At 41.8% G+C, this 130,505-nt stretch overlaps 4 protein-coding genes across 6 annotated transcripts; 3 read left to right on the forward strand and 1 right to left on the reverse strand.

The window, feature by feature from the left end:
- Positions 1–3,504: 3,504 nt before the first annotated feature.
- LOC121547684 (myomesin-2) lies at positions 3,505–40,153 on the reverse strand. Of its 2 annotated transcripts, XM_041859075.1 has the most exons (36): positions 40,076–40,153; positions 35,367–35,478; positions 32,511–32,568; positions 30,213–30,367; positions 28,928–29,014; positions 27,559–27,647; positions 27,274–27,324; positions 26,335–26,499; positions 26,054–26,215; positions 24,746–24,887; positions 24,255–24,454; positions 24,108–24,161; positions 23,027–23,154; positions 22,557–22,740; positions 22,108–22,282; positions 21,895–22,016; positions 20,433–20,620; positions 19,967–20,093; positions 19,468–19,649; positions 19,272–19,386; positions 18,233–18,395; positions 17,978–18,084; positions 17,564–17,608; positions 15,020–15,156; positions 14,404–14,548; positions 14,242–14,304; positions 13,731–13,798; positions 13,388–13,513; positions 10,592–10,679; positions 10,451–10,489; positions 9,818–9,923; positions 8,737–8,900; positions 6,377–6,413; positions 6,112–6,134; positions 5,944–5,999; positions 3,505–4,735 (listed from the first exon to the last, which is right to left on the reverse strand). In XM_041859075.1, the coding sequence occupies exons 2-36, from the start codon at positions 35,456–35,458 to the stop codon at positions 4,274–4,276; spliced, it is 4,305 nt and encodes a 1,434-aa protein (XP_041715009.1). In that variant the 5' UTR covers positions 35,459–35,478; positions 40,076–40,153; the 3' UTR covers positions 3,505–4,273. The 2 variants fall into 2 exon arrangements, with proteins under 2 accessions (XP_041715009.1, XP_041715010.1); XM_041859076.1 differs by lacking the exon at positions 35,367–35,478 and having other exon boundaries at positions 40,076–40,141.
- A 1,548-nt stretch (positions 40,154–41,701) lies between these two features.
- Positions 41,702–53,873, forward strand: LOC121547685 (ribonuclease T2-like). Of its 2 annotated transcripts, none has more exons than XM_041859077.2 (10): positions 41,702–41,775; positions 48,617–48,700; positions 48,997–49,051; positions 49,186–49,235; positions 49,406–49,463; positions 51,309–51,373; positions 51,487–51,600; positions 51,725–51,770; positions 53,228–53,299; positions 53,545–53,873. In XM_041859077.2, the coding sequence occupies exons 1-10, from the start codon at positions 41,750–41,752 to the stop codon at positions 53,737–53,739; spliced, it is 765 nt and encodes a 254-aa protein (XP_041715011.2). In that variant the 5' UTR covers positions 41,702–41,749; the 3' UTR covers positions 53,740–53,873. The 2 variants fall into 2 exon arrangements, with proteins under 2 accessions (XP_041715011.2, XP_045065649.1); XM_045209714.1 differs by having other exon boundaries at positions 41,746–41,992.
- A 22,002-nt stretch (positions 53,874–75,875) lies between these two features.
- Positions 75,876–116,804, forward strand: LOC121547686 (ribosomal protein S6 kinase alpha-2). Its single transcript, XM_041859078.1, has 21 exons — positions 75,876–76,162; positions 80,783–80,899; positions 81,205–81,286; positions 82,679–82,759; positions 83,584–83,663; positions 86,831–86,937; positions 91,142–91,179; positions 91,311–91,453; positions 95,342–95,412; positions 95,560–95,648; positions 97,595–97,659; positions 98,080–98,182; positions 99,404–99,537; positions 107,106–107,231; positions 107,613–107,702; positions 107,951–108,109; positions 113,102–113,263; positions 113,349–113,425; positions 115,003–115,120; positions 115,302–115,439; positions 115,880–116,804. Exons 1-21 carry the CDS (start codon positions 76,064–76,066, stop codon positions 116,003–116,005), a joined length of 2,205 nt encoding a protein of 734 aa, XP_041715012.1. The 5' UTR covers positions 75,876–76,063; the 3' UTR covers positions 116,006–116,804.
- Positions 116,805–121,003: 4,199 nt separating this feature from the next.
- LOC121547687 (mitochondrial pyruvate carrier 1-like) lies at positions 121,004–124,038 on the forward strand. The gene is made up of 5 exons (XM_041859079.2): positions 121,004–121,213; positions 121,670–121,673; positions 121,895–121,991; positions 122,865–122,997; positions 123,494–124,038. The coding sequence occupies exons 1-5, from the start codon at positions 121,143–121,145 to the stop codon at positions 123,513–123,515; spliced, it is 327 nt and encodes a 108-aa protein (XP_041715013.1). The 5' UTR covers positions 121,004–121,142; the 3' UTR covers positions 123,516–124,038.
- The last annotated feature ends 6,467 nt before the right edge of the window (positions 124,039–130,505 follow it).

Raw genomic sequence — 130,505 nt, forward strand, 5'->3', positions numbered from 1 at the left:
CGACAGAGCCTGGATTCAAACCAGGATCTCTAGTGGCACAGCTAGCACTGCGATGCAGTGCCTTAGACCACTGCGCCACTCGGGAGACACTGCGCCATGTTGGTGCATGACACCACAGAGGAGAGGGGGGATCATGTAAGAACTATATAACTGTAACAGACTGAGACTTTAGTATGCAGAGGCCCTGCCATGTCATTCCACGGCGCAGAGTGGACCAGCTTCAAAATGTAGAATGTGATTGCCATCCTCCCTGGACTGTCATTAAATCACCTTGGAAGTATATGTTAGTTATACGTTTAAAAAAAAAAAATTAACACAGCACCTACAGATGTAGGATCTTAATTTGATCACCCTGTTGTTGCAGGAAATGGATCAACCCCTACAAAAAAAGTCAACTAATTATAATCCACACAATAATTCACATTTCCAGTCGCTGCAGGATTATTTTCCTGCTGTGAGAAACTGGTCAAATTAAGATCCTTCATCTCTGTATGTGAACACCATGAAACACTGCTTTTTAAACAAGACTCAACAAAGACGCACCAAAACAAACGCTATTTGTTACCCTCATTCACAAAATTATATTTGGCATTTGAGTTTGTAAGAAGTGGTCTATTGGTATGCCTCTCAATGTGGTCAGATGTGGTCAATTGGTATGAATCATCTTGGACTCCATATTCATCTTGGTATGCCACTCCATGTTGTAGTGATCCTGCTGGTCTGGTCGGTGAATAAATGAAAATTGGAAATTTCGCCTGCAGCTTGAAGATCCACTTTCCAAGTATGTTGTATGACGTGTCTATGGCCTGAATCGAATTATAGGATGTTTATCATGTTTATTCGTGTTTTTTAAACCAAATATTTGTTTTAAAGGTGTGCAGGGAACCCCTGGTGAACACTTTTTGAGCAGGAACTGAAACGTAGAAAGAGCTTAATGGATAAAAAGTTGACCATTTCTGTCTATTTTATGTAATGTCTATGAAATGACGTACTTGTCCTATAACACAAAATATGTTTAAGTAAAATTGCATGGTGTCAGAAAGTAACCTTCCACTGGGCACACACTGGTTGAATCAACGTTGTTTCCACGTCATTTCAATGAAATGACATTTAACCAACGTGGAATAGATGTTGAATTGACGTCTGTGCCCAGGGGGCTATGTCTCAGACGAGTGCAGTATTACAAAATGAACACTGATTTATCTTCTTTATAGAGTATCAGTTCTGTGAGCCAGTTACTACTATCAAATAACACTGATGTATTTCTTGGCATGTCCCAAGTGAGGGCCTAAATCCTCCATTGTCCGGATCTATCCATCACTATGGATATTAAAAAAGGTTCTGGGACACTTATCGTAGAAGGAAAAGGTATTAACCGTCGTGTCCTGGCCACATTCCAAACCAGATGTATTTAATTTACTGACCACATAGTAATTCCCTGTGACGACTACACACAGTATAGCCAACTCCCCAGTGGTCAGGTGAACAATACCTTGGATATTGCAGACTGGAGAAATCAATTTCACGTTTAGATACAATACATTGATGTATACAGCAAAGCAACGCATAGAATTAGCTTTGACTTTACATATAGTCAAATAAAAAAAAGCTGGTTAAGTTCACAATATTAAGATTGATCATTTCAAAATAGTTTGTGGTTTTGCTGTTGTATTTATGAGAGAGTCTGTTGGCAGCATTCTATTGTTCTGTATGGAGAAAGTTAGTGTATCATCAAAAGGATATCACCCACACTCACTTTATCTGAAAGGGAAAAATGCCTCCAATGATAACAATGGCAGTTTCTACTTCAAAGTCATCTCAAATTCTTTTTTTTTTACTCTCATGCTCCGAGAACCAAGAGATACTTCTGTTATAAACCTAATTGTATCACAGACTCAATATAAGTTACTACAGTAGATATGCTCTTTTTGGGGGGTTATTAAGTCGATGGACACATACGGCCATTTTGAAATCATTGATAATGATCAGTCATCGAAACAATTTAGTATGGTACAGGAAGGACTAGGTATTTACTTGATTTCAATAAAATTAAGAAAATACACAATACAATTTTAATTATACATTAATAATATGGATTATATATTTGTTTCTTTGGGATTTACCCAGCAATGTTTGTAACAGGTAGTTACCAATTGTGCTGTAAAATGACCCAGAAACAACCCAGTGTTAACACATACTTTCCTAGTAAACACTTGGTAAATACCAATTTAAGCAGAACCATTAAGAATAAAGTGCTACCTACAATTCTTATAGATAATTCCCATATTCCAGTATTCTTGTTGAAAAGAATTCCTTGGGTGATATCAGAACCATTCCAAATGTAAAAATGTATGATTTAAACCTTCATGATTTAATGTGCTTATCTTCATGTTTGTTGAATAACCCCTTTGGGAGCAACAATTACATAAATCCCTTGCTTTTGTGTGTATTTGGGGTGTAATTCATCCACCCACAGCAAATCGATGTGTAAAAGTAAGCCACATGATTCAGTGTCTTGACTGGTGGCTCCCATCGGGTTGTACATGGACTGTGTCTGTATGAAGCACCAGTGCCACCATGTGGTCATGTGTAATGAAAGAGCTACTCAAAACTGTATTTCAAGGAATGGCTACAATATTATACTGTATTTGACTTGAAATGCACATTTAGGTTATTGATGGGGGTTAAAAATACAGTTCTACAGCTTGTCCATTTAGCCCCTGTTTACGAGTAGCAATAATCAATATTATGAGCATTTCTCAGGGGACGAGGGATAGAGGTACTATGATATGTACTGAGTTGATTGATATATGTTGCTATAGAAAACTTTGTTTTATATAGGAAATAATGTTCCGTGATTAAATATGTGTCATTTAATTCCAGTCACATGTAGAATGATTTCAAAAGCTAAACAAGACCAATTTCCTCCATTTTAATTATTCCAATCAAATCCCAACTCCAGTTTATCAGTGAAATTAGAAAAAACTGTGCCATTGAAAATTGACTTTTTGACAGAATAGGGCTTTGAAGTATGTCAAGCTGAAACAGTTTATCAACTATGAACTCGGAAAAAGGACACAACACTTTTGATGCAAATAATTAATTGGCTTGCACTCATATTTGGCTTTTTGAAATGAACACACTTAATTAGGTTAGAACACAACATTAATAAAGTGAATTCCTTTCCCGCCAAAAGTAGACGTGTGATTGTGATTTATTAACAATATCCTTGTGGAGATACTTGATTAACAACTCCCATTGAATAGTGGGGAATCTGATGGCAAGTTGGCAGTGTGCAAACAGGTGCTCCATATACATGAATTGATTTGTGGAGTTGAAAATGAGAGTGGGCAAAGAGGAAGTGAAAAGTGCTGATGTGATTCAGATAAGCGATTAGAGTGGCTACAGGCCTATACATTTTACATTGCGATTGTATTCAGACAACTTGGGTGAGTGTGCGCTGGAACCCAACAGTAAACAGCTCAGGGACCACACAGTGGGAAGTGATTTTTGCTCTTTTTTATTAGCACAAAAGCAGACGGAGACATTTGGCGGCGAGGAGGGTAACGTGATTTATTGAGGACAGTGACTAGAATCGCTGCGCCTGCCGCTGTAGGCTAAGTGGAGGTCCAGCACTTTGGGGTTATCCATCCGTAAGGAGAGCCAATACCTCAACAGTCCACCAGTTAATTGAAAGTGCAGCTTTTAAAACAGAGATGTAATAAACTAAACATCAAAGCTGGTCAATTTTCACCAAAGCGCCCGAAGGGAGACAGAGCCAAGTTCATTAGAAGGCACATTCAGCTTAGTAAACCCCCCCTCAGTGAAAAATGACATATCTAATCTTAAAGCTGGAATCCTTAGTTGCTACATCCATTTTTTGACTTGTAAATTAATGATATATACCTGACTCTCAAGGAAATAACTTATAAATGCCTCATGAGATTAGTCTACCTGTCATACCCTCTCAGAACCCAAAATATAAGCTTGTTTTACTCCAATGTTCATAAGCAATGTAAACACACACTGTATAACCTCAGAACACAGTTAAAACTATGAATTGCATCCATAGCTCTGTCTATGAATTTGAGAGAGGTTACATTTCTCCAGGCCCATCCCACAGCTTTTTACCAAAACAGAGGCGGTTGGGGCTTTGTTAATGTTTCAATAAAGGATTCGAGCTTTCAATAAAGTTATATTTCATGACTCATGCTAACAGATCAATCACTTTTTATTGTCTTGTCTCTCTTTGGAATTGAAATGCTTCGGTTGTTTACTTTCTCTTTGATGGGGTAGGGGACTTCATGCTACGAGCTGGGGTGGGAGTCTTCAGTCCCCTAGGAGGGGTGGGGGACTTGGCACCGGCTGGAGAAGAGACATGGGAAGGGGCTGGGGAAGGGGCAGGCGTGACAACCTTGGGACCTGGGATCTCAATAGGGCGTTTAGGTGGGATGACGGACTTGGGCGTTAGCGTTGGTTTGGCCTGTGGAATCGTGTCTCCATGCTTGTAGACGCTCACAACGATATCCACAGACTCTCCTCCATATTTGTTCTGCACCGTCATAGAGTACCTGCCACAGTCTTCCAGGGACACACCCTTGATGGTGAGACTGGCGAACCTCCCGGACTCAAGGGACACCAAGTACTGGCCATCGGGATACACCTCCACACCATTTTTTAACCAGGTGACTTGAGGTTTGGGGTCACCGCACACTGTGCAGGTCAAACTCAGGGTCTACCAAGCAGGGCAAAGGAATTGAAGGAATGGAAAGACTGTGGTTACCAGAACAGATATAACAGAAGACGATGGAATGTTGGAGTGCTGTTTTTTGATTTAATCAGTGGTTACTATGCTTATCGTGTCTTGTTAAATCCCTAGTCTTTCCCCTCTTGCAGCCCCAAGGTAAAATAACCAATCACACTACAAACAAGCGTGTGTAGTCACTTTGGAGAGAGGTGCGGTTACAGTGACCTTTACAAGTAGCCCTATTCTGCCATTATGCAAACCATATACCTCTATAACATGTCTACAGAATATTGCTAGCACATACTGTACATCACTCTGCATGTGTTTCATAAGGACCCCAGTTTATGTTTTTCCCACTATATATCATATGCTGTATGAAACCAGACATGAGGTGCTGTGAAATGCAATATATCTCCACAATCTTCCCCCTAAGGGTGATTCTTCAGTGCTGTGCAGTGCTGTAAAGTACTTAAGTAAAAATACTTTAGAGTACTACTTAAGTAGTTGTATTGGGTATCTGTACTTTAGTTATATTTTTGACAACTTTTACTTCACTACATTCCTAAAGAACTCCATACATTTTCTCTGACACCCAAAAGTACTTGTTACATTTTGAATGCTTAGCAGGACAGGAAGATGATCCAATTCACGCACTTATCAAGAGAACATCCCTGGTCATCCCTACTGCCTCTGATCTGGTGGACTCACTAAACACATGCTTCGTTTGTAAATGATGTCTGAGTGTTGGAGTGTGCCCCTGGCTATCTGTAAATTAAAAAAAACAAGAAAATGGTGCCGTCTGGTTTGCTTAATATAAGGATTTTGAAATACTTTTACTTTTGATACTTAAGTATATTTTAGCAATTACATTTACTGTTGATACTTAAGCTTATTTAAAACCAAATAATTTTTGACTTTTACTCAAGTAGTATTTTACTGAGTGGCTTTCACTTTTACTTGAGACATTTTCTTCTAAGGTATCTTTACTTTTACTCAAGTATGGAAATTGGGTACTTTTCCCACTACTGGTGCTGTGTATTATGCAACAGTAGGCTACAGTGGACATAAGCTGCATCCACCTGGTTATGATATTTGACACTGACCTTCGCAATGTGTTAAACCATGTCTGGTCACCTGTTCCAGTGTTAAATATATTCCCATCATGGTATTCAATTGCAAAATAAAACATACATTACCTTCTTCTCCATGATGGTAACAACATCAGGGAGACCGCCCAGCACTTTGCCACGGTCTAAAAATGAAGATATCATATAATCACAATATTGCCAGAATAAGAAAAATTCCCACAGAGCCACGATCAGAGCCATTATGACAGAGCCATTATGACAAGAGAATATACTCACTGGCTTCAGCATATGCTTCCTCTCTGGAAAACGAGAAAAATTGCATTGTTAGTGAGTTCATTAGCACAGTGAGGCTTGGTATAGTTCATCCCAAGACTGTGACTCCATACACATGCTCTGCATTGCCACAATACTATGTAGGAATTCAAGCTGTGTTTTAGCTGTAAGAACATGAAATGCATATAGTATTAATGCACTGCATACATGTGCATGAAATAACACGGAAATGTATATACTGAACTGAATTATGACGTGATAATCTTACTTTAGAGTTGTGAATTCTGCAAAGGCTTTATCGTAGGCTGTAGAAGAGAAAGAAAAGATTGGTTATTATTATTTATTATAGCTATTTTCGCACGACGCAACGTGGAGTGCCTGGACACAGCCCTTAGCTGTGGTATATTGGCTATATATCACAAACCCCCCGAGGTTCCTTATTGCTATTATAAACTGGTTACCAACGTAATTAGAGCAGTTAAAATATTGTTTGGGTCGTACCCTTGGTATACGGTCTGATATACTACGGCTGTCAGCCAATCAGCATTCAGGGCTCGAACCACCCAGTTTATAATGAATGTTACACCATACAAAACCAATGTTGAAGTGTAGAAGGAGTAACCTTCTTTCTTTCTTTTTGTTGCCGTTCTTACTGCTACTTGTCTTGGAGACATAACAGCAGTGCAGCAGAGACATATCGTACCTCATTATTGTAATGTTGTTCTGTTTTGCCTGAAATAGCTCATCCTCGCTCACTCATTACTGTTTCCAGCCCACACATCGCATGACCTGTCAGGGACCAGCCCTTGATTATGTTAGTCATCAAACAGTCTGTTGACTAACTGAAGTCTGAGCCAGGATTGCGCCTTTGATATTGTTGTTCCTGTTATTTCATCCCCCGGATTAGCCTAAATATGCTGCTTGCTTCTGTGTACCCAGCTGCAAAGATGCCCTTTTCTTTGTATTATAAATGTAGAAATCCGAAAAACAACCATCTAAACTGGACACTGCATGGGTTATTCTAAGTCTGTGGCAGGACAACAGTAGAGTGGCCAATAGTTGGAGGTGGTTTGATAAAAACTACAACAGTGTTTAGTAGTTGGTCATTTTGATAAAGATGTGCAGTGTTCTCATTGCTGAGGTCCAGCTGAAGGCTCCACCTCATTGATATACAGCCTGAGCTATGGTAATGATATACACTACCAGTCAAAAGTTTGGACACACCTACTCATTCCAAGGTTTTTCTTTATTTTTACTTTTAACCAAAATAGATTTTCTATTTGAGATTCTTCAAAGTAGCCACCCTTTGCCTTGATGACAGCGTTGCATACTCTTGGCATTCTCTCAACCAGCTTCATGAGGTAGTCAACTGGAATGCATTTCAATTAACAGGTGTGCCTTGTTAAAGGTTAATTTGTGGAATTAATGCGTTTGAGCCAATCAGTTGTGTTGTGACAAGGTTGGGGTGGTATACAGAAGAAAGCACTATTTGGTAAAAGACCAAGTCCATATTATGGCAAGAACAGCTCAAATAAGCAAAGATAAACGACAGTCCATCATTACCTTAAGACATGGTCAGTCAATCCAGAAAATTTCAAGAACTTTGAATGTTTCTTCAAGTGCAGTCGCAAAAAACATCAAGCGCTATGATGAAACACGAGCAATGGACATTAGACCGGTGGAAATGTGTCCTTTGATCTGAGGAGTCCAAATTTGACATTTTTGGTTCCAACCGTCGTGTCTTTGTGAGACGCAGAGTAGGTGAATGGATTATCTCTGCATGTGTGGTTCCCACCGTGAAGCATGGAGGAGGAGGTGTGATGTGTCGGGGTGCTTTGCTGGTGAGACTGTCTGTTATTTATTTAGAATTCAAGGTACACTTAACCAGCATGGCTACCACAGCATTCTGTAGCGATACACCATCCCATCTGGTTTGGGCTTAGTGGGACTATCATTTGTTTTTCAACAGGACAATGACCCAACACACCTCCAGGCTGTGTAAGGGCTATTTGACCCAAGAAGGAGAGTGATGGAGTGCTGCATCAGATGACCTGGCCTCCACAAAAGCAGCCAACAAGTGCTCAGCATATGTGGGAACTCCTTCAAGACTGTTGGAAAAGCATTCCAGGTGAAGCTGGTTGAGAGAATGCCAAGAGTGTGCAACGCTGTCATCAAGGCAAAGGGTGGCTACTTTGTTTAACACTTTTTTGGTTACTACATGATTCCATATGTGTTATTTCATAGTTTTGATGTCTTCACTGTTATTCTACAATGTAGAAAATAGTAAAAAACTAAGAAAAACCCTTAAATGAGTAGCTGTGTCCAAACTTTTGACTGGTACTGCACAACCTCTGCTTTTTCTACATTCAGATGTTAGGTAAACATACTAATGAAGACTGGGCTGGGAATCCAATGCATACGAATGAATGTGAATATCCAAAATTACGAACTCCATTTATCAGGTGTATCATTTCCAGGTTACCATTATCCTGGCATTGTCCTTGAGGTTCATACATGCTGAATGTGCTAATATCACTGCGTTCATGTGTTATGCTATTTGCAAGACAGAAGGAGAAGTAGGTTATTAAAGTACAACGGCATATATACTGTCTATTTAATCTGACTTACCGTGTCCAGAAAGGTCAATGGTGCGAGTGTAGGTCTTCTCCGTATCTATTATATGGACGTGGTAAAGACCCTTATCCCTGTCTGTGGGTTCAAGGATCTCCATACTGGCCATGGCAGGGGTACCTCCAATATGCACCTTCTCAGAGTGAGAGAGTTTACTGTCCCTGAAATGGTGAAAGAGGAGGAACCGTTGGAGCACAATAAGTATTGTTTTGGGATTGAAAAAAACTAATCCAAGTTTTGCTACTGAAGGTATCCATTGTGTTGGATTGAGTAGGCCCCTAAAGAGCAGTCAATGAAAAATGGTATAAACTCTAATTCACAGTGAAGAGCTTATTAGGAGAACATGATCATAAAAACATAACATGAAATTGTGATTGATTCTAATGAAAATTGTTGAATTTCCAGATTTCTCTCATAATAAGTGTCATTTTCTAGTAGTTTATCAAATAAGGACCAGCTGCTGGACCATTTGAGCATCATCATTATCTTATGTATGTACCAGGGCCCTCTTGGCAGTCAGGGAGGACCTGAAATTTGCCAAGCTCAAATTTGTGAGGAATCATGGGAAATGGTGAGCTTTGTTCAGTCATTGCGTGTGAAATTGTTGCCATGCTTTGAAACATGCTCCCCTTGTCTATGACATGCACGCCAGAAGAAAGAAAAACCTGAAGCAGCTACTCCAAAATGTTCATACAGGGATTAGAAGATCCGCATGGTTTAGCTGAAACTGGTTTGCCTTACACAAGCTGCTGTAACCGATGACTTCCCTCAAGTGTTTTCTTTTAATCCTGTAGCTGTTCTGCTAGGTAGGCCTACTAAATATTTCCTTAGGACAGAGCATTAGGGAGAGTTGATATTTGTTTTGTATTGATAGTGTGTGAAGAAAGGCTGTGGTGTCACTCTTGTTTAAATTTTTTACTGAAGAGTCACAATTTTAGAGAAAATCTCAAATCATGTTTACATGCTTGGCTCATGTTACGCTTTGGGATTAAACCTTCTGTGGATTCTATTTCCATAAAAAATTGCATAATTTCGCATTCTCTACATAATTGAATAAAAGAAAAGTTCATATGCTTACACGTGCAGCCAATGGATTTTCATCTCTTCTGTATAGTATTTCATGTGGCATTGGAGCTGAATGCCTGTTGCAGTGCTGTGAATTGCCAACTCAGCTGCAGAGGATCCTGGTGAGCGAAAAGGAAAACCCAAACGTCCTTTAGTGTACATATGCTGACATTTATGTTCTATATGTCTTAAATTAATAATATATCTTCTTAGATAGACACAACTTGGGGATTTGCTGTGGTTTACTAATTGGTTGGCCAGTGCAGGGAATCGGAAATCAGTACAACAAATGCTGTAATTGGGATATGACTTCAGGCTAGGATGACAGGTACAGATTTGTTACTTCAGCCCAGTTCATGAGGGTAGAGTAACGGGACCCTTGATATGCCCACTGGCTGTGTAATCCTCCTCATTAGTTTTGCTGCACTGATTTAGCTGTACTGAGAAAAACCACAGAACTGTGTGAGGAACAAATTATCTGTAATCTAACAATCAAGTCCAACGGATTTATTGCCATGGTTGAATAATGAGTAGAATAAACTGAAATTAGTTCAAAAAATATTGCTAAAGTATGTTATGGTAGGCTAAAGTATGCAAAAGGGAAGTGGCAATCAAGCAAGCTAAACTTGAAGATATTAGTACCTACCAGCAAGTTTAGAAAGCTTGTCGATAATTTCATCAAAAGCTGTAAGAGATGTTGATAGAACAAAATTACCTTCAAAGTATGTTCACAGTAAGACAATATATTTCACATACAACATGGTATAGTTTTCATAATAATATTTACCATGGCCGGATATATCAATTTGGGACTGATCCTTTCCTCTGTTGTCACTGATGGTAGCTTTGTAAATGCCAGTGGAAGCCTTGGAGAACTAGGTTGGATTTTTAAAAAAACACAATTTCAGGGATCAAATTACAAATGCAGTAGATACTACCCTCTGTAACTGTAGCACTGACCACGTAAGCTTAATTAACTTCATTACATTGAGATGGAATTGTTTTGCCTTAGTAAGTTCCGGTTCGTGCAGTATATCTAACCACATTTCCGTCCACAGTTTTTATATGTGAGTATAGGCATACCGTATTAAAAGAAAAACAGCTGTGATGGAAACAGGAAGTTTCAGTACAATTTTATAAATGCCGACAGATAATTTGTTAGTTCGACATGGTGAGATCTTTTTGTGTTGGTAAAATGTATTATGCGAGAAATGGCAGTGGAAGTGCCTTTATGAGGCAAATATTGATATAATAACCATCATATCGAAGTATCATCGCGCGTGTGTAGTCCTCCACTCCTCCAACTACGACTGGGGAAAGCATGCAGTTTATTAGGCTACAGATGAAATAAATTATGATGAACTTCACAGGGTGATGAAAGTGCAAGGTGATGAGCTTGATGCTCCTTTCCAATAAATACCAAGGGTCTTATTCTGGTGACATGAGGGTTGATGCTTGACTGCCGTTTGATAAATAAAAAATATTCTCGCTCTTGTCCATAATAATCTCATCATGTTGACTAGCCTTCCGCACAGTGTACCCGCACTGTATCTGCGAGCTGTTGGCTAGTGTGCACTTGCCAAGACCAGAGTAGGCTAGCACATTTGCTATTTAACGCAACATTTGTTGTGACAGAAATATCGCTAGAGTTGAAAATGCGATGGAAATACATTGACTTCAGATTTTTATTTGGTACATAAAAACAAAACAATTATTTTCTGTGCACTACGTCATCACACACTGATTTTTATCTGCAACAAGTCAGTTTGGTGGAAACACACCTTTACGCAGATTTCTGAATATTCGCAAGAAAATCTATCGCCAATTGGATGCAAACCTAGCTATTGTCTCAATTTCATATAATATTTCTCAGCACTTCTGGCACTTACATGTGGCCACTTGATGAGCAATATCAAACAGGCTGTATGTCAAGCACAGGATCAGAGTAACCTCTTCCATCTCATAGCTTTGTGAGGACAGAGTATGACTGCAGGGTGTGAATATTTATAATGACATCATTGGAAGTGACTGCTTTCTATGACAGCAGTGTTTTACTGAGGATCGAGGCGTTCGTCTTCTTCCCCTCAGGGTTATTCCTCTTGTTTCCTATACATGACTGGTGCCCCTAGGACCTCGAGTCAAAACTCGCCTTGACTGCACCTCTTACTTCCCTTACATTACATCACAGTACATTACCAAATGTTTTGGTGGCTGTTTGTGTCGTCCTATTGTGTGAACCAGTGGAGGCTGCTGAGGGGAGGACGGCTCATAATAATAGCTGGAACGGAGCGAATGGAATTGGCATCAAACACATTCCGCTCCAAACATTACCACGAGCCCGTCCTCCCCAATTAAGGTGCCACCAACCTCCTGTGGTATACAGCCTAGGAACTGACAGCATGACTGTGTAGGCGGATAATACCCTACTTCAACACAAACAAGGGTAATACAGAGTATTAGTATTAGTCTGACTAACTCTTGCTTGGCCGGACTGTGTCTAGATGTTTGTTTATGATATGGAAAGTCACAGGCCTGCTCAGAATTGTACTCAACAACAATTCTGTTCTCAATGACTGCCTTGAGATTTCCAGCAATAGAAGTCATAGGATGAATGCGCCTAATCAGACTGCAAGGTCCTTTTACTGTAGACTATCAAAATTACTGAGTTTCTAAGAAATGTCATTGTGTTTCTGCCTATTGTCCACATACAGTAACACCTGCTATTATATGTACAGGTAACTGCCAAAATAAAGGAAACACTTGAGTAAATGAGGGATACAAAGTATATTGAAAGCAGGTGCTTCACACAGGTGTGGTTCCTGAGTTAATTAAGCAATTAAAACATTGCATCATGCTTAAAAGCTCTGCATGGTCAATCTGACTTCTGCAGTGTCTGTACAGCACTTACCCTTAAGTCAGGGCATTCATACTTCTTGCGCTTCGCAGAGCAGAGCTGTTGTGAAGGAAGTGAGACCTCCCGCCCCCATCTACTATCAACCAATCATGTCAATGCAGAGCCCTCCGCATTGTTACAAAAAATGGGAGGGAGCTCGATTTGGCCTCCGCAAGCCTCCGGAGGCTCCGCAATTGCATCACACCCTCCATACGGAGCCTCCGGACAGCACCGCCAGATCAAGCATACATCAGCTATTAGGGTCATGTATAAAATTATTATTATTTTGGCTCCCATAGATAGAAGAAGCGATATCAGTGACTTTGAAAGAGGGGTCTCAAAGGAGAATAGGGGGTTTAAAGTGTGTGTGTGTGTCAGTCAACACATCTTAACGCAATTGAACACTTGCGGGAGATTCTGGAGCGGCGCCTGAGACAGTGTTTTCCACCACCATGAACAAAACACCAAATTATGACATTTTTCATGGAAGAATGGTGTCGCATCCCTCCAATAGAGTTCCAGACACTTGTAGAACCTATGCCAAGGCGCATTGGAGCTGTTCTGGCAGCTCTGGTGGCTCGTGAGAGCCCAATGCCCTGTTAAAACACTTTGTTGATGTTTCCTTTATTTTGGCAGTTACCTGTCGTTTGTTCAATCTTTAGAATGTATGTGTCTGTGTGATAAAATTACCAGGGATATAGGAAGCTTGCTCCCTGAGTCTCTGGCTCCAGATGCCAGACTGACTGGCCCTTCAGGGGTAATCTCAACGTTATCCTTGAACCAGTGCAGCGCAGTTTCCTTCTTCAGATTATCCACCTGCATTATGAAACAACAGAACCCATAGCCCACGGGGTAGGTGGACCAGCCCAAACAAAGAGGCATGCCTGCACTACAACAACATCTGTCAACGCAGGGGAACAACAACTGAGATGATTCATGCTGACTGTGTCTGTCATTTCAATTGGCAGTAGCCATCATTTTCATTTAATCTCTTGGATTAATCTAATTGAGCTTTAGGTGAATGTTTAATTACCTTGCAGACGAGCGCCACAGAGCAGTCATCCCCGACATGGACTGACAGAAACTCACTGAAGTAGGGGCCTGGAAAGAGGGCAAGAGAGACAGAAAGCAGGAGGGTGAGAGAGAGGGGGGCGGGGGGGATAGAGGGAGGGAGGGGGGAGAGGGGTCATGAAGGTCGGAGAGAGAGAGAGAGAGAGAGAGAGAGAGGGGCAGGGGGATAGAGGGAGGGAGGGGGGAGAGGGGTCATATGAAGGTCAGATTTCATAAATTGTTTTGCTAATAACACCCTTGTATCCTTGTAATATTAATAATATCCTTGTAACAATGAGTGGTTTATGGATTTGCAGGTGTGATAACAGTGTGTGGTTGCCATAAATAATGTGAACCATTTTGAAGGAATAAATCATTATGATATAAAATCATAATCTTAGTGTATTGGCTGTTTGAAATTCATACTTCATTTAAATATTACTCGAATTAATTTCCCAAACACTAGAGGACTGCATATTTTGAAACACTGTTACCTTCTTTCACTCTGATGTACTCGCTCCTTTGGTGTTCTGCGTCTGCGAGAGCTGCCTTGAAATCTAGAACCCAAACAAAGTGATACAGGGGATAAATCCTGGATCCCTCACGGAGCCCTATCCTGGATTAGAGTACAACCCCCACAGCAGACAGGCTCTCACCAGCTCCGATTAGCACCAGAGAGGACTGTCCTCTGGCTTTGCCATCCTCAATCTGAACAGTAAAAGTGCCCTCACTATCCTCTGTGAAATGATCCAGCACAAACTCAATGATGCCAGCCTCCACGTCGTGACTCGCATGATTTGGCTGAGAACACAAAGAAGAACACACCAAGAAAGTTTACAGCAGAGGACTCTATTGAGTGAATGTTGAGGAATCGTAATGGGCGAATCCAATAATGTGGTTATGTTGTGTAATCCAGTGTAGTCTTGGCTTAAAAGTCTATTCATGCCATGACATAGTGACGATAGAGCAGAATGTCTGGTACAAAGAGAAAACAAGTTGTCTGAGCAAGTCCATTGTGAGTTCAATTACAATGTTGTGTCCGAAACGACACACTATTTCCTGTATAATGCACTACTTTTGACCAGACGCCCATAGGGTCAGCATCCAAGGGCTCTAGCCAGGAGTTGTGCACTGTATGCCAAAAAGGTGTCTAAAGAAGTGCACTAAATAAAGAATGGGGGTCAAAAGTGCCCTATGCAGAAATAGGGTGCCATTTGGGACAAAGGCAATGTGTCGGTTTAGTGTTGACAGGAATGAGGAGGTGAGTCTTACGCTAGTCGGTGAGAGTTCATTGTTGTTAGCTAAGAACTTATAGGTGACAGCAGAGGAGATGTGCTCAGCCTGCAGCCAGAAGCGCATGCGACCGCGCTCCAGAATCTTGTAGGCCAGCTGAGTCTTTAGAGGAATCACTGTGGAAGCAGAACAAACGGAGGAACATGGTGATGCAAATAGAGGCAGGTTTTGTGATAGAAATTACATTTGTTCAAAGGAAGACATTTCCCTTCTCAAAACATAAGAATAGGCTGTGATGAACCACTGTCACGCTCGTTGATTGACGGCTCGGACCAAGGTGCAGCGTGGTAGGTGAAGATATTAATTTATTAACTGAACACAGACCAAACAACAAAATACACACGAACGTAAAGTTCTGCAGGCTACGAAGCCACTACACAAAAACAAGATCCCACAAACTAAGGTGGGAAAAAGGCTGCCTAAGTATGATCCCCAATCAGAGACAACGATAGACAGCTGCCTCTGATTGGGAACCATACCTGGCCAACAAAGAAATAGAAAACCTAGAATTCCCACCCAAATCACACCCTGACCTAACCAAATAGAGAATAAAAGGGATCTCTCAGGTCAGGGCGTGACTGTACCCCCCCAAAGGTGCGGACTCCAGCCGCAAAAACCTGACTCATTAGGGGAGGGTCCGGGTGGGCATCTAGCCTCGGTGGCGGCTCCAGTGCGGGACGTAGACCCCGCTCCGCTCGCGGATCCGCCATCTTCGGTGGCGACTCTGGTGCGGGGATCGTCGCCGGAAGCTCCGGACCGTGGATCGTCGCCGGAGGAACCGCACTGTGTATCGTCGCCGGAAGCTCCGGACCGTCGGTCGTCGCTGGAAGCTCCGGGCCGTGGGTCGTCGCCGGAGGAACCGGACCGTGGGTCGTCGCCGGAGGAACCGGACCATGGGTCGTTGCCGGAGACTACGGACCGTGGGTCGTCGCCGGAGACTACGGACCGTGGGTCATCGCAGGAGGCTCCGGGCCATGGACCTTCACTGGAGGCTTCGGGCCATGGATCATCACTGGAGGCTTCGTACCATGGATCATCACTGGAGGCTTCGGGCCATGGATCATCACTGGAGGCTTTGGGCCATGGATCATCACTGGAGCCCGGCAAGTGCGGGGCACTGGCACAGGACGCACTGGGCTGTGCGTAGAGCCGGCGCAGGATATACTGGGCCGTGGAGGCGCACTGGAGGTCTGGAGCATAGAGCTGGCACAATACGCCCTGGCTGGATGCTCACTTTAGCCCGGCAAGTGCGGGGCGCGGGCACAGGACGCACTGGGCTGTGAAGGCGCACTGGCGACACAGTGCGTAGGACCGGCGCAGGATATACTGGACCGAGGAGGCGTACTGGAGACCAGGAGCGCTGAGCCGGCGTAACCTGTCCTGGCTGCTCACTTTCGCACGGCAAGTGCGAGGAGCTGGCCCCAAGCGCACCGGGCTGTGAATGCGCACTGGAGACACAGTGCGTATCACCGTATAACAGGGTGCCTGAACGGTCACACGCTCCTTAAAGCGAGTGCGGGGAGTTGGCTCTGGTCTGAAACCTGGCTCCGCCAACCACCCCGTATGCCCCCCCAAAAAATATTTGGGGCTGCCTCTCGGGCTTCCGTCGTGGTCGTGACCTTCGGAGTCGCCCTTGATCCGCCCTCGCTGCCTCCGTCTGCTCCCATTGAAGGCGATCCATACCTGCCCGGATCTCTTCCCACGTCCAGGATCCCTTTCCGTCCAAGATCTCCTCCCATGTCCACGATGTCTGCTCCTCCTGGCCACGCTGCTTGGTCCGTTTGTGGTGGGATCTTCTGTCACGCTCGTTGATTGACGGCTCGGACCAAGGTGCAGCGTGGTAGGCGAACATATTAATTTATTAACTGAGCACAGACCAAACAACAAAATACACACGAACGTAAAGTTCTGCAGGCTACGAAGCCACTACACAAAAACAAGATCCCACAAACTAAGGTGGGAAAAAGGCTGCCTAAGTATGATCCCCAATCAGAGACAACGATAGACAGCTGCCTCTGATTGGGAACCATACCTGGCCAACAAAGAAATAGAAAACCTAGAATGCCCACCCAAATCACACCCTGACCTAACAAAATAGAGAATAAAAGGGATCTCTCAGGTCAGGGCGTGACAACCACATGCTAAAAAGTTGATGGAGCAAGGGCTGACAATTTTCTGGGATGAACAGTTGTCTCCTAAATGTGGTTTACATAGAATTTACCTCATCACCAGTCTAGAACAGCACACACGCCCCTACAGTATATACCCATTATTCAAGCCAAACAAAACAAAGAAAATGGACCTTTTATCCTGAGCTGTGTATTCCAAAATACTATTTGATGGGGACCAAAAATGAATGCGAGTGAAAATAAAAAACGACCTGACGAAGATCCAACTCGGATCGAAACGTGGCTTTTTTTTGTGCGTCTGATTAAATCACCATGGGAGCATACCAGAGTTGCGGACACTCCTTTCTCTTTGAAAATAGAAAAGCCATCTTAAATCATTCAGAACAAAACCTACCTGGGTGTCTGATACCATAGCTCTTTGCCAGCATTTTCTCCAGCTCTGTAATAGAGGTAAACAAGGGAGAACACATTTCAGTATTCCAATGAGCCAATATCCTCCACAGCAATTCCTTTTTACATGAAACTTTATCATACACTTCAACGGTAACAGCTGTCTGCATTGCACAAGACCAGACATGGATGGACTGTATCACGACATCATATCATATTTATGAATAACTGTGAAAGGCGCCACTATTGTTTCTGACTCCAACATCTGCCATATAATGACATGCTGTTGTGTTGATTTAGATGTACTAGTACAGTATGCATACATGTATTGCCAAAATGTATTTTATACCATGATCCAGAATGAGGGTTATAAATAAGTAACCTCCTGTTTACGATCTACCCCCCAGCCAGGGCCTACCTTCAGCATGGATTTCATGGCTGGCAGAAACACCATCAGTGTTAGTTACAGCAACGGAGAAACAGCCCACATCCCCCTGGTCTGGGTGTTTGAAAATAAGCTTGGAGCTAGAAATAAATAAAGACGCACCATTGGATAATATAGAGTCCAGGAGATATTGAGCACATCAATGTGAGTATATTACGTATTTCTGAATCACTACTGAGAATTCTTGAACGTTTTGTTTTGTTAAAATATATTTTGTGAATAGCTTACGTGCTGCCCTCTGTTTTGATGACAATGCCTTTGGAGAAGTCAGTGATTTCCTTATAGAATTTCTTCCACACAAAGTGGGAGCTCTCAGTAATTTGACAACTTTCAAATGACAGGATGATGTCACCTGACTCCTCATCCACTGTGCAGGTTATCTCTTGGGCACCTTTTGGAGTGACAAAGCAAAGAGTGAAGTTGACAGGCAACAGCAATAAACATCTGGGAGTACAAGTACAATATCCTAGAGACTGGTGTTTTGCTACAGTCATCGTAGGGTAGGTAGTACAGTATCCTAGAGATTGGTGTTTTGGTACAGTCATCGTAGGATAGTACAGTATCCTAGAGATTGGTGTTTTGGTACAGTCATCGTAGGGTAGTACAGTATCCTAGAGGTTTGGTGTTTTGGTACAGTCATCGTAGGGTAGTACAGTATCCTAGAGATTGGTGTTTTGGTACAGTCATCGTAGGGTAGTACAGTATCCTAGAGGTTTGGTGTTTTGGTACAGTCATCGTAGGGTAGTACAGTATCCTAGAGGTTTGGTGTTTTGGTACAGTCATCGTAGGGTAGTATGTTCATTATATGTTCACAGAGTATTTCTGCATTTATGTTCTGCAGCCTATGTAGAATGAATATCTAGAGAATTGTGAGAATGACTTTTCCCTGATCTCACCCAGCCTTGTGCTTGAGTCGCTGAGGTCCCTGCAGAATACAACACTGCCCTCTGCAGGTCGCCTGATGATCTGCACCTTCTCATTCCAACAACTTTACAGCGCTCCACATGAGTCATTTATTTGTCTCTACTCCCACGTCCTCCCAATGTTCCTTATCGACAGAAGCACAGACTACCCCTCCCTAAACCCTTCCTCATAACCCTGTCTAGTGCACTACACACCCTGTAGTATTGCTCTCCTAATCTAACTCCCATTTTAATGGGAATCCTGACCCAAATAAACATTCTCTGTGGAACACACTGAACGAATGCTGCTCTACTCTAAGCCACATTGAAGAGCAGTGTCGGGAATTGTGTCTGTCCAACAGTACCTTCCACTGCTTTGGCAACCACAGGGTTAGAAGCCAAGGAAGGCTTGCCGGCACCTTCAGCGTTCGCCGCGCGCACTCTGAACACATAGGACACTCCGGCTTCCAGCCCAGTCACCTGAAAACGAGTAGGACTGTAAAATGTGCCAGACAGGCTAAAACATTGTCATAACTCGGGTATTCTAGGAATACTCTCTACCTTGTGGTAGCGGTGACTGACAGCATGGCTCTCGTTGGAACAGTGCCATTCGTCTGAGCCTTTCTTTGCAAAGTCAACAAAGTAGCCTGTGATCGGGCTGGTGCCGGTGTAGACGGGAGCCTTCCACTCCACCACCACAGAGTCATCGCGGATCTCGCAGAAGGTCATGTCATAGGCTGGACCTGAAGTTCAGAGTGCAGTAAATGTAAAATAAATGACAGACGAGCAGTTCTTTATGTCAGACGTAACTCCGAGCACAGACGTCAGACTGTGTAATGTCTATGTGCTGCTATTTTAACGATTGATGTTGGAAGTGGCACCGTCGATAAGCTTCTGCTTGAATACACCTCTTCCATAATTCATAAAAAATTATGAGATATGCATTAACGGTTTAATTATGCAACAGTATTTGCATGTAAAATTATCTTCACTTCTTTGAACTATACACACTTCATCTTTAAAATAGCAACTTGTTTCAGAGAGGTTTTCAGTACTGTACCTGGCTCGGGTATGGTCCAGGCATCACAATGGAAGGCCTTGCTGGGGGCAGAGGGGGCACCAAGACCAGCAAGACTTCCACCATAAACCATGAACTCATAGACTGCACCTGCACTCAGATGTTCAACCTGTAGTTGTGCAGCAAAGTACTAAAACAGTTACAACTAATTGAACTGCATAACAGATTCCATATGATCCTACACAAAGGGTTCTTCGGATGTCCCCATTAGGAGAACACTTTTTGGTTCCAGGTAAAACCTTTTTTTGTTCCAGGTAGAACCCTCTGTGGAAAGGGTTCTACATTGAACCCAAAAGGGCCTGGAACCAAAAAGGGTTCTTCAAAGAGTTCTCCTATGGGGACAGCCAAAGAACCCTTTTAGGTCCTAGATAGCACCTTCTTTGCTAAGGGTGTATGATCCTAAACATAACAGATGTGTTTACATGACTAAGGTCAATCAGATTTGTACCTTGAACAGCCGCTCTTTGATTGGTGAGATGTTGACCTCTCTCCATGTGTGTTCTCCGTGCCTATGTTTGTCGATGTAGTATTCAGTCACCGGAGAGCCACCGGAGCGGACTGGGAGCTTCCAGTTCAGAACCATGGACTCTCCATCACAGGCCAGCAGAGCAATGTCATACGGAGCAGAGGGGGTTGCTGCAAACAGAGTTTACAAGTGTCTTAAACATGTATTATGATTAGGGCAATTTTTTGGTTAATCATGTCACATGACCTAGATTGGATATATAGCAGGGTTCTCTACACTATTAGAAAAAAAGGTGCTATCTGGAACCAAAAAAGGGTTCTACGGTTGTCCCCATAGAAGAACCCTTTGAAGAACCCCTTTTGGTTCCAGGTAGAACCCTTTTGGGTTCCATGTGGAACCCTTTCCACAGAGGGTTCTACATGGAACCCAAAAGAGTTCTACCTGGAACTAAAAAGGGTTCTACCTGGAACCAAAAAGGGTTCTCCTATGGGGACAGCTGCAGAACCCATTTGGGGTTATGGTTGTGAAGGCTTTCGGTAGCATGAATAATACATTAATTTTAGTGCATGATGGCGCCAACTAGCAGGTAGCCTAGTGGTTAAGCGCGCTTGGCCAGTAACCGAAAAGTCGCTGATTCGAATCCCAGAGCCAACTAGGTGAGAAATCTGCCGATGTGCCCTTGAGCAAGGCACTTAACCCTAATTGCTCCTGTAAGTCGCTCTGGATAAGAGTGTCTGCTAAATGTAAATATGATCATTGTTGTTACAAAACACTGCAATCCACATAGCTTGGAGTATCGTCAATGAGTATAAAAATTTATGCTTTGATGAAACAATCTGCAGTTGTTGGTTGAATGTCCCAAAGGAACTCTACGAACCAATGGTTTGTTTTTGACTCATACTGCCTAAATTATTCACATCATTTGGACAAGGAGAAAAGTACACGACGATAGGCTAAATCCAATAGGCTCCCAGGCTGTCCTGCTGAAACGTGTGAATTGGAAGAATAACAGTCCTCTTCATTTATTGGAGACATTGATTTTATGATACGATGCTTGTGATGATCTAATCATTAGATATTCGGCAGACTTAGATGTCTTTGTGTGTCATACTTCTGGAGAGCTACCAACAGTCTTGAAGAAAGTCTTGACAACATTGCTACAATTTATTCACTGTGATCATTCACAGAGAAAAGAGCCTCCAGCTAAGCACAGTGGGTCGCTAAAATTTGGTATTTGCAATTTTCTTCTTTGTTACTGTTGCTACTGCCAGATTGAACGCAACACTTTTTCCGCCTGGTTGGAATCTCGACTAATGACAAGTATATTCTGTCTGCTGTGTGTGTGTGTGTGTGTGTGTGTGTGTGTGTGTGTGTGTGTGTGTGTGTGTGTGTGTGTGCGTGTGCGTGCGTGCGTGCATGCGTGTGCACGTGTGTCCATACTCACTGAGGGCAGCTTTGACAGAGAGGGGTGAGGATTCCTGTGATTCATCACTAAGACCCAGCTCATTGATGGCTTGCACACGGAAAACATACGTCTCACCAGTGGTCAAACCTTGAACCACAAACCTAATCAAAAATAGCAGATGAAGCAAAATCTCAACACATTATGATGAATGAAATCACACTTTAAATAATAAGTACATGACTGAATACATACTTGTTGTTCTTGTGAGGCTTGTGGTTAGCTGAAGCCCAGTTCTTGGAGCCTTTTACACACACATCAATGTAATATCCAATAAGGTTATTAGGCTCCTTGGGTTCAGCCCATTGGATAACAAGAGACGTGTCAGTCTCCCTTGTGGCAACCACCTGACCAGGAGCGGAGGGGACCCCTACAGTAGATGAATAAGGCATGGTTAATGTCTAAGGCAAAAGGTCAACTATCTATAACTTACTTTAATTGAAGGACTATTTTCTTTGGTGCAAAATCTATAATATGGGCTCGAATGACTTTTTGACATTTTTCCAGAGTTACTTTTTTCAAATTCTACCCTTGACTATTGCTATGCTTTGCAGGGAGTTCAACTTTTAGAGAAAATACTTGAGAACAACCTTGTGGAGGACTCTAAGAGACAGCTATAAAGCCACTGAAGAGGACCTTCTTACCGCGCAGCTCTTGGGTCTGAATGGGCTCTGTGGGCTCGGAGGCTTCACTGGTGCCGTACATGTTTGCAGCCAGCACGCGGAACAAGTACTGTTTTCCCTCAGCCAAGTCAAACACGGCATAGCGAGGAGATCTCACAGGCACCTGAGTGTTCACCCTCTGCCACGCACAGCTCTCGGCCAAGGACTGTGAGGGAAGAGCCCCAAAGACAACCTTTACACCCAGTAACAACATCCACAGATACAGTCACACGTAATGGAGAGAAAGATACAGCCTCAATTCATTCCGCTGACTTCAGCCATTCATTCGATTTGAATGATGACCCTTATTGTAATTGCCCTTGATTATGCTATAGAAGTGGGATCCCAGAAAGAGGACACAAATCTAGCGATTCCACGTTGAAATGTGTCTCTATTCCGTTGCTGCAAAGTTTGGATAAAAAAGAAATGTGGGAGAGCAGAGAGAGACCAACCTTCTCAATATAATACCACACTGGGGCCCGGCCGTGATAAGGGGCAGGTTTCCAGCTGAGGACAACATATGTTCGGTCAGTCTCTGAAGCACGCAACTTGGAGGGGGTTCCTGGCACCTTCTTCCCATCTATGGACACAAGATATCACAGAGAATTACAGTTTTTTGCCCAAGTGGGAGCATTCACCCGAGATGACAAATAAATCTATTGTGACAATAACAAAGGTTGTTATATCTAGCATGTCTATGCACATATATCTGTTGCTAGTATAGATGAAATGTTATATATTTTTTTATTATATATATTTATTTATTATTGAATATGAATATTTAAAACATACAATCTACTTGCAGTGAAGCCGCTCAACATCTACATCACATTAGTCATCTAACAGACTCCCATCCAGAGCGATCCACAGAAGTAACCAGGGTCAACAACCCGCTCAAGGGCACGTCGACAGATCTCCCATAAGGTCAAAAACGGGGACCGAACCAGTGACCCATCAGCCACCGGCCCAAGTTCCCAACCGCCAGGCCACCAGCCCTCCAAGATTCCCCCCACAGTTCCCCAAGAGCTGCCCCTCAACCATCCGAGAACTCCCACAGTCCCCCACAGTCCCCCCCGAGAAAAATAAAATAATTCCATTATAATTATTGCTAATTATTGAGACCGAGAGCTGCTGATTAGTAGCCTAGTGGTTAAGAGCATTGGGCCAGTAACCAAGAGGTTGCTGGTTCAAATCTCTGAGCCGACTGGGTAAAATAATGTGTCAACGTGCTCTTGAGCAAGGCACTTAACCCTAATTGCTCCTGTATGTCGCTCTGGATAGGAGTGTCTGCTAAATGACTCATGTGAAATGTGACAGATGGAAGGCATGGTACAATGTGAGGGCTAATGATATGGCAATATTCTAAAGGAGGAGTTTACCCTCCTTTCAGTGTCTACTGACTCTGATGAGGTATACAGAAATAAGCCTAGAAAAGTATTATCATGCCTTCTTAGAAGAATATCAAAGATGTTTGTATCAAACTAGTTGATCCAGATTCAAGACCCTCATACATCATAGAAAACCATTTAGTACCTTCAACGTCATCGTGGTAAGTTACAACGTCAAGTTTTCCACCCAACATGACAGCTGTCAAAACAAAGATAAAAACAGAAAGTTATTTGATTCTAGAGAACACATGACCTCACAAGGTAAAGTTTAAGATGTCATCCATCACATTACCGTGGAGTCTTTCAAATTCAGTGGGGTCCAGGGCGGCGATAGGGTCAGAGATTCTGGAGGGCTTGCTGATGCCTTGTGAGTTTATCGCCCGCACACGGAAATAGTAGGAGTGGCCCTCGAACAGGCCAGGCACAGGGGATTTACAGATCTTAATGGGGGAGTCGTTGCACTGCACCCAATTTTCAGTTCCAGTTTCACATCTGAAACAAAATGAGGAAAATTGGTCCATCTCCCAAAATCCACCTCTTAAGAGGCTATTTTGGCTGATATAGCTACATTATCCTGTCACCAGCTATGAACAGTGGTGGAAGAGTATAGCTTGCAATTTACCGTTTTGTCAAATATTTTTTGACGTAAATTGATGTGATTTTTAGAAGGAAAAAAATGAAAGTATATAACGAGTGCCTGAAGTCATGGCATTGGTAAAAAGTAGCTGGAAAAAGTAGCTGGAAATATTCACATTTGATTCCCATTTCAACACCTTCCGTTACCTATCTACAAAGTATCCGATGATGGGACCTTCAGTGGTGGTGTTGGGAGGCTTCCAGGACACGATGACATAATCTCTGTTGGCATCATGGATCTTGATGTCCATAGGGGCACCTGGAGCCCCAGGCACTGGGGGAGGACCATCTGGCACAGTGACACAAAGCAAGTCACATCTTCACAATCTGTCAAAGTACATCACGCCAGAGCTGTGTATTTAGGTCGTCACTAGTTACCACAGCTACAAATGGCTAAACCCAACCTATTTCTACAGTTTCTCTTCTTTAAATCTGACCTAACCCTAACCTTAACCACACTGCTAACCATATGCCTAACCCTAACCTTAACCACACTGCTAACCATATGCCTAACCCTAACCTTAACCACACTGCTAACCATATGCCTAACCCTAACCACACTGCTAACCATATGCCTAACCCTAACCTTAACCACACTGCTAACCATATGCCTAACCCTAACCTTAACCACACTGCTAACCATATGCCTAACCCTAACCTTAACCACACTGCTAACCATATGCCTAACCCTAACCTTAAATGAAGACCAAAAAGCACATTGTTGTATTCATTCATTTTTACGATATAGCCAATTTTGACTTTGTGGCTGTTGTAACTACTGACAACCCTGTATTTAGAGAGTTGGGTCAATGCAGTTTCTGCATTATGATTACATGACACTATACAATTATATGGCAGCCATGTTAGCTATCCATTAACATTACACGGGGAATATTTAAGCAACGCTAAGCAACTGAATGTCTAGAATTAGAACAATGTTCAAAATTCAAAAAGTTGGCCTAACTCTCTATTCTAAAAGTTGGCCTAACTCTCTATTCTAAAAGTTAGTCTAAATCTCTAAATATATGGCTTTGCATCACACAATACCTGAAACTCCCTGTGAACAGAACCATCCATGGACTAAATCAACTTTTTTGAAAGATATCAGAATATTACTGATACTACAGTTTTTAAAGTAGCTGCATTGCTGGTACACACAGAGTATATTATATATATACAGAGTATATTACAGAGTATATAGCTACAATAAGGGGAGCAACTTGTTTTAGAAGTGGGGGGTACATAATATATACACTCCAAACAGCCTGCCCAACCACTCGGAGGCGTCCGCATGGTCCTAAAGCACAACTTTGCCTTGTTTTGTATCACATTCCAATGATAAAACTGGGGGAGGGGGACAAAAATGTAATTTCAGAAGTTGGGGGGGGGGGGGGACATGTCCCCAGTGAAAGTTGCGCACCTGGCTACAATTCTCAAAGTTAGCTGTTGTTTTACCTGAACAGGAAACAAATGCACTGTGGACAGCGTCTCCCCCCTTCGTAACCATACGGAGGGAGTAGACGCCCTCATCATCCTTGTTCAGGTGAGGCAGGGTCAGCTTGGTCTCGCCTCTAGCAGACTCTATCTTCACCCACTTGGAGTCTGACAGCCGATGATCTGACACAAAAAAACAGCAACATTAAAAGTGAGGACCTGTCAGTAGCTGAAGTTACAAAAATAGCCTGGTAAATCGGCTGTTATTGAGAGCGTTATGATCGTAAGAGAAAATGTGCTACCATCTCTGAACCATTGAGCTTCAGGCTGCAGATTGGCTAGTTTGGGGCTAGCTGTCATTGTGGCAGCCAAGGTGACCGTGTCTCCCTCTGTTCCAAAGACCGAGCCAAAAGTCTCCAGGAAGGTGACGTTGATCTTGGTGTATTTGATATCCGGCAACATGGGAACTGCAGAAGACAGCAAAGGAGGACAGACTTACAGTATTATGACTCTATTTCAGTGACATCGTTATAAAGCACCATGATCACAATTATATTCTGCAACCATGCAATTACATACACTTTGAAAGAGAGAGAGTGCTCTTTGAATTATTCTGAAGATATTGTGACAGTCTGACAAAGGATCTATGTATCTCAGCATATTCATTCCACTTAAATAGCACTCTGTCTCCTATTCTCTTTTAAAAAAAAGACAAAACGTGCAACTGGTGTTGTGATTAATATAGACAGGAGGAGGCTGGTGGGAGGAGCTATAGGAGGACGGGCTCATTGTAAAGACTGGAATGGAATCAATGGAACGGTTTCAATCACATCAAACATATTGAAACCACACATTTGACTCCGTTCCATTCAATCCATTCCAGCCATCACAATGAGCCCATCCTCCTATAGCTCCTCCCACCTACCTGCCTCCTCTGATATAGACGCTTCAGCAGATATGTTTCTGTCAGTTCTGACGGGGTTAATCAAAAACAACATTCTTCTCATGCGTTAACAAAGCATGTTTGAATTGATATACCTTCTACAGTCTCTCACTATAGTACAAACATTGTTGTGTTGAGTACATTGATTCATATGTAGGCTACATCCTTACAATTCAAGAAGAATGAGGCCCTATTCAAACAATGATTTGGATTTGACTCAACAGCGCTCAGGATCTACTCAGAGGATAAATGAAGTATCAGGGAGAATACACAGGACACTTGTGTTGAGTGGACTTACTTTTGTAAGGAAGCCATGCATAGGAAGATGAATGCCCTTCTTCTCTGAACCCTGCAGAACAGACATATTATACACACACAATCACTATGCAACAATACAATACACCATCATGTTGTATGATTTATGGTATAAATTAAGTAATTACACATACACTTACCATTTAAAGGGGCAATCAGCAGTTGCTACATACATTTTTGGACTTATAAGTTAATGATATGTACCCCATTGATTCTTGAAGAATATAACATTATAACATTATGTATTTTTTTGCCTTGCCATACTTACTCTTGACAATGACAGAGGCCTGAGTAGAGACCTGTCCATGAATGTTACCAGCCACAGCAGTGTACTGCGCAGTGTCGTCAGTTTCACACCTATAGGGAGGAATACATATTGGATACTGTACATGAACAAACATCTCAGCAATACTTAAGGCTCAGACTTTTATCGATTTATTTTTGTATGTGGATTTATTTTTGTATGTAGGACTTTGATTAATTGACTAGCCACCAAACATAATTTCATGAGTTGAATTTACAGGATGGTAAACTTTCAAAGGATGATAAATTATGTTGATTATGCAAATTGCTGTTGACTAAATTAATACTGGAAAATATCAAGCCGTGATCCTCATTTGCAATTGTGTTATGGCTCTATTAATGCACAATATTGCACAGCAAATAAATACAGAACATTTAAATACTTTTCTAGCGTCGTATCTTGACCTCTAGATCCACACACTCAAGATCATGGCAGACATTATGAAATGTTTTGAACTCAGGACAGGAGAATAATGCTATGAGAAGAAAAAATTCTTCAGGAGATATTCAACATGAGAGGCGCTCAAACATGAATGGCAAACATCTGAAGATTCAAGAGGGGAGAGGAGTTTGAGAATAGTGACAGATATCAGACCTTGACCCTGCACACAATATTTTAAAGCTGTCCACGCTCACTTTCCCTCTCTGTCTCCAAACCACGGTGGTTCTCTTTGAGTGTGAAAGGGTTTGAACCCGCGGAGAATACAGAGTGGTATTTCTTTATTGAGACCTTTCATTTTGATTTGGAGAGGCAAAAAGTGCTTTGAGACTTGAGAGGGGATCTAGCGCTGGTGCCCCTGACACTCTGACAGCGAGGGGATGCAGTGCTCTTTAAGGAGCTCCAGGATCCAATGACACAGAGCTCAGCACTTCGCTATGAACAGCTGACGAGTCCTCAAGATGAGGGCGGAGCCCAGGGGGGCTTTTGACTAAATTGGAAAAGCTCCACCGCTACAGCTCCACCATTCACAAGGCTCCCTTTTGTGGACACTCGTGTGTTAATTAAGTTAACATTAAACACTGTGATTGTGAGTGAAATGCAGGCCACAGTGAAAATCCGCAATGGTCCAGGAGCAAAGTCATGATATTGTATCAGATTTTTTAAATGGCCGTGATAAGCTACTGTGAGATGATAATGTTTTGTGGACAAATGGATCTAAATCATTAACAACTCAATGAGAACATGTGACTTCCCTCATTGTTTAAATCAATGAGAACATCCCTCATTGTCTTACCACTGATGGTATGCATCCATTGTGTCTCCTAATGTCTGAAACACATAGACTAGCTATAGCTTTTTTATTTTTTTTTATCCTCCCATGAGAATAACTTACTTGGCAATCTGCAGGGTATGAATTCCGACATTGTCCTGCACATTGTATTTCATTGATGATCTGTCAATGCTGACACCATCTTTATACCTGGAGAGAAATCAAGTAGAAGTGGTAGAGGGTGAATCTTTCAGATGGATGTGGTAACATAGAATATTGTGATCAGACTGTGTATTACCAGAGAGGCCCGCTCCCAATTTACCAACTTTATTGACAACGTTTCGATCCACTGCGAATCTTCGTCAGGTCATGACCACCTTGACCTGACGAAGATCCGTGTTGGATCGCAACGCTGTCAATACAGGGATGGCTAACTCTGGACATTCCTTTGGTCTCTACTGAGTTAGGTAAATCAGCTTTTAGTTTTTCTTGCACCTTATTTGTGGAACAATCTTCAAAATGTTCTTACATTTGATGTTCTGGTGCCTCTGTGGCAGTTCAGAAAGCTGATTGAGGACCTTATTACTGATGAATGTGTTAATATTTTGATATGTGTATTTTCTGTAATTTCTGTAATTCATGGCTCGTCTGTAAAAGAGACCTTGGTCTCAGCATAACTCCCTAATCAAATAAAGGTTAAATAAATAAAGCTGGTAAATTGGGAGCATATTCAGTGCGGGCCTCTCTGTTATTTACAAGTCAACTTCTTTAGCCCAGCACATACGTTTTTAAGGATGTGTGTATGACCACAAACATTTCTATAGACTGTGTAATCAGTCTGTACCTTTGTCATAGCAGGTACCTAAAGGGTGAAACTACAGTTTTCACCATGTTTATCAGAGTCAAATCTCAGGAATGGAGAAAAAAAACATTGCTACAGAGACAGTGACTGGTCAAGTTGAGATATTCTGACCTCTTAGCCTCAACTGAAATCAAACACCATCAATCATCTGTAAAACATGGACCATTATTTCACTCCCATAGAGGGAATGAGATGATAGCACTAGAGGAACACAGTTATCCCTTTGTGCTACACTCTTAGAAAAAAAGGTGCTGTCTAGAACCTAAAAGGTTTCTTCAGCTGTCCCCATAGGAGAACCCTTTGAAGAACCCTTTTTGGTTCCAGGTTGAACCCTTTTGAGTTCCATGTAGAACCCTTTCCACAGAGGGTTTTACATGGAAAACAAAATAGTTCTACCTGGAACAGAACAGGGTTCTACCTGGAACCAAAAGGGGTTCTCCTATGGGGACAGCTGTAGAACACTTTTGGAACCTTTTTTTCTAAGAGTGTACACCAATACAATAACATTCGGTACCCATAGATAAACCACATAGACTGAATCCTTACCATTTCACAAGTGGGGTAGGGTAACCCTCGACCGTACAATACAGTTTCACAGGAGTTTGCTCCCAAACGGTATGGGATCGGAGTGTGGTCAGGAATTTAGGACCCCTGATCATAGACTCCTCACGAACGTACTTCTCAACCATCTTCTTCCGCACCTGAAAAAAATATGTGACATTTTTACAGTACTGTATATGAAACCTCATTAAGTTTTCTTCAATATCCTTTTCACACTACTGAGTCAAGCCGAGCGGAGGCGACCTGTACTGAGCTGGCCTGGTTATGCATCCACCATACAGATGTAGGATCTTAATCTGAGCCAGTTTGCTACAACAGGAAAATAATCCTGCATCAACAAGAAATGTGAATTATTATGTGTATTATAATTAATGGACATTTTTGTAGGGGTTGATACAGTTGAAGTCGGAAGTTTACATACACTTAGGTTGGAGTCATTAAAACTTGTTTTTCAACCACTCCACAAATTTCTTGTTAACAAACTATAGTTTTGCCAAGTCGGTTAGGACATCTACTTTGTGCATGACACAAGTATTTTTTCCAACAACTGTTTACAGACAGATTATTTCACTTATAGTTCACTGTATCACAATTCCAGTGGGTCAGAAGTTTACATACACTAAGTTGACTGTGCCTTTAAACAGCTTGGAAAATTCCAGAAAATGATGGCATGGCTTTAGAAGCTTCTGATAGGCTAATTTACATCATTTGAGTCAATTGGACGTGTACCTGTGGATGTATTTCAAGGCCTACCTTCAAACTCAGTGCCTCTTTGCTTGATATCATGGGAAAATCAAAGGAAATCAGCTAAGACCTCAGAAAATTGCTCCTTGGGAGCAATTTCCAAACGCCTGAAGGTACCACATGAATCTGTACAAACAATAGTACGCAAGTATAAACACCATGGGACCACGCAGCCGTCATACCGCTCAGGAAGGAGACGCGTTCTGTCTCCTAGAGATGAACGTACTTTGGTGCGAAAAGTGCAAATCAATCCCAGAACAACAAGGACCTTGTGAAGATGCTGGAGGAAACAGGTACAAAAGTATCTATATCCACAGTAAAACGAGTCCTATATCGACATAACCTGAAAGGCCGCTCAGCAAGGAAGAAGCCACTGCTCCAAAACCGCCATAAAAAATGCCAGACTACGGCTTGCAACTGCACATGGGGACAAAGATCGTACTTTTTGGAGAAATGTCCTCTGGTCTGATGAAACAAATATAGAACTGTTTGGCCATAATGACCATTGTTATGTTTGGAGGAAAAAGGGGAACGCTTGCAAGCCGAAGAACACCATCCCAACCGTGAAGCACGGGGGTGGCAGCATCATGCTGTGGGGGTGCTTTGCTGCAGGAGGGACTGGTGCACTTCACAAAATAGATGGCATCATGAGGAAGGAAAATGATGTGGATATATTGAAGCAACATCTCAAGACATCAGTCAGGAAGTTAAAGCTTGGTCGCAAATGGGTCTTCCAAATGGACAATGACCCCAAGCATATTTCCAAAGTTGTGGCAAAATGGCTTAAGGACAACAAAGTCAAGGTATTGGAGTGGCCATCACAAAGCCCTGACCTCAATTCTATAGAACATTTGTGGGCAGATCTGAAAAAGTGTGTGCGAGCAAGGAGGCCTACAAACCTGATTCAGTTACACCAGCTCTGTCAGGAGGAATGGGCCAAAATTCACCCAACTTATTGTGGGAAGCTTGTGGAAGGCTACCCGAAACGTTTGACCCAAGTTAAACAATTTAAAGGCAATGCTACCAAATACTAATTGAGTGTATGTAAACTTCTGACCCACTGGGAATGTGATGAAAGAAATAAAAGCTGAAATAAATCATTCTCTCTACTATTATTCTGACATTTCACATTCTTAAAATACAGTGGTGATCCTAACTGACCTTAGACAGGGAATCTTTACTAGGATTAAATGTCAGGAATTGTGAAAAACTGGGTTTAAATGTATTTTGGTAAGGTGTATGTAAACTTCCGACTTCAACTGTACATTTTTCGTAAGGGAAACTCAAGTCAGAAATTTCAAAGTGGAAATTACAAACTTCAGAAGTGTTTTTAAACCTCAAATACACTACAAGTTTTACATTTCCATTTGCTGGAACCGTGCTAGACAGGATAATGTGAAAATAAAATATCAGAGCCTGTACAGTACAGTTTGGCTCAATATGGTGAAAAGAGTACAAGTCTTGTGCAGATCTGATACTAAATATCTTTAATTATGGTGACATGTTGACATCTCCCAACAAGACAGATAAGGACCTTACCACTCCCTGGATTCTTGTTTCTTGTTTGTGATGATAATCGTCCTCCACCACCTCAGAGCTATATAAACAAAACAAAAACAAAGGTAAATGCTTGAAAGTGCTGGAATTCCAAGATCACTATTTGTGGGGGTTTACTAAGTCAACATAAAACAGTGTAAGCAGCTAATTATGTTCAAGCAAACAAGCATTTAGCACCAAATCTACAGTAGGTAAGGCTCACCGCAGTGAAAAGCCTCTAAGCACCACAAAAAACATCTATGTTAAGTCTAACCATAACAACCATAGCAACTAAAGGATGTGCCATACATACAGTAAGCATCTTTGCTACATTTTAATAATCAGCTCATTGCTGAGTAAATGTTGTTATAAAGCTAAAAAGCACTTAATTTGCATCAAAATCTCGAATAAAATCGAATCACATTTTATTGGTCGCATACACATATTTAGCAGATGTTATTGCGGGTGTAGCGAAATAGCTTAATGTTGACAGAATTCTGAAGGCATTTCTGTCAGATTATCTAGTGTACTTAGGGATGAATCGTCAGTCTGTGCATACCTGACAGAATAATCATAGAAGTGTCCACAGGTAATATAGATGATCAGAGATTAAATAGATGAAACTGGGTACAATCCATAGACTGTATGGTACAGATGTAAGATGTTAATTTGAGCCAGTTTGATATGGCAGGAAAATAATCCTGCAGCAACAGAAACATGTTAATTATTATGTGGATTATAATTAAAGGACATTTTTGTAGGGGTTGATACATTTTTCATAAGGGAAAATCAAGTCTGAGACACTACATGACCAAAAGTATGTGGACACCTGCTCGTCAAACATCTCATTCCAAAATCATGGGCCTTCCCCAAACAGTTGCCACAAAGTTGGAAGCACAAAATCGTCTAGAATGTTGCCACTATGCATTGGGGCAGGTAGCGTTCTCCTGGCATCCGCCAAACCCAGATTCGTCCGTCGGACTGCCAGATGGTGAAGCGTGATTCATCACTCCAGAGAACGTGTTTCCACTGCTCCAGTCCAATGGCGGCAAGCTTTACACCACTCCAGCCGACGCTTGGCATTGCGCATGGTGATCTTAGGCTTGTGTGTGACTGCTCGGCCATGGAAACCCATTTCATGAAGCTTCCGACTAATAGTTATTGTGCTGATGTTGCTTCCAGAGGTAGTTTGGAACTTGGTAGTGAGGGTTGCAACCGAGGACAGACGATTTTTACGCGCTTCAGCACTCGGCGGTCCCGTTCTGTGAGCTTGTGTTCGTGGCCTGCCAGTACGTAGCTGAGCTGTTGTTGCTGCTAGCAATGTCCACTTCACAATAACAGCACTTACAGATGTGGTCCTCTGTAGCTCAGCTGGTAGAGCACGGCGCTTGTAACGCCAAGGTAGTGGGTTTGATCCCCGGGACCACCCATACACACAAAAAAAAATTATGCACGCATGACTGTAAGTCGCTTTGGATAAAAGCGTCTGCTAAATGGCATATTATATTATATTATATGACCGGGGCAGCTCTAGCAGGGCAGGAATTTGACGAACTGACTTGATGGAAGGTGGCATCCTATGAAATTGCCACATTGAAAGTCACTAAGCTCTTCAGTAAGGCCATTCTACTGCCAATGTTTGTCTATGGAGATTGCATGGCTGTGTGCTGGATTTTATACACCTGTCAGCAACGGGTGTGGCTGAAATAGCCTATTCCACTAATTTGAAGGGTGTCTACATACTTCCATATATACTGTATAGTGTATTTCAAATAGGAAATTACAAACTTCAGAAGCCTTTTTAAACCTCAACTACACTACAAGTTTTAAATGTTCTTCATTGCAGGAAAGTTCTCCTGTAGGGTGATCAAATTAAGATCCTACATCTGTACAAACTAATGTGAGTGTCCTGTCTCTAGTACTGACATTGATTTTTTACATTTACGTCATTTAGCAGACACTCTTATCCAGAGCGACTTACAGCAGTGAGTGCATACATTTTCTTTCTGGTGCCCCATGGGAATACGAACCCACAACCCTGGCGTTGCAAGCGCCATGCTCTACCAACGAGCCACTGTTGATCAACGCAGTAAACACAAATAAGCACACCCCTCGTTGAAGGCAAATCAGTTAAAGTTGTATTACAGAGGAAACCGTTCATGGTGTTATAATCATACCCAAACAATATGACAATTAGTGACCTTACAAGACAGTGTAGCATTTGTGTCTCCAGTTTATAGAAGAGAATGTGATCCAGTGGTGTAGTAGCAATAGGATGGCTGCATAGTTACATGAGATTAGGCAATTAGCAGGGAACCAACCTGTTAGTGGGTTACAAGTGCTCTCTCCAGGTGTAAACTTACCCACTGTTAAAAGCCCAGCTGAATACACTAACTGCCATTTGAAACTGTACACCCAGGGCCAGATATACTTTATGTATTTACACCAGTGCTTTATCCTCAGAGGGGAATAAAGACCAGAAACAAATAGTAGAGGAAAAACAGTTAACTGTCTTAATTTACATTTAATCTAAATATGCTAAATAAGCTCTACCATTTAAATGCTTTATTCGTTCTGGTAAATAGCAGGTGCACTTTATACTCCTGTGCAAAAATGTGTAAATCTGGCCACCAGTTTCCAAACCACAGGGGTTACGTTTACACAGGCAGCCTAATTCTGATCTTTTTTTCACTCAATGTCTTTTGACCAATCACATCATATCTTTTCACATCAGATCTTTTTCAGAGCTGATCTGATTGGTCAAAAGACCAATTAGTGGGAAAAAAAAGATCAGAATTGGTCTTTTTGTGTAAACGTTTCAAATGAAGCATAGGACTCCTATGGGCCCATCTTCCTTACCTTGTATACTGCTTTGCTACAACCTTAGACTGTGCACTGTGGTAGTCGTGGCTGACGTGCACGTGCTTGTGTCTGGCAACTGTCGCAGCCATAGTTGATAACTTTTAATGACCTGTGATTGAAATGAGGAACACACATACTGTATTCTATTGGCTAACAGTAATATAATGGCTACCTATAGACATATAGTAGTTGTGTGATGGCAACAAACCGTGTTAATGTAGATTTACAATGCAATGCTCTTCTGGCTTTTTGATCCACTGATGCATTTCAGGGCACAATATGCAGTACAATATGCAGTACAGTATGTCCTTCAATATCAAATTGCTTAGGTATTAGCACAATGAGACAGATATTCACTCATTTGTTCCCATTGGAAACGACAGGCTGTGGTCTATCTTGGTTCAGTAATAAATAAAAATATTTGGTATTAGTGCCTGTGAGGTTACAGACACTTGGGGGTAAAATTACATCAAATCTGCACTGCAAGGGGAAACATTGTGCCTGTTCTGATGTAATGGAACAGTCTGAGTTATGGGTAGAAGGGATGACACCTGTTCTGATGTAATGGAACAGTCTGAGTTATGGGTAGAAGGGATGACACCTGTTCTGATGTAATGGAACAGTGTGAGTTATGGGTAGAAGAGATGGCCCCTGTTCTGATGTAATGGAACAGTCTGAGTTATGGGTAGAAGAGATGGCCCCTGTTCTGATGTAATGGAACAGTCTGAGTTATGGGTAGAAGAGATGGCCCCTGTTCTGATGTAATGGAACAGTCTGAGTTATGGGTAAAAGAGATGGCCAAATGAAAAGCAAATTCATTGGGGGGTTTAAAATTAGAGGGTTCCATGAATGTTCAGTTATTACCAGGTATTCTCACAATACCGCAATCTGAACGTCATTAAGACACCTATCACATATGAAGGGGTTCAATGTATATTTCACAAATGATATGGTGATAAATAAAATCATACAAACCCATGAAGCCTACTGCTGTAGCAGATTGAATATTAACAGACACAAGAACAATCTGAGCACCTGCAAATTGTTTAAGAATTAGCTTTTTGACTATGTCTATCCTTTTCCAGTGGCGGCTGGCCGATAGAGGGCGCTAGGCGCGCCGCCCTTAAATAAAATTATTTTAAAAAATAAAAAAATAAAAAATAATAATAATAATAATAATAAAAACATCAGTATGTCAATATTTGTGTGTTTGAAATATGGAATGCACACAGTAATATGTGTAAGATATGATAGAAAATCATATTCGCAACCTTTCCTCTGCCTGTCAAACGCCTCGTCAGCTCTGGGCGATACAGAAAGTGCCCCGAGGAGGCGGGTCTACGTAGCAGTTAAGCCAATTGCTAATTTAAGATATGAATGTATGACATAAAATGTAGTCAATAAGCGATCTTAAATCGAATCCAAGGAGGGCGATTATTTTACCGCCCCAAGCTCGCCCCTGATAAAATAAGGACCGGGGTCCAGTGACGCCATTTTTACTAGACAACAATGGCGAACGCAAACGTTACTCCTCCAAGACCCAACCCTAACTCGGTGAAATCTCTCCTCCAAGATCCGTTTGAGAGGAGAACTTTGTCAGAGAAAGTTCGGGTGAAAGAGCTGGGCCCAGATCAACCTGACCTCTCAATCAGACAGCAGGCTAGCGAGAAAGGGAAGCAGTATATGCGCGAGCTTCTCCCGTAGCTGGTACACCAGGAAGGCTTGGCTAGCTGGGTGCACTGATGCTAATGCTTTATTTTGCTTTCCGTGCTTGCTTTTTTAAAACGACGGGTCAGATTCAGCATGGACAGGTACCGGAGTGAGGGATATGAAGCACCTGTCAGAGAAGGTAAAGAAACATGAGAACACCAGGGCACACATGGACAACTCTGTAAAGCTAGCTGTATTAGGAAGGGTGAACATTGCTACGCAGCTGGATGACGGCCACAGGATTGCGGTGAGGAAACACAATGAGGAGGTGGATAAAAACAGGCACATTCTATCCAAAATTATCGATTGTGTGAAGTTCTGTGGGGCTTTTGAGTTGGCCTTACGTGGGCACGAGGAGACTGACTCCTCAGACAACCCCGGCATTTTCCGGGCTTAGTGGATTTTGTTGCCTCCCTCGACAGTGTGCTGGAGGAGCACCTGAAGACAGCTACCGTTTTTAAGGGCACGTCAAAGACGATACAGAACGAGCTGTTGGACTGTATGCTGTCAATGCTTAAGGATTACATCCTGGAGGAAGTAAAGAGTGCTGATTTTATCGCCATTCAAGCTGACGAGACGACTGACGTTTCCACCCACTGCCAGTTGGTGCTTGTGTGAGTGATTATCATAGAGCCGTCACAATTATATTTGTTTTAGTATTTTAAAAGGAAAGAGAAGACACAATCAGACGTTGATAATAATGCAGGAAAGTACTACACAGTTTGTAATAATTATTCAGGTGTCCACCAGGTCAATTTCTAGAAGAGGCCTAGTTGTTATTGAATATTAACTTTATTGCTAAGTGAACAGCAGAACAAAATTATGTTGCATCCCTCTCACAAATGTAATAGAAAAAGGCTTTAAAACGTAATAACATCAGTTAATTATGTACATCACAGGTTAAAAGCAGTTACTAGACATAGTTTGTGTGTATATACACACTGTCTGTCTGTCTGTCTGTCTGTCTGTCTGTCTATATATATATATATAAGTCACTGGTTGTGTGTTGAGGGGGAATTACAGTGAGTTAAGAAGTCTGATTGCAAGTTATCAAATTAAACTTTATTTTTTGGACCCAGGGCCTCAATTCCCTCTTTGTGTGGGGACAGCGCATCTGACGAGCAGCAACAGCCCATCAAGCGACGGAGGATGCTGGGACCAGGAGAACAACAGAGGTTGGCTATAGAGGTAAGTTGTGATGTAATTGTCAGTGTTTCCCACCTAGAACTTTTTCAGGCCTGGTAGTATGTAGCCAAAACCCTGAACAATCAGCACCTTGGTAATCATATACTTGAGTTGGACATAGGCATGTGTCAGTCAGGATCACTTGCATCAAAATAGCTTAATTGCAAATTAAAGCTGATGATGTATCTTTTACAGGTATGTGATACCATCCTGAGTCATGCCAAAGAGAGGTTCTCCTTCACCCAGCACCTCATCAGCGCAACACTATTGCACGGAGAGTTGTTCCCACAACACAGTGTGAAGTTCCCCGATACAGCGCTTGAAACAACCGTGGAGGCGTACCCCATGTTGAACAAGGCCAAGCTCAAAAACCAAACTGTCCCTCATCTATGAGAACAGTGAGTTCAAGGCTTGTAGTGGTGCAGTGCCCCTGTACCAGTTCTTCATGGAGAACAACCTTCAGAGCACTTTCACAGAGACTGCCAGCCTCCCTCAAGATCCTCATCACCACACCCATGACAACTGCTGAGTCAGAAAGGTGCTTCTCTACACTGAAAAGGATCAAGACCTTCCTGAGAAACAGCATGACACAGGATCGCCTGAACGCTCTGGCCATGCTCTCCATGGAGAAGAAACTTGTCAGGGACATTCCTGACTTTAATCAAAGGGTCATTGAGAGGTTTGCCACTCAGAAGGACAGACGGGCAAAATTCCTGTACAAATAAGATGACAGACACACACACACAGAGCAGCTCTGGCCGCATGTTTCTTTGTATATAGTTGACCTTAGCATAAAAAATCCAGTTATATATGGTACTCTAGAAAGTCTTAATAGTGTCTTTGCTAATATTACTGTATATATGTTGTTTTGTATCAATTAATTGTTGCAGTTCTGGAGCACATTAACAATTAGTCACATTTAGTATGATCATAAAATACTGTATGCTATTCTTCCAGTCAAAGGTTTGAGTTCATCCACTTGATATCCATTTCTATATTATACATCCTTTTATACAGTGTAAGATTTCCTATAAACTTTATAATAATTTCATGTTATTGTCCACTTTCCACTCTGTTCTGACAGCATGCCTGTTGCGTTGCCTGTTTACTACCAATGGTAAAAAGTTCACTTTAAATGCAAATGAAAGGCTTGGGTTTGTGTAATATGTTTTTGTGTAAGAATGCCTCAACTTTTTAATATTGGCATTAAATAATTACTGAATGTTTCACTGAGCACTGCTGTCCTGCAGTTTGTGTTAAAATATATCGCGATGGTTACAGGAAAAAAAAAGTATGGCACAGCCCCACCGAGAATATTTTTCACCAGCCGCCACTGTCCTTTTCCCTACATTCATGTATCTGCCCGGTTGAGCTAATTTATTGGTAGCCTACTTCTCAAGTGTAAAGCAAAAGTGCTTAACATCAGACATTCAGCCACCAGAAATATCAACCCCTTGACACTTGAACTCCTGAGCCACATTTCTCTGCATTTAGAAGACATACAGTCAGCTTTTTTTTATAGAATTCGTTTTAAAAGTCCATATAAACTGATGCATCCATTTATCAACATGCCATGAGAAGAACATTCTAAGATCAATCATATAAGGGCAAAAAAATATTTAAATGAATACTGCTAGATAATATCCGTATATGTCACGTCAAGATCTAGGCAGTAGGCACTAATTAGGTAATTGGACTAATACATCTCCACATTCCGATATAACCAAGTCCCAAGCGTACATTCCTCAAATCAACACCTGTCGGAAAAATCCAGGAATCTGTAAGGGAAGGAAATAATAGGCCTGACTTACCCCAAGAGATTACACGAGCGGAAAGCAGAGGTGGGTCAGCCGTAACCCGTTTGGAAGTCACTCGCTGATGAAAACAAAAAATTACCCACACAGAGTGCAGCAACTCTCGCATCCCATTTATGGATAGGCATATGACTATATATAGCTTTTACATCAACCCTCAACATAATTTCTTACTTCCAGTAGGCTAGGATACATATCATGCAGTGTCGGTGCTTCTTTGCTCACTGAATAGGTTATAAAAAATTTATTCCAGTTTGCAAGATTTACTAAGTTTGTCCTGAGCACAATGTGTCCAGTTTACTTCATTTAAATAATGTCATACTTCTTTCAACTTCTATCCTCTATTTCATGAATAGGCCTACCCTACAATTTTAAGAATTTCAAATCATTTTTATATATTTTTAATCATTATTTTAGCGTTAGACTATCTCAATGTAAATATTGCTTTGCTCTATGCTCAACTGAAGGAACCAATACGGATTCTTAAGACGAGCCCCTGAAACCTGAACTGTAGCCAGCACTATTTTTAACGGGAGATTGGGTTAAGAGACAGCAGTATGTATGCCTAGGCTAGGCTATTCCTGCCAATAGCCCCAGAGCAGAGGCAATGTCATACAGCATGTTAACTTTATGCAAATATTAGTCGTCTATTAGTTAGCTTAAATGAAAACAATAACGGCTCATTCATAGCCTTCTGTCATAAATAACATTGTAAAAAAAAAAAAATCCAAAGCCTGCCCATTTGTTATAGAAATATTAAAGAGATAAATGCAATTGCAATAAACATTAAAACGTTTTTATTTATAGTTTTTAATTAAACTGTGTGGCCCAGTGGAATGTCATGATAGAAGTCTGTGTTCAATATTTGTGGCGAGTCTGCGCGCCTGTGGGGTATAGATGGGTCATGGAATACAGTTTATTTCAAATTGACATCTAAGGTTTACTTTTTCTTTTTGTTTTTAGCTAACCCTAACCCCTTTCCTAACCTTAACATAATTATCCTAACCTGATACGTTAATTATCATAACCTGCTGCGTAAATTCTCTTAAAGAGCTACGAAAAGTCAATTCTGGTAAATTCTGACATAAACTGTATCTAGTCAAAACTGTATAAACTGCCTGCTACAAAGACATTAGATAAAGGAGGAGTTCTCACATGATCTTGCGTGACTTCAATTTTCTGCACGAGACTGTGCACGGGACACACTTTTTTCACGCCACTTCGATACGAAGTTATTTTTGTAGCAGGGGTAGGAGAGCATTTTCGCTAACCCTAACCCTTTCCCTAACCTTAACGTAAGTCTACTAAACTGCTACGTGAATGCCTCTTAAATTCTCCTAACCTGCTACGAAAAAGTCATTTCGGTATCGAAGTGGCGTGAAACGAGTGTTCCTCCTGACCGGAGACCGTGAGGCTCAGCTCTGTTGCAGGAAAACAATTTCACACGTTCATTATTGTAGGCTACTACCAGAGACTATAGAGAAAGCGAGACATCCACTCATTATCTTGGGCTGAGGGGGTGCCCAGGATCTCACTGGCAAAAAAAGTCTGGGCGGGGCGGGTGGGAGAGCGGGGAAGGGACAATAAGTAGACCAGAGCCATTGGTCTCATGCGGGAAAGCATGCTCACGTGAGAGAGGGAACGCCTACTTACAAGACAGGAACCGTGACCATGTTTTCCAATGGTAAACTGCCTGAGTAAGACATCTTTGCTACTACCAGACGTCGAATCGGAGTTGCTATCTCATTTTAAACCATAAATGATACTAGTGGAATGTCATATTGCTAATCTATAAAACAACAATATATAAGTTTCTTCATCTAAATGGTCCTTCCAAACTTCTAGTTGTGTATATGCCAGGTTACTGTAGCAGGGTTTTATATCGATCCACAGGAACAAAAGAACAAAACACAGGTAAGAACTTGTTGTGTCACTCGTAGGCTATATTGAAAACGTACCCACATAGTCTAGGCTACGTGTAGCCAGCCAGGCCCAGTTAATACTGGAGACAGTGTTTGTGAAATAATGACAGTAACCCATAGCCTTCTATTGTGCAAACTCAATTTGCGATCCCCCACAACGACGGTTTAGGATTACAGTTGCGAAACGGGCTGGATTATCTGATTTCACAGCAAACTGCTGCGCTGATGAGCGCAAATATCAGCTCAATAGTATTTGGCAAGCATCAAAATAAGAATCACACCATTTAAACCACTGTAGCCTATAACTGTTTATTACATATGCTATATAGACTAAAATTAAACCATTGTTAATGGAATACTTTATACTATTCCAGGTATTCCTTAAAGAGGTAGGGTTTCAAGTGTCTCCGGAAGGTGGTCCGGATTGGTCCAAATTGTGATGTAGATGTGATGGGAAACGCATTTCCTGCAATTCTGCACAGTTTGACCTGATTTATCGTGACTCTCTTGAGGGGTATTTTGAGGGGTATATGGAGGGGTATTCTGAAAACACAGTATAAGTGGAAGGCAAATATTAAGAAGACGTAAAATATGAAGACTGAGTTGTATTATAATGATCCACACACATATTTATTTATATTAAGGAGAAACAAAAGTTGAAGACTGAGTTTGCCTACCTTATGCCCAGTCCACACACACACACACACACACACACACACACACACACACACACACACACACACACACACACACACACACACACACACACACACATATATACATACACTACCGTTCAAAAGTTTGGGGTCACATTGAAATGTCCATGTTTTCCATGAAACATACATGAAATGAGTTTGAATAGGAAATATAGCAAAATGAATAGGAAATGTAGTCATTGACAAGGTTAAAAATAATGATTTTTAATTGAAATAATAATTGTGTCCTTCAAACTTTGCTTTCGTCAAAGAATCCTCCATTTGCAGCAATTACAGCCTTGCAGACCTTTGGCATTCTAGTTGTCAATTTGTTGAGGTAATCTGAAGAGATTTCACCCCATGCTTCCTGAAGCACCTCCCACAAGTTGGATTGGCTTGATGGGCACTTATTACGTTCCATACGGTCAAGCTGCTCCCACAACAGCTCAATAGGGTTGAGATCCGGTGACTGTGCTGGCCACTCCATTATAGACAGAATACCAGCTGACTGCTTCTTCCCTAAATAGTTATTGCATAGTTTGGAGCTGTGCTTTGGGTCATTGTCCTGTTGTAGGAGGAAATTGGCTCCAATCAAGCGTCGTCCACAGGGTATGGCATGGCGTTGCAAAATGGAGTGATAGCCTTCCTTCTTCAAGATCCCTTTTACCCTGTACAAATCTCCCACTTTACCACCACCAAAGCACCCCCAGACCATCACATTGCCTCCACCATGCTTGACAGATGGCATCAAGCACTCCTCCAGCATCGTTTCATTTTGTCTGCGTCTCAGAAATGTTATTTTTTGTGATCCGAACACCTCAAACTTTGATTCGTCTGTCCATAACACTTTTTTTCCCCAATCTTCCTCTGTCCAGTGTCTGTGTTCTTTTGCCCATCTTAATCTTTTATTTTTATTGGCCAGTCTGAGATATGGCTTTTTCTTTGCAACTCTGCCTAGAAGGTCAGCATCCCGGAGTCGCCTCTTCACTGTTGACGTTGACACTGGTGTTTTGCGGGTACTATTTAATGAAGCTGCCAGTTGAGGACCTGTGAGGCGTGTGTTTCTCAAACTAGACACTCTAATGTATTTGTCCTCTTGCTCAGTTGTGCACCGGGGCCTCCCACTCCTCTTTCTATTCTGTTTAGAGCCAGTTTGCACTGTTCTGTGACGGGAGTAGTACACAGCCTTGTACGAGATCTTCAGTTTCTTTGCAATTTCTCGCATGGAATAGCCTTCATTTCTCAGAACAAGAATAGACTGACAAGTTTCAGAAGAAAGTTCTTTGTTTCTGGCCATTTTTAGCCTGTAATCGAATCCACAATTGCTGATGCTCCAGATACTCAACAAGTCTCAAGAAGGCCAGTTTTATTGCTTCTTTAATCAGCACAACAGTTTTCAGCTGTGCTAACATAATTGCAAAAGGGTTTTCTAATGATCAATTCGCCTTTTAAAATGATAAACTTGGATTAGCAAACACAACGTGCCATTGGAACACAGGACTGATGGTTGCTGATAATGGGCCTCTGTACACCTATGTAGATATTCCATTAACAATCAGCCGTTTCCAGCTACAATAGCCATTAACAATGTCTACACTGTATTTCTGATCAATTTGATGTTATTTTAACGGACAAAAAATTTGCTTTTCTTTCGAAAACAAGGACATTTCTAAGTGACCCCAAACTTTTGAACGGTAGTGTATATATATATATATATACACTACCAGTCAAAAGTTTGGACACACCTACTCATTCAAGGGTTTTTCTTTATTTTTACAATTTTTTACATTGTAGAATAATAGTGAAGATATCAAAACTATGAAATAACACATATGGAATCACAAAAAAAGTGTTAAACAAACAAGTATATTTTATATTTGAGAATCTTCAAATAGCCACCCTTTGCCTTGATGACAGCTTTGCACACTCTTGGCATTCTCTCAACCAGCATCACCTGGAATGCTTTTCCAACAGTCTTGAAGGAGTTCCCACATATGCTGATCACTTGTTGGCTGCTTTTCCTTCACTCTGCGGTCCGACTCATCCCAAACCATCTCAATTGGGTTGAGGTCGGGGGATTGTGGAGGCCAGGTCATCTGATGCAGCATTCCATCACTCTCCTTCTTGGTAAAATAGTCCTTACACAGCCTGGAAGTGTGTTGGGTCATTGTCCTGTTGAAAACTAATGATAGTCCCACTAAGCCCAAACCTAATGGGATGGCGTATCGCTGCAGAATGCTGTGGTAGCCATGCTGGTTAAGTGTGCCTTGAATTCTAAATAAATCACAAACAGTGTCACCAGCAAGCACCCCCACACCATAACACCTCCTCCTCCATGCTTTACGGTGGGAAATACACATGCGGAGATCATCCATTCACCCACACCGCGTCTCACAAAGACACAGCGGTTGGAACCCAAAATCTCCAATTTGGACTCAAGACCAAAGGACACATTTCCACCGGTCTAATGTCCATTGCTTGTGTTTCTTGGCCCAAGCAGGTCTCTTCTTCTTATTGGTGTCCTTTAGTAGTGTTTTTTTTTGCAGCAATTCGACCATGAATGCCTGATTCACACAGTCCCCTCCGAACAGTTGATGTTGAGATGTGTATCTTACTTGAACGCCTCCAGAAGGCGAGGTCAGTACAGGTGCATCAAAGCTGGGACAGAAAGAATGAAAAACAGCTTCTATCTCAAGGCCATCACTGTTAAATAGCCATCACTAGCACATTAGAGGCTATTGAAATCACTGGCCACTTTAAGAAATGGAACACTAGTCACTTTAATAATGTTTACATATCTTGCACTACTCATCTCATATGTATATACTGTATTCTATAATATTCTACTGTATCTTAGTCCATGCCGCTCTGTCATTGCTTGTTCATATATGTACAGTGCTATGAAAAAGTATTTGCCCCCTTTCTAATTTTCTCTACTTCTGCATATTTGTGATACTGAATGTTATCAGATCTTCAACCAAAACCTAATATTAGATAAAGGGAACATAAGTGAACAAATAACACAACAATTACATATTTATTTCATTTATTCATAAACAATGTCATGCCACACCCAATTCCGCTGTGTGAAAAAGTAATTGCCCCCTTACACTCAATAACTGGTTGTGCCACCTTTAGCTGCAATGACTCCAACCAAATGCTTCCTGTAGTTGTTGATCAGTCTCTCACGTCGCTGTGGAGGAATTTTGGCCCTCTCTTCCATGCAGAACTGCTTTAACTCAGTGACGTGTGGGTTTTCAAGCATGACAGAGCTTGAGAGGATCTGCAGAGAAGAATGGGAGAAACTCCCCAAATACATAGGTGCCAAGCTTGTAGTGTCATACCCAAGAAGATGCGAGGATGTAATCGCTGCCAAAGGTGCTTCAACAAAGTACTGAGTAAAGGGTCTGAAAACGTATGTACATTTGATATTTCAGTTTTTTATTTTTAATAAATGAGCCAACATTTCAAAAAATCAGTTTTTGATTTGTCGTTGTGGGGTATTGCGTGTAGATTGATGAGGGGAAAAAACAATTTAATCCATTTTAGAATAAGGCTTTAACAAAATGTGGAAAAAGTCAAGGGGTCTGAATACTTTCCGAATGCACTTTGTATATATATATATATATATATATATATATATATATATATATATATATATAATAGTAATTGAGTGTGAACATAACATGGACAAAGACTGACACTTATGTTGTTGAATGTTGATCTGTCAGCATCCACTCTGTCATTCAGAAAGTTTAACTTTTAATGACAGAAGAGCAGACGACGAAGTGGTACTGTTTTTGTGCGTTCGTTTTAGCCTGCCAGGAGTGCCGGGTCAGCTCCATTTGCGTTTACATCTCTTTAAACTCGATGGGGCAGCCCAAAATATTATTCCAGCCAACGGGAAAACCAGAAAGAACGCACCATCTTTTCCTCTTCAATCTGAGCCAGATTAACAGATTAACAGATTAACTGCACTTTGACCTAATGAGAATGGGGGGGACTATGGGTGGCAAATCATATTTCAGGGGGGGTTGGTGCTACCCCGGGCCAGACTAACGCATTTGGGGCCTCGGGGCACCTACCTCCAGGGGGCTCAGCTTTTGCTGCAATTCTACACATTTTGCCATACCAACTCTGTGACATCTTTACAGCTCTGCTAACGTCTCTGAAATAGACCATCACTAATCAGTCAATCCACAAGCAGAGGGGCAGAGAGAAAAATAATTATTGATTCAAGACATTTAAACTTTTCATTTTTGCTGAATTTCAAAAAAAATCTAAAAACATAATTCCACTTTGACATTATGGAGTATTGTGTGTAGATCAGTGACACAAAGTCTACATTTAATCCATTTTAAATTCAGGCTGTAAAACAACAAGATGTGGAAAAAGTCAAGTGGTGTGAATACTTTCTGAAGACATTGTATATACACTATTTAATTTTTTTTATTTAACCTTTATTTAACTAGGCAAGTCAGTTAAGAACAAATTCTTATTTACAATGACGGCCTACAAAAGTATGTGGACACCCCTCAAATTAGTGGATTTGGCTATATCAGCCACACCCGTTGCTGACAGGTGTATACAATAAAGTACACAGCCATGCAATCTCCATAGACAAACATTGGCAGTAGAAGGGCCCATACTGAAGAGCTAAGTGACTTTCAACGTGGCACCGTCATAGGACGCCACCTTTCCAACAACTCAGTTCGTCAAATTTCTGCCCAGCTAGAACTGCCCCAGTCAACTGTAAGTGCTGTTATTGTGAAGTGGAAATGTCTAGGAGCAACAACGGCTCAGCCGCGAAGTGGTAGGCCACACAAGCTCACAGAATGGGACCGCCAAGTGCTGAAGCGCGTAGCGTAAAAAATCATTTGTCCTCGATTGCAACCCTCACTACAGAGTTCCAAACTGCCTCTGGAAGCAACGTCAGCACAATAACTGTTTGTCAAGAGCTTCATGAAATGGGTTTCCATGGCCGAGCAGCCGCACACAAGCCTAAGATCACCATGCCAATGCCAAGCGTCGGCTGGAGTGGTGTAAAGGTCGCCGCTATTTGACTCTGGAGCAGTGGAAATGCGTTCTCTGGAGTGATGAATCATGCTTCACCATCTGGCAGTCCGACGGACGAATCTGGGTTTGGCGGATGCCAGGAGAACGTTACCTGCCCCAATGCATAGTGCCAACATTCTAGACGATTCTGTGCTTCCAACTTTGTGGCAACTGTTTGGTGGAGGAGGAATAATGGTCTGGGGCTGTTTTTCATGGTTCGGGCTAGGCCCCTAGTTCCAGTGAAGGGAAATCTTAACACTACAGCATACAATGACATTCTAGACAATTCTGTGCTTCCAACTTTGTAGCAACAGTTTGGGGAAGGCCCTTTCCTGTTTCAGCATGACAATGCCCCTGTGCACAAAGCGAGGTGCATACACAAATGGTTTGTCGAGATCGGTGTGGAAGAACTTGACTGGCCTTCAGGAGGCCTGACCTCAACCCCATCGAACACCTTTGGGATGAATTGGAACACCGACTGCGAGCCAGGCCTAATCACCCAACATCAGTGCCACGACCTCACTAATGCTCTTGTGGCTGAATGGAAGCAAGTCCCTGCAACAATGTTCCAACATCTAGTGGAAAGCCTTCCCAGAAGAGTGGAGGCTGTTATAGCAGCAAAGAGGGGACCCATGATTTTGGAATGAGAGGTTTTATTTTAAAGAAATGATTGTGGGGGACGAATCGACCTGTTCTGAATATCCCCTGTGGTAATCGCCTATGATTTAACTGCCATATGCAATTTAAGGTTTAGGCCTTATAATTGTAACAATTGGCCTACCAACAAATATTAGGCCTACAGATCAAATCAATCCAGCTATGGTCCAAAATCTACCTATCCTAATGGTATGTTTTCTTTGTTTCAGTGTGAACATGAAATCATTGGCACTTGTTGTCCTGCTGTGCCTTGGCTGCGGTCTGATGTCTTTCTCATTCATACTCGCGTCACCGTAAGTACTGGTAGGCCTATCTGTCTCTGCATCAAGCCCTTCATTCCAAAGTAAGTAGCCTTTTTTGAGACACAACAGCCCATAGGGCAGCGTGAGGCAGCTAGAGCATTTGTCTTGACATGCCCGAGGGATCAAACCCCCAACCTTCCAAACCCAGGACACTCTAACCACAAGGCCACTGAGTTGGTGTCATTCCATAGCAGGCCTCAATGCAAGTTAAAGGCCATTAAATGAGTGAGGCACTTTGATCATGCTAATGTTACTATTTTATTGAATGTAACTCTGCTTTATTTCAGGCATATGTGGAGTAAGCTGATCCTGACTCAACACTGGCCGAGCACATTTTGCAGCGTAAGCTACTTTATGGTTTCATAGCATAGTAAACTCTACGTATCATGTGTTGATCTGATTGTATGATTGATACGGTGGTCATAAATTGCCAGATTTTCCACCTTGTATGACAAAATAAACATTTTGATTTGCAGATGGAACACTGTGATCCCAAATTTGACTACTGGACTTTGCATGGACTGTGGTAAGGATGACTTAATACAATTCAGTAAAAAATAAAGCTAAGAAGATGCTACCTTTTCCCCCAACCCAATCATCATGGACTTTATGGTTTCTGAGTTTGAGTGACAACATAACACAGAGTCCACGACAGTTTATCTTTGTACACATTTGACCAATGTCTGTGTTTTACAGGCCAGATAAAGGCCAGGAATGCAATTCTTCTTGGCACTTCAATGTAACTCTAATCCAGGTATGTTCTGCTGGGGGAAAAAACACATATATATAGATAGATAGATAGATATATATATACAGTTGAAGTCGGAAGTTTACGTACACTTAGGTTGGAGTCATTAAAACTTGTTTTTCAACCACTCCACAAATTTCTTGTTAACAAACTATAGTTTTGGCAAGTCGGTTAGGACATCTACTTTGTGCATGACACAAGTAATTTTTCCAACAATTGTTTACAGACAGATTATTTCACTTATAATTCACTGTATCACAATTCCAGTGGGTCAGAAGTTTACATACACTAAATTGACTGTGCCTTTAAGCAGCTTGGAAAATTCCAGAAAATGATGTCATGGCTTTAGAAGCTTCTGATAGGCTAATTTACATCATTTGAGTCAATTGGACGTGTACCTGTGGATGTATTTCAAGGCCTACCTTCAAACTCAGTGCCTCTTTGCTTGACATCATGGGAAAATCAAAATAAATCAGCTAAGACCTCAGAAAAAAAATAGTAGACCACAAGTCTGGTTCATCCTTGGGAGCAATTTCCAAATGCCTGAAGGTACCAGGTTCATCTGTACAAACAATAGTACGCAAGTATAAACACCATGGGACCACGCAGCCGTCATACCGCTCAGGAAGGAGACGCATTCTGTCTCCTAGGGATGAACGTACTTTGGTGCGAAAAGTGCAAATCAATCCCAGAGCAACAGCAAAGGATCTTGTGAAGATGCTGGAGGAAACAGGTACAAAAGTATCTATCTATATCCACAGTAAAACAAGTCCTATATCGACATAACCTGAAAGGCTGCTCAGCAAGGAAGAAGCCACTGCTCCAAAACCGCCATAAAAAAGCCAGACTACAGTTTGCAACTGCACATGGGGACAAAGATCGTACTTTTGGAGAAATGTCCTCTGGTCTGATGAAACAAATATAGAACTGTTTGGCCATAATGACCATTGTTATGTTTGGAGGAAAAAGGGGTTGGCTTGCAAGCCGAAGAACACCATCCCAACCGTGAAGCACGGGGGTGGCAGCATCATGCTGTGGGGGTGCTTTGCTGCAGGAGGGACTGGTGCACTTCACAAAATAGATGGCATCATGAGGAAGGAAAATGATGTGGATATATTGAAGCAACATCTCAAGACATCAGTCAGGAAGTTAAAGCTTGGTCGCAAATGGGTCTTCCAAATGGACAATGACCCCAAGCATACTTCCAAAGTTGTGGCAAAATGGCTTAAGGACAACAAAGTCAAGGTATTGGAGTGGCCATCACAAAGCCCTGACCTCAATCCTATAGAAAATGTGTGGCAGAACTGATAAAGCGTGTGCGAGCAAGGAGGCCTACAAACCTGACTGTTACACCAGCTCTGTCAGGAGGAATGGGCCAAAATTCACCTAACTTATTGTGGGAAGCTTGTGGAAGGCTACCCGAAACATTTGACCCAAGTTAAAGGCAATGCTACCAAATACTAATTGAGTGTATGTAAACTTCTGACCCACTGGGAATGTGATGAAAGAAATAAAAGCTGAAATAAATCATTCTCTCTACTATTATTCTGACATTTCACATTGTTAAAATAAAGTGGTGATCCTAACTGACCTAAGACAGGGAATTTTTACTAGGATTAAATGTCAGGAATGGTGAAAAAACTGAGTTTAAATGTATTTGGCTAAGGTGTATGTAAACTTCTGACTTCACCTGTATATATATATATATATATATATATATATATATATATATAATAGAAAAGGCAGATTTAGCTTATTCGTGACAATAGAACAAACATTTTGAGGGTAAAAGTCAAGTGTTTATAGTTAAAAAAATTATGAGAAATATTTGATCATGACTATGTTTTACAGGACCTACTTCCAGAGATGCAGAAGTGGTGGCCGGATCTTAAAATGCCAGAATCCTCTGGATTCTGGTCTGCCCTAATTTTATATTTTGTATAAATACTTTACTCCAGGTCATTGTTATATTTTCAGGTAAGAAGATTTTTCTAAACAAATGTTAGCGTGTTTGATTTTCTATTTACAGGAAATATGAATGGCAAAAACATGGAACATGTGCTGCAAAAGCTGAGTCCCTAAACAGTCAACACAAATACTTTGGCAAAGTCCTGGAGCTGTATCACAAGTTAGACCTTGATGGGTACGTGTACTGAATTAACAATAGAGTATTCTCATGAAACATATGTGTTAATATATGGTCTTAATACCCTGAACCCTGATTTATGTTCCTACTAGTTATTTATCAATTATTTGTTTGTCTTCAGAGTGATGAAGAAATTCAACATTGTGCCCTCAGAGACTTACTACACTGTAAGTACATCACTATTACTACATTACCAAGGACAATGGCATTTTGCGCCATTGACTTCAAGCACACCAAGTATTTCTGCATCATATCAAGAAACACACTATACTGTGTTAAGGGAAACCCTGTGTTATGGGAAACCCTGTGTTATGGGAAACCCTGTGCTATGGGAAACCCTGTGCTATGGGAAACCCTGTGTTATGGTAAACCCTGTGTTATGGGAAACCCTGTGCTATGGGAAACCCTGTGCTATGGGAAACCCTGTGTTATGGGAAACCCTGTGCTATGGGAAACCCTGTGCTATGGGAAACCCTGTGTTATGGGAAACCCTGTGCTATGGGAAACCCTGTATTAAGGGAAACCCTGTGCTATGGGAAACCCTGTGCTATGGGAAACCCTGTGCTATGGGAAACCCTGTGCTATGGGAAACCCTGTATTAAGGGAAACCCTGTGCTATGGGAAACCATGTGCTATGGGAAACCCTGTGCTATGGGAAACCCTGTATTAAGGGAAACCCTGTGCTATGGGAAACCCTGTGCTATGGGAAACCCTGTATTAAGGGAAACCCTGTGCTATGGGAAACCATGTGCTATGGGAAACCCTGTGCTATGGGAAACCCTGTGCTATGGGAAACCCTGTATTAAGGGAAACCCTGTGCTATGGGAAACCATGTGCTATGGGAAACCCTGTGCTATGGGAAACCCTGTGCTATGGGAAACCCTGTGTTATGGTAAACCCTGTGCTATGGTAAACCCTGTGTTAAGGGAAACCCTGTGCTATGGGAAACCATGTGCTATGGGAAACCCTGTGCTATGGGAAACCCTGTGCTATGGGAAACCCTGTGCTATGGGAAACCCTGTGCTATGGGAAACCCTGTGCTATGGGAAACCCTGTATTAAGGGAAACCCTGTGCTATGGGAAACCATGTGCTATGGGAAACCCTGTGCTATGGGAAACCCTGTGCTATGGGAAACCCTGTGTTATGGTAAACCCTGTGCTATGGGAAACCCTGTGTTATGGTAAACCCTGTGTTATGGGAAAACCTGTGCTATGGGAAACCCTGTGCTATGGGAAACCCGCCATCGTTTTTAAATGTCTGAATATATTACTTACTGTTCCTGTTTACAGATGTAGGATCTTGATTTGAGCCAGTTTGCTACAGCAGGAAAAGAATCCTGCAGCAACAGGAAATGTGAATTATTATGTGTATTATAATTAATGGACATTTCTGTAGGGGTTGATACATTTTTTGTAACGGAAACTCAAGTGAGAAATTTCAAAGTGGAAATTACAGCCTTTTTAAACCTCAAATGCACTACACATTTTGAAGTTCCTGCAACAGGGTGATTAAGATCTTACATCTGTACTTAGCTACTGTCAGCAAAATGACTCAGATGTGTGCATGCATCCAATAGCATGTGATGAATACTCATGGTTAAGTTTCCTACATTTGTGTTTTTAGTTTGACCACATCGAAGGAATCATTCTCAACTTCTACAGTGTGAAACCAAAGATTCAGTGTATTCATCCAGAGGTATCATGTTTTTTATATTTTGTATTTTGGTCAAATGTAAACTCAAGCACAACTAGTTATTGAATTTGCCTACAGGTTTTCTTTGAAGAGTAGAGGATAACGTGGATTGCGTACAATTTTGTATTTAGAATACATTTCCTTAATCATTCTACATGAATAGTAGTTGTTACACACAACTATATTATAAAATCATGAATCCTAACCCTAAATCTAGAACGTATCATTAAGTTATTTCTTGTTCACAGGGAGGGAAGGTGCAAATCTTGGGCCAGATCGAGATCTGCTTCGACTCAGACTTCCAACTTGCCAACTGTGAGCATTCTGAGACAGACACTCTGAACCTAACTGACTTCCTGAATGTTAAGGGTACAGAGTTTAGTGTATGTGACCATGCCACACCAGTCTACTACCCTCCCCTGAAGGGGAAGCCATCAATGTAGTGGCTAGTGAGGTCAGGTTACTCTATAACCAGTCATATCTCACATGGAACATACACTCTTTGAAAAAAGGGTTCCAAAAGGGTTCTTCGGCTGTCCCCATAGGAGAATCCTTTCTGGTTCCAGGTATAACCCTTTTGGGTTCCAAAAGGGTTGTACCTGCAACCAAAAAGGGTTCTTCAAAGGGTTCTCCTATGGGGACAGCCGAATAACCATTTAAGGTTCTAGATAGCACCTTTTTTTCTAAGTGTGTAGATACAAGGTTCTACTAAGTGTGAGTTCGCTCAGAAATACTATCTGAAAAACACAACTGTTTCGAATTGAATTTGTCTACTACTATTTTGATGTGTTTTCTGGCATTCAAACTTAAAATTGTACTGCTTGATTCTTAGAAACAGGTTGATCATGTTTTAACTCAGGGAATAAATCAGCTTTTAAAGATAACACTACTGAAGGCCTATACTTCCTATATAATGTTTTACAAATCATTTATACGCAAATAGCATACTAAGGGTGATATAAGATCCTTAAATCTTGTACTTTGCCAAAAGTGTCATAAAAAAATGTAGAAAATATGTTTTATTGTCACATACCCCAAATAGGTGCAGTGAAATGTGTTGTTTTACCATGTAAGCCATAGTCCGATTTTTCACCTTGTCGGCTCAGGTATTCGAACCAGCGACCTTTCTGTTACTGGCCCAACACTAATAATAACCCTAATGCCACCTGTAATATAGTATTACATTTGCTTTTAAATGATTTGTGAGTCATTTAAATAGGCTTTCAATTGTTTCAAGTATGGTCCTACTTTTTGTTAAACATAAAATCAAAAGTTTGATGCACAGTTTATGAAGACGTCTGTTCACTGCCTTCATTACTCTAGTCTTGAAATATGTTTTGATCTAAAAAGTGTTGAGTAATTAAGAATGTGCATGGTGGTGGTTAAAATGCATTGGTTTACATTAGTAATGCCATCTCCATAATTTTAGGGAATGATGTTCATGATTTAATCAGAAAGACCTATTGTATCTGTAACTGATGTCATTTCTGCTGTTTAGTTAGTTTGATTTCGTTTTAGATGTGGGATAAGCTTTGATTTTTAAATGGTGGCCTTATTTGGTATGGTTCCAATCCTCTGTAATATTTACGCACAATCAATTAAAGTAATTTTTCAATTGCAGCAGTTGTACATACTATTTACCCCTGCCATTAGCTTTTTAGTGAATCCAGGTAACTAGTGGAATGTGTAAATATGCACATTCAACTACATGCCACAAGAGGTCAGGAAACGTCTACACAACGCCAATGGCCAACAGAGGCAGTAGAGCTGTCTGACATTGTCTGGCATCGTTCAGTCTGTATCAATAGATTACACATTTAAAGAAATGTTATATCCACAAAAAGTATTACATGATATGAAACTCCATGTCCAGGCACTCAAATGCTGATGAGTTTGACTTCAAATCATGTCACACTCTCTTCACCAACTTAACTGCAGATTAATAGACAGTTTATTACAACAAAGATGATGATTACTACTCAATCTTAACTGTCTCCTGAGCAAGAAGATATCTAAAACATTTTTGTTAATTAAAGCTATTTACTATAGTGGTAGAATAGCAAAGCTGGTGGTGTATAGGCTAGTTATCCCCTACAGTCATGTCCTTGATCTCTCCTCTTGACATTTGACCTTGTGTGTAAGAGATTTATAGGCTGTTGGAGTACATGGGCTTTTTATAGACCTCTCAGCATACTGAAGAGTTTAATCTGTTAGTGACCGGTGGTAAGTAAAGCTTATTTTTGCAAGAAGTATTTTAACTTTTATATAAAAGGGATTTATCAAAATCCTGAGAAGGAATGTTTAAATATTATGTTGCACAATAACTTGTCTAACTTGCATGTCATCATAGTTTAGTATTTCCCTTGCAAATGTGAACTGCAATTGACTCCCTGACCCCAAAATAAGAGTTTGAATTGTTTTTTATGAGCCTTGGCTGTCAGGTATAATGGATATTATGTGTGGTGCAATCGGTTTTGTGTAAGCTGTCGTAGTAGGATAAGAGGAAAGCGGTTATAGCAGGGGTGTCAAACATACGGCCCACGAAGGGGTCCAATCCAGCCCGCGGGTGGTTTGAGTATTAGTTTTTTCTCCAATATATATATTTTTTCAATATTTTATGGGGGTTGTAATGAATACAATAATATACTTTAAAATCACTAAAACAAAATCAAAACTGTAGAAATTATCATGGATCTACATTCATGCAGTCTGTGTCCAGCTCACTAATAATAACCAAAATGAAATCCAGAAAGTGAAGGAGCACCGAAAATTCCGAATAGAATTTATAGAGGACTACTTTTTACTTATTTTGACGGTTAGAAAATATAACCGAAATATAACTGAATGCGGCCCCCAGGGAAAATTAGTTTTACACCCCTGGATTATAGTGTCAATGTGAAATCTCAATTGCCATGAACAGGAAGAATCAAATAAGGGGGGCAACAGCTGCCTCAGTGGCTATTAGACACACAGTGAGATCCATGCATCACTCCTAATGTGGTTATTGAAGTCGCTCATCAGCGGGTAGTCAGGTTGATTCTTCCTGACTGAAAACTCTCAGCTACATCACTGTTAACTAATTGGTAAGCAGGCCCATTTGAAATGCATTGCACTCTTCTCTACCTCCTCTCCTTTTGAAGCGAGTTACGTGTCTTATGTCCTCAAGTCAATGGAGACAGCATGGGATAGTCACTGCACACAAGAGCACTCATGGCCTCATTCCTCAGCTCCTCTATAGCCAGGGTGGTTTCCTCTTGGTAGATGTCCTAAGTCAGAGATCTCCTCTATAGCCAGGGTGGTTTCCTCTTGGTAGAGGTCCTAAGTCAGAGATCTCCTCTATAGCCAGGGTGGTTTCCTCTTGATAGATGTCCTAAGTCAGATCTCCTCTATAGCCAGGGTGGTTTCCTCTTGGTAGAGGTCCTAAGTCAGAGATCTCCTCTATAGCCAGGGTGGTTTCCTCTTGGTAGATGTCCTAAGTCAGATCTCCTCTATAGCCAGGGTGGTTTCCTCTTGATAGATGTCCTAAGTCAGATCTCCTCTATAGCCAGGGTGGTTTCCTCTTGGTAGAGGTCCTAAGTCAGATTTGTATTTGTATTTATTATGGATCCCCATTAGTTCCTGCCAAGGCAGCAGCTACTCTTCCTGGGGTCCAGCAAAAATTAAGGCAGAAATATACATTATAATACAATTTTTAAACATTAAAATACATTTTACAACATTTCACAACACATTAAGTGTGTGCCCTCAGGCCACTACTCTACTACCACACACAATCAAGGTGTACGTGTGTGTATAGTGTGTATGTTATGTGTGTTTGTACCTGTGTGTGTGACTCTTCACAGTCGTCGCTGTTTCATAAGATGTATTTGTATCCTTTTTTTAAATCTGATTTTACTGCTTCCGTGAGTTACTTGATGTGGAATAGAGTTCCATGTAGTCATGGCTCTATGTAGTACTGTGCGCCTCCCAGAGTCTGACTGGACATGGGGATTGTGAAGAGAACTCTGGTGGCATGTCTTGTGGGGTATGCATGGGTGTCCGAGCTGTGTGCTCGGTGCATTCAACATGTCAATACTTCTTACAAAAACAAGTAGTGATGAAGTCAATCTGTCCTCTACTTTGAGCCATGAGAGATTGACTTGTTAGCTCTACGTGTACATTTAAGGGCCAACCGTCCTGCCCTGTTCTGGGCCAATTGTAATTTTCCCACGTCCCTCTTTGTGGCACCTGACCACACGACTGGGCATTAGTCCAGGTGCAACAAAACTAGAGCCTGTAGGACCTGCCTTGTTGATATTGTTGTTAAGAAGGCAGAGCTGCACTTTATTATGGACAGACTTCTCCTCATCTTAGCTACTGTTGTAGCAACATGTTTTGACCATAACAGTTGACAATCCAGGGTTACTCCAAGCAGTTTAGTCACCTCAACTTGCTCAATTTCCACATTATGCATTACGATATGTAGTTGAGGTTTAGGGTTTAGTGAATGATTTTTCCCAATTACAATGCTTTTAGTTTTGAAATATTTAGGACTAACTTATTTCTTGCCATCCATTCTGAAACTGACTGCAGCTCTTTGTTAAGTGTTGCAGTGATTTCACTCGCTGTAATAGCTGACGTGTATAGTGTTGAGTCATCCGCATACATAGACACTCAGGCTTTACTCAGAGACAGTGGCAGGTCATTAGTGAAGATTGAAAAAGTAAGGGGCCTAGACAGCTGCCCTGGGAAATGCCTGATTCTACCTGGATTATGTTGGAGAGGCTACCATTAAAGAACGCCCTCTGTGTTCTTTAATGTCCTAAGTCAGAGATCTCCTCTATAGCCAGGGTGGTTTCCTCTTGGTAGATGTCGCAAGTCAGATCCAGCCAACTGGCTTTTAATTAGTGTGAATTGATGGGAGCTGGTACCAGAGATAATGTTTATGGTTGATAGCAACTCTGTCTGCCCTTGAAAGCAACCGTTTTGTAATTCACTCATCTGTGGTAGAGGAGAGCTGAGATCCTGTGTTGTTGTCTGCCCTTCTTCCTGTGAGGGCAACTGGGCCAAACAGGAAGTCATTTCACCATGAGTCATCGCTGGTTCTCCCTGACCGGAGTGAGCGATGAAAGTAAGGCTGAGTTTGGATTTGGCGTGTGCAGACATGGAGACGCTGTCTATCGACAGTGCCTTCGCCTCGTTGACCGAAGATGAGGGTCCTTATGAAGAGCTCCTGAATACATCAGAGTTTAGTATACTAGAACAGTATCTGTGTTTTATATGATGTGATATCCTTTATTATAACTTACAGCAGTATGACAGTAAGAAAAACAAGTGGATACATAGTGAGAGTATCCAGCTTTTCTGATGTATTGACGTCTAATCTGCATCAATAGAAAGGAGAAGTTTGGAGGACTTGTACAGAGAACTATATACTGGCTAACTGATGTATACGCAGTTTAGCGTTTTCATCATGAACCTTGTTCTGGAGGCAGCGCTGCAAAGTGGTTACTAGCTGGCACAGCCACAAAGTCATAACATTTTATTTTAAACCTAACCCTAACCTTAACCACACTGCTAGCCCTAATGACTAACCCTAACCTTAACCACACCGCTAGCCCTAATGACTAACCCTAACCTTAACCACACCGCTAGCCCTAATGACTAACCCTAACCTTAACCACACCGCTAGCCCTAATGACTAACCCTAACCTTAACCACACCGCTAGCCCTAATGACTAACCCTAACCTTAACCACACCGCTAGCCCTAATGACTAACTCTAACCTTAACCACACCGCTAGCCCTAATGACTAACCCTAACCTTAACCACACCGCTAGCCCTAATGACTAACTCTAACCTTAACCACACCGCTAGCCCTAATAATTAACCTCCCCTAATGACTAACCTAACCTTAACCACACCGCTAGCCCTAATGACTAACCCTAACCTTAACCATACCGCTAGCCCTAATGACTAACCCTAACCTTAACCACACCGCTAGCCCTAATGACTAACCCTAACCTTAACCACACCGCTAGCCCTAATGACTAACACTAACCTTAACCACACCGCTAGCCCTAATGACTAACCCTAACCTTAACCACACCGCTAGCCCTAATGACTAACTCTAACCTTAACCACACCGCTAGCCCTAATGACTAACTCTAACCTTAACCACAACGCTAGCCCTAATGACTAACCCTAACCTTAACCACACCGCTAGCCCTAATGACTAACCCTAACCTTAACCACACCGCTAGCCCTAATGACTAACCCTAACCTTAACCACACCGCTAGCCCTAATGACTAACCCTAACCTTAACCACACCGCTAGCCCTAATGACCAACCCTAACCTTAACCACACCGCTAACCCTAATGACTAACCCTAACCTTAACCACACCGCTAGCCCTAATGACTAACTAACCTTAAATTAAGACCAAAAAGCTAATCTTTGTTTTCAAGCATTTTTATAATGTAGCCATTTTTGACATTGCAGCTAGCCCATCTAAGGGGAAATTGCTCAGTTCTGCCTCCAGGACAAGACTCATGACAGTAAACGTCAAGCTGCGATGTATACAGGACCAATATCTGTTGTAGGTGTTAGTAGACCAAAAAAGGTGATGCATGCAGAGCTCCTATATATTCCATTCAGCACCTGTGTAGTCCTCAAAACCACAACCTAGAAACGCATTAGTTTCCCGTGCACAGTCTGTCCTCCTAAATCTAGTTAAATGAGGGTAATCCTTCAGTGATACTCCAGTCAGGCACACTGAGAGATCTGCTGATTTTCAGATAAATCTCTATTCCTGGTTTATCAGCCTTCAGCAATGCATTTTATGGTAGTGAGTTGGTTAAATCTATAATTGCAAATCTATAATTGCTGCGATTAGAAATATATAGTTATATTTTATCATCAGTCATCTAAGGAATCACAACATTTCAAGGAAATTAATAAATATGAGGTAATACTAGTTTACCTCATTTGGGGGCTTATCTAGGCATATCCTGGTGCGAGCTGCTGTATTAAACGTGTACAGCTGCACAGGTGAGATGAAGGGAGGCGTATCTTTTCACAGCAGACCTATAAACGCAGCCAGGGTGACCACTGCTCCGTGACTCACTCGCCAGAGAGCTGAGAGAACAGGAGACGGACATGAAGATCAGACAGATATGGGCGGCTGACAGTCTGGGTCCTGATGGATTGATCTCTGTGGATCACAGCACCCTTGGCTTTGTGCAAGATAAGCCACAGGTCGGACCTGGCTGCAGGCCAGATACTTCTCCACCTCTGTATCTCTGTCTCCAAGCCTTCTATAGCTCGTATGTTCCTGCCTAACTACAGTCCTTCCAGCCATTTAGACACAGCAAAGCAGTACCCAGGCAAGGGTTTTGACCGCACTGGTAACCATTGCATTTCTTATTAATGTGCATCCTGATATTTGAGGGGGTAATATGGAATGGCCAGTCTTTCGGAAGAATTACGCTTTACTGACGTGAAATACATTTCTTTTCACGTGAGTGAGCGTGAACGACGGTTCAAATGATGTGCTCAGTGAATCTATTTAGGTGATTGTTAAGCCATAATCTGTCTCGATTTCATTAACCAAGACACATTTATTTTAATGAATGTCTACCTCTAGCAAGGAACAGTATTATGACTAGGTAATTTAATACAGTTTAGGTGAGTGTCAAATCCTCTGAAGGAGGAAATAGTACAGTAATGTGGATTTACTACTACAATCCTCCCATGTCATAGTAGTTAATTTATGGTATGGAATGGAAGGTTCTGATATACCGTATAAAATATCTGCATTACCTTATATCTGCAGTCTAAGGTTCAGATCTACTACTGTATTCAGGCAGTGATTATGCTTCAGCTCCATGGGGACCGGTGCAGTATGGGAGGCTTACATAATCTGCTTGAACGATCGCTCGATTTCATTCAGCTAATTTCATTGTGCTAAATAGCTTTGCATTGGTCTGTAATACAGATATGTCCCTTTAGTTACAGTGGCTTGCCAAAGTATTCACCCCCCTTGGCATTTTTCCTATTTTGTTGCCTTACAACCTGGAATTAAAATGGATTTATTGGGGGGTATGTTTCATTTGATTTACACAACATGCCTACCACTTTGAAGATGCAAAATAAAAAAATTTGTGAAACAAACAAGAAATAGGACAAAAAAACGGAAAACTTGAGCGTGCATAACTATTCCCCCCCCCCAAGTTTGTATAATTTGTTTCCCCTTACACCACTCCAGTGTTGCTTTAGCAGTATGCTTAGGGTCATTGTCCTGCTGGAAGGTGAACCTCCGTCCCAGTCTCAAATCTCTGGAAGACTGAAACTGTATTTCAAGAATTTCCCTGTATTTAGCGCCATCCGTCATTCCTTCAATTCTGACCAGTTTCCCAGTCCCTGCCGATGAAAAATATCCCCACAGCATGATGCTGCCACCACCATGTTTCACTGTGGGGATGGTGTTCTCTGGGTAATGAGAGGTGTTGGGTTTGCGCCAGACATAGCATTTTCCTTGATGGCCAAAAAGCTCAATTTTAGTCTCATCTGACCAGAGTACCTTCTTCCATATGTTTGGGGAGTCTCCCACATGCCTTTTGGCGAACACCAAACGTGTTTGCTTATTTTTTTCTTTAAGCACTGGCTTTTTTCTGGCCGCTCTTCAGTAAAGCCCAGCTCTGTGGAGTGTACGGCTTAAAGTGGTCCTATGGACAAATACTCCAATCTCCGCTGTGGAGCTTTGCAGCTCCTTCAGGGTTATCATTGATCTCTTTGTTGCCTCTCTGATTAATGCCCTCCTTGCCTGGTCCGTGAGTTTTGGTGGGCGGCCCTCTCTTGGCAGGTTTGTTGTGGTGCCATATTCTTTCAATTTTTTAATAATGGATTTAATGGTGCTCCGTGGGATATTCAAAGTTTCTGATATTTTTTTATAACCCAACCCTGATCTGTACTTCTCCACAACTTTGTCCCTGACCTGTTTGGAGAGCTCCTTGGTCTTCATGGTGCCGCTTGCTTGGTGGTGCCCCTTGCTTAGTGGTGTTGCAGAGTCTGGGGCCTTTCAGAGCAGGTGTATATATACTGAGATCATGTGACACTTAGATTGCACACAGGTGGACTTTATTTAACTAATTATGTTACTTCTGATGGTAATTGGTTGCACCAGATCTTATTTAGGGGCTTCATAGCAAAGGGGGTGAACACGTGCACGCACCACTTTTCCGTAATTTATTTTTTTGAATTTTTTGAAACAAGTACATTTTTTTCATTTCACTTCACCAATTTGGACTATTTTGTGTATGTCCATTACATGAAATAAAAATTTAAATCCATTAAAATTACAGGTTGTAATGCAACAAAATGGGAAAAACGGCAAGGGGGATGAATACTTTTGCAAGGCACTGTATGCTGGAACCCTGTCATTGTGTAACTGTTTGATTTCTCCACCTGCCCGCAGTTCATATGTCACTCCAATGCAAATTATCTCTGTATACTGCATAGTAAAAACTGTCACACACTGCACTACAATACTATTTATGGGGAATTATGCAGTATAGTTTGTCCTGTTTAATGATTTAATGTCTGAATTAATGTGATAAGAAGATTCATTGATGGTTTGAGTCAGTGGCGGTCGGTGACGTTTAAGATAAGGGAGGATTTTATTTTAATTTTATGAGCATGGCCTTATTTCTATTACAGCATATTGGATGAGTGTCATTCATATTCCATTCACCCAGCTCAATGTAACATTGATAGGTTTCGGCTACTACATGATACTAATTTTCCCTATACTCATCATGAGGTTGCTACAACCTACCGGTCGAGAGACAAATGTGAGTAATTAAGGTGACAGACAGTGACACATTCAATACCGCCTTGCACACTCTTGCCCACATCTAGCTAATCATTAGACCAACAGCTTTGAAACAAGAGTTGCTATTGGACACATTCAGGTATGTTTATCCCTGTTTCGTTCCGTTTGCTTCCGTTTAAGAAACATTTTAACAGAATCGGTGCAATGAAGACACCCCTGATCACACGCAAACACAGTTCACTTTCATAGCAGCCACATACAAACAGCATGATAATTTTGCTCGTTTTAGAATTCCTTCTTGCATCTATGCGCTCTCCTCCTCTCACCTTTTCCCTTCACTTGTGGACTTCACTGCACAGCACAGCACATCAGGTGGTTAAATCACATGGGTGGTTAAATCAATGAGGCACTGAAATGAACATGTTTTTCTTATAAATGTCCTTACTAATGGGTGTCTAGGTAGTGCAATTTGTTTTGGCTGGCACACAACCTCATCACTGATTTCTATTAGTTATTGATGTTGATTTGTATCTGTCATAGTCTGATCCTAGAGGAAACATGCACCTAATTCTTATCAGGGGGTACAGCACTGATGCCCAAAATCCATATCTTTGAGAAAATAATGCTTTAATAAAAGCTATATCGTCTATATTTTCAGCATAATAACACAGCACTGATACAAACACAGCTCTGATACAAACACAGCACAGCTTTGATACAAACACAGCTAATAAGGACATACCATGTTTTTTGGGGGGTAAAAACCCCCTGAGTTAATACTTGGTGGAAGCACCTTTGGCAACAATTACAGCTGTGAGTCTGTTGGGATAGCGCTCTATCAACTTTGCACACCTAGGTTAGACAATATTTGACCAAATATTCTTTACAAAACTGTTCAAGCTGTCAAGTTCCTTGGGGATCGTTAATGGACAGCAATCTTCAAGTCATGCCACAAATGTTCGATTGGATTTAGGTCAGGGCTCTGACTGGGCCATTCAAGGACATTTACCTTTTTATTCCTTAGCCACTCCACTGTAGCTTTGGCTTGTTTGCTTCGGGTCATTGTCATGCTGAAAGGTGAACTTCCATTCCAGTTTCAGCTTTCTTGCAGAGGTCAGTAGGTTTTCCTCAAGGATTTTTCTGTACATTGCTCCATAAATATTTTCTTCTATCCTGATAAGTGCCGGTCTCTGACTATGAGAAACATTTTATTTTTATTTTTATTTTTTTATTACACCTTTATTTAACCAGGTAAGCCAGTTGAGAACAGGTTCTCATTTACAACTGCGACCTGGCCAAGATAAAGCAAAGCAGTGCGATAAAAACAACACAGAGTTACATATGGGGTAAAAAAACATAAAACATCCCCATAACATGATGTTGCCACCACCATGCTTCACAGTAGGGATGGTGTTCTTTGGATGATGTGCCGTGTTGGTTTTGCGCCAAACGTAACGCTTTGCATTTAGATACAATTTTGTGATTTTAGTTTCGTCAGACCACAAAACCTTTTGACACATGGCTACAGAATCTCCTGAGTGTTGTTTTGCATACTTCAAACAGGATTCAAGGTGGGCTTTCTTGAGTAATGGCTTCCTTCATGCCACCCTACCACACTTGTCAGATTTGTGGCATGCTTGGGGGTGTTATTGTAAGTCTGTTACTGTAAGTCGCTCTGGATAAGAGCGTCTGCTAAATGACTAAAATGTAAATGTAAATGTATGTTATTGTGCTTATTCCTCGTGTTATTATTTTTCTATTTAAAAATAATAATTCTCTCTGCATTGTTGGGAAGGGCCCGTAAGTAAGCATTTCACTGTTAGTCTACACCTGTTGTTTACAAAGCATGTCACAATAAATTGATTTGATATTGTTGTCACATTAATAATAATGGTCTTCGCCGTGCTCCAAGGGATATTCAAGAGATATTCGTTTTATACCCATCCTCTGATTTGTGCTTTTCCACTACTTTGTCCTGTAGTTGTTTTGAAAGCTCATTGGTGCTAATGGTTGAGTGTTTGCTTTGCAATTCACTACTCAGCAGAGGGAACCTATAGCAACTGTTAAATTTATCCTGAAATCATGTGAATCACTTCAATTTAACACACAAGGGGGTGGACACTTATCCAAACAAGCTATTTAATTTTTATTTTTTTCATTTTCATTTTTTTATTTTTTATGAATAGTATTTTTTCTTAACATGGAAGTTGTGAGGTAATATGTGTAGATCAATAGGGGGAAAAACTATTTTAATTCCAGGCTACAGTATACAGTGCATTCGGAAAGTATTCAGACCCCTTGCCTTTTTCCACCTTTTGTTACGATACAGCCTTATTCTACCCCATAATGACGAAGCGAAAACAGGTTTTTAGACATTTTTGCAAATGTATATCAAATAAAGAACAGATACCTTATTTACATAAGTATTCAGACCCTTTGCTATGAGACTCAAAATTGAGCTCAGGTACATCGTGTTTCCATTGATCATGCTTGAGATGTGTCTACAACTTGATTGGAGTCCACCTGTGGTAATTTCAATTGATTGGACATGATTTGGAAAGGCACACACCTGTCTATATAAGGTCCCACAGTTGACAGTGCATGTCAGACAAAAACCAAGCCATCAGGTCGAAGGAATTGTCCGTAGAGCTCAGAGACAGGATTGTGTCAAGGCACAGATCTGGGGAAGGGTACCAAAAAATGTCTGCAGGATTGAAGGTCCCCAAGAACACAGTGCTCCCCATCATTCTTAAATGGAAGAAGTTTGGAACCACCAAGACTCTTCCTATAGCTGGCTGCCCGGCCAAACTGAGCAATCGGGGGAGAAGGGCCTTGGTCAGGGAGGTGACCAAGAACCCGATGGTCACTCTGACAGAGCTCCAAAGTTCCTCTGTGGAGATGGGAGAACCTTCCAGAAGGAAAACCATCTCTGCAGCACTCTACCAATCAGGCCTAGAGTGGCCAGACGGAAGCCACTCCTAAAAGGCACATGACAGCCCGCTTAGAGTTTGCCAAAAGGCACCAAAAGGACTCTCAGACCATGAGAAACAAGATTCTCTGGTCTGATGAAACCAAGATTGAACTCTTTGGCCTGAAGCCAAGCATCACGTCTGGAGGAAACCTGGCACCAAGGATGGTGGTGGCAGCATTATGCGGTGGGGATGTTTTTCAGTGGCAGGGACTGAGACATTAGTCAGGATCAAGGGAAAGATGAACGGAGCAAAGTACAGAGAGATCCTTGATGAAAACCTGCTCCAGAGCGCTCAGGACCTCAAACTGGGGCGAAGGTTCACCTTCCAACAGGACAATGACCCTAAGCACACAGCCAAGACAACGCAGGAGTGGCTTCGGGATAAGTCTCTGAATGTCCTTAAGTGGCCCAGCCAGAGCCCAGACTTTAACCCGATCCAACATCTCTGGAGAGACCTTAAAATAGCTGTGCAACGACGCTCCCCATCCAACCTGACAGAGCTTGAGAGGATCTGCAGAGAAGAATTGGAGAAACTCCCCAAATACAGGTGTGCCAAGCTTGGAGCATCATACCCAAGAAGACACGAGGCTGTAATCGCTGCCAAAGGTGCTTCAACAAAGTACTGAGTAAAGGGTCTCAATAGTTATGTAAATGTTATATTTCATTTTTATTGTATTTTATGTTTTAAACATTTCTAAAAACCTGTTTTTGCTTTGTCATTATGGGGTATTGTGTGTAGATTGATGAGGTGGAAAAAAACAATTTAATTCATTTTAGAATAAGGCTGTAACATAACGAAATGTGGAAAAAGTCAAGGGGTCTGAATACTTTCCCAATGCACTGTAAGGCTACAACAGGTGAACATTTTGAAAGGGGGTGGAGACCTTCTATAGGCACTATATTTGAAAAATAATAATGCTATTTTATATTTTCAGCATACAAACTGAGAAAACTGAAGAATTTTGTGGAGAGAAGTTTTGTGATCAGAGGAGAAGTTATAGTTCAGAAACAAATACAGTCGGATTTACCTCAGACTCCTGTATTATGTAACACACTTCTCTGCATCTTTAAAAGTTGCTGATGTGACAGTCTCTTCAGTGTATTCGAGAAGTTTTGAATTGTAAAAATGCAATACATGCTTGGGAGGAGCATGGCTGAGGATCCAGAGCTTGATGTACTGTACTTACCTAATTTGATATACTCAGTGTGTCTTGGCAATGTAAGCATAGTAGTTAGGTTCCACACAACACCTGTAGGTTCTATGAGGAATTGTTTGCATGATAAGTCCCACATTCCATCTGTGTTCTCAGAGTGGGATCATGTCCAGTATAATTATGTGCTGGCCATATTGCTGCTGTACAAACTGAAGTGATGACTGAATTGTTTTTCACACCGCCTGAATCTAAAATAAAGAAATTGCACATAGACATGTCTTCTTGATACGTCTTGAACAGATGCTTAGGACGTTATTGCAACTAGGAACATTTCCTTTAATAGGAGGAACAGTGCTCCATCATGAATCCCAGTCAGATATAAGAAACCAAGATGGTTCAATCCCTTCCAGGTTAATTACTGTATGGAAAGCGGGTATTTCAAGACAGACATGGTAAAGCTTTTTGAATGATATCCTCTCTGAATTTATTTATTTTTTATTTATTTTTTATTTTTTGGGGGGGTAGATCAGCTTAATATTGCAGATAGATTGTAACTTCCATCAATGTAATTGTCTGCATCACTTCCAATCCCCCATGTTTTTTATATACAGTGGGGAGAACAAGTATTTGATACACTGCCGATTTTGCAGGTTTTCCTACTTACAAAGCATGTAGAGGTCTGTAAGTTTTATCATAGGTACATTTCAACTGTGAGAGACGGAATCTAAAACTAAAATCCAGAAAATCACATTGTATGTTTTTTAAGTAATTCATTTGCATTTTATTGCATGACATAAGTATTTGATCACCTACCAACCAGTAAGAATTCCGGCTCTCACAGACCTGTTAGTTTTTCTTTAAGAAACCCTACTGTTCTCCACTCATTACCTGTATTAACTGCACCTGTTTGAACTCGTTACCTGTATAAAAGACACCTGTCCACACACTCAATCAAACAGACTCCAACCTCTCCACAATGGCCAAGACCAGAGAGCTGTGTAAGGACATCAGGGATACAATTGTAGACCTGCACAAGGCTGGGATGGGCTACAGGACAATAGGCAAGCAGCTTGGTGAGAAGGCAACAACTGTTGGCATAATTATTAGAAAATGGAAGAAGTTCAAGATGACGGTCAATCACCCTCGGTCTGGGGCTCCATGCAAGATCTCACCTCGTGGGGCATCAATGATCATGAGGAAGGTGAGGGATCAACCCAGAACTACACGGCAGGACCTGGTCAATGACCTGAAGAGAGCTGGGACCACAGTCTCAAAGAAAACCATTAGTAACACACTACGCCGTCATGGATTAAAATCCTGCAGCGCACGCAAGGTCCCCTTGCTCAAGCCAGCGCATGTCCAGGCCCGTCTGAAGTTTGCCAATGACCATCTGGATGATCCAGAGGAGAATTGGGAGAAGGTAATGTGGTCTGATGAGACAAAAATATAGGTTTTTGGTCTAAACTCCACTTGCCGTGTTTGGAGGAAGAAGAAGGATGAGTACAACCCCAAGAACACCATCCCAACCGTGAAGCATGGAGGTGGAAACATCATTCTTTGGGGATGCTTTTCTGCAAAGGGGACAGGACGACTGCACCGTATTGAGGGGAGGATGGATGGGGCCATGTATCGCGAGATCTTGGCCAACAACCTCCTTCCCTCATTAAGAGCATTGAAGATGGGTCGTGGCTGGGTCTTCCAGCATGACAATGACCCGAAACACACAGCCAGGGCAACTAAGGAGTGGCTCCGTAAGAAGCATCTCAAGGTCCTGGAGTGGCCTAGCCAGTCTCCAGACCTGAACCTAATAGAAAATCTTTGGAGGGAGCTGAAAGTCCGTATTGCCCAGCGACAGCCCCGAAATCTGATGGATCTGGAGAAGGTCTGTATGGAGGAGTGGGCCAAAATCCCTCCTGCAGTGTGTGCAAACCTGGTCAAGACCTACAGGAAACGTATGATCTCTGTAATTGCAAACAAAGGTTTCTGTACCAAATATTAAGTTCTGCTTTTCTGATGTATCAAATACTTATGTCATGCAATAAAATGCAAATGAATTACTTAAAAATCATACAATGTGATTTTATGGATTTTTGTTTTAGATTCCGTCTCTCACAGTTGAAGTGTACCTATGATAAAAATTACAGACCTCTACATGCTTTGTAAGTAGGAAAACCTGCAAAATCGGCAGTGTATCAAATACTTGTTCTCCCCACTGTATATACTCCCCTTTATTACTTCCCAACCCAGCCTACTTGGGGTAAACTAGTGAACAACAATGCTTAGGCATCTACTTCCAGTTTATACTTACTACCTACATTTTATGGACACAGTCAATTTTACAATAATTATATTTTGTTTGTTTTTTCTCCTGTACTTCTTCTACTCTCAACCTCTCCGATCATTTTCATGATGTCCATCCGGTTTGCTTCTATATGCCATATCTTTCTAACTGTGCTCTTTCCCAAAAGCTCCCAACATACAACCTATATACTTATTATGGACACAGTATGCTTACATTATTAGTTATCTTGTTATTATTTGTTGTTAGTTGTTATTAGTTCCATCCTTCAACTCCATCCAACACCTCCCATCTATCTCTTAACACCATCCATATAGGATTTCTATTTGCCATATATATTTCAACTGTACTGTGATGTTTTACAAAAGTTCTGAACCTTTCTATTCTCATTGTTTCTACAGATTGTGAATTAAAAATAAACATTTTTGCTAAAAGTATTATTATATTATTGATCGATCGACTGTGACTTTTCAGATCACCCAGTAATGCTATCTGCAAGGTTAGCTCCAGGTAAATATTGCAATCCTTTAGCCATTCCTGGACCTGTGTCCAAAAACAAGCTACAAATGGACAGTACCAAAACAAATGATCTAATGATTCTGTCTCTTCGCAGCAAAATCTGCAGAGCTGGGAAGATTGTATCCCCCATATAAATAACATTCTATTGGTAGCAAGAATTGTATATAATAATTTAAATTGAAAGATTCTAATTTTGGAATCCGGTGTCGTTTTGTGTGTCAGTTCATAAACACTATGCCATGGGATCGGTACGTCAAAAATCTCTTACCAACTATTATTCAATCTATATGGGATGGCTGTCAATCCTTTGGTCCTTAAATGAAACTGATATACTTTTTTATTTATCACAGTTTTCCTTAACCAATTATGTTCTTTAATGCAAGGCCGACAGACAAGTTCCTTACTTTCTCCCCCTTCCACTTTCCTCTTCCATTTTTGCGGTAAGGCTGCAATTATTTGGTTGTAATTTTGGGTAGAGCAGACATTTCCATATGTTTTTGTTAGCTGCATGTGCGACATAACTCCACCAGTCCTACCGATGTTATCATTTACGAAGATTATAACTTTTTTAAACATTTTGTCAAAAAATAAAGGTTTTTTGTCAATTAGTATATTTGAATTTAACCACAATATTTGTTCCATTATTTGTTCTGTCGTTTCTGGAGGATTAAATTGAAATTGCAACCAACTTTCTATGGCTTGTTTTAGAAATAGTGATATTTGGGAGATGATTTCCTTTTCAAATAACTGAAAATGAGTGGTTGTAATCTGAATAAAGGGAAAAAGGCCATTCTTGGACATTGGGTGAGACAATCTTACAAATTTGCTTGAGAACCAGTTCGGATTTAAGTATAACTTTTGTATGACTGAAGCTTTTACTAATGCTTTAATATTTAATAATTTCTGTCCTCCGAATTCATATTCATTAAATAAATAGGCCCGTTTTATTTTGTCTGGCTTGCCGTTCCAAATAAAATGGAATCTTTTTTCTCATATAATTTAAAAAACTGTTCGCTAGGCGTAGGCAAGACCATAAGCATATAGGTAAACTGGGATAATACTAAAGAGTTAATCAGGGTGATTTTTCCACAAATTGACAGGTATTTACCTTTCCTCTCTGATGTTTGTTTTGTGAAACAGTCCGCAACACTTTTGCTATACAGTTGCTCCAAAGGGAACATTTTAGATGCTTATATCCACTAAAGCAGGTGTAGCCGCGGGACGATTTTTGTAGGAGCTGATTGTCGGGGGTCCGGAACCTAATTGTAATAATTTGTACACTGCAAATAGACCACAACTAAGCCTAAAAATAAATTATATTTGAAAATAACAATAATTTCATACCTTGATTACATTGTTTTGGTCCGCGGGCTGCATGTTGTCGACCCCTGCACTAAAGCATGTTCTTTGAAGTCTTGACATTGTCATTGCAAATAGGGTGTTGACTTTTTAAAGTGGGGTTTACATTTCAAATCCTGACATTGTTTTGAATTGCCACAAGTACTTAATGTAGTCACTGCAGGGACTCTCCATAGATATGAAGGATTGGTTTTGAGACCTTTATTATCTTTGTCAGACAGTACTCCATGACAATCTAATCTAAAGTGTGCATTTGAACAATTGGTTTTGTGACCTTTATTATCTTTGTCAGACAGTACTCCATGACAATCTAATCTAAACTGTGCATTTGAACGATTGGTTTTGTGACCTTTATTATCTTTGTCAGACAGTACTCCATGACAATCTAATGTAAAGTGTGCATTCTGTCTTTGGCTTTTTCTAGGTAAGATATTCAAATCAAAATCAAATCCAATTTTATTTGTCACATGCGCCGAATACAACAGTGAAATGCTTACTTACAAGCCCTTAACCAACAATGCAGTTTAAAAATAATATATATATATATAGTAACAAATCATTAAAGAGCATTATTTTATTTGTTAAAAAATATCTAAAAACCTGTTTTTGCTTTGTCATTATGGGGCATTGTGTGTAGATTGATGAGGGGGGGACAATTTAATTAAAAAAACAATTTAATTCATAATGTCATTTGTGGATGACTCATTATCTCGTTATTTGAGCATTATTTGGGCTCCCAAGTGGTGCAGCGGTCTTAGCCACTACATCTCAGTGCTTGAGGCGTCACTACAGACCCCCTGGTTCGATTCCAGGCTGTATCACAACCGGCCGTGATTGGGAGTCCCATAGGGCGGCGCACAATTGGCCCAGCGTCGTCCGGGTTTGGCCGGTATAGGCCGTCATTGTAAATAAGAATTTGTTCTTAACTGACTTGCCTAGTTAAATAAAGGTTAAATATTTTTTTTTAAATAAAACCACAGATATTAACATACGGACAGATTCTTGCAGGATCACTCAGATATTTCTGTTTGTACTTGCAAATATCACACCCACCAGGGCGTAATAAATTGCAGTCAGTCCTGCAGATGGCCCCACCCACCAGGGCGTAACTGCAGTCAGTCCTGCAGATGGCCAGAGGCAGAGATAAGCCATGCATTGTGATGTCCAAAGGAATTAGATAATATGGAAATGTTCACATTTACTGTAGACAGACCACCTGCAATATATGCAAGCCTTGCAGACTATAACAGTATGTCTCTGCTTTAAACGAATAACAGCTGTAGAAGCTGACTAAATGTAAAAATGTAGAAGCTTTATGGGAAAGAGTACTACATTTGGTCTTTGTAAGCCGCAATAATTTGTTCACCATAAGATTTGTTCAAAATGTCAAGATTCTTAATTTACAGGTGTATGGAAAGTTGTGTATGCCCTCTGACAGCTTCTGGTGTCCTGTCCTCCCATAGCCTCTGGATCAGGGATGGATCACAGATGTCCTCCCATAGACTCTAAATCAGGGATATACACGAGATGTCCTCGCATAGCCTCTGAATTATGTACAGTATATAAACTCATTATTCTCAGAGGTATTGTCCCCTTTGTGAGAACAGAAGCAAGCTTCCCTATATGGCCAGTAACAACCGTTACTACTGTTTGGTTTTACTTCTGATACTTCTGAAGTGCAATCTAATCCCACCAGTCCCAGACATAGGCAATGTCTGCATGTTCATTTAAGCGTTTTGTAGTGCATGCTCTGATGAATGTGGAACATCTGAATGTTGAAAAAAATGAAATCCACTGTGCACTAGGTATTTCTCACCTAGCTACCTCTAATCTGCACACGCAGAAGGAGACAAATATGTTATATTTGAAGGTTTCAGTGAGGCTGACTCTGTAAGCATCATCAGATTTGTACATGAATTTCATCCCTCATTGTTTAGAGCATTAGATTAGGGACCACTTTCACCAGCTGCAAAGGTACTCTCACTATATTGTTGGTCTAATGCATGAATTCATAAACAATCTCTACACAGGAAGCTAATTCAAAGTTTCTTATGTATTTGTAGCTTCCCTGTGATGACCCTCTATAGAGACAAGTCATAGGGTTAGGTGGTAGGTCTCTATAGAGACAGGTCATAGGGTTAGGTGGTAGGCCTCTATAGAGACAGGTCATAGGGTTAGGTGGTAGGCCTCTATAGAGACAGGTCATAGGGTTAGGTGGTAGCCCTCTATAGAGACAGGTCATAGGGTTAGGTGGTAGGTCTCTATAGAGACAGGTCATAGGGTTAGGTGGTAGGCCTCTATAGAGACAAGTCATGGGCAGAGCCGGCTCCAGGCATAAGCGACATAAGTGGTCGCTTAGGGCCCCCAGCCGCTAGGGGGCCCCCGACAAAAAAGTAAATAGGAATAATATTTTAGGAACTCAGTCGGGTTCTCAACTTACTATTGAGAGTTAGAATAGTAGAATACATAAGGTGACATTTCTAAAAGTGGTTGTGCATCAGCAGTTTTCTCTTGTTATGTCAGTCACTGACAGTCACTCAATTAGCATGTCAGCAAAAACATTTTAGACTGGTAAGTTAGTCTATAGTGCCTTCAGAAAGTATTCATACCCCTTGACTTATTCCACATTTTGTTGTGTTACAGCCTGAATTCAAAATGGATTAAATATTTGTTTTCTCTCACCCATCTACACACAATACCCCCATAATGACAAAGTGAAAATATAGTTTTTAGAATGTTTTGCACATGTATTGAAAATAAAATACAGAAATATTTCGACATTGAATGTTCCTGAATGGCCTAGTTACAGTTTTGACTTAAATCGCTTCCAAAGGTGATTCTAACATGTATTGACTCGGGGATGTGACACAATACATGTTAGAATCACCTTTGGCAGCAATTACAGCTGAGTCTTTCTACATAAGTCTCTAAGAGCTTTGCACACCTGGATTGTACAATATTTGCAACATTATTATTTTTTAAATTCTTCAAGCTCTGTCAAGTTGGTTGTTGATCTTTGCTAAACAGCCATTTTCAAGTCTTGACATAGATTTTCAAGCTGATTGTAAGTAAAAACTTTAACTAGGCCATACAGGAACATTAAATGTCGTCTTGGTAAGCAACTCCAGTGTATATTTGTACTTGTGTTTTAGATTATTGTCCTGCTGAAAGGTGAATTTGTCTCCCAATGTCTATTGGAAAGCAAACTGAACCAGGTTTCCCTCTAGGATTTTGCCTGTGCTTAGCTCTATTCCATTTTGTTTTATCCTAAAAAACTCCCTAGTCCTTGCCGATGACAAGCATACCCATAACATGATGCAGCCACCACCATGCTTGAAAATATGACGAGTGGTACTCAGTGATGTGTTGTTTTGGATTTGCCCCAACATAACGCTTTGTATTCATTTCTTTGCCACATTTTTTGCAGTTTTACTTTAGTGTCTTATCGCAAACAGGATGCATGTTTCAGAATATTTTATTCTGTACAGGCTTCCTTCTTTTCACTCTGTCATTTAGGTTAGTATTGTGGAGTAACTACAAAGTTGTTGATCCATCTTCAGTTTTCTCCTATCACAGCCATTAAACTCTGTAACTGTTTTAAAGTCACCATTGGCTTCATGGTGAAATCCCTGAGCGGCTTCCTTCCTCTCCAGCTACGGAGTTAGGAAGGACGCCTGTATCCTTATAGTGAATGGGTGTATTGATACAACATCCAAAGTGTAATTAATAACTTCACCATGCTCAAAGGGATATTCAACATCTTTTTTTTTCTTGTTTTTCTTGACTCAACACATTTCAGCTTTTCATTTTTAATTAATTTGTAAACATTTCAAAAAACATAATTCCACTTGGACTTTATTGGGTATTGTGTATAGGCCAGTGACACAACATCTCAATCCATCTTTACGCAATGGGTTATCCATTTCAATTGACTGATTTACCAACAACATGTAACCCATGGGGTGTACAGGTTATATTACAGGCATCCTAAATTATGCAAACGTGGTTTGCCTTGTCAGCTTCTTATAACCATTTTATAAACACTACCACACGTTCACCTGTGATCCATGCATCCCTAACATGCCTAATGATGACAGATGAGACCTCAGCATTTCACTAGGCTTCATACCAACATTGCATGCTGCTCTCTGCAGTGTCCACCCTCGTTGATATCTGCCTGAGGTATCATCAACATGTGGATTAGCTGCTCTCTGTTGATCGAGAAGGGGAGTTCTCTACTTGACTACCAACGGTAAAAATCCTCTTTGATTGTGCGCGAAAAGAAGAATCCGAATGTTGGAGAGGAGGAGGAGAGCCCTCGCCCGCCTCACATTGCATCACTCACTGCTCGTGCTGATTCAGCGGTACGCAAGGGATAGCGGCGGGTGCTGAGGACACTCGCCAGAATCACTGCTGATTGGATGCCACTGTCAAATCAAAGCATTGCGCCGTAGCAAGGAAGGACAGACACTGCAGCGGTGTCAACAGTGACCAAATCGCAAAGGTTTTCCTGGTGGCTGTTTATCTGCCGTATAGGAAATATGGATTAGAAGAGAGTGACTGGGAGGACGCTAAATCCCTTTTGTTGTGCGCTGATCTGGATTTAGGTGTTGGGCAAATATAAACTGCCAGTGCAGATCTGAAGCAGGGCGCAATGGACACGAACATGCGGAAATTTACAGTTAGGAGATGGTTTTCTGTCTACCTTCGGAAGAAGTCACGGTCCAAAACCTCGAACCTCTGCAGATTAGAGGTTAGTATATTGTTGAGTATTGCTATTTTGTGTCACCTGTGTGCGCCATAACGTAGAGTCATTATTTGCTAATGGTGTGATTCAGCTGCCACTGCTGTCACTCAATAATATTGTGGTAGGCTGTAGGATGTTTTGTGGAACCTTACCGGTGTTGTTTTGTTGTTATACCTGACATGATATTAGGCTACACTTGTCAGTTCAATTTCAGTATTTTGACAAGCTTTGTAACCTAACATTGCGCAACATTTTAATGCTTAAAAAATCATGTTGAATTTTGTATAGCGTGGTATTGCTGTGCCACAACAAGCCTGAATCCGACAGATAGGCCTACAGGTGTTCCTGCACAAACATTTGCACTTGTCTTGTCTTACTAGCACTTACTTTTCTGATAGCTGCTTTATTGAGGAACGTTTTACTTACTATGACTGTGATATGTTGTTGTCCGTACCTAGCTACCTTAAAATGAATTAAATCACGATACCTGAGTATGTTTCTTATAGACTATGCTACTATTACAAGCCAAATTATATTTTATGGACTAAGTTGCTTTGCTTGTTGAATAAGTTCCCCGCCGCGTTCTGTTGTTAATAGCTATTTTTTTCATTTTGTACATTTAAAAAAAAGCCTAATATAGGCCTAATGCATTTTGGATTTGTTGTAGCTAGGCCTACTTGCACATTTGTTTATTAGGGAAATGTTTTGACTTTTATATGGGCTACTTTAATTGATTCTTGATGAATATAACTTATTTTTCCTCATGAGCTTTAGTTCAACAGTTAAACCCCATCAGAACCCAAAATATAAGCTTGTGTTACTCCATTGTTTGTAAACAATGTAATCAAAACTATCATTTTGATCTCATGGATGGTCAGTCCTTGCATTTAAAGCCCCATCTATGAATTTGAGAGAGGTTATATTTCTCCAGCCCCATTTCTTTACCCGCTTTGTTATTGTTTGAACTGCAGATTACCCTTTAAAATAATTTATTATTTATTAGATTTGGACTGAAATATTGAATCATGAAACCAAGAGAGCAGTAGACCTATTTCCAATGATCTTCACTTTATTCTGTAGGCCTAGTTTTAAAATTCTAAGTTTCAGGTGAAAGAGGAATTGGAACAATAGACACACACATCCAACCCAACCACGACCCAACCACGACCCAACCACAACCCCACCACGACCCAACCACGACCCAACCACGACCCAACCACGACCCAACCATGACCCAACCACGACCCAACCACGACCCAATCACGACCCAACCACGACCCAACCATGACCCAACCACAACCCAATCACGACCCAGGGGATTGCAATCTTCACCTTTTGATTCACCACATTGCAAAGCTACCTGGACACGGTGCTGTTCAGCAGCCATGGTGCTGAATCTGCAATCAGTCTTTTGTCCAGTTGCGTTGATTGCGGTACTGTCCATGGTGCTGAATGGACAAAGATTTTTTGCCAGATATCTGACCTTGGAGAAGAGTCATGGTTAGAGTGATGTGTACAATATCTGTAGCAGCCAATACAATACCCTTGTTGCCTACTCACAACTTGTTTCTCTGTATAGCATGTTTCACTTGGCTTTTATGTACTCAGCAAATGTTTTCAGACTAGTTGGGTCCTAAGTGTTAGCTAATGGTACTGTTTGTGTAAACCAGGAATATGGTTACGCACACCCGCGAGCAACTGTGGACCCTCATGATGAGTTTAGACTTTTTGTGGCCCCCACCCCCATCAAAGTTGCCCATCCCTGGTGTAAACATTGCTTGGGGGTTATAGATATGTCACTGCTTGTGACTGTTTGTGTTACAGAATGCTTCTATGTCTGTGTGCAGTTATCAGTAGCAATGAGATTCACTTTGACGGCTCTTTGTAATCCTTCCTGACTGTGTCATAACAAGATGTGCAGACAGACCAGCCTCTCTGAGATAATATGTTCCCTCTAGACAGAGACGTCCTTTCAATGTCTACTTTTGATTTACATTTGGTTGAGTTTTCAACTAATGTGAATTCAACATGAAATCAACAAAAAATGTCATAATGTCATTGGATTTAGGTTAAATGTTGTATGAAAAAAATACTAAATTCTCTTACGTTGATTACTTTTTGCAAATCCAATCAGTTTTACATCACATATAATTGTTTTGTTGAAATGACGTGGAAACAACGTTGATTCAACCAATTTTTGCCAAGTGGGTTGCCATCATGTACCAAACCTCCATCCACAGGTTATACCAAACATTTAGTCAGTCTGGAAGTCATCTGCAATACACTGAGGCATGCTAAGCATGATTAACTTACTGTACATACAAATAAATATATGGAGACAATATTCAAAACAATAGCTGATGGATTTAGATATGAGAGTGCTTATGACATCATGGGGTATGATTGCCTCATGAGTAATCCTGGCTGTATCAGGAATCGCACAAGAAATTGATTCTATTTAGCAAATCGCTAAGTGATTTTCATGATATTGTCATTGTCATTAAAATAGACTTTATTAGGATGAAGACACCCTTGTAGCTAGATATCATTAGTCATTCAGAAAGCATATTGTTTAGGCCTTAGACTAGGGTCTTTACAGATGTGTGACACTGACCAACTCAATCACTATTGAGCTACAGCATTTACCAGATGTTTTTATCCATATGGCCCATGCAGGAATCATACCTACAATTATTGTATTGCAAGCACTATGGTCCAACTGACTGAGCCATTTTGCCAAGTTTACCTTTTCAATCAAAGAGATTATTTCGAAATACACACCATCAACAGCTGTTGACCCAGATAATAAACCGTGGTATTCAGGATACACTACGCAACATGTCACGCTGTCGTCCATGTTTATTGGCAAAGAGTAGTAGTTGGACAACGGTTGTTTATACTTTTGATTCAATATGATAATCATCACTAGAGTTTATTTAACAAAATACTGTTTGGATACTGTAAAAACCTACTAGTACTACCTGGTAGACTCCCCTCACAGGTAGACTCCCCTCACAGGTAGACTCCCCTCACAGGTAGACTCCCCTCACAGGTAGACTCCCTTCACAGGTAGACTCCCCTCACAGGTAGACTCCCCTCACAGGTAGACCCTTCACAGGTAGACTCCCCTCACAGGTAGACTCCCCTCACAGGTAGACTCCCCTCACAGGTAGACTCCCTTCACAGGTAGACTCCCCTCACAGGTAGACTCCCCTCACAGGTAGACTCCCTTCACAGGTAGACTCCCTTCACAGGTAGACTCCCCTCACAGGTAGATGTTTCATTCTATTCCATTCTGTTCCGTTACAGTATTTTAGAATAGTGTGAAAGACTGCTATGTGGAACTGGGCCAAATCCTTGCTTGCTTTCTTGCTGATTTGTAGGAGTATTGTTGTTTTCTCTTCTTAATGTTTGTTTGATATTACGATAATAAAAGCAATTCTCTGAGGTCTAAAATGGTGTAGTTTGCCACCAATTATTCTAAATAAAATACAGGCCTATTTTGGAAAACAAAACAGATGCTTTAACTAGTATAAATAGATAGTGTGCTGGTTCATGTGGAATATCACTGCTTGGACAAGGCATCATGACTAATTGCAACCTGCGTTCTTTGTTGACTTTTAAACAGCAGAGTGTCGAGGTGTTGGAGGTTTGAAAAGGATGAAACGTCCACTGTCTCTATGGAACTGACAGGTTGAATAGCCACAGATGGACTGGGAGCATTTCTAACCACATTGTTTCACTTATTTGCTTTTTATTTTCTAGAGCCCCCACAGAGGTCATCCTTAATCCATTGATTCTTGAATATCCACATGATACATTACTTTCTTCCTATTCAATGCTGTGTTTAACGTGGTGTAGTGGAGGAGAAGCTATAGATTCACATAAATCAGAAGAGACAAATCTGCATATTTGGATTTGAAAAGCATCCTTTTTATTCCATCCCAACGACGTATTGTATACAAAGGGTTATGTGACTGTTTGTTGTATTTGTATTTGTTTTGCTGTGAATGAGATAAGCTGGTTTTACCAGGCTCTCAGCTGTGTCAGCGTGACAGATTCTGCATCAATCAGCAACGGTCAGGGCAGGACTCTCACATGCTGTGGTCGGCACATTTCAGAGGCACGCCATGAAGACAGCATTAATAGCCAGAGTGCTCGCTCTACTGCCAGCCACACAGCCCCACTCACGCAAAACATGCTCACACTAATCTCCCCTGATATGAGGGGAACAGGATGGACTACTGGCTGGTTCTTATTATACCTCAGTGGTTCTGTGGCCAAGGTCACCCTCTGATTGTTAGCTTACAACAACTGTTTCAAATCGTCCTGTTGTTACCGGTTAACGTGGATATGTGTGGACATTGAGGATACTAAGGGCAGAGAGTTTGATAGCAATGTACATGTTCTATCCTCATAGTCATGCCTAGTTTCCTCTGATGACTCTGCTGTCATTATAGTTGACTAGTCTCTGTTGGCCCTGATAAAATGGGACTTCCCCGGGTTGGACATCTGTCTAAATCCCTCTCTCTGGCTCTCCCGGTGTCTCTGGAACAACATGGGTGTTCTCTCTATTCCTGTCATCACTTGATTGGTTTGATATGAGGGCCATCTGTTTCCCTGCAGGACGATGGCATCCTGAAAGAGATCGACATCAGCCAGCACACCAAAGAGGGATTTGAAAAGGCAGACCCCTCCCAGTTTGAGCTGCTGAAAGTGCTAGGCCAAGGCTCCTATGGAAAGGTAAGCATATACCTTGATTAAGATGTTTGGATCTACAGTATGTTATACCTACTCTGTTCTGTATGTGTACTAGGCATTTGTGACCCTTTCCCCTACTGTTCAATCTGACATTACTGTTACTGTTACAATCTGATATTCAGAATAATCTTTGTTGTTGTTGTGTATTTGTATTGTATTTGTTAGACATTCTACTGCACTGTTGGAGCTAGTAACACAAGCATTTCGCTGCACCTGCTATAACACCTGCAAATCTGTGTACGCGACCAATACACTTTGATTTGATTTGATATTCATCTCATCCACAGGTGTTCCTGGTGAGAAAAATCAGAGGCTCTGACAGAGGACAGCTTTATGCCATGAAAGTGTTAAGGAAAGCAACACTAAAAGGTACTTATTATGTATGTTTTTCATCAGCCCAATCTTGCTAAGACCGATTATTACAATCAACAGACATGATCAGGGTATGATTGATTATTACAGTAAACAGACGTGATCAGGGTATGATTGATTATTACAGTAAACAGACATGATCAGGGTATGATTGATTATTGTAGTAAACAGACGTGATCAGGGTATGATTGATTATTACAGTAAACAGACATCATCGGGGTATGATTGATTATTACAGTAAACAGACATGATCAAGGTATGATGAATTATTACAATAAACAGACATGATAAGGGTATGATTGATTATTACAGTAAACAGACATGATCAGGGTATGATTTATTATTACAGTAAACATACATGATCTGGGTATGATTGATTATTACAGTAAACAGACATGATCAGGGTATGATTGATTATTACAGTAAACAAACATGATCAGGGTATGATTGATTATTACAGTAAATAGACATGATCAGGGTATGATTAGGGCAGCAACAGCCTAGCGGTTAAGAGTGTTGGGCCAGTAACCGAAAGGTCGCTGGTTCGAATCCCCGAGCCAACTAGGATAAAAATCTGTCGATGTGCCATTGAGCAAGGCATTTCAACTTAATTGCTCCTGTAAGGCACTCTGGATAAGAGCATCTGCTAAATGACCAAAATTGTAAATGATTGATTATTACAGTAAACAGACATGATCAGGGTATGATTGAAGTCCCTATCCAGACAAACTGTTTCTTTGGCATAAGTAAAAAAAATATCTTAAATTTCCTATACTCAACAAATCTAAGTCAAAAACATCCTCATTTTTTTTATCAGCTCAAAAAAATGTAATGTAGCCTTTTGTCCCTGTCTCAGGAAATGGAGATGATGTCCTCCTTGCTTACATAATACAGGCGCAGCTGCAGGAGTGTCCTCACTGCAAAGCAGAGAGCCATTGCAAGAGGAAGCTGGCATAATATTCTGCATTGCAGTACAGGTGCTTGAGGGGAGGCTCCCAGTGTTATGATTTTAACACAGAATAATTCATAAGGAAGTAGCTGACCTCCATTTCACAGGTGACATAGGAAGAAGGCTTAGGTAATACAGATAGATTAGTAGAAAGCAGCTGTCTATATTATACTATGATGTTCCCACTGCAGGACCAGAGAAGTGGTTGACTAGTGAGGGAGATGCCTTACTCATGCATGGTTGGGCGGTATCCAGGTTTTCATAGTTTCAACAGTTTTGACAGTATAGAAATTCAAACCTGAGGTATTTTATACAGTATCGTTGGATACCGGCCCAACTGTAATGGTTTGAATATGTATAGCTTTTGTCAACATCTATTCAGTTCTACAAGTATCTTTAATTCATTACCACTACTTTGATAAGCTTTGTCTGTTTTTCAGTCCGGGATCGGGTGCGTTCCAAAATGGAGAGAGATATTCTGGCTGAAGTCAACCACCCCTTCATAGTCAAACTCCATTACGGTGAGCTCATCCATGCTGACTGGCATACATACATAAAACAAACACTGAGACATGTCCAAACTGAAAACCCTGTTTTAAAACAGCCAAATAATTATGTGACCAGATTGTCTTTAGTTATCCGTTGTTAGAATGGGTCTGCCATCAGGCAGCAGGCAGAAACACGTTTTGATATCAAATGTAGTTGGTTCTTGCATTGAATAACTCTCCAAGCGTTTTATAAAGCTTGGCACGTCCCTCTAAACATTTCAGTGACGTCTGGAGCCCTTCAGACAGCGAAAGCCATCATTCATCTCAAAGCACCTCACTTCCTTTTTTATTAGCATGCTCTGAGTATTGCCACAGCAGCCCCCGGCAAACAGAGAGTATTGCTCTGAGTATTGCCACAGCAGCCCCCGGCAAACAGAGAGTATTGCTCTGAGTATTGCCACAGCAGCCCCTGGCAAACAGAGAGTATTGCTCTGAGTATTGCCACAGCAGCCCCCGGCAAACAGAGAGTATTGCTCTGAGTATTGCCACAGCAGCCCCCGGCAAACAGAGAGTATTGCTCTGAGTATTGCCACAGCAGCCCTCGGCAAACAGATGCACTCAACAAACCAGATAATAGGAATACTAGAGGAGAAGACCATATTATCTGTTTTTCAATTACATTTTTATCTCAAAATTATACCAGGAAAGAAAGATTTCCCTTGACACGCATGCCTTGAATCAGTACAACCTCTCACAAAAGTCTAATTCACATTTAGAGGGTTTTCATTTTATTGCACATCATGTAACGAAGGAGAATATGTCTTTTGAGTGACCATTGTGATGTTGTTTTGGCCTAGCCTTTCAGACGGAAGGGAAGCTGTATCTGATCCTAGATTTCCTCCGAGGGGGAGACCTCTTCACACGGCTTTCCAAAGAGGTCAGTCATCATGTTACTCACTGTGAGGGCTTACTGCTCCCTAATTCACTGTTTTATTAATGCATTCAATCACCACATGCATATGATGTAGGGTGTCCAATCAAAACACACCTGTTGACCAATGGGTAAATAACATGCTAATTCTGTAGATACTTGTAGGATGGCCAAAATTAGGATGACTAAATCAATGGAGGCCAGAAAAAAAAAAAGTGGTAGAAAAACAGGAAAATAGCCTTGTGTTAGCTTGGCTGGATGCTGTGAGAGAATGAAGGCTAACTGACATGCTCAGGGTTGAACTCATCATCTTTCTTCTCGAATTCAGAGGACATAAAACAATATAGAGGTAAGATAGATATCAATTTTGAGACATGACGTATTATTTTCATATTTTAGTATACGCTTTTCATATTAATGCAACATTTCTCACAAAAACAAATGTATCTCTGTGAAATGTCAACTGAACACTGAGCGTACCGCAAGCTTTTTATTTTCAAAGCCTTTTACATTTAATTCAGCTTGTGTCATGCTAATTTTGACTTTTTGCAACCCGCGGAAACAACTTTGCAGACGGCCACCACAACAAATCCTAAAAAGTTGCTGCGAGAAAGCAGCACCGCTCTGATTATAATATAATTGATTATAATTACAGCATCATTAATCAAGTTTCACACAATCAGTTCACACAATCAATCTCCAATTGACATTATAGGCATAATTTTTTTTGCTCGGTCTCTTGGTGCGCATGTCCCTGCGATTGAATAGGTACAGTATATTTTGAGGTATTCTCAATTTGTGTGATTAAAGTTTTATTTAATTAGTCACCAATGAGCCAAAAGCCATGGTAATTTGGCTAATAGAGTAAAAACCCTTCCAACGTGTTATTTCTAAGTCATGGTCCTTGAACTATCTATAGATCGGGTTTTTTGCCTTTATTGACAACAACAACGACAACAAAGCACATTCAAAAAGAGCTGTAGACGAATGGCATTCTGCTCTGATGGCCAATTATATATGTTGAATGCCGAGCTATTGATGCACCATTGACAGTTCTCAGTACAGCGATTCATCATGCCACTTTGGGGCAGTCACTGTGCACCACGATGACCAATCTAAAAATGCCTCTCAGCCACCATCATAGTTAGCCTCGCTGTGAAGTGATTTCAGAGCTCGAGCCAAGTAGGTGTTTCATCCATCACACATGCTCGCTCTACAACGCTTCAGCACTCATTCTGCGACTCAAAACATTAGGTCCGTCTTCCCCACTGATTCAATCAATATGTATAAACACCCTGCTATTGACAGGACCCTCTCAGGAATAGGTAAGGAGTGTAGCTTCATCAAACCATTTCCCCCAGTGATCAATAGCCTGGTCGATGTGTGTTTAATAGTGAATGGGCTGATGATTGGGCCTAACCACACTCCGAATGATATTGGTTTTGCCTTAATCTTGCTATTCAGCATCTCTGAATGTCCATGTATACAGAGTGAGTTGAAAGAAGAACTTCAGTAATAAACAGTGTAGTGTTTTCAAGAGCTTTCTTCCAGTGATCAACCCAGGTTTATTATTATGATTATTTTCGACCAGTCCTTTAATCTTGACATTTCTCATGATCGTTCGCTCAACTTTAATTGCCTGTTTGCGCCAGTGGGCCAGACCTCATCGCAGAAACAACCTCAGTCCCGATCAGTCAGATTACAATATCTCCTCTGTTCCGTTGATTCATTACTCCTGAATCCATGCACTAACCCTGGGGTAGTCAATCCATGGCCCACGAGCCCATTCAAACTGGCCCGCGGCGAGTTTGAGTAAAAAATAATATATATATAAACAATATATTTGGGGGGGTTCAAAAACAATCCAGGCCACACTTGAAGGTCGAAAACTAGATAGAAAGTATGTAGAAATGATAATGGACCTATATATTTTCAAATAACTGCAGTTTTTCTGGCCCGCAAATTGATTTCTGTTGAATTTCGAAATCCCAAAGTGTCCCTTGAGTAAAAATTATTGCCCGCCCCTGCACTAGCCCATAATGTAATACCGCTTATTATGAATAAATTATAGAGAACAATGCCTGTGACGGACTGGAGGAAAAACAAGCATTTTCTTTATTTTGCTTCCTTGCTTATCTCACTATCGATTCAGTGACTCATATTTCCAAACCTCTCCCAGAGTACCCCCAGCCATTCTGCTGATTTGATCAATTCCAACTAGCACAGTTGATGCGCCTGGTCAACTAATCATCAAGCCTCTGAGCTAGTAAGCCTATTGGAATCAGATCATGTATAATGAACTGACTGGGGTACTTGAGGGGAGTTTTGCTCTACGAAATGATTAAGTGGATGGAGACCTTGATTATTATTGCAGAATAAAAAAACAACCTGCTGTCCGGATGATAGACCACCAACTTTGTAAACGCATTCATCCGTTCACCCATGATTCCTTAAACTACTGCCTCTCTGCTGTGTCATTGTGACTACTAACTGGAATAAAATTTGACTTAATCTGTAAACAACTTGTCTCTCTGGATTTAAAATTTGCTCTACTGGGCAGACAGACTTGGGAATTGAGATATGAATTAATTACTGCTGGTCTTGGAATCAGTCATCTGGAGCAAGCTAGCAGATGCCCGGATGCTGGCAGGATCTTGTTACTTTAACGGCAATTCAATTTTCTCCTTGGCACCGCAGGGTTTATTCCCCAAACTGATTCTATTTGGGAGCTAAATCAATCTTACTGTGGCTAAAATTAGCTCTGTAGTAAACAAGGAGGGAAGTCAACAATCCATGCTCTGACTGAGGAAACTTAGCAAAGGTTCTATGACATCCTAAATGCTAATATTTTGGGTGAGGTTCCAAGCAGCTGGCTTTGTGATCAAGTTAATGAGTTTCAATATGACTTCAATCTGTGGCTAGTGCTCTTGATTTCCTCAGGCTACCTGACATCGGAATAATGGAAAACTGTCTGTTAAATGTAATGTGTTTAAAAAACATACATTTAAAACACATGAATTTAAAACACATACATCTAAAACACATCAATGTAGGCTACTCTTGGGTTTAAAAAAAGATAGCTTTTATGTTCACAATCATATATCACATACTGTTTGCATATTGTCAATGACTCATCAACTGTTATTGGTATTTTCTCCTTTCTCCATTTGCAGGTGATGTTTACTGAAGAGGATGTGAAGTTCTATCTGGCTGAGCTGGCCTTGGCTTTAGATCACCTTCACAGTCTGGGAATAATCTACAGAGACCTCAAACCAGAGAAGTAAGACACTAGTACACTCACTGGCTGTACTGTGCCATACACTACTTCTCTATTCAAAGACCACCTCCATAGCTATTCTCTGCAGCTACAGTGGGGGAAAAAAGTATTTAGTCAGCCACCAATTGTGCATGTTCTCCCACTTAAAAAGATGAGAGAGGCCTGTAATTTTCATCATAGGTACACGTCAACTATGACAGACAAATTGAGGAAAAAAAAAACCCAGAAAATCAGATTGTAGGATTTTTAATGAATTTATTTGCAAATTATGGTGGAAAATAAGTATTTGGTCACCTACAAACAAGCAAGATTTCTGGCTCTCACAGACCTGTAACTTCTTCTTTAAGAGGCTCCTCTGTCCTCCACTCGTTACCTGTATTAATGGCACCTGTTTTAACTTGTTATCAGTATTAAAGACACCTGTCCACAACCTCAAACAGTCACACTCCAAACTCCACTATGGCCAAGACCAAAGAGCTGTCAAAGGACACCAGAAACAAAATTGTAGACCTGCACCAGGCTGGGAAGACTGAATCTGCAATAGGTAAGCAGCTTGGTTTGAAGAAATCAACTGTGGGAGCAATTATTAGGAAATGGAAGACATACAAGACCACTGATAATCTCCCTTGATCTGGGGCTCCACGCAAGATCTCACCCTGTGGGGTCAAAATGATCACAAGAACGGTGAGCAAAAATCCCAGAACCACACGGGGGGACCTAGTGAATGACCTGCAGAGAGCTGGGACCAAAGTAACAAAGCCTACCATCAGTAACACACTACGCTGCCAGGGACTCAAATCCTGCAGTGCAAGACGTGTCCCCCTGCTTAAGCCAGTACATGTCCAGGCCCGTCTGAAGTTTGCTAGAGTGCATTTGGATGATACAGAAGAGGATTGGGAGAATGTCATATGGTCAGATGAAACCAAAATATAACTTTTTGGTAAAAACTCAACTCGTCGTGTTTGGAGGACAAAGAATGCTGAGTTGCATTCAAAGAACACCATACCTACTGTGAAGCATGGGGGTGGAAACATCATGCTTTGGGGCTGTTTTTCTGCAAAGGGACCAGGACGACTGATCCGTGTAAAGGAAAGAATGAATGGGGCCATGTATCGTGAGATTTTGAGTGAAAACCTCCTTCCATCAGCAAGGGCATTGAAGATTAAACGTGGCTGGGTCTTTCAGCATGACAATGATCCCAAACACACCGCCCGGGCAACGAAGGAGTGGCTTCGTAAGAAGCATTTCAAGGTCCTGGAGTGGCCTAGCCAGTCTCCAGATCTCAACCACATAGAAAATCTTTGGAGGGAGTTGAAAGTCCGTGTTGCCCAGCGACAGCCCCAAAACATCACTGCTCTAGAGGAGATCTGCATGGAGGAATGGGCCAAAATACCAGCAACAGTGTGTGAAAACCTTATGAAGACTTACAGAAAACGTTTGACCTGTGTCATTGCCAACAAAGGGTATATAAAAGTATTGAGAAACTTTTGTTATTGAACAAATACTTATTTTCCACCATAATTTGCAAATAAATTCATTAAAAATCCTACATTGTGATTTTCTGGAATTTTTTTCCTCATTTTGTCTGTCATAGTTGACGTGTACCTATGATGAAAATTACAGGCCTCTCTCATGTTTTTAAGTGGGAGAACTTGCACAATTGGTGGCTGACTAAATACTTTTTTCTCCCACTGTATGTGGTCCTGTCTGGCGCAGTTGGTAAAGCATGGCCGCTGTGTTGAGCCGTACATAAAATGTATGCACACATGACTAAATTGCTTTGGATAAAAGTGTCTGCTAAATGTCATATATTATACAGTTTTTACCCATATGAGCGCTCAAATACACTGTTTCTCAGAGACTTATGAATATTCTGATTGGGAATGACCAAGCACATAACTGTGTTGGATTACTGGAGCATCGACTGATTTGATATCATATAATACTGATCCAGGAGTTCAAACAAGGTTGCTGCTCCGTGTTGCTGCCTGCTCCGTGTCTATCAAAACAACTACAGGTCTCTGGTGCAATCAAGGCAGCATCTGTCTGTGTCTTTTCCATGAGCACATCCTTCTGTTGATTCTGAAAGGGCTATCAGAGGGCTTTTACAGTTGATTGAAATGTTTGACGGCCTCCAAATGCATCAAGATGTCTGGTCGTACAGTCAAAGAAACATTTAGGCCCTTGAGATGTGAAAAGTGTCCACTTTTCCATCAAGCTCCATTTTTCATTTTTTCCATGTTAACAATGTGGAATGCAGGACTAGTAAATTGGCTCTCAGGGGGATTTGATGAGAGGAAATAAATGAAGAGCTCTCAGCCTGCTCCTTGATTTCTCTCTCCAATGGGAATAATTGACATGTGAAGGTCTCGCGTCTTTGTCACGATCGTCGGATACAGAGGACCAAGGCGCAGCGTGGAAGGTGAACATATTTATTAAATAATGATTACACAAACAAAACAACAAATCGATACGTGACGTCCAAAGGTGCAAAACACAAACCTACACAGGAACAAGATCCCACAAACACTGTGGGAAAACTGGCTGCTTAAGTATGGTTCCCAATCAGAGACAACAAGCAACAGCTGATACACGTTGCCTCTGATTGAGAACCACACTGGCCAACATAGAACTACAAAACTAGAACGAAAAACAAATGAAAACTCACACCCTGGCTCAACATACTAGAGTCCCCAGAGCCAGGGCGTGACAGTACCCCCCAAAGGCGCGGACTCGGCCGCGCCAACCAAACACCACAGGGGAGGGACCGGGTGGGCACTCCGCCTTGGTGGCGGATCCGGCTCCGGGCATGATTCCCACTCCCTCTCCAACCCCCCAAAGTACCCCTGGTCCAGTCTGACCCTGCTGGCCGGCGCTGGACTGAACACCGGTGGAGCGGATTGCTCTTGCTCCGGCGTGGAGCAGCTGACCGGTGCCGGACCAGGCACCGGTGGAACAGGCACGGGCTGTGCCGGACTGACGACGCACACCACTGGCTTGGTGTGGGGAGCAGGAACAGGCTGAACCGGGCTGACGATGCGCACCATAGGCTTGGTGCGTGGAGCTGGAACAGGCCGGGTCGGGCTGACGATGCGCACCATAGGCTTGGTGCGTGGAGCAGGAACAGGCCGGGCCGGGCTGACGACGCGCACCACAGGCTCGATGCGAGGAACAGGAACAGGCCGGACCGTACTGGGGACACACACCACTGGCCCTACGCAGGGATCAGGAACGGGCCGGACCGGACTGGTAACACACCCCAGTACCTCTCGCCCGTGCCTCTACACTTTCCCTCTCCTCTGTGACCAGTGGCCCCCTTAACCTGGCGGCCTCCTCTGCAAACCCGCTGGACCGCTCTATCGCGGCCTCCTGCTGCCCCGTCGTCCCACGGCGGTGAGCCCCCCTAAACATTTTCTGGGGGTCTCTCCTCCCGTGGGCCAGGCCCAGTCGAGGTTGATGTCCTTTAGCGATACCTCTGGCGCTGGCTCCTGGACACGCTGCTTGGTCCAGTGTTGGTGGGATCTTCTGTCACGATCGTCGGATACAGAGGACCAAGGCGCAGCGTGGAAGGTGAACATATTTATTAAATAATGATTACACGAACAAAACAACAAATCGATACGTGACGTCCAAAGGTGCAAAACACAAACCTACACAGGAACAAGATCCCACAAACACTGTGGGAAAACTGGCTGCTTAAGTATGGTTCCCAATCAGAGACAACAAGCAACAGCTGATACCCGTTGCCTCTGATTGAGAACCACACTGGCCAACATAGAACTACAAAACTAGAACGAAAAACAAATGAAAACTCACACCCTGGCTCAACATACTAGAGTCCCCAGAGCCAGGGCGTGACAGTCTTTACAGGTTTCAATTTTTCCTGTACTGGTCCCCCATGGGAATTGAACCCACAACTTTGGCATTGCAAGCACCATGCTCTACCAACTGAGCCACACAGGACCACAGTGGATTGCAGTGTTTCTGCTTTTTTTTTTCTTTGAAGGGCGAGCTATTACCAGCTTTACTGTTGATGATTAATGACAGCAACCCAAGGGCAACAGTGTACTGTGCACAGATCCATTTGTTCTAACAAACAAACACTCAATAAATGTGTGGGTGTGCAGTGCAGAGAGGTGTAAAGGTTTTATATATAGTATTTTTATTATAGAGATATATATTGATGTCACATTCCTTCCCTCTACAGTGTTCTTCTTGACGAGGAGGGCCACATCAAGATTACAGGTGACTAAAGAAAGTAGTAGTAGTCCATTGGAATAGATACAGCAGTAATCTCTCTTCTACACTGAATCCATTAAGCCCATTGCTGGTGGCTATTTTCCTCTGTCTTTAACATCAATCCCTTGGTGTTTTAGATTTCGGGCTGAGTAAAGAGGCAACAGACCATGACAAGCGAGCGTACTCCTTCTGTGGGACGATAGAGTATATGGCCCCTGAGGTGGTCAACAGAAGAGGACATACACAGAGTGCTGACTGGTGGTCGTTTGGCGTCTTAATGGTATGGACCTCCCTCTCTTTACACACGTACTATAGCTATTGGTTAGCTGCAATGTTGCTGCAACGCAATCTCCAGGGCGGAGTTTCATATAGTGAAATGATGTTTGCATCCAGTATGTGGACGTAGCACTACGCATACAGCCTGTACGACCAGGTACCACTACACATGGCACTTACAGATGTGGGATCTTAATTTGATCACTCTGTTGTCGCAGATAATTTTCCTAAGCAGCAGGAACTGTAAACTTTTAGTGTATTCAAGGTTTTAAAAGGCTTCTAAAGTTTGTAATTTCCACTTTAAAATGTCAGACTTGATTTGCAATAATGAAAAATGTATCAAGCCTTTAAAAATGTCCATTAATTATAATCGCACTCAAAACCATAAAAAGGAATAAATGTGCCTTTTTTTTCTTTATTAGCACTTTGCACTTTCACTTTTTGTATTCTATTGAGCATGGATTAAATTAATTATATTATTTTTGCATCTCGGCCTCCTTGGGTTATTCCTTTTCATGGTTTTGAGTGCGAGTACTTTTTGAACTCTACAGATATTTTCTCTCCCACGCACCAGCCACCTTTCATTCTAGCCTGTGCGCAAACCCTCATACTTGCTTTCTACTTCTCATAAATTATAATCCACATAATTCACATTTCCTGTTGCTGCAGGAATATTTTCCTGCTGCGGGAAACTGGTCAAATTAAGATAGTACATCTGTATTCTCCAAATGTGGATCTTAATGCATCACACAAAAGAGACATCATAATGACGATGCATACTGGTATGGTACTAGTCCACTACTACTGTGTCATACACTAGCTAGACTCATCTCTTCAATCCTCTTAAATTAAAAGATGAATGCTGATTGAATAGAGCCAGACATGTTATAATCAGGTTGCTGCTCACTAATCCACACATCCACACATTACTCCACTACCTGGAGCCGCAGTCAAATGACCAAATCGCCCTCTAGTGGCCTCATGGGTGGAATGTTATTAATCCTTTTCATAATTTCATAATTAATAAACGTTTCTTTTTTTTTAACAGATGAAAATCCGGTGTTTCTATGTCAAACGGTTTTGTTATATTTCAGTCTTCTGTGATGAATATTAAATGTAATATAAAGTGTAATATTGGGATGCAAACTCAAACTTGAATACATTTCAACTCTATATCTGACATGGTACATGTGTATACTTCTGTTTCAAAGTAGATTTGTTTAAGACTATCAAGAAACACTCTGTGTGACCCTGATTTAGCCAACTTCAGTAAAAGGCTAACTAACAAGGAACTGCCTCTAGTTCTCCTCTTCCTCTAAAGAACAAGGGACTGCCTCTAGTTCTCCACTTCCTCTAAAGAACAAGTGACTTCCTCTAGTTCTCCACTTCCTCTAATGAACAAGGGACTGCCTCTAGTTATCCACTTCCTCTAAAGAACAAGGGACTGCCTGTAGTTCTCCACTTCCTCTAAGGAACAAGGGACTGCCTCTAGTTCTCCACTTCCTCTAAAGAACAAGGGACTGCCTCTAGTTCTCCACTTCCTCTAAAGAACAGGGGACTGCCTCTAGTTCTCCACTTCCTCTAATGAACAAGGGACTGCCTCTAGTTCTCCACTTCCTCTAAAGAAAAGGGGACTGCCTCTAGTTCTCCACTTCCTCTAAAGAACAAGGGACTGCCTCTAGTTCTCCACTTCCTCTAAAGAACAAGTGACTTCCTCTAGTTCTCCACTTCCTCTAAAGAACAAGGGACTGACTCTAGTTCTCCACTTCCTCTAAAGAACAGGGGACTGTCTCTAGTTCTCCACTTCCTCTAATGAACAAGGGACTGCCTCTAGGTCTCCACTTCCTCTAAAGAACAAGTGACTTCCTCTAGTTCTCCACTTCCTCTAAAGAACAAGTGACTTCCTCTAGTTCTCCACTTCCTCTAATGAACAAGGGACTGCCTCTAGGTCTCCACTTCCTCTAAAGAACAAGGGACTGCCTCTAGTTCTCCACTTCCTCTAATGAACAAGGGACTGCTTCTAGTTCTCCACTTCCTCTAAAGAACAAGGGACTGACTCTAGTTCTCCACTTCCTCTAAAGAACAGGGGACTGTCTCTAGTTCTCCACTTCCTCTAATGAACAAGGGACTGCCTCTAGGTCTCCACTTCCTCTAAAGAACAAGGGACTGCCTGTAGTTCTCCACTTCCTGTAATGAACAAGGGACTGCCTCTAGTTCCTTTATATTTCCCTAATGGTTTCTTAGCTCAATACTTTAGTCTCACGTTAAAACCAGATCAATACAAACCCTGTCAAATGTATTTCTTTAGTGACAGAATTTGGGCCTAGTATTGATTCCGTGCTCTTTTTAAGGATCCTATTCTGGATTTTCTATTTCTTACCTTTGATATTAAACACTGCATTGTTGAGGAAGAGCTTGTAAGTAAGCATTTTGCTGGACTGTTTACACCTATTGAATCCTGTGTACGCAACAAACAAACTTTGATTTGATTTTATAACACAAGCTCTGCTCTCTACTAAAGAAACCCACCAGTCACTCTTACTGATATCACCTGGCTCTTCATCTGCAGTGCTAGAAGAAGAGCATGTGCAGTAGCTGGAAAATATTATTATCCTATATCATGCCATAGTATAGTGAGTTAGCCAGCCAAGATGTGTTACATAACTACCTGACTTGATATGCCAAACACAGAGTCCTTAAAGCAAACAGCAATTGTGAGTCATCTGTGACACTGCGGACCTGGGCAGCTCCTCAACTTCCCTCATTTCGTACAGCAATCATCAGGAAATGAAAAGTAATTGCACTGTAATGTTTTTTGTAACACTTGACGTACGAGAACCATATGAAAATATAAATAATGTAGACAGGAAAATCTAATGTCCTCTAGAGCAGTGAAGAGCTGGTTTATTTATGCAAATGAAATCTGAGTTGAGCTCAATTCAAACTGATAAGGGCACCCTGGCTGTGGGGGATTGTTTTCGTGGAATCAATCAATGATGTAGCAGAGCCACACAAACACACACACACATACACACACACACACACACACACACACACTCACAAACACAGCAAATTTACAGAATAAATAATTACTGTTTGTTTCAAGTATTGTCAGATGATTATATTGTCAGAAAGCATTGAGCCATCTAATGCTCAACACGTGAGCATGGCCACTTTAATTTGTATTCACACTCGCATACAGATGGAAGATCCTAATTTGACCTATATTGTCACAGCAAAATAATCCTGAATAATTTGAACGTTTAGTCCATAATGTTGTTTGATCGGTGGTTAGGCTATTAGCTGGCCAAAAGTAGGCTACTTGAAAAGTGCAATACTGTTAATATAACCATTTGTTAGTGTGGGTTTTCAGTGAATTTATGTAAATCATTAAGCTCATCTGCATTTCCTGCCGTGCAGGAAAATTCTCAGCAACAAAAGAGCGATCAAATTCAGATCCTACATCTGTAGATTAAATGTTACGTAACGGGATACATAAGGACAGGACCTAGCATCAATGCAAACTTTTAAAGTCGAGTGCTATTGCACATTCATTTTAATGGTTGAAGAAATTGACAGGAAATGTGACCAGAGGGAAAGCTCTGTTGTTGAGAAAGTTTGCTAAAAGTGACATGACAATAGTTTGATTGTAGTATTTTCAGCATTTTCACAGCTGTCCTGTGTAGCTCAGTTGGTAGAGGATGGTGCTTGTAATGCCAGGGTTGTGGGTTCGATTCTCACGGTAGACTAGTATGAAAATGTATGCACTCACTATTGTAAGTCACTCTGGATAAGAGTGTCTGCTAAAATGTAGGTAGAAGCTGTCAAAATTGTGGTGAAATACTTTAGGTTGATTTGTAAAGAGACTGACATTGTTTATCTTTGATTTCAGTTTGAAATGCTGACAGGATCTCTACCATTTCAAGGCAAAGACCGCAAGGAAACAATGGCCCTGATACTAAAGTAAGACACTATACTGACAATGTCTACCCCAGGAAGAGTAGCTGCTGCCTTGGCAACAGCTAATGGGGATCCCTAATAAATACAAGACTATATATGAAATAATCGTTTTTTCTGTGAAATAACTCTTAGTTTGTTTCTGTTTTGTAGGGCGAAACTTGGCATGCCGCAATTCTTAAGCCCAGAGGTGCAAAGTCTAATACGAGCCCTCTTCAAAAGAAATCCTACCAATAGATTAGGTATGTAGTCCCACGGGGGGCCAGTATGAAAAAGTATGAAAAATGTATGCACTCATAAAAATGTATGCTCTGGATAAGAGCGTCTGCTAAATGACTGAAATGAAATGAAAATGTCAAGATCATTTTCACATGTTCCATTTTATTAATAAATTAGAAGACACATTTACAGCCATTTCTCATTTATTAAATGCGACACAGTAGACAGCATTGAAATCTGAATCTTAACTCACATTGAGGGTTTTCGGGATAGTGCAGGCTAGAAAGCACAGTTACTGCATTTTTCTCTTACCCGTCGGTGGAAGCTGGTTGGCCTGTGGTGGGATTGAATATAGCCATATGAATCACTTCCTCCATGATTTCCAAGGTGGAGAGTAATGTGACTGATACTTCTTCAAGCCGGAGTCATTCTTTATGTATGATTACGGGAAATATTAGTCATAATTGACCTATAGCTGAGAGGTTTAATGCTTTATTACGTGTTATATGCATGAATATGAGCCTTTATAAGGCATTTATATGAGCCTTTATAAGGCATGGACTGTATATGAGCCTTTATAAGGCATGTGTTTGAGACCTTATAAGGCATGTACTGTATATGAGACTTTATAAGGCATGGATATGAGCCTTTATAAGGCATGGACTGTATATGAGCCTTTATAAGGCATGTACTGTATATGAGCCTTTATAAGGCATGTACTGTGTATGAGCCTTTATAAGGCATGTATATGAGCCTTTATAAGACATGTGTATGAGCCTTTATAAGGCATGTATATGAGCCTTTATAAGGCATGTACTGTATATGAGCCTTTATAAGGCATGTACTGTATATGAGCCTTTATAAGGCATGTACTGTATATGAGCCTTTATAAGGCATGTGTTTGACCCTTTATAAGGCATGAAAATGAGCCTTTATAAGGCATGTAATGTATATGAGCCTTTATAAGGCATGTACTGTATATGATCCTTTATAAGGCATGAATATGAGCCTTTATAAGGCATTTATATGAGCCTTTATAAGGCATGTGTTTGAGACTTTATAAGGCATGTACTGTATATGAGCCTTTATAAGGCATGAAAATGAGCCTTTATAAGGCATGTAATGTATATGAGCCTTTATAAGGCATGTACTGTATATGACCCTTTATAAGGCATGAATATGAGCCTTTATAAGGCATTTATATGAGCCTTTATAAGGCATGTGTTTGAGACTTTATAAGGCATGTACTGTATATGAGCCTTTATAAGGCATGGATATGAGCCTTTATAAGGCATGGACTGTATATGAGCCTTTATAAGGCATGTACTGTATATGAGCCTTTATAAGGCATGTACTGTGTATGAGCCTTTATAAGGCATTTACTGTGTATGAGCCTTTATAAGGCATGTATATGAGCCTTTATAAAACATGTGTATGAGCCTTTATAAGGCATGTACTGTATATGAGCCTTTATAAGGCATGTATATGAGCCTTTATAAGGCATGTACTGTATATGAGCCTTTATAAGGCATGTACTGTATATGAGCCTTTATAAGGCATGTGTTTGAGCCTTTATAAGGCATGAATATGAGCCTTTATAAGGCATGTAATGTATATGAGCCTTTATAAGGCATGTACTGTATATGATCCTTTATAAGGCATGTAATGTATATGAGCCTTTATAAGGCATGGACTGTATATGAGTCTTTATAAGGCATGAATATGAGCCTTTATAAGGCATGTAATGTATATGAGCCTTTATAAGGCATGTAATGTATATGAGCCTTTATAAGGCATGGACTGTATATGAGCCATTATAAGGCATGTGTATGAGCCTTTATAAGGCATGTACTGTGTATGAGCCTTTATAAGGCATGTATATGAGTAATGTTAGTAAGTAAGCAATTTACAGCCCAGTGAAGCTAAAAATAGTATTCAATCTAAATGTTCTGGTGTATTTTACTGTTAGGTGCTGGACCAGATGGAGTCGAGGAGATTAAAAGGCATCATTTCTTTGGAAATATAGATTGGAATGTGAGTACAATGCTTTTCGTAACCTTTTCTAGAAATCATTAAAGGCAAAGATGACCATCCATTGCTTTTTTGATATGTCCTGAGGATTTCCTTTGGATTGTCATGCTTTCAGACAAGAAGTGAAGGCATGTTACCTCAGACTTTATACATGCTAAGTACAGAGGGAAGAAAACAAGATAATTTAAAGCTTTCTTCTTTCCATGAGGACAATTGTCTGTACAGCATTTGTGTTGAAACATCATATATTTTTACTCTCAGAAGTCACTGGCTTATTTCTCTTACTTTTTGGGGTTTTTGGTTGCCATACCAACAGATCAAGCAAAGAGACATACCAAATCACCACGGAGTAAATGTAGCTCAGATACTAAATGGAAAAATAAAAGTCACATTTTTCCTTTCCCCCTCATGGTGAAACCACAGAAGCTTTACAGAAGAGAGATCAAGCCTCCATTCAAACCAGCAGTGGGCAGGCCAGAAGACACCTTCCACTTTGACCCCGAATTCACCTCCCGCACACCAACAGGTGATTAGTAATTGTAGGTGAAGTAGTTCAGCCCGTTGACGTGTGTGTGTGTGTGTGTGATGTCGCCTCATAATTTCATTAATCATGATGTTATGTTTCATTTCATGCTGATTGCTTCACTGTTATGCTGTTTACTCAAAATGATCATTTCTCCATGCATCTGGGTTCCACTCACACACTGACATCAATTTACTATTAAATTACTGACAAATAACCTCCTCTTCTATATCCACATAAAGTACACTTCTACATCGACAAAGTCACCCAGCCACAATGATTATATCCTTAAATGAGTACAGTTACATGCACACAATAATACGATTATTATTAATAGTCAGATTAAAATAATAGTTTGACTTAAACGTTTGCAAGAAGAACGATTTTCCTAATAATCCTGTTTCCATGGACACATCTGAAATCAGACTTCCTTATGGGACTTAAATAAATGCAGAAAATCACCAATCAGAAAAAAAACTTTCTACCACAGCGACCATGTTATTTTTCTGAAGCATATTTGATTCGGAGTTCGGACATATAAAGTTTGTATGTGAAAACTATAAGATGCATACTTTCAGTTTTTCCGAAATTCACTTCACTCGCGCAGTGCAAAAGAAGGCAGCTCATGCTAACACACGGTCAGATCAAATACACCGCTACAGTATAACTCTGATTAAAGCATTTACACGTCCTAATCATTTGATAGATTGTTCAGAAAACCAGGTGTTTTAACCGGCGTATGCTTACTTCCATTATGACCTCACGCCCATTAAGACAAACAGAGTAAGGTGTTTACATGACTAATGCCATATTCGGCCTACTGCCATTATCAGTTTAATATCTAATTATTAGTGTGTCGTGTAAACGTACTCAATGAATCATAGTCCATGTGCAAAGGAAATTTGGTACAAAAGTACCAATATTTAGCCTCCTATATCAGCTAGTGTGCAAAGTAAGAGATGGGCAGTTGGCTGTCGACAATACCCTTTAGGCCACATCTGTACGCTACAATGGGACTGCCCTTCTCAAAAGTAAATTCATGATAAATGACATTCAATCAACTGATGTATTTCCAGTTGCCAATATGTCCTAGTTCCCATGTCTGTCCCCTTCTTCCATCAGACAGTAAGGGTTGTAACAGGTTCTGTACCGTCTGTCACCTTCTGCCATCAGACAGTAGGGGTTGTAACAGGTTCTGTACCGTCTGTCACCTTCTGCCATCAGACTCGCCTGGCATCCCTCCCAGTGACAACACACACCAGCTCTTCAGAGGGTTCAGCTTCGTGGCCACTAATCTGGACCAGGACCAGTCCATTGCTGAAATACAGCAGAACTCAACTGTCAACCCTATTGTACAAGTGAGTATGCTAGAGGGAGAGGACTAATCAACTCAGGTATACAGCTCCTCCATCAACCATATACAGTGGGGAAAAAAAGTATTTAGTCAGCCACCAATTGTGCAAGTTCTCCCACTTAAAAAGATGAGAGAGGCCTGTAATTTTCATCATAGGTACACGTCAACTATGACAGACAAAATGAGAAAAAAAAATCCAGAAAATCACATTGTAGGATTTTTAATGAATTTATTTGCATATTATGGTGGAAAATAAGTATTTGGTCAATAACGAAAGTTTCTCAATACTTTGTTGTATACCCTTTGTTGGCAATGACACAGGTCAAACGTTTTCTGTAAGTCTTCACAAGGTTTTCACACACTGTTGCTGGTATCTTGGCCCATTCCTCCATGCAGATCTCCTCTAGAGCAGTGATGTTTTGGGGCTGTCGCTGAGCAACACTGACTTTCAACTCCCTCCAAAGATTTTCTATGGGGTTGAGATCTGGAGACTGGCTAGGCCACTCCAGGACCTTGAAATGCTTCTTACGAAGCCACTCCTTCGTTGCCCGGGCGGTGTGTTTGGGATCATTGTCATGCTGAAAGACCCAGCCACGTTTCATCTTCAATGCCCTTGCTGATGGAAGGAGGTTTTCACTCAAAATCTCACGATACATGGCCCCATTCATTCTTTCCTTTACACGGATCAGTCGTCCTGGTCCCTTTGCAGAAAAACAGACCCAAAGCATGATGTTTCCACCCCCATGCTTCACAGTAGGTATGGTGTTCTTTGGATGCAACTCAGCATTCTTTGTCCTCCAAACACGACGAGTTGAGTTTTTACCAAAAAGTTCTATTTTGGTTTCATCTGACCATATGACATTCTCCCAATCCTCTTCTGGATCATCCAAATGCACTCTAGCAAACTTCCGACGGGCCTGGACGTACTGGCTTAAGCAGGGGGACACGTCTGTCACTGCAGGATTTGAGTCCCTGGCGGCGTAGTGTGTTACTGATGGTAGGCTTTGTTACTTTGGTCCCAGCTCTCTGCAGGTCATTCACTAGGTCCCCCCGTGTGGTTCTGGGATTTTTGCTCACCGTTCTTGTGATCATTTTGACCCCACGGGGTGAGATCTTGCGTGGAGCCCCAGATCGAGGATGATTATCAGTGGTCTTGTATGTCTTCCATTTCCTAATAATTGCTCCCACAGTTGATTTCTTCAAACCAAGCTGCTTACCTATTGCAGATTCAGTCTTCCCAGCCTGGTGCAGGTCTACAATTGTGTTTCTGGTGTCCTTTGACAGCTCTTTGGTCTTGGCCATAGTCGAGTTTGGAGTGTGACTGTTTGAGGTTGTGGACAGGTGTCTTTTATACTCATAACAAGTTCAAACAGGTGCCATTAATACAGGTAACGAGTGGAGGACAGAGGAGCCTCTTAAAGAAGAAGTTACAGGTCTGTGAGAGCCAGAAATCTTGCTTGTTTGTAGGTGACCAAATACTTATTTTCCACCATAATTTGCAAATAAATTCATAAATATCCTACAATGTGATTTTCTGGATTTTTTTCCCCTCAATTTGTCTGTCATAGTTGACGTGTACCTATGATGAAAATTACAGGCCTCTCTCATCTTTTTAAGTTGGAGAACTTGCACAATTGGTGGCTGACTAAATACTTTTTTTCCCCACTGTATACTTATTAAATACTCAAAGGAATATTTGAAACAATCAAAAATATCTATAGTTTTTAGAGAATATGACGTCCTTTAGGCAATTGTCTTTATATATATTTTCCATTTTCCATGAATTAAATGTAACCACCAGATGGACGTTGGTGTCTCTATAGTTGTAGCGGGTGATTTGGACAGAGTCAGGCGCAGGAGGTGTAAATCACAGAATAATGGTTTATTCGGCCAATACAGCGGTTCGCAGCAATGCGTAAAACAACTACAGTGTGACTTAACGGCGCACTGGGAAAAACAAAACACACGGGTGAATATCCTGGCGATAAAGTACATAATGCTCCACCGAGCTATCGACACCTCCACATAGAAACAATCACACACAAAGACATGGGGGGCAGAGGGAATACTTATACAGGGACTGATGAGGGGATATGAACCAGGTGTGTGTAAAAACAAAGCAAAACAAATGGAATGATAAGAAGAGGAGTGGCAGTGGCTAGAAGGCCGGTGACGGTGAATGCCGAAGCCTGCCCAAACAAGGAGAGGAGGCAGCTTCGGAGGAAGTCGTGACAGTACCCCCCCCTTGATGCGCAGCTCCAGCAGCGCGCCGACACCGGCCTCGGGGACGGCCAGGAGGACGCAGAGCAGGGCGATCCGGATGGCGACGGTGGAAATCCCGCAACAGGGAGGGATCGAGGACATCCTTCACCGGGATCCTGCACCGCTCCTGCGGACCGTACCCCTCCCACTCCACGAGGTACTGAAGGACCCCCACCCGACGCCTCGATTCCAGGATGAAACGGACGGAGTACGCCAGGGCCCCCTCGATGTCCAGAGGGGGCGGAGAGACCTCCCTCACCTCAGACTCCTGGAGCGGACCAGCCACCACCGGCCTGAGGAGAGACCTGTGAAACGAGGGGTTAATACGGTAATAAGGAGGGAGTAGCAACCTATACGTAACCTTGTTTACTCTCCTCAGGACTTTGAACGGCCCCACAAACCGTGGGCTCAGCTTCCGGCAGGGCATGCGGAGGGGCAGGTTCCGGGTCGAGTGCCAGACCCGATCACCCGGTACAATGACCGGGGCCTCACTGCGGTGGCGGTCAGCGTTGGCCTTCTGGCGACGCACGGCGCGCAGGAGGTGGACGTGGGCAGTGTTCCACGTCTCCTCCGCTCGCCGAAACCAGTCGTCCACCGCAGGAGCTTCGGTCTGGCTCTGATACCACGGTGCCAGGACCGGCTGATAACCTAAAACACATTGAAATGGTGACAGGTTAGTGGAGGAGTGGTGGAGAGAGTTCTGTGTATATTCGGCCCATGGCAAGAACACCTACCACTCCCCCGGCCGGTCCTGGCAGTAGGACTGCAGGAACCTACCCACATCCTGATTCACCCGTTCCACCTGCCCATTAGACTCGGGGTGAAACCCAGAGGTCAGGCTGACCGAGACCCCTAGACGTTCCATGAACGCCTTCCAGACCCTGGACGTAAACTGGGTACCCCGGTCAGACACTATGTCCTCTGGCACCCCGTAGTGCCGGAAGACGTGAGTAAACAGGGCTTCCGCAGTTTGCAGGGCCGTGAGGAGACCAGGCAGAGGAAGGAGGCGGCAGGCTTTAGAGAAGCGGTCCACAACGACCAGGATGGTGGTGTTACCCTGAGAGAGGGGAAGATCAGTTAGGAAATCAATGGATAAGTGGGACCATGGCCATTGTGGAACTGGTAAGGGATGTAACTTACCCGCTGGAAGGTGCCTATGTGCCTTACTCTGGGCACACACCGAGCAGGAGGAGACATGCACCCTGACGTCCTTAGCCAAGGTAGGCCACCAGTACTTCCCGGTCAGGCAGCGCACTGTACGGCCAATACCTGGGTGCCAGAGGAGGGGGACATGTGTGCCCAATAGATAAGACGATCACGGACACTAGACGGCACGTACCAAAGCCCAGCGGGGCACTGAGGTGGAGATGGCTCTGTGCTTAACGCTACCTCGGACGCATCTACCTCCACTACGAATGGCAATGATGGATCGGGATGGGCCAGTACCGGGGCTGAGGTGAACAGAGCCATCAGGTTACTGAAAGCCCTGTCAGCCTCAGCAGACCACCGGAGCCGGGACGGCCCACCATTCAACAGAGAGGTGATGGGAGCTGCGACCTTGCCAAAGCCCCAGATAAACCTCTGATAGTAATTGGCAAAGCCAATGAAGCACTGCACCTCCTTTACCGTGGTTGGAGTCGGCCTATTACGCACGGCTGAAATGCGGTCTCCCTCCATCTCCACACCTGAGGTGGTGATGTGGTATCCGAGGAAGGAGACGGATTGTTGGAAGAACAGACACTTTTCAGCCTTGGCATACAGGTCATGCGCCAACAGTCGGCCCAGCACTCTGCAAACCAGGGACACATGCTCGGCGTGCGTAGAGGACTACAACAGGATGTCATTGATGTAGACCACCACACCGCAACCAAGCATGTCCCGAAACACCTCGTTCACAAAGGACTTGAAGACTGATGGAGCATTCATCAAACCGTAGGGCATCACCAGGTATTCGTAATGCCCCGTGGTTGTGCTAAATGCTGTCTTCCACTCGTCCCCTTCCCGGACACACACCAGGTTGTACACACTCCTGAGATCTAATTTCATGAAGAAGCGCGCCCCATGCATTGATTCGATAACAGAGGAAATGAAGGGTAGAGGATAACTATAGTGAATGGTAATCAATGCAAGGGCGCAGACCCCCGTCTTTCTTCTTCACAAAAAATTAACTAGAGGAGGCGGGTGAAGTGGAGGGACGTACAGTATAACCCCTGACGCAGGGACTCGGAGACGTATGTTTCCATAGCCTCCGTTTCCGCCTGCGACAGGGGATATACATGACTCCTGGGCAGCACAGCGTCTAACCGGAGGTTTATAGAGCAATCCCCTGCCCGATGGGGTGGTAATTTGGTCACCTTCGTTTTGGAAAACGCGTGCGCCAAATCGAGGTATCCGGGGGGAATGCGCACAGTGGAGGTATTGTCTGGACTTTCCACCGTGGTCGCACCAACGGAAACAGCTAGACACCTACCCTGACACTCTCGCGACCACCCCGTGAGAGCCCTCTGTGGCCAGGAAAAGGTGGGGTCATGTAGTGCTAGCCAGGGAAGGACCAACACAACAGGGAAATCAGGGGACTCAATAATGTGAAACGTGATTTGCTCATTATGGGTCTCCTGCGTAATCATAGTGACTGGTGCTGTAACCTCCCTAACAAAACCTGACCCTAATGGTCGATTGTCAAGTGCTTTGATGGGTAATGGAATAGACAGGGGAACCAATGGAATACATAGACTAAGAGCTAAAGACCTGTCCATAAAATTCCCAGCTGCACCTGAATCTACCAGCGCCTTACACTGTGGAACTACCGTGTAATCAGGGAAGTTAACATGGATGGTGAAATGTGCAGCAGAGGGCTCTGAACAAGTGTGGGTTTGCACTACCTGGGGTGACGCGAGAGTGCCCTGCCTGCCGCCTCCAGAACCAGAAGAACTCTGACGACAGCGTGCAGCAGAATGTCCTCTCTTGCCACAAGAGTGACACTGGATCTGTCGTCCTCCGTTCTCCCGGAACGCTGCGCCACCCAGCTCCATCGGAACGTGATCCGGGTTGAAGGGGGGTGAAACGGGCAGGCCCCTTCCAGGACGTCCTCTCGAAGCCAGCAGGTTGTCCAACCGGATGGCCATGTCCACCAGTTGGTTGAAAGTCAACGTGGTATCCCGGCAGGCTAGCGCTGGGTGCTGGTGTCTGGGTGGCTGGATCTGGTCGCTCAGCTGGTTCCGCAGGATCGGGTCCTCTCCTCTCCAGGCGCTGGACGACCTGCAGAACCCGATCCATCGTTTCGCCCAAGCTGGCTAACATGTTGGAATGCTCCCGGAACCGCTCAATGACTCCAGGCATATTCCCCGCTCCTGCTGACTCCATGCTGTTGGGTGTGTGATTCTGTAGCGGGTGATTTGGACGGAGTCAGGCACAGGAGGTGTAAATCACAGAATAATGGTTTATTCGGCCAATACAGCGGTTCGCAGCAATGCGTAAAACAACTACAGTGCGACTTAACGGCACAATGGAAGAAAAAAAACACACGGGTGAATATCCCGGCGATAAAGTACATAATGCTCCACCGAGCTATCGACACCTCCACATGGAAACAATCACACACAAAGACATGGGGGGCAGAGGGAATACTTATACAGGGACTGATGAGGGGATATGAACCAGGTGTGTGTAAAAACAAGACAAAACAAATGGAATGATGAGAAGAGGAGTGGCAGTGGCTAGAAGGCCGGTGACGACGAACGCCGAAGCCTGCCCAAACAAGGAGAGGAGGCAGCTTCGGAGGGAGTCGTGACAATTGTCTAAACTTCAAGGGGAATATCAATCCTTGTTTTCAGTATGATATCAGGAAGGAACCTCAAGGGGATGTCATGGCATTACATCAGAATACATTGGATTAACTACTTTTGATACTGTATTCAGAAAGGTTTGAGTAAAGGAAGTAAAAGCCTATCAAACATCAAAACAACTCATATTCAATGGTCATTTCTGATTATTTGCTTTATGTATATAATTCCTATAAATTCGATACCTTTTTTTTTTGCTTCAAGGAGATAAGATTGTAGCCCAACTGTTCTAGCTAACAAGCTGCCACTCCAGAGACCTCTTTCCTATGGACTGTATGCGTATGGTGCTGTTACTGATATAACTATCAGCTTACCTATAGTGCAGCCCCATCATCTGAGGAATTTGTCTTTTGATGAATTCAATGTATTTTATGTGAACAAATGACGGTGGTGAGATCGAGGTGATCCTTATGGTCTTCTGTTTTAACCATCTTAGCCATTGCTCCAGAGAAGCCCTCTCGTGTGTCCTGCAGTGCACAACAACAGACCCACTCACATGAATAACAGCATAACTGATTCTACCAGATGGTTCATACCTGAGTGAGAAAGTCACTCACCAGAGAGGCCTCCCAGTGCCCTCAGCCCTCAGCAAAGCATATTGATTTGTGGGAGCACATAGTTCCCTTGATGACATCATGGCCATGTGTGCTCTGCCGTGGCAACGCTCTGGGAACATTTTGATCCTCTGCAGAGATCCACTGTGGTTTTTCCATTGTATTGAACAAGTGAGGTTAGAAGCTGCTGCAATGTGGATGAATATGTGTGAGCCAACGTCTCTCATAGAACACAATAGACTAGCATGGAATGTACTGCAGACCACAAGGTGAATGTATTAAACCAAGATAGACTATTAATGTAGTAACGTATTAAACCAAGATAGATTATGAATGTAGTAACGTATTAAACCAAGATAGATTATGAATGTAGTGATGTATTAAACCAAGATTAGATTATTAATGTAGTGATGTATTAAACCAAGATTAGATTATTAATGTAATGATGTGTTAAACCAAGATACTTACTGTAGTGCCCTCAACATTTTCAGTTCACCTTTCTTGCTCTCATTTGTGATTTGACATACAGCCATGAAGGAAGAACACTTCCTAAATAGATACATCACAAGAGAAAGGAGAAATGCGACCAAAGTGCACTCGTACAGAAACGCTGTTCACCTAGAATGTTCTTCAAGGACCATTCTTACCAGGGGAATAATTTGATAGCTATGGTAGATCTGTTTTGAAAACCAGTGTGCTGCGTTTTGCATATGAAATAGGCTTCCCCTGGATATGTCTGAGGATTATAGAAGGACTGATGGATTCCCTACTCTGCCAGAGCGGGATTATAACATGAGCAAAGAGTAAGGAAGTCTGATGACAAGCTTACTGGAGCATGATTATGACCAAAAGCTTTTTATGTAAAATATGCTTAAACATATTTTTGTGATGGCTGGGCATGTTTGTCATTTCAGCAACTTCATGGGACCAACATCCATTTCACTGATGGGTATGAGGTAAAGGAGGAGGTGGGCTTGGGGGCGTACTCCGTCTGCAAACGCTGCATCCACAAAATCACCAGTGTTGAATATGCTGTCAAAGTAAGTCAACCGTATGGGTTGTTTTTTTCAAGGGGAATATTTATGTATAGATACTTTATAATTCTTAGAGAGGGAAATTATTTTCACGGCCCGTCAGTTACAAGAAACAGCACCATACACAACAAGGGGACGTTATGATCAGTACAAAGATTCCAGAATGATGTATGGTCTTTAGTTATTGTATCCTTTGGATTGTACTGTATGTAGGCTACACATTGCACTTCCACAACTATAAGCCTTTCAACTATAATATAGTCTCCCTTAGGATGATTCACGCAGCGACAATGATTCTGTATTTTGTGCAGACGATGCTCTGAGTCACACATTTTATCATGAAGGTACCAAGCAGTTGTAATTTAACAGGGGGTGTGTCTCTTTCAGATCATCGACAGAGTTAAGAAAGATCCATCTGAGGAAATTGAGATTCTGTTGAGATACGGGCAGCATCCAAACATCATCACGCTGAAGGATGTACGTCATCATTCAATGACTCCCATACACATGCACATGCTGAAAGCCCTTCATAAGGGCTACGGAAAAATGTGCCCTGCAAACTTAATTGAGTTTTCACTGACCATATTTCATTTGATCTTCTATGTCCATTATATCTTTATTTGATTTTTACTGGCCACTGTTCGTTGGCTGTGAGGACTAGACTAATGTAGTCTTTGGTTCATAAATAACTCCACATCGTGTTAAACTGTCTTTTTGGCCCCTAGGTCTATGACGATGGGAGGTATGTGTACCTTGTGATGGAGCTGATGCGAGGTGGAGAGCTGCTGGACAGAATCCTCCATCAGAAGTGTTTCTCTGAGCGAGAGGCCTCTGCTGTTCTCTGCACTATTACCAAGACAGTGGAGTACCTTCACTCACAGGGGGTCAGTACCATTAATATACAGGTACAGTGGAGTACCTTCACTCACAGGGGGTCAGTACTATTCATATACAGGTACAGTGGAGTACCTTCACTCACATGGGGTCAGTACCATTCATATATATTTTTTTTTTACGTCATTTAGCAGACGCTCTTATCCAGAGCGACTTACAGGTACAGTGGAGTACCTTCACTCACAGGGGGTCAGTACCATTCATATACAGGTACAGTGGAGTACCTTCACTCACAGGGGGTCAGTATCATTCATATACAGGTACAGTGGAGTACCTTCACTCACATGGGGTCAGTACCATTCATATACAGGTACAGTGGAGTACCTTCACTCACAGGGGGTCAGTATCATTCATATACAGGTACAGTGGAGTACCTTCACTCACAGGGGGTCAGTACCATTCATATACAGGTACAGTGGAGTACCTTCACTCACATGGGGTCAGTACCATTCATATACAGGTACAGTGGAGTACCTTCACTCACATGGGGTCAGTACCATTCATATACAGGTACAGTGGAGTACCTTCACTCACGGGGTCAGTATCATTCATATACAGGTACAGTGGAGTACCTTCACTCACAGGGGGTCAGTATCATTCATGTATAGGTAACTGCCAAAATAAAGGACACCAACAAAGTGTCTTAATAGGTCGTTGGGCCACCACGAGCCAGAACAGCTTCAGTGCACCTTAGCAGTGCACCTTAGTGCACCATATATGTCTGGAACTCAATTGGAGGGGTGCGACACCATTCTTCCAGGATAAATTCCATCAGTTTTGTTGATGGTGGTGGAAAACGCTGTCTCAGGCGCCGCTCCAGAATCTCCCGTAAGTGTTATATTGGGTTGAGATCTGGTGATTGAGACGCACACACCCTTTAAAACACAGATTATCCTTTGAGACCCCTATTTCAAAATCACTGAGATCTCTTCATTTTTCAAATCAAATCAAATGTTATTTGTCACATGCGGCGAATACAATGGGTGTAACTGAAATGCTTGTTTACGAGCCCTTCCCAATGATGCAGAGTTCAATAATAACACATAGAAAAACAGTAACACAAGGAATAACATAAAATACACAAGAATGGAGCGCCAGTACCAGATCAATGTGGAGCTATATACAGGGAGTACCAGTATCAGATCAATGTGGAGCTATATACAGAGAGTACCAGTATCAGATCAATGTGGAGCTATATACAGAGAGTACCAGTACCCGATCAATGTGGAGCTATATACAGAGAGTACCAGTATCAGATCAATGTGGAGCTATATACAGGGAGTACCAGTACCAGATCAATGTGGAGCTATATACAGAGAGTACCAGTACCAGATCAATGTGGAGCTATATACAGGGAGTACCAGTATCAGATCAATGTGGAGCTCTATACAGGGAGTACCAGTACCAGATCAATGTGGAGCTATATACAGAGAGTACCAGTACCAGATCAATGTGCAGCTATATACAGGGAGTACCAGTACCAGATCAATGTGCAGCTATATACAGAGAGTACCAGTACCAGATCAATGTGGAGCTATATACAGAGAGTACCAGTACCAGATCAATGTGGAGCTCTATACAGAGAGTATATAGGCAGGGTAAAGTGACTAGGCATCAGGATAGATAATAATAAGGTATATGAGGTAGATATGTACATGAAGGCAGGGTAAAGTGACTAGGTATCAGGATAGATAACAATAAGAGTAAAATAAAAAATTGAGTAGCAGCAGCAAATGACGAGTGCAAAGGTGTGTGTGCATGTGTGTTTTTTGTTGGTATGCGTGTCTATGTGAATGTGTGTGTGCATATGTAGTGTATCAAATAAAATAAAATTGTATTTGCCACATGCGCCGAATACAACAAGTGTAGACATTACAGTGAAATGCTTACTTACAAGCCCTTAACCAACAATGCATTTGTTTATTTATAACTTTTTTTTTAGATAAAAAAATAATACATTTTTAAAAACATTTTAGTCATTTAGCAGACGCTCTTATCCAGAGTGACTTACAGTTAGTGAGTGCATACATTTTCATACGTGTTAAGTAAAAAAATAAAAGCAAATAACTAAAGAGCAGCAGTAAAATAAAATAACAGTAGGGAGGCTATATACAGGGGGGTACCGGTGCAGAGTCAATGTGCGGGGGCACCGGCTAGTCGAGGTAATTGAGGTAATATGTACATGTGGGTAGAGTTAAAGTGACTATGCATAAATAATAGACAGAGTAGCAGCAGCGTAAAAGAGGGGGTGGGGGTGGGGGGGCAGTACAAATAGTCCGGGTAGCCATGATTAGCTGTTCAGGAGTCTTATGGCTTGGGGGCAGAAGCTGTTGAGAAGCCTTTTGGACCTAGACTTGGCGCTCCGGTACCGCTTGCCATGCGGTAGCAGAGAGAACACTGTATGACTAGGGTGGCTGGAGTCTTTGACAATTTTGAGGACCTTCCGCCTGGTATACATGTCCTGGATGGCAGGAAGCTTGGCCCCAGTGATGTACTGGGCCATACGCACTACCCTCTGTAGTGCCTTGCGGTCGGACGCCGAGCAGTTGCCATACCAGGCGGTGATGCAACCAGTCAGGATGCTCTCGATGGTGCAGCTGTATAACTTTTTGAGGATCTGAGGACCCATGCCAAATCTTTTCAGTCTCCTGAGGGGGAAAAGGCTTTGTTGTGCCCTCTTTACGACTGTCTTGGTGTGTTTGGACCATGATAGTTTGTTGGTGATGTGGACACCAAGGAACTTGAAGCTCTCAATCTGTTCCACTACAGCCCCTGTTCCACTACAGAATGGGGTCGTGCTCAGTCCTCTTTTTTTTCCTGTAGTCCACAATCATCTCCTTTTTCTTGATCACGTTGAGGGAGAGGTTGTTATCCTGGCACCACATGGCCAGGTCTCTGACCTCCTCCCTATAGGCTGTCTCATCGTTGTCGGTGATCAGGCCTACCACTGTTGTGTCGTCAGCAAACTTAATGATGGTGTTGGAGTCGTGCCTGGCCATGCAGTCATGGGTGAACAGGGAGTACAGGAGGGGACTGAGCACGCACCCCTGAGGGGCCCCCGTGTTGAGGATCAGCGTGGCAGATGTGTTGTTGCCTACCCTTACCACCTGGGGGCGGCCCGTCAGGAAGTCCAGGATCCAGTTGCAGAGGGAGGTGTTTAGTCCCAGGATCGTTAGCTTAGTGATGAGCTTTGAGGGCGCTATGGTGTTGAACACTGAGCTGTAGTCAATGAACAGCATTCTCACGTAGGTGTTCCTCTTGTCCAGGTGGGAAAGGGCAGTGTGGAGTGCAATAGAGATTGCATCATCTGTGGATCTGTTGGGGCGGTATGCAAATTGGAGTGGGTCTAGGGTTTCTGGGATAATGCTGTTGATGTGAGCCATGACAAGCCTTTCAAAGCACTTCATGGCTACAGACATGAGTGCTACGGGTCGGTAGTTATTTAGGCAGGTTATCTTAGTGTTCTTGGGCACAGGGACTATGGTGGTCTGCTTGAAACATGTTGGTATTACAGACTCAGTCAGGGACATGTTGAAAATGTCAGTGAAGACACTTGCCAGTTGGTCAGCACATGCTTGGAGTATACGTCCTGGTAATCCGTCTGGCCCTGCGGCCTTGTGAATGTTGACCTGCTTAAAAGTCTTACTCACATCGGCTACGGAGAGCGTGATCACATAGTCATCCGGAACAGCTGGGGCTCTCATGCATGCTTCAGTGTTGCTTGCCTCGAAGCGAGCATAGAAGTGATTTAGCTCGTCTGGTAGGCTTGTGTCACTGGGCAGCTCGCGGCTGTGCTTCCCTTTGTAGTCTGTAATAGTTTTCAAGCCCTGCCACATCCGACGAGTGTCAGAGCCGGTGTAGTACGATTCAATCTTAGTCCGGTATTGACTCTTTGCCTGTTTGATGGTTCGTCGGAGGGCATAGCAGGATTTCTTATAAGCGTCTGGGTTTGAGTCCCGCTACTTGAAAGCGGCAGCTCTACACTTTAGCTCAGTGCGGATGTTGCCTGTAATCCTTGGCTTCTGGTTGGGGTATGTGAATGTGTGTGGGTTTTGTGTGAGAGTGTCAGTGTATGTGTGTGTGTGTGTGTGTGTGTGTGTGTGTGTGTGTGTGTGTGTGTGTGTGTGTGTGTGTGTGTGTGTGTGTGTGTGTGTGTGTGTGTTATATAGAGTCTTGTGAGTGTGCACAGAGTCAGTGCAAGATAGGGTGAATGCAGATCGTCCGGGTAACCATTTAATTAATTATTTAGCTGTCTTATACCTATTTGGCAGTCTTATGGCTTGGGGATAGAAGCTTGGAGCCAGTTGGTCCGAGAGCCGATGCTCCGGTACCGTTTGCCGGACTGTAGCTGAGTGAATAGTCTTCCTCTGGCCTTCCTTCCTCTTCTAGCCATGGTAACCAAAATAACAGGCAACTAGGCATTTTTTATACTTGACCCTAAGCATGATGGGATGTTAATTGATTAATTAAATCAGGAACCACACCTGTGTGGAACCACCTGCTTTCAATATACTTTGTATCCCTCGTTTTCTTTATTCTGGCAGTTACCTGTTTTCTTCTGGCAGTTACCTGTTTTATTCTGGCAGTTACCTGTTTTATTCTGGTAGTCTGGCAGTTACCTGTTTTATTCTGGCAGTTACCTGTTTTATTCTGCCAGTCTGGCAGTTACATGTTTTATTCTGGCAGTTACCTGTTTTATTCTGGCAGTTACCTGTTTTATTCTGGCAGTTACCTGTTTTATTCTGGCAGTTACCTGTTTTATTCTGGCAGTTACCTGTTTTATTCTGGCAGTTACCTGTTTTATTCTGGCAGTTACCTGTTTTATTCTGGCAGTTACCTGTTTTATTCTGGCAGTTACCTGTTTTATTCTGGCAGTTACCTGTTTTATTCTGGCAGTTACCTGTATGTGTCCAACTAAAATCGAAGTGAAAGGAGTAGCGCTCCTATGACATATTCCTATTGGCTCGTCTGTTTTGTTATAGGTGGTACATCGAGACCTGAAACCAAGCAACCTCCTCTATGTGGATGAAACGGGAGATCCTGAATCGATTCGAATATGTGATTTTGGGTTCGCCAAACAATTAAGGGCAGAAAACGGTCTCCTCATGACGCCGTGTTACACAGCAAACTTTGTGGCTCCAGAGGTAAGGAGACATTTGATCAGCTCTTATTTATTTCAAGTAGATCCCTATATTGTGATGTGACAAAGATTGTCCATGTCTTTCATAGGTCCTGAAGAAGCAAGGGTATGATGCTGCTTGTGACATCTGGAGTTTGGGGATCCTACTCTACACTATGCTCGCAGGGTAAGCCTAATTCACCGGTTTATTTAAACCTGGCAGGGTCAGCCTAATTCACCGGTTTATTTAAACCTGGCAGGGTCAGCCTAATTCACTGGTTTATTTAAACCTGGCAGGGTAAGCCTAATTCACTGGTTTATTTAAACCTGGCAGGGTAAGCCTAATTCACTGGTTTATTTAAACCTGGCAGGGTAAGCCTAATTCACTGGTTTATTTAAACCTGGCAGGGTAAGCCTAATTCGCTGGTTTACTTAAACCTGGTAGGGTAAGCAGGGCCGGCAGATCTGGGCCGGCAGATAGCTTAGTGGTTAAGAGCGTTGTGCCAGTAACCGAAAGGTTGCTGGTTCTAATCCCCGAGCCGACTAGGTGAAAAGTCTGTCGATGTGCCCTTGAGCAAGGCACTTAACCCTAATTGCTCCTGTAAGTCGCTCTGGATAAGAGCGTCTGCTAAATGACTAAAATCTAAATGTAAGCTAAATTCACTGGTTTATTTAAACCTTGAAGGGTAAGACTAATTCACTGGTTTATTTAAACCTTGAAGGGTAAGACTAATTCACTGGTTTATTTAAACCTTAAGAAGACTGAACACTGAGCAGGGTCAGACCATTGATATCCCAATTTCCCTTTACCCTTGTTAAACATAGTGTAAGACCCAGGGGACTCAAAGTTCCTCTAAGTGACAGTTTACCTTTGCTAGAAACCTGGTTGAACCTGTTTCACAGTAACAAAAAATAACAATGAATTCCTGGTTGAACCTGTTTCACAGTAACAAAAAATAACAATGAATTCCTGGTTGAACCTGTTTCACAGTAACAAAAAAGAATAATGAATTATTGGGTGGAAATCGGTATAACATTTGCACTGTGCTACCTCTCCTGGCTACCACTGATTGAATGACTCATTTTTGGGACAGTGAGAGGGACAGTGGAGGACAGATTACTTTCTAAGCTGAGGTCGAGTCTGTGGTAGTCATTGTAATTGTACTCTTCACAATCCCAAATCTCTCAGGACCTGCCCTGACAATTTAATGTCCCAGCCTGTGGCTCAGGTTTAAAATCTCTAATAATACATTAGAAAAAAGCAGCATTCTTTCACTGGGCAAAAACTGGTTGAATTAACATTGTTTCCATGTCATTTCGAGCAAACAATTCAATGTGATGACGTTGAATCAACGTGGAAAACTGATTGTATTTGAAAACGTAAGGGAATTTTATCTTTTTTTCAACCAACTTTGAACCTAAATCCAATTACATGGTGAATTATTTTGTTGTTGATTTCACAATGAATTCACGTTAGTTGACAACTCAACCAAATGTAAATCAAAACTAGACGTTAAACTGACGTCTGTTCCCAGTGGGCGACTGTTTAGACGTCATTCTTCATATTACTTCTAAAAATAGCTCAGCCGAGGTCTTGGAGAATCGTACCTCACAAACACCTAGATACTAAGACCCCAAATTCAAACAAACCCACATACATAATTCTTACTGTGTAACAGTAAAGCACATTCAGTACTGTAGAGCAGGGAAGTTTGATTGAAAAGTGTTTGATTGTCCTGTCCTTCTTCACCCTTGTGCTTACAGCTTCACCCCGTTTGCCAACGGTCCTGATGACACCCCGGAGGAAATACTGGCTCGCATTGGTAGCGGAAAATATGCCCTCACCGGCGGAAACTGGAATACGGTTTCTGATGCTGCAAAGGTGTGGTTATTTGTCCTTCATTAATAGTACATCACTGTTGATTTAATGATGAATAAATGCAGTTCACATCCAATTGTTTTACAATGAAGTCTGAAATTAAATCCCATCCACATTGGTTTAGCTGCAATGCTGCATTTCATACTGGTCCTAACTGGACTATTTCTATATTGGGTTCCAATAGGACATAGTCACTAAGATGCTCCATGTGGATCCACACCAACGGCTGACGGCTCCCCAGGTCCTCAGACACCAGTGGATAGTCAACCGAGAAGAGCTGTCTCAGTGTCAGCTCATCAGACAGGATGTACAGCTTGTTAAGGTAAGGAGGAAAACCTGATGAAAAGCCCAAACCTGACATAGTGCCAATCCCTAGCCTGGTAAAACAGGCTGACCACATTGTTTCACCTCAGCCCAGCGGTTTAACTGGTTGACCAGGCTAGTCGATCTTTGTCACTAAGCAAATTATGTTAGCTAATTGTGATAGTTATTGTTAAGCATCACAAGCAACATTGTCTTCTAAAGCTCTCTGACTGATGAAAGGTCTCTCACAAAATGAATTTGTCCTCTGTAGAAGTGCCGTTGTCATTCTACTGCCACCCTGTGTACAGATCTACCATTACATGTAGAACTTTTGCATTCTTCTCTACGTCAGCAAAAGTCATTTGAAACCTGCTTAACGGTTCACATACTGTACCCGCTTTGCCCCCTTAATTATGCAGTTCTATATACTTTAAATAAGTGTTTTCTCTGTCACCCTAGGGAGCAATGGCTGCAACATACTTGGCTTTGAATCGTTCGCCTCTGGCCCCAAAGCTGGAGCCTGTGCAGTGTTCAAGTTTGGCCCAGAGAAGAGGAATGAAGAGACTCACATCCACTTGTTTATAGCACCCTCATAGATGATTCAGGGACAGCTTGAAAATGGGTCAAAGTGCAATGACTTTCATCAGACACTGGTTTAAGTTCCCGTCCAAAGAACCAGGAAGTCTACAGTAGTGAGAGGAAAAGGAGCCACTTGTCACAAGAAAAACAAAAATTGTAGAGAAGATACATCACATTGTTGCACTAAGACAGGAATCTTTACAGATTTTAGATGCACTCTAAACAAATGGTGGCATCAAAGACAAAGCAGAATGCTGTTCAAATGTTCTTAAATGTGTCATTGGTATTGAAGAAATGTAACGTTAATATATTTTATTCATTCATATTTGCCCTTTCCTTTAGGTGCCATCTGAAACTGTTTTTAATTGACACCTGTGTATTATGTAGAGTATGTTTAGAATTATATTGTCTAGGAGACCAAGTAATCTTATGCAACGTTGAGTTGACACTTTGTCATAAAGGCTGTAACAAAGAAGTCTAGAACAGCTTGTAGTTTATAACTACATGATACACATTTTACGAGATTTTATCAACATCAGACAGCATCTGTATTTTTCCCTGTGTCTGAAAATAAGCATGTTGGAATGTTACTTTTACTGTTCTACATTTGGGAGAGTAATTGCTGACAGATAAAAGTTCAGTTACAGCTGCTAAGGATACGTTGGTACATTTTGTAGCAATCCAGAAATCTACAGTTAGTATAGACATTTTAAAAAACTAACTGAAATAGCTGAATGAGTACAAAGAGTAAATGTCTGCATCAGTGGAGGCTGCTGAAGGAGGACGGCTCATAGTAATGGATGGAATGGAGTCAATGGAATGGTATCAACCACATGGAAACCATATTTGATACCACTCCATTGACTCCATTCCAGCCATTATTATGAGCCGTCGTCCCCTCAGCAGCCTCCACTGGTCTGCATCAGTCTTTAACTTTCAGGTTGATACATAAGGTTAGACACACTGTAGTGTACAATATTTATTTTCTGTATCTTACAGTTCAATATTATTTTGTTTATAAAAATCTAGTGTGCATTATGTTGGATGCTTTTGATCGTTTTGGCAATTTCTAACATAATATTCTACTTGTTTTGTTTTCGGGAGGTGTACTGAAAACAGACCCATTATAAATTGTCAATGCAAGTTATATTTATTGTGTAAATGTGACTTATTTAAGTTATTTTATCAAACAAATATACTTATTGTTTCTACATTATCCATTATGTTTCTGTATTAATTTATGTTTATGTCCATTTATTTAATTTTAAATACATGACAGATTTAAGGGTTTTTTCCTGATCTGAAGTGTACTATGTGTTAGGTAAATTACTTTTTGGAGGGACGTATGTGTTGTAGTAGCGGATACATTGATATGCGTTTATTAGCATTACCTTGTTTTCTGTCTGTAAAATAACTTTTTTTGTTGTTGTTGCAAATATACCAACAGAGATTAATCTTAAAACATTATGTAACCAATATGAGTGGGTTGATTTAGTGTTCATAAAACACCTACAGTAGAATGCCACCTTGGATGCCTTTATGTTTATGATTTAGGTACAAGACAGGTGGTAAAGAAGCTGTGTGAAACAAACACCAGAAATCCCAACAGTGTTTTCAGTGTACCCATACATTAACATATTATAGAATTACAAGTACACAGGATTCAGGAATGGTTTATTATTCAATTTAAGCACACAATGGAGCTTTAGTTGCACCATAATATTAAGAATATGGGATAATATGACAAAATATATTACATAGGATAAATACCACACACTTACCTTTAGAATATATTCATAATTTTTTGAATATATTCATAATTTTGACAGTACAACATGTAAAAAGCCTTAAAGCCTAATGCACAGTGAGCCTTAACAATTTCTGTTTTCACAAAGCTTCACTGAATAACTTCTAAAATTCAATATTAAAGAGAGATCCCCATAGAATCACACAATAGATAACCTTGATCAATGCCTCTCCTTGTGCTGCTGTGGCTTGTATAGATCTGCATGCTGAAGGTACTTCTGAGAAGATAATTGATTCAAAGAGTCTCCAGCTCTGTGTTGTTCAGTCATCAAGCCCTCAAGTGAAGACACACTATTGTCTCTAAACCACTGTAAAGTAAGTAGCTAAAAAGTAACATTGTGAAACTAGTGTGCTGGTAGGACTGTATATACTGTATAGGTTACCTAACTATTTTATTTGTATTGGCAGTGCATGCCAAAACTTTACAAATAAATCAAGTGGGAAAGAACCTCTGTTGTGTTGATATTTTGTGATGATTGGCTCAGGCATACACACAGTGGCCCTTGTCAGCTTGTGGACAATTTGTGGTCCTGCATGGCAGAGTATTCACAATGCAAGGGTGACTTCCTCCCGGGGCTACCCATACAATAAATGTATGCATACACTACTGTAAGTTGCTTAGGATAAAAGCATCTGCTAAATGTCATTATATCATTTATTATAGTAATATTATGGTCATTTTATTCAAGCTAGGCCTAATTGAATGCAATTTTGGTTTACCTTTGCTAGAAACCTGGTTGAACCTGTTTCACAGTAACAAAAAATAACAATACATTATTAGATCGGTAGAACATTTGCACTGCCACTGCCTGTTCACTCCGCTATCATCCAGAAGGCGAGGTCAGTACAGGTGCATCAAAGCTGGGACCGAGAATGAAAAACAGCTTCTATCTCAAGGCCATCTGTTAAGGACTGTTAAATAGCCATCACTAGCACATTAGAGGCTGCTGCTGCCTATTGAAATCACTGGCCACTTTAAGAAATGGATACCTAAGGGTAAATGAATACCTAAGGGTAGGTAACAACACATCTGCCACACTGATCCTCAACACGGGGGCCCCTCAGGGGTGCGTGCTAAGTCCCCTCCTGTACTCCCTGTTCACCCATGACTGCATGGCCAGGCACGACTCCAACACCATCATTAAGTTTGCCGACGACACAACAGTGGTAGGCCTGATCACCGACAACGATGAGACAGCCTATAGGGAGGAGGTCAGAGACCTGGCCGTGTGGTGCCAGGATAACAACCTCTCCCTCAACGTGACCAAGACAAAGGAGATGATTGTGGACTACAGGGAAAAAAAAGAGGACTGAGCACGCCCCCATTCTCATCGACAGGGCTGTAGTGGAACAGGTTGAGAGCTTCAAGTTCCTTGGTGTCCACATCACCAATGAACTATCATGGTCCAAACACACCAAGACAAGTCGTGAAGAGGGCACGACAAAAGCCTATTCCCCCTCAGGAGACTGAAAAGATTTGGCATGGGTCCTCAGATCCTCAAAAAATTATACAGCTGCACCATCGAGAGCATCCTGACTGGTTGCATCACCGCCTGGTATGGCAACTGCTTGGCCTCCGACCGCAAGGCACTACAGAGGGTAGTGCGTACGGCCCGGTACATTACTGGGGCCAAGCTTCCTGCTATCCAGGACGTCTATACCAGGCGGTGTCAGAGGAAGGCCCTCAAAATTGTCAAAGACTCCAGCCACCCTAGTCATAGACTGTTCTCTCTGCTACCGCATGGCAAGCGGTACCGGAGTGCCAAGTCTAGGTCCAAAAGACTTCTCAACAGCTTCTACCCCCAAGCCATATGACTCCTGAACAGCTAATCATGGCTACCCAGACTATTTGCACTGCTCCCCCACCCCCACCCCCCACCCCCACCCCATCTTTTTACGCTGCTGCTACTCTGTTACTTATTTATGCACAGTCACTTTAACTCTACCCACATGTACATATTACTTCAACTACCTCAACTAGCCGGTGCCCCCGCACATTGACTCTGCACCGGTACCCCCCTGTATATATAGCCTCCCTACTGTTCTTTTATTTTAATTCTGCTCTTTTTTTCTCAACACTTTTTTGTTGTTGTTTTATTTTACTTTTTTATTAAAAATAAATGCACTGTTGTTTAAGGGCTGTAAGTAAGCATTTCACTGTAATGTCTGCACCTGTTGTATTCGGCGCATGTGGCCAATAAAATGTGATTTGATTTGATTTGATTTGATTTAATAATGTTTACAGTCACTTTAATATGTTTACATATCTTGCACTACTCATCTCATATGTATATACTGCATTCTATTCTATAATATTATACTGTATCTTAGTCCATGCTGCTCTGTCATTGCTTGTCCATATATGTATATGTTCTTAAATTCCATTCCTTACTAGATTTGTGTGTATTAGGTATATGTTGTGAAATTGTTAGATATTACTTGTTAGATATTACTGCACTGTCGGAGCTAGAAGCAAAAGCATTTCGCTACACCCGCTATAACATCTGCTAAACACGTGTATGTGACAAATACAATTTGATTTGATTTGATTTGACTGTGGTACCTCTCCTGTCTACCACTGATAGGACACATTTTGGGGGCGAGTGAGAGGGACAGTGGAGGACAGATTACTTTCTAAACTGAGGTCGAGTCTGTGGTAGTCATTGTAATTGTACTCTTCACAATCCCAAATCTCTCAGTACCTGCCCTGACAATGTAATGTCCCAGCCTGTGGCTCAGGTTTAAAATCTCTAATCAGGGCATTAGAAAAAAAAGCTGCGTTCTTTCACTGGGTAAAAATTGGTTTCCACGTCGTTTCAACCAAAACATAGATTGTGATGACGTTGAATCAACGTGGTAAACTGATTGGATTTGAAAACGTAAGAGAATTTCGTCCAATGACATTATGACATTTTGGTCAGTCTAGTGCATTACTGTGTCCCGGTTCAACGTGTTTTAAAGGTGGAAAGTGTTTGAGCCAATAAGTGATGAATACAGGGTCACCTCCCTCTGAGAATTGTGGTGTAACCAGTTCAGCAGCTATTCTTGAGCAGGATGTGTAGTACCTACCAAGAGAGCCGAGTTGCTGATCCTGGATCAGTGGCACAATCTCAGAAAGTAGGGGCGGGTCATCACCATGAGGCCGGATATGGTGAGATTGCATAGCAACACCAATGAGAGGCGTCCTAACTGAGTAATTGCGACAGTGTCGTACAGATAATGTTTTGGTGAAGAACTGTGACCACTAGTGTCCTCTACGCTAAGCTGTATTTATTCAGTTTATACATTCCAATAGTTATAATTTCCTTTGCACTGCGAACCACCACAATCCGAAGCCATGGCAGGTACTTTGGCACGCAAAGCTGTTGACCATCTTAAAAGCAAGGAGTTCAGAGAGTATTTGATGAGGTAAGACACACTTGGAAGATCTGGAAGAGAGCTAGCTAACGAGATCAATTTTAATGTAGCGACTAGCAAGCAAGCTAGCTAACAGTAGACAGTTAACGTTAGCTAAATTAATTATCAAACAAAGCGAGCTAGCTAGTTGTAAATTCGTGTGCACATCTGTAGCTAGTGTAACGTTACCACAGTCAACGGTTGTTTGTACATATGTTTCTAACGACGTGTCCGGCTTGAAGGACGTTTGCTCTTGAATGTTGTTGCTATCACCGAAGCTAACTAGCTGTCAAACTATCCTGCTGATATGTTTCCGGTGATGTGAGCCCTGTGAGTATTATTAGTTAGCCCAGGCAGGCTGTGAAGTGTTGGTTGTTTTTCTTTAGGAATAGGCATATCCCTCTAACCAAAACTCATTTTGTGTTATGGCTGTCATCTTGGTGTCCTCATGGGAACTTTCAAAATAAGCACAGTAAGTACTCTCTGTTCATTGTGTAGGCTAGTTTTGTTTTTGTCTATTAAAATCACAGAATATTTCGGCTACATTGACCATTGCAGATATACTCGTCTATTAGGTAGTTGGTGAGACTGTATAATTGCTATGTCAGCTTGAATAAATATGACCCTTACATTAACCTTGTTGCTCTTTATATTCCTTGTTCCTTAAAATGTAGTTTTATACTTCTATTCCAGCACTTCTGGGGACCTGTGGCCAACTGGGGTCTGCCAATTGCTGCCATCAGTGACATGAAGAAAAGCCCTGAGATTATCAGTGGAAGAATGACCTTTGGTGAGACACCGATACTGAAACATAGACACAACACAATGGCTAATGTTTAGCTATAGCCTAACATTAGGGACACGTTTCTGCCAGGGATTGATAGTCACTCTTGTTGAATAACTCCAGAGTCATTCCATTTCATTTCAGCAAGCCATGACACCCACCATCACAAATTGTTCTGAAATCATTTCTGTAGTTAGAAACTGATAAGATTAGCATACTTGCAACATTATTTTGTTGAAATGTAATTTGATCTCTGAACAAATGAAGCTAATAGGTTTGCACCCAAATTGACCCTTTTTTAAATTTATAGGATTCACATAATATTTAATAAATATAGTACCCAACATCTGATATAGACCAAACTTCATCCTACTATTGAGTAAGACTTAAGGAATACAATAAAATGGTTAGGGTTGCTTTTGATCATTTTATTTGATTCCAAATGATTGTCCAAATCAGATGTTAGGTACTATATTTATTGGAGATTATACGAATCCTATACATTTAAAAATGACTGATCATCTTCCAGCTTAATTTCTCTTAGATCAAATTATATTTCAATCCCCCCCAAAAAACAGGAATGCTAATCTTATCTGTTTGTAACTACAGAAACGATTTCAGCCCAATCTGAGATGGTGGGTGTCTCAATCCTGTTTCTTGTGCTTTTTGAGGTGGAATGACCCTTCATGCTTTGATAATGTAGAATTACAATAGTTTAACATTCTTCTTTGAACTTCATAATCCTTTCCTGAAGTCTGACACGATGCAAGAAAATGTTGGGTTTCCTGATAAGGTTGTCCTAAAGATATGGACGTTTCAAGTGGCTGTTAATTCCTTATAATTTTTTTGGTTTTTTTTTTTGTGTTTTTCCCCCTGCAGCTTTGACTTGCTACTCCCTCCTGTTTATGAGGTTTGCATACAAAGTTCAGCCAAGGAATTGGCTCCTCTTCGGTTGCCACCTAACCAATGAGACCGCCCAGCTCATTCAAGGATCACGACTTATCAAATACAAGTAAGCTCACATTTCACTGTACTGATTTGCTAATTTCAGTGCAAAACTTGTTTTGGTTTGTACCCGCATTGCACTCTGGTTACAAAGCACCAGGCAACAACAACCTCAAAACAAACGTGATTTATTCACTGCTCAGATGGTGTCTCCTGTCAGTAACAACTTCTTTGGGGTTCTTTCTTTGGGTATAATAGACTGATATTTCAATGCCACAGCTTTGAAGCCCAAATATCTTTTAGGACTTTTCCATACAAGAATATGTTGAAATTTGACATCAAATTAACTGAGAATGTACAACATGGAAGCACAGTACTTCATAACATCATTTGTTTTATCCATATACATGATAACATCTTAACTTCAGTCTCTCCCATACTGTCTACACATAGATAATGAAACATTGTCACTGGTTATAATTTCATATGTCATTTAGACATAATGCTGTTCTACAGAACGTGTATTTCCAGTAATTTTGATGGATTTTTTTCCTTCTTTCCAGCATGGAGAAGAAGTCTTCTTAGTGATGGACAAATGCAGAATATATAGTTTCATTAGGAAATCAGCATAGTTTGACCCTATGGTTTTCAGGTGTATGGCCATTTTAATCTCATCATTGCATACCTATGTAAAACTATTCACTTAAAAATTGTTAATATAGATTAAACTGCTGTTGAAGATCACCATGCCTGTTTCTTCCGGTATATAAGGTCAATGAATAGATTAGTTCTGCATTATGTTTTTTACGCACAAACGAATGAAATGGATGGAGTCTAGTGAGGCCCTGTTACAGATGGGTGTCTTTTAAAGAGATGGTCTATAACACAAATATTTACTGTTTGGCATGTCCTCATTTTAATAAATATATTAGCTATACCAATAACACAATCATTATCAGAATGTACAGGCAATAAAAGTGGTACTCTGTTGTGTTGCCATGGTAGTGTTATTCCTGAAGATAATTAATAAACCCTTATCTATGTACCATAAATTGAACTTCCTCTTACACTGACCATAATGTATAATAAACTGTCTGATATCCTTGAAGTGGCTGATTTAACTTTTACCTTCATAAAGACTGATAACTCTAAAGCTGTGGTAGACCTTCACCCAAGAACTGCCAGATCCCTACATTTGTTTTTTAAAATTATATATATATTTTAATTTAAAGCGACTTTAATATTTTACTTCTAATTAAAAGTATACTTTTTTATTGTGACCCTGGACAAGCACACCTGATTTAACTTGTCAACTAATCATCAAGCCGTTGAATGAGATAATCCATCCACCTGACAGATGTGGCATATCAAGAAGCTGATTAAACAGCATGATCATTACACAGGTGCACCTTGTGCTGGGGAAAATAAAATGCCACTCTAAAATGTGCAGGTTTGTCACAACACAATGCCACAGATGTCTAAAGTTTTGAGGGAGTGTGCAATTGACATGCTGACTTCAGAAATGTCCACTAGAGCTGTTGCCAGAGAACTGAATGTTAATTTCTCTACCAACATCGTTTTAGAGAATTTGGCAGTACGTCCAACCGGCCTCACAATCGCATACCACGTGTATGGCGTTGTGTGGGCGAGCGGTTTGCTGATGTTAACCTTGAACAGTGCCCCATGGTGGCAGTGGGGTTATGGTATTGGCATGCATAAGCTACAGACAACGGACACGATTGCATTTTATCGATGGCAATTTGAATGCACAGAGTTCGCGGGACGAGATCCTGAGGCCCATTGTCGTGCCATTCATCCGCCGCCATCACCTCATGTTTCAGCATGATAATGCACGGCCCGTGTTGCAAGGATCTGTACACAATTCCTGTAAGCTGAAAATGTCCCAGTTCTGGCCTGCATACTCACCAGACAAGTCACCCATTGAGCATGTTTGGTATGTTCTGGATCGACGTGTACGACAGCGTGTTCCAGTTCCCGCCAATATCCAGCAACTTCGCACAGCCATTGAAGAGTGGGACAACATTCAACAGGCCACAGACAACAGCCTGATCAACTCTATGCGAAGGAGATGTCGCGCTGCATGAGGCAAATGGTGGTCAGACCAGATATTGATTTGTTTTCTGATCCAAACCCCCTACCGTTTAAAAAAAAAAAAAAGGTATCTGTGACCAACAGATGCATATCTGTATTCCCAGTCATGTGAAATCCATAAATTAGGGTCTAGTACATTTATTTCAATTGATTGATTTCCTCATATGAACTGAAACACAGTAAAATCTTTACAATTGTTGCATGTTGCGTTTATTTTTGTTCAGTATAAAATAAATGGATTATTATTATCAACTCTTCCAGGAAGGCTGCATTCTGAATGACCTTGATGAAAGGCATCAGTGAACACGCTACTTTAGTGTAGATACTCATTCCGCAAGGCAATTAAATTGGCAAAACATCAGTATAGAGACAAAGTGGAGTCGCAATTCAACGGCTCAGACACGAGACGTATGTGGCAGGGTCTACAGACAATCACGGACTACAAAAGGAAAAGCAGCCACGTCGCCGACACCGACGTCTCGCTTCCAGACAAGCTAAAAACCTTCTTCGCCCGATTTGAGGATCACACAGTGCCACTGACGAGGCCCACTACCAAGGACCGTGGTCTCTCCTTCTCCATGGCCGACGTGATTAAGACATTTAAGCATGTTAACCCCCACAAGGCTGCCGGCCCAGACGGCATCCCTAGCCGCATCCTCAGAGCATGCGCAGACCAGCTGGCTGGTGTGTTTATGGACATATTCAATCTCTCCCTTTCCCAGTCTGCTGTTCCCACATGCTTCAAGATGGCCACAATTGTTCCTGTACCAGAGAAAGCAAAGGTAACTGAACTAAATGACTATCGCCCTGTAGCACTCACCTCTGTCATCATGAAGTGCTTTGAGAGACTAGTCAAGGATCATATCACCTCTACCTTACCTGTCACCCTAGACCCACTTCAATTTGCTTACCGCCCCAATAGATCCACAGACGATGCAATTGCCATCACACCGCACACTGCCCAGTCCCATCTGGACAAGAGGAATACAGTGCTATGAAAAAGTATTTGCCCCCTTTCTAATTTTCTCTACTTTTGCATATTTGTGATACAGAATGTTATCAGATCTTCAACCAAAACCTAATATTAGATAAAGGGAACATAGGTGAACAAATTACACTACAATTACATATTTATTTCATTTATTCATAAACAATGTCATGCAACACCCAATTCCCCTGTGTGAAAAAGTAATTGCCCCCTTATACTCAATAACTGGTTGTGCCACCTTTAGCTGCAATGACTCCAACCAAATGCTTCCTGTAGTTGTTGATCAGTCTATCACATCGCTGTGGAGCAATTTTGGCCCACTCTTCCATGCAGAACTGCTTTAACTCAGTGACGTGTGGGTTTTCAAGCATGAACTGCTCGTTTCAAGTCCTGCCACAACATCTCAATTGGGATTAGGTCTGGACTTTGACTAGGCCATTCCAAAACGTCCAATTTGTTGCTTTTTAGCAATTTTCATGTAGACTTGATTGTGTGTTTTGGATCATTGTCTTGCTGCATGACCCAGCTGCGCTTCAGCTTCAGCTCACAGACGGATGGTCTGACATTCTCCTGTAGAATTCTCGGATACAGAGCAGAATTCATGGTTCCTTCTATTAAGGCAAGTCGTCCAGGTCCTGAGGCAGCAAAGCATCCCCAAACCATCACACTACCACCACCATGCTTGACCTTTGGTATGATGTTCTTACTGTGGAATGCAGAGTTTGGTTTTCGCCAGGCATTACTGGAACCATGTCAAAGTCCAGACCTAATCCCAATTGAGATGTTGTGGCAGGACTTGAAAAGAGCAGTTCATGCTTGAAAACCCACACGTCACTGAGTTAAAGCAGTTCTGCATGGAAGAGTGGGCCAAAATTCCTCCACAGCGACGTGAGAGACTGATCTACAACTACAGGAAGCATTTGGTTGGAGTCATTGCAGCTAAAGGTGGCACAACCAGTTATTGAGTGTAAGGGGGCAATTACTTTTTCTCACAGGGGAATTGGGTGTTGCATAACTTTGTTTATGAAATAAATGAAATAAATATGTAATTGTTGTGTTATTTGTTCACTCATGTTCCCTTTATCTAATATTAGGTTTTGGTTGAAGATCTGATAACATTCAGTATCACAAATATGCAAAAGTAGAGAAAATTAGAAAGGGGGCAAATACTTTTTCATAGCACTGTACCTATGTAAGAATGCTGTTCATTGACTATAGCTCAGCATTCAACACCATAGTACCCTCCAAGCTCATCATTCAGCTTGAGGCCCTGGGTCTGAACCCCGCCCTGTGCAACTGGGTCCTGGACTTCCTGACGGGCTGCCCCCAGGTGGTGAAGGTAGGAAACAACATCTCCACTTCGCTGATCCTCAACACTGGGGCCCCTCAAAGGTGCGTGCTCAGCCCCCTCCTGTACTCCCTGTTCACCCATGACTGCGTGGCCAAGCACGCCTCCAACTCAATCATCAAGTTTGCAGATGACACAACAATAGTAGGCTTGATTACCAACAATGACGAGACCGCCTACAGGGAGGAGTTGAGGGCTCTGGGAGTGTGGTGCCAGGAAAATAACCTCTTAACAAAACAAAGGAGATGATCGTGGACTTCAGGAAACAGCAGAGGGTGCACCCCCCTATCCACATCGACGGGACTGCAGTGGAGAAGGTGGAAAGCTTCAAGTTCCTTGGCGTACACATCACCGACAAACTGAAATGGTCAACACAGGCAGACCGTGAAGTGAAGAATGCGCAACAGAGCCTCTTCAACCTCAGGAGGCTGAAGAAATTCGACATGGCACCTAAAACCCTCACAAATGTTTACAGATGCACAATTGAGAGCATCCTGTCGGGCTGTATCACCGCCTGGTACGGCAACTGCACCGCCCACAACCGCAGGGCTCTCCAGAGGGTGGTGCGGTCTGCCGAACACATTACCGAGGGCAAACTACCTGCCCTCCAAGACACATACAGCACCCGATGTCCAAGGAAGGCCAAAAAGATCATCAAGGACATCAACCACCCGAGCCACTGCCTGTTCACCCCGCTATCATCCAGAAGGCGAGGTCAGTACAGGTGCATCAAAGCTGGGACCGAGAGAATGAAAAACAGCTTCTATCTCAAGGCCATCAGACTGTTATATAGTAATTGCTTGTCCATATATAGTGGGGGGAAAAAGTATTTAGTCAGCCACCAATTGTGCAAGTTCTCCCACTTAAAAAGATGAGAGAGGCCTGTAATTTTCATCATAGGTACACGTCAACTATGACAGACAAATTGAGAATAAAAAAATCCAGAAAATCACATTGTAGGATTTTTAATGAATTTATTTGCAAATTATGGTGGAAAATAAGTATTTGGTCACCTACAAACAAGCAAGATTTCTGGCTCTCACAGACCTGTAACTTCTTCTTTAAGAGGCTCCTCTGTCCTCCACTCGTTACCTGTATTAATGGCACCTGTTTGAACTTGTTATCAGTATAAAAGACAACTGTCCACAACCTCAAACAGTCACACTCCAAACTCCACTATGGCCAAGACCAAAGAGCTGTCAAAGGACACCAGAAACAAAATTATAGACCTGCACCAGGCTGGGAAGACTGAATCTGCAATAGGTAAGCAGCTTGGTTTGAAGAAATCAACTGTGGGAGCAATTATTAGGAAATGGAAGACATACAAGACCACTGATGATCTCCCTCGATCTGGGGCTCCACGCAAGATCTCACCCCGTGGGGTCAAAATGATCACAAGAACGGTGAGCAAAAATCCCAGAAACACACGGGGGACCTAGTGAATGACCTGCAGAGAGCTGGGACCAAAGTAACAAAGCCTACCATCAGTAACACACTACGCCGCCAGGGACTCAAATCCTGCAGTGCCAGACGTGTCCCCCTGCTTAAGCCAGTACATGTCCAGGCCCGTCTGAAGTTTGCTAGAGTGCATTTGGATGATCCAGAAGAGGATTGGGAGAATGTCATATGGTCAGATGAAACCAAAATAGAACTTTTTTGGTAAAAACTCAACTCGTCGTGTTTGGAGGACAAAGAATGTTGAGTTGCATCCAAAGAACACCATACCTACTGTGAAGCATGGGGGTGGAAACATCATGCTTTGGGGCTGTTTTTCTGCAAAGGGACCAGGACGACTGATCCGTGTAAAGGAAAGAATGAATGGGGCCATGTATCATGAGATTTTGAGTGAAAACCTCCTTCCATCAGCAAGGGCATTGAAGATGAAACGTGGCTGGGTCTTTCAGCATGACAATGATCCCAAACACACCGCCCGGGCAACGAAGGAGTGGCTTCGTAAGAAGCATTTCAAGGTCCTGGAGAACTCATTAAAAATCCTACAATGTGATTTTCTGGATATTTTTTTCTCATTTTGTCTGTCATAGTTGACGTGTACCTATGATGAAAATTAAAGGCCTCTCACATCTTTTTAAGTGGGAGAACATGCACAATTGGTGGCTGACTAAATACTTTTTTCCCCCACTGTATATGCGAATGTTCCATTAGCAGGAAAACGTGACCGCAAATGCGATTATTAATGTAATGCTTTTATTATAAAGGTGCATTTTTATGGTGAAAATTTTCTTCCCCAAACTTGAAACTCACACGCTGCGTATGTATGCCAGTTAGGCTCTACACCAGTTGTAAAGCAGATCAATGTGCTTAATTTTAAGAAGTTATTTGGCCACTTTAGTTGTGATACAAACCTTATCAAAACATATAGGCCTATGGGCTAGGCTACATGAGGTGTGCGACTATGATTTGAAAAAGTAGCAAAAAAAAACATACAATTTGTTTTGATTTAGATTGGACCATTATCATGCTGTCACGCCCTGACTTATGGGACTCTGGTATGTTGAGTCAGGGTGTGGTGTTCTATGTTGTATTTTCTATGTTCTCAGTCTAGGTGTTGTAATTCTATGTTTGGCCGGGTGTGATTCCCAATCAGAGACAGCTGTCACTCGTTGTCTCTGATAGGGGATCATACTTAGGCAGCCTGTTTGTATCATTAGTTGTGGGATCTTGTTCCGTGTTTAGAGGCTTGTATTGTGTTTAGCCTTAGGACTTCACATAACGTTGTTTTGTTGGTGTGTTTATCGTTTAAATAAACATGTATGCATTTCACGCTGTGCCTTGGTCTGACCCGTCCTTAAACGAACGTGACACCATGCACCTGTCTCGAAACAGGGGCAGGGGAAAAATATATATTTAATCTATTCACTTAAATAGCGAATGGAGGACGCTTTTCCCGTGGTTCATTTTCATGCCAGCCAGGTGGGCTATACTCCTGTTTTAAAGATAAGCAATGTGCTTAATATTCGGAAGGTTGAGAAATAAATATAGTAGGCCTAGCCTATAGAAATCCTCCTCTTTTTAATAGAGGCCATCACTCTGTTTTTTCACGCAATTGCATAGCCTATTGAAATGTTGTGCAACATGAGCTCATGGGCTCTCATGAAGTGTTTGATTA

The sequence above is a fragment of the Coregonus clupeaformis genome, chromosome 31 (assembly GCF_020615455.1).
Source record: "Coregonus clupeaformis isolate EN_2021a chromosome 31, ASM2061545v1, whole genome shotgun sequence".
NCBI classification, from domain to species: domain Eukaryota; kingdom Metazoa; phylum Chordata; class Actinopteri; order Salmoniformes; family Salmonidae; genus Coregonus; species Coregonus clupeaformis.

What these genes read in the sequence shown, in the direction of transcription:
- LOC121547684 (XM_041859075.1), bottom strand. Translation starts at nt 35,458, where the DNA reads ATGGCTGCGACAGTTGCCAGACACAAGCACGTGCACGTCAGCCACGAC. An exon ending in ATCAAAACAGAGGGCAGCAC is followed by an intron (nt 18,085 to 18,232) that starts GTAAGCTATTCA and finishes ATTTATTTCTAG; the next exon opens with CTCCAAGCTTATTTTCAAAC. An exon ending in GCAGAATTCACAACTCTAAA is followed by an intron (nt 6,135 to 6,376) that starts GTAAGATTATCA and finishes CTCGTTTTCCAG; the next exon opens with AGAGGAAGCATATGCTGAAG.
- LOC121547685 (XM_041859077.2), top strand. Translation starts at nt 41,750, where the DNA reads ATGTTTTCCAATGGTAAACTGCCTGA. An exon ending in CCAGAATCCTCTGGATTCTG is followed by an intron (nt 51,374 to 51,486) that starts GTCTGCCCTAAT and finishes TTCTATTTACAG; the next exon opens with GAAATATGAATGGCAAAAAC. An exon ending in CCTCAGAGACTTACTACACT is followed by an intron (nt 51,771 to 53,227) that starts GTAAGTACATCA and finishes TTGTGTTTTTAG; the next exon opens with TTTGACCACATCGAAGGAAT.
- LOC121547686 (XM_041859078.1), top strand. Translation starts at nt 76,064, where the DNA reads ATGGACACGAACATGCGGAAATTTACAGTTAGGAGATGGTTTTCTGTC. An exon ending in ACAATGGCCCTGATACTAAA is followed by an intron (nt 95,413 to 95,559) that starts GTAAGACACTAT and finishes TCTGTTTTGTAG; the next exon opens with GGCGAAACTTGGCATGCCGC. An exon ending in CAAACTTTGTGGCTCCAGAG is followed by an intron (nt 113,264 to 113,348) that starts GTAAGGAGACAT and finishes TGTCTTTCATAG; the next exon opens with GTCCTGAAGAAGCAAGGGTA.
- LOC121547687 (XM_041859079.2), top strand. Translation starts at nt 121,143, where the DNA reads ATGGCAGGTACTTTGGCACGCAAAGCTGTTGACCATCTTAAAAGCAAG. An exon ending in CAGTGGAAGAATGACCTTTG is followed by an intron (nt 121,992 to 122,864) that starts GTGAGACACCGA and finishes TTCCCCCTGCAG; the next exon opens with CTTTGACTTGCTACTCCCTC. An exon ending in TCACGACTTATCAAATACAA is followed by an intron (nt 122,998 to 123,493) that starts GTAAGCTCACAT and finishes CCTTCTTTCCAG; the next exon opens with CATGGAGAAGAAGTCTTCTT.